The sequence below is a fragment of the Lampetra planeri genome, chromosome 13 (genome assembly GCF_965212315.1).
Source record: "Lampetra planeri chromosome 13, kcLamPlan1.2.h2, whole genome shotgun sequence".
Lineage (NCBI taxonomy): Eukaryota > Metazoa > Chordata > Hyperoartia > Petromyzontiformes > Petromyzontidae > Lampetra > Lampetra planeri.
The window spans coordinates 4,540,919-4,685,097 of NC_136119.1; the positions used below are offsets into that span (position 1 = coordinate 4,540,919).

Below are 144,179 nucleotides of genomic sequence, written 5' to 3' on the forward strand. Positions count from 1 at the left end.
TAATGTTTAGAATTAGTTTTCGTTTGTATCAAGTTAGTTTTGTTATTCGTTTCCCATCACATTTACGTAATTTAATAGCGCGCATCACTCTTTTTTTTATACAATATGACAAAGAATGTAAAAGAGAGAGATTAGGATGTACTTAATTTGTTTTATCACGCGAGTTTTTTTTACATTTCTACTTAGAATGTTCCGTATAAAAGATTACTGCATTCGACAGTCAACTTCACATGTTACAAAGGAAGCATACGAATGAATGAAATGAGTAATTTATAAGTGGGCTTTTTAAAGTAGTATTCATATTTAATGCTCATACTGTAATGAGATCCTTGGAGTAAAACGTAACTTATTTTCTTTTCTTTTTTCCAGTGCAAGGACAGCCCCGACTGGTCTTGTTTCTTGGTAGCAGAGGTTTGCCACCTACTGACTCATTTTGTAAATAGGAACACAAAACAGTCAGGCCAACCCTTTCATGGTTAACGTGTTTTCCCTCATCCTCTATTGCCTCCTATGGGCCAGTGAGCATGATTGCATCTTGTAACGTGACGGACCTTCACACCTTTTTTGTCATATTGTTTCAAAAGAGTGATGATGCGTGCTATTAAATTCCGTAAATGTGATGAGAAACGAATAACAAAACTAACTTAATACAAACTAAACTATAAACATTATTTACTTTTTTGTACCCTGGAATTCCGGCGGCCCACGCACACCGAAATTCTCGCTCCTGCGGAGGGCTTCTAAAACGCATCGTGCCTCGCCCGTCGCCCCACTGATACCACCCCCCTCCTCCTCCCACAATGTGTGCAGATACTACCTGTGACTATTGTATGTAGGGTGTGTATGCATATATGCCTACAAAATCAATTTCTGTTTTAGGGGGTTGGGGTCGGCAATTTTGCAAACATTTCAGATCAACGTTTAACCCCCACATCTGGACAGTGGGGCCCACTTTCTAATCCCTTTTTTTATTCAGGCCTTGAGAAAGGCTCCTATAATTTAGTTGATGGACAAACGGACAAACGGAACGCTGTTATAATAGATGTAAACACATTTAAGTGGTCACACTGTGTTGGTAGTGGTGCACAAGGACATTTTACAAAAAATATAACAATTTAGATTTTATAAAACGTCGTTAAACAATAGACCTCAAAGCGCCACGTATATACAGGAGGAAAATCAGTGAGAAGTAACAGGGAAGAGAGAACAACTAAAGAGATGCGATAGAGGCCTTTACAAATTATTCAGCGTATTTGTTTTTACTGCCTCAAAAATAAAATGAAAAGTATATCCGAAGAGATATTTCAGGAAATGTCTTTCTTTCACAGCACACTGAGAGGCCTCTATATACTTGATTTAATTTTCGATTTAAAGCTTTCGTGACTGCAGGGATTCATATTCTTGGTTCTTTTGGTAAAGTCACGTAGAAGGGAAATAATGAAATAATAAAAATAAAACAATCAAATTCTCACGACGTTTCGAAATAACCAAAAATATACTTGATTTACTTTTGTACCTTGATTTAAAGCTTTCGTGACTGCAGGGATTCATATTCTTGGTTATTTCGGTAAAGTCACGTAGAAGGGAAATAATGAAATAATATTTATATAAAACAATACAAATTCTCACGACGTTTCGACTGCAACACAAGCAATCATCATCAGGTGTGAAATCCACAGAAAGCAAGAGAACGACTTACGACTTACTTGTGTACCTTAAGGAAGAATTATTGAGCAATTGGATTATGAGGTTTTTTATGGAATACCAGTCTGTATATAACTGATGTGCTGTAAAATGCTGCCTTATCATTGATCTACTCAGTGGCAGAGTATTGTGCTCTGGCCTGGTCTGGGAGCTCGTACAAAAAACTGCTTTGTGCACAATTAAATAATACAATGCACATTGTAAACGGCCAACAGAAACGGACACCAATCCCCTAGCTACCTGTGCTGGTGAATATTCTGCCACCAACTATCCATGGAGGCATGCAAACTGCAAAGGAGTTATCACATTTTCTTGCCAACTACAACCACCTACCCAACAACCAATACCTCTTTAATGTACCTCGCCACCGACCCAATCCCCCTTCTGGGATTGTCCTGTCACTATCCTAGAATCTCATCCAGATCCAGAATAACGCTGTTGATAAACAGAGTGGAACAACGGGGACTTCCATAATAAAACACCTCAGTCGGTACCCAAACATCGCACACACCTCCTGGCTTTGGTGTTGTCGAGGAATGCCAGTGTAACCATCAACAGCATCAGAACATCAACATACATCTCCTTCATGAATGGAAATTTTTAAACAAGCCACAGTGTGACTGTGGCCATGCAACCTTATCTATGGACCATATAGACAACCACAGCAGTCTGTACTTCTGCAATGGAGGAAGAATTGAAAAACTACACGAATTATCTCCTGAAGCCCTCTCGTCACGAGCGGACCTCGACATTGGCAATTAGCTCCTGAATATATTGCCATATGCAAGAATAGTGGACATAACTGCTAAATATGAGACTTGCCAGCAGGAAGATAGGTGATGTCAACGTTGCCATGATTTTATTAGGACATATTAGAACACATTCCTGCGGAGGGAGCTGATAGTAACGTTGGGTTGCTCGGTCAATGGCCAGGGTCAATGGCGGCGTGGTGTATTCCGCAAATATGCCCGACTGTGAGGGCGGGCACATGCCGGCGTGAGTAGGTTAAACGTTGAGTTTTATAAGGGCACCACAGGGTGACCAGCCCCTCCCCACCCAGCCCCACACCTCTCACCCCCCACCCAGCCCCACCCTCCCCACCCAGCCCCTCCCCACTCTCCCCACCCAGCCCCTCCCCACCCTCCCCACCCAGCCCCTCCCCACCCTCCCCTCTCCACCCAGCCCCACCCCTCCCATTTTTGGACGCACGACGGACGGACAGAGGGACACAATAATCCCCTGTGGGCTGGTGGAACCAGGTGGTTCCTAGCAGTACAATACTTAAGGCTGTGTATGACTTACATGGGAAGGGTGGTGCTTTAGTTCGGGCAATGCACTTTGAACCTGGTCACCTGAGGTCAGTTCCCAATCAGGACAAACATGAGTAGTAAGTGGTATCTAACAGAGGTGTGGACTCGAGTCATGTGACTTGGACTCGAGTCAGACTCGAGTCATGAATTTGATGACTTGCGACTCGACTTGGACTTGCATAACAATGACTTTGTCCCACCTATGAGATGTGGACTCGAGTCATGTGACTTGGACTCGAGTCAGACTCGAGTCATGAATTTGATGACTTGCGACTCGACTTGGACTTGCATAACAATGACTTTGTCCCACCTCTGGTATCTAAACCAGTCCTGGCCACCTGCCTGACCTCTTTCACCAATCCACATTGACATCAGTGGTGAGGTATGGTCAAACAATCCCCCATAACCAACGTGGCGTGGGATGGCCTAAGTCATCCAGTTGTGGATCAACATATGGCTTTGAGTGAAATTCGACTATTACAAAGAAATACATCTTCTGCATTTTTACATGTTATGCTTGTTTTTCACGTTGATCGGAGAAGTATTTGTTCATCTTTAATTCTTTTGTGTAAAGTCAGTGGAATATAATTTCTGCTGTCGAAAGAAAAGTGCGACCTTATCAATGCTTAGACCTGCAGTACTTTGTCTACACAGAAGCCTTTTTTTCATGAAATTACAGCCCACGGACTTTGCACTACAATACGTCTTGTTGGCAGTGTGACACATTAACACGTGAAGAGATTGCACCACACTGTTCAGCGGTATAAAGTGCACACTTTATTGTAGATATGCTGAAAATTGCACACCAATCCAAGCACGCTACATGGTTTTACAAATACCTACAATTCTGTCCTTGTTTAAGTGAAGGAAATGCTCTAGAGCCTAGCATAACTTTGTGAAAAACAGCATCAAAACTTTCATTTAAAATTGCTCCACAACAAGGTGTATCTTCCTCAATGCACAGCCAGGGATGGTTAACGCACTGGGCTTACAATCCAGAGGTTGCTACTTCTATCGCCCCATCTCCCAACGCACCAGTTGAAACGACGACGACGCACGCTTGTTAAATCCCCCTGCATCTATCCACCCAGTGGTAATAATTGGGTACAACAATATTTCGTTGATTGCCGAGATTGGCCTGTGGTTGTGTGTACTCTCACCTCTTCTTCAAATATATTTGTGGCCAGTGTGGAAGGGGAGGCAAAATACTCTCTCAAGGAAGCTCACATTCTTGGTTCTTTCGGTAAAGTCACGTAGATAAAAAAAATAAAAAAAATAAAAAACATTTTATAATAAAATTAAATTATAACACCGTTTCGATCGCAACACAAGCGGTCTTCATCAGGCGGAGAGAAAAGAGGGCACAAGCCTCCAAATGCAACTGCTTTTCAGGGTTTCCAAAGTGAGTGGGCTCTCGAGAGCTCCCTCTCGTGGAGACCCTTCTGGCAGCAGGGGCGCGAGCGAGCAATTGCAGGGCTGCGCCATCACCTCTAACGCTTTTTTTACACGGCGAGATCTGCACATCGGGTTATGCAAGTCGGGCAGCATAGCAAGTTCAGAATGGCCACGTCATTAAGCTATCGATGTCCAGGATGCACTGTTGCGAGTTACGTCATAGGCAATTGCAAATGAAACGGCCTCAAGATTACAGCAGGCAAGGACATTGTGAGCAGTATAAGTTATTACGTCACTGGTATTCCTGAAGTGTTGTGAAAGCACTGGGTGATGGCGAACAGCTCCCAGGGGAAGTCTTACTCATCACAGAAACCCGAGACCACCAACGGGCCCTTTGTTGAGTGTGGAGAAAATGCATAGGTTAAGCAGTAGGATATACATTTACTTGTTTTTAATTAACAAGTCAATGATGACTTAAGTAACAATACATATGTGAAGATGGGATAGTTGGGAAACCTATCCATAGGTGGGTACCTTGAAAATCCTAAGATTTCCTACTCTGACAACACGAGAAAACATGATTTTCAAGTCAACTCGTTTCACCACAAATAGTCTGCACACCACTGTCATCGTTGATAGCATTGACCTTCTATCTCGCTGCGTAATCCCAAGCATGCATCTCTCCACGCGTCTTCGCACACGTTTGAGCCCTTGGTCCACATTCTTCGTCATTGTCAACGTTGCCGATCCATATGTTGTGGAAGGTGATTCGCAAGAATTCAACATACAATCTTGATTTGAAGCTTTCGTGACTGCAGGAATCCATACTCTTTGGTTCTTTCGGTAAAGTCACGTGGGTGTAAAATAAAATAAATCACGACGTTTCGGGCGCAATACCGTCATCGTGCTTTCCCACCTGATGACGGACGCTTGTGTTGCGCCCGAAACGTCGTGATTTATTTTATTTTACAATACAACATACAGTATACATTTGGACGCATTGGCATATTGCTCTGCACATGGATTAGAGAACATACACACACATTAAAGACACATTATTGACTTAAGAAAAGTAAACTTAAAAACTTAAATTTCGTGGTCTTGGGCAGAACACGTTGCTAGAAGGGGTGATGATCGCTGGGCAAAAACAACGATGCAGTAGCTGCCAAAAGAGGAAATGCGTCCAGGGGGAATCCGCCGTGAAGATGGAGTGATGAAATCAGCTAGTTTGCGAATGCCAGGTGGATTTTTAAATAGCAATAGATGGTTACGGCTTGGGGGGAGGGTTGATTCAGTGGTTGATTGACTACGGCTGATGATCATGTTGATGATGATTCATTTCACGAACTTTCTGTGAACAAACGTCACAAATTATCAAATGACAAAACCAGTACGTGCATTTTCACAGCACGAACCAAATTACATCTGAAAATAGCTCCGAACGGAAGAACACGGAAAACAATCTTACGAACTGACCACGAAAATTCCATGTGTAGGATTTTCAGGCAAAAAGTATTGAAGCGTGTGTGTGTAATGTCTGTGAAGCATATGAGCTTATGCTGCCCCCTGATGTTGCATCCAAATAACAGGAGCACGTGTGACATTCTAAGATTAAAACATAAATAAATCACCGTGACTAATAGAAATACTGTATATGGCAGGAACCAAATACCCTTAATGTTCTCTTTAACAAAACAACTGAACACATTCGTCAATAACACTGCCTTAAAATAAATATATAATCGGCGACATTTCAGGTCGTGCCTCTTCCTCATATCACATCAGTGTGCAATCCCAATGCCATGAATGTGACTTATTACAGATGTTTCCTTATAAAGCGGTGCTATTAAGGAATGTGGAGCTTTTGTTGTTGTTTGTGCTTGTGCCAAAGCAACATCACCAAATAATTTGTTATTTTAAATAATTTTAATTGTAAACGACGGTATATACGTATTGATGTTGAACTTCTTTATCACCGTACGTAGCCAAACCATACCAATCGGAGGGCAGGAGTGGTGATGCAATGGTGATGCAATGGTGATGCAGTGGTGAGCGAATCGGGCAGACTGAGGTCAATTCCTGGCCTGTCATTAGAAACGAGTGACATCCAATCGAATGATATCGGAATCTTTATTGAGACTGGAGAAATCCGACTGAACGGTGAAGCTTTTGAGTTATGCAGCTATTTATTTTCCACACATATCTGAACGACCCTGCTCCCTATCCCTGCTTCCTATCCCCCTCCTCCCTCACCCATCTCATCACCAATATCCACTAACCAACATGGTGAAGTATGGTTAAACAATCTCCCGGACTGACACGGCGTGAGGTCTTGCGTCGACAACAGTAGAGTGGCGAAGGACCGTAATATTTTGAAATGAAAATTTTAAAAACACGTTAAAAACAAACGTTACGTAGAATTTTCTACGTAATTATTCTTGTAATACTGTGTGTAGCGTATGCATATGCTATCGATGCATGGCAATTGTGGTTTTGAAATACCCGTAACAATCGACTGGTGTCAGGTACTGTATTGTATTTCTGTACTGGACGTAGTTTTTTTTTACTTTTTGTCGAAACATTTTGTAGACTGGAATTTCAGTTCATACGTAAAAGTAGGGTCACAAACAAATAGAGCATACTGTTGTTTTGTTAGTTTCTATATAGCTCGCTAAATATGTACCACAAAACGTACCCATTAAACTGTTTGTAGTGGCTTTTTCAGCTACACAGACATCCAGACCTCACCAAAACGATTCCGGTAGAACGCACACGAAGCCTCTTTTGTGATTTAGGACACTCCGTGAACAACGCATAACAAAAGGTACATTTGAAACAAGCAAAACAAAGGCCATGTCCCACAATGAATGCTGTGCAGCTGTACGGCATACCCTTGTTTTAAATGTTTGAAAAATACACGGAAATTAAAACTCAACGAGCAAAAACAATATGCCACGTCGAGTGTACTGATGATTGTTTTTGTTTAAGCCAAGAACAATGCAGGATATGAGGTTTATGATACAAATGCAAAAAAAAATCACACAATGCAAGACAACTGAAAGAATAGATGTTACAGGCAATCTATATCCGTTTTAAGTCAATCACATACCATATTTTACATCGGCATATATTTAAAGTCATTACTTCTAATAGCATACAAAATGTCATATTATCTTTGACAAGGCGTTTACAAATAGCATACACCCATCTAACGGATTTAATTTTGGTTATGATTATCGGAATGGCTCATTTTATGAAGCATTGTTCCATGTAAATTATTTTTTGTGAGCCTTGACAATATTCTTTGGGTCTTTCGGTAAAGTCACATAGATAGGTTCAAAGAAAATAACAAAAAACTACGAGGTTTCGAACGCAACACAAGCGGTCGTCATCAGGAAAAGAAGGGTTAGCTTCGAAAGACAACTGTTTATAAAGGTTTGAAATGGGCGTAGCCCAAATGTCAGCAGCCAATGCCAATGCAAGTGGTGGGCCGCGACCGCGGACATAGTGTGGATGCTTGGATGGCATCTGCCTCAAATTTTTCCATGAAAACGTTCGTCCTTGTGGAAGAGGTACATAGATGACACGTTTGTCATCTGGCCACATGGCCGACCAGCTCTGAACCAATTCCTCAACCACATCAATTCCATACACCCAGCCATCAAATTCACCATGGAGGTGGAAAAGGATGGCAAGTTACCATTCTTGGATGTTTTAATCGAAAAGAGACCAGATAGCTCAATGGGACACTCTGTCTACAGGAAAGCCACCCATACGGATGCCAACCTAAAACCTGACTCCCACCACCATCCATCTCAGAAGATTTCCCTCATCAAAACTCTACACCATAGAGCTCGATGTTTTTCTGACCATCATCACCTAGCCAGAGAACTGGAACACGTACACCAAGCTCTCAAGAAGAATGGATATTCAGACTACACAATCCGTAAAGCTATCACCCCAACCAGTAGGAAATAACCATCTGAGGACCCAATCAAAACCATCACCTTGCCATACAAAGCAGGGGTCACCAAAATTTTTTTTTAAATCATGAACAAACACAAGATCCAGGTTCGATTTAACACAGGATGTGATCCCTCACATGCAATACCCCGGCGTCTACAAACTACGTTGGGTCTGCAGCAGCAGTTACATTGAGGAAACTAAGCAACATGTCTCGGATCGTGTTCATGAACATAAGGCAGGTCTGAAACACGGTAGGACCAATACCTCGGCCGTGGCTGATCATTGTTTTAATGCGGTGAGCTCACACGAAATTTATTTCTCCAAGAAGAAGGTACTTTGCAAACCCACTGGCTATCAACAAAGATTCGTTCATGAAGCCATCCATATATATAGACACAGACATAATTTCAACCGAGAAGATGGGTACAAACTGAGCAATCATTGGAAGGACATTATTAACCAGTTCAAGTCATAACTGGCTGTGATGTTCCCATCCTACCACCTTCCGATGTTAGTTGTTATTTTCGGCTCTCTGATTTTTTTACATTAACACAGCTACCTCGCGCGCCATCCTCGTAGCTGCTGCTTCACGATCTGCCATTAACATGCTCACCTCTCACATTAACATGCTCATCTCTCACATTAACAAAGCCACCTTGGCACACACGCCGTGAAGGATGCTCGGCCATCTTGCATTGACATGCTAATTTTTCCCCGGCAGCCCTTTGATTGGTGGAAAGTCCACCACTGCCACGGTCGCGGCCCACCACTTGCATTGGCATTGGCTGCTGACATTTGGGCTACGCCCATTTCAAACCTTTATAAGCAATTGTCTTTAGAAGCTAACCCCCCTTTTCCTGTGTTGCAATCGAAACGTCGTAGTTTTTTGTTATTTTGTTATTTTCTTTGAACCTATCGACGTGACTTTACCGAAAGACCCAAAGATTATGAATTCCTGCAGTCACGGAAGCTTTAAGTCAAGATTTAGCCTTGACAATTTCAATCTTTCTGCGTTAATAAAGAATATATCTGGAGAAATGTATGCACATACTGTACCTGTTAATCCCTCACACGGACATTTATGTGCACATGTGAATAACACAATTAACAGTAGACTCACATTCGGACAAAATTAATAGATCAATGGATACACTTCATCAAGTTATATACCCACATGTAAAGTTAAAACCTGTTAATCATTGCAATGATGTCAGTTAAATAGCTATACACAAATCATGCTGTCATATAATGATATGGGGAGTCGGGGCTTAATTTCAGCCAAAGTCCAGAGCTGTCCAGGGCTGAGCTCTGGAAACATTTCCCCACAAGGAAGAGAGGGAGGGCAGGGGAGAGGGAAATTAATTCCTGTTGTAAGTAGATTGTTGATACGCTATCTTTTAATACATGGTTCAATGTATTACTGTACGAACATTAAAAACATCTAAAAGAATATACACTAAAACTCGTAAACATTGGCTGCACAAATTGGCAGTAGTGATTGATTGATTTTTTTTATTTGTAAAATTGCACATTCCAGAAGGACGATACATTGAAGTGAAAGAATAATGATAGTGGGAGGTGGTACTTGCTACAAATACCGAGAGCAGGTGTATACAATTAAAATTACAAACTTTGTAGAGGTTAAAGTAACACAACATGTTGATTTCCTCATTTTACAAATGTCCGAATTATAAACAATGGCTCATAGCTTAGTCCCTTTTTGCCAAGCGTCAGCTACGGAGGAACATGGAACCAAAAAAAGCTACATTTTGAAAAAAAATCCCCATTCATTTTATCATAACATGCGATCACATGCAAATGTTCTTCCTAGAAATGAGTCACGATTTCCATAACAACCACAAGGCTAGGTTCTCACGCAAAGGGCCTTCTAAAATACCATGAAGTACCTTCCTGTGAATACAGTACACATTTAAACATACGTCTAACAAGTGAAGCATTTGGAAATGATGTTTCAGAACTTGAAAATACCAAAGAAAATTATGGGTCTTGGCATCTCATTCCGCCAATCTGCAAGGTAAGGTGAGAACACACTCTCACAATTGTTAAATCCCTCCTATAGCTTTCATTCCTTTCTAACAACTCCAGTTATTCTTGGACAGCCGTAATTAAATTCAGCTAACGGTCAGGCTTACTAAACCACATTAAGCCCACACATTCCACGAGCCCGGATTACTGAGGCTATGGCGAACACGCAACAACTGCACTCGTGATTTCACTGTGATGTTGCCAGTGAGGCAATATATTCGGTATATTTGTAAGTTCCCTCAAAGCACTGCATAGAAACACATTTTCTAACAAACAGTGTCATCCTGGCGTAATAGTGGACTTATTTTAAACCCCCTATTTTGTGTACTAATACTAAAACGTAGTAGATTAACCAAGGTAACGGTTTAAAAATAATTCTAGATTTGAAACTTTCGTGACTGCAAGGATTCATATTCTTAGGTTTTTTTCGGTAAAGTCACGTAGGTAAAAAATTCAAATTAATCAAAGTAAAGTGATACAGCTATCGTGCTTTGACGGTTCCACCTGAAGACGGAAGCTTGTGTTGCCTCCGAAACGTCGTGATTTTTATTTTATTTTACTTTTATTAATGTAATTTTTTTACCTACGTGACTTTACCGAAAAAACCTAAGAATATGTTTAAAAATATGTGAGCGTGAGTGCCCACTTTATAATGTCCTATCCACAAAACATCGAACTGCTCCCAACAGCAGCACGTTTGTCAGAACATTAATCAGAGCAGGTTGGAGATACTAACATTTATAAGCGATTGCTACGTTCCATTGCCTGGTACATTTGGCGAACTAGTGTTTCAGCATTCCCCAACACATCGTCCACGCAAGCGGACATGCCCCATTTAGCATCTCCTCCGCCACGACCGCTCCGTTTGCCACGGAGGTCACACGACGTATTCTGCATAGACGGTGGTTATTGTGATGTTTTTTTTATATGCGCTGTACGGTTCGAGAAAATGCTGACACGTAAGTAGAAAAAAAAATGGTTTTCCTTTTGCAGTTGAAAGGCACACGGCCGCAAGTACTGTAACGATCTAGTTCAACTCGAAGCTATTCAATTATTTGTTCGCATATAGATTACAAACGCGCTATTTTTAACTTCTAGCTGAAAACACCGCAGTGTTTAACTCGTATATTTGCTGCCTGTATTCCCACAGTTACATCCGGTAATGGATATACACATTTATTTCCTGCAAATTTTCTGCAACTAGGCTGCAAAAAAATAACGTTTTATGTGTTGCAGACAGTACTCAGATCCAGAGAGCCACCTTTGCTCTTTCAGGTCATCACGCATAGATCTTGCACTACCTTGGAGAACACTGACAAAGCATTTGAATGGCACGCTTTCGACACAGCGAATTTTCCCATGCAGGAATTTAATCGTTCAATCCCACTCTTCATCAATTACTACGCACTTTTGAGTCAAATTTAAAAGCCGAGGTCGAAGTATGAACAGCTATTTATGGCTTAACTATGTTCTGCTACTCATGCTACTGAGCCCCATATAATATATATATTTTAAGTTGGATATTGTTGACAATTGCCTATGTACATTGGATTACCATTCCTATTATATTAATAAAATAAATAAGCAGTGTCTCCTTCACATATTTGTCTCCATATACAATATATATATATATTTCTTACACAATCCATCAGCCACATGGCGTGATGGGAGTGCATCATTTCAGCAGCATTGTTTCAGGACAAGCAAACTGTGGACCGGTTTTAACACGTGTCTCCATCAGCGGAGTCAGACTTGCTTGAATCGGTCCTGGTGAACAGCCGATCTCAGGGGCAATGACCTTGTCATAATGCACAATAGTTTGACTTCGTTTCTTGATCAACCCACACTGACTGGAATGGTGAAGTATGGTCAAACAATCCCAACGACCGACAAGGTGTGGGGAGGCCTTCATCGTTGCAGTGGGTTGTGCTGTATTTGTGTTGAACTTCTTTGGCGCCGTACGTAGCCAGCCGTGCTCATCGGATGTGCGGGTTTGACAGGGCTAAACAGAAGTATTCTTCTTCTTGGTTCTTTCGGTAAAGTCACGTAGAAGGGAAGTAATAAAATAATAATAATAAAACATTATATTACTTCCCTTCTACGTGACTTTACCGAAAGAACCAAGAAGATGAATCCCTGCAGTCACGAAAGCTTTAAATCGAGATGTATTATTGACTCAGTAGGATAAAATGATATTAGGCATCACCATCGTCGTTTACCATTTTCCATCCGCTGCTAGATGTATTCCTCCCCACACCATTCCAATCCTTCATGAACATTTATCTTACGCGATTGATTGATCCAAGAAAAAGAAAAACACTTCTGCAAACTGCTAATTTATACAACATTTTAGACGTGAGCTAACAACGTTTAATACCTTAACAGTGACATAAGCTGCTGCTATAAACGATTCATCATATAACACATTAAGATTACTTCTTTGCTGTACAACTCCTCTGCGCCGGCCCGTGAAGTGTGATTGCCTCTGCGTATGCCAGCGCGCTTGTGAGTGTTACCGTTAACATGTTGCGAATTTACAAGTCTCATGTGACTCACAGCCCGCTCTCCCCTCTCACTTATCTGGTTACACGCCCCATAAAGAAACTTTTGAATAGTTACGGTGCAACGTGGAGTCATTGGGCAAAGAGGCAACCTGTCATTTAAACAGCAAAGAAGAGGCCAACGGCAGGAAAGCAGGCTTGGTTGCTTCAACCAATTGTGACGATGAGATCACACCTGCTAAGAGTGACATATCGGGCCAACCCCCACCCACCCACTCTCTCGCCTCGAGTCCTGTTACATTTATTAGGCAACCGTGCCACCGCAATGCACACAACAGCGGGCGAATTTAAAAGTGCAGACCGCTGGCTGTCAACTGCAGCACTGCTATTCTGCTGTCACCCAGCCAGTACAGCGAGGCCCTTTATTTGCAATGGATAAGTCACAGCAAGGGTAAGTGGCTTTTTCATTTTGATAAGTGTCCCAGAGACGTATCATACACACCTTGCAAGAGACAGAATTTGTTTAAATTGGTTATCGAATATATCTGGTGAGCGACACCATCTCGTGTCACGTGCCATGTGTTTCCGTTTGTACCGTATGAGTTAATAATAGCTGCGTCATGTGACGTTATTGTGTGAAAAGCATTTCCTGCACATTACTTGCTTAAATAATGGGAATAAAAACCGATGACATTCTGTGATATCAACCACATGACATTACCTTGACATATATTTCTGTATATTATATGTATGATTATTTCAACCTGTGTAACATTTTATTGTCAATTGTACATGTAATTTTAAGTACAAGACAATTATTCTGATAATAATTGTTATGAATAAGACACTTTTATTTCACTCCTGTGAATGGTTTAATGTTGCCACATAAGTGCAATACTATAAATATTGTAAGTTATATAGTGGCATCAAGATAAAATGCACGTAATAAAAAATATATGACATGGTTCAAATTGAAACCGTGGCTTGTATATCTGCAATATTTTTGAGAGACGCAATTCATACAGTATGTTACAGTGAAAATATATTAATTAATAAAGTGTTCCATAGAAACATGTAATAAAAGCTTGTAAGACATTCAGTATGTTTGCCATTTACCCTGTATTTTATTGTATGAATGGAAACACAGTGTTTACTAAAATGGCAAGGCTTACTTACGCGTTCATAATTACCGGAAAAGAATGCAATTTTTTTATGCTTTCAGATTTTTTGGCCAACAACACTGTCACCCTTTTGCATTTTGGTTGGTATGTCGAATGTAGAGTTCAGTGCATCCCGAACACACGGTGTGGGGTAACCCTTGACATTAAAAAAGTTCAGAAAATATTTATGATTTTTGTGAATCCGCTCAAACAATTCACTTCTTATTGCGTTAGACTTACAGGCAGAAACTGCCTTGTCAGTTTTATGTCACTGGCTCGGAAACGGCTGCTTCGAGGGGGTCAGAAAACGTACTTAAACGTTGGCTTTGTGCCAAAGCACTGAAGCTTCTCTCTCGACATAAAAACCGGACATTGGTTCTCTGAGGAGGAAACTGGCATCGATCAGCCGGGTCGCGCAAACTACAGCTCACTTAAGGGCATCTATAATCATCGGAATGAGCACTCTCTTGAAAAGTTGCTGAGAAAGTGGTCTTCAAGAAGATATCCCGTCCATGACAGTTCAACCCCATGCCAGTTTCTCCCCCCCTGCCCAACATAAAACATTCCACACATAAGCCCCCACTACTGTGCACTAAACCACAACACAGTCGGGATAGTGCCAGGAATAACTGCCAGATTAAAACATTTCAGATTTGAGGTTTTTAAGGAATTTTTTTTAAAAATATTCTTCATTTTTTCGCGTCATTGGCATAACATATTCATTCAACGTGCCATCGTGCTAACCAAAGTGATGTCACGCAATGCCATGGTGAAGCCACTTTCTGTGGAATAAAAAGTGCTGAAGTGACATCATTTCACGTGATCCCACACGTATAAAACAGTCGGAAACAAAACATTTGCTTAGATCATCTAAAATGTTCTAATCTTGGCTTGATTATTTGATTTCATCGGATTAATACGAAAATCGGGAAGACATCCCTAAGTGCACCATTTTGTTTGGAGATGTCATCAGAAATTTATCTTGCTGTCTTGTAAATTGACCTGGTACATTTACATGCACATCTTGGTCCATTTCGATTTAAAGCTTTCGTGACTGCAGGGATTCATCTTCTTGGTTCTTTCGGTAAAGTCACGTAGAAGGGAAATACTAAAATAATACAAATTTAACATAATAAAATACAATTCTCACTTTGAGAATTGTATTTTATTATTTTTCATTTGTGTGAATTGTATTTTATTATGTTTTACTTTTATAATTTTATTATTTCCCTTCTACGTGACCTTGGTCCATGTCTAATGTTTGTCTTCAGACGCTTGTGCGCTCACGTACCGGCGTGGCAATGTGTCGACACAAACGTCACAGACACGCCAGTAAAGAGGAGACAGGCATTACCAGTACTGTAAGGGACAAGAAGTAATGCAGAAAATCATTCTTAAACAACAATGAGACCCTGGTTACATCGAAAGCATGCGACACTAACTGAACTAGATTTAATATCGCGTTAGCTTTTCCATTAATCTTTGTCCTGAGCAATTGTGCATGACCTCACGTACCGCCCCATGGGGATTCGTTTTCCTTATCTAGCTAATGAGGGATATGGGTCATTGTCATCAGCACACAATTATTTTAATTATTGTTGCATGGTATGCCCACTCAGTAACCAGAGCAGGGCTCAACATTCAAAGACCTGCATTACAAGCAGTGTAAGTCAAGTATGGTCATTTGGATCTGCTGTTTCATACACATAAAACATCTGAACCCCTGAAGCATGTGTTTTTTTTTATTCAGACCGGCCATCTGCTTAAATTTTTTACAATGTTCTAAAATGTAGACTAATACAGTCTAAAAAATAGAATACTGGCAAGGGAGGTACTATGATGGAGGTCCCATGATATAATGCAGTACTGTATTTAAAACTGCGTTTATGTGAAACTGGCTATTAAGGGCAGATTCTTCGGACTATATTTAATAATATAGGTATCCTTAAAAATCAGAATGAAGAAACTTTCACGCTACATCACTCTACTCTTTGAGCAATACGTCGTACTTTTGTAAGTAGGTTAAATCAACACTAAATTACTTGTAAAGCCCTATTGCAAACAAATGCCGTGTGAGGGGGTTACGTGACCTAACTTTGCCACACTACTCTGAAAGCTGTTGGTAACATTTGCCTATATTGAGAATCTTTTTTTTAATGAATATTACTAAACAGTTTTTTTTAAGTTAAACTAACAACAAACAGTAGAGCCAAGTTAGTTTACTGTAGTATGTTTAATGTTATATATGTCCCATGAGAAATATAATGATGACATGTTTAATTTTACTGCATTGTATTAGCTGGCATAATTGAAAAACTATTCGCTTTGAGGCAAATAATCAAAAGTGATTTTCTGCTCAATTGAATATTGAGACATTGGTGCTTATTTCATGTTTACAGCCCTAAGCCAGTGGTGGAAATTCCACATTCCTCTGGCGGGGTCGAGCCTCTTCATAGGACAATGACTGTTGACTTCCCCACAAAGTGGTACTCGTTTAATCGACCCCAGAAGGATGATGGGCTGAGGTGAGAAACCATTAGTTTAGGCACATACGACCTCATTCAGCAAAAAAATGTTGTACAGTGTATGTTGTAATTAAATGTGATTGTCCGTGAAAATGCAGGCACAGATCCCATAAGATGAATATTTAAGTGCATTGGCTTTCATTACCACCAGACCTACTTATGCAATAATTTAGGTTATATTATACTGGCATTGAGGTTGATTTTGGAAACATTATAACATATTTATTGGCAGCAGTTGTATGTCTTCCTCGTATTCAAGGCTTGTATTCAAATCGAGCTATAAACAAGGTCAAGGCTAAGTGACAAAGTGCAAAACTAAAACACCCATAACCACAAGCATCGTGCACTACGCTGAAGAGACATCTTGCTTTAACGATCCCATCAGCGCTTTGTGAGGTACTTCTTGTAGCATCAAGTATGCCCTTACTTAAATCCATAGGGAGCTTTAATGCATCATCAGCAACTACAACATATCCGTATCTTGTTTCTATAAATAACGTTAGTTACACGCGGATCAATAGTACAGTAAAATAGAGATATTTATTAAACCCACCATCCAAGGAAGTTTCCAAGAAAAAGCCCCCCAATTAGCCACGATTTACATTATGTGTTATGTTGGACAACCTGTGCAATTGCACAATATAAAAAAAACGGAAGATTGGCAAAACTTATCTAAACTATTTTTTTTTATTTTACCAGGTGAGGCCCACTGAGTTATTATATAGCTCTTTTTCAGAAGCGACCTGGGGAAAAATGATAGCTCAACGAAGTAGCTTATCACGTTGAATTGTATAACAGCCAAACACTCTCTACGCATGTTGATTCTAAATGTGGAGGGAAAACCCGGAGGATCTGGACAAAAATCCACGCGACCGCGGGGAGAACATGCAAACTCCAAATATACAACAGGAGTCAGAGTCGGGATCAAACCCACGACCTCCTGTATACCAGGCGAGGTAGTTAACATCTCGCCACCGTGGCACCCAACCATCCTATATATCAGCATTTGCATCGTATTATTCAATATAAAGTTACAGTTTTAGTGTGTCATTTTATTTTCCGTGCAAAAGGCCAAATATTTACGATCCGTGAGGGCTATTTCAGGGCACAAGGCAACAACATGCTGGGAAATATTGTTTTTTAATCTTAAACGATGGACCGAGCATCAGATCAATGACAGGTGGCTCTCCGCAAAAGCACTCCTGTAATGTGCCGTTTTGTTTTTCTTTTCAAGCGAAACAACAAGCCACGCGACGACGGGAGATGACAAACAATGCGTTTCTGCTGTTGATGCAGATGCGATCAATTATTCAAAGGGAGATTCTTCAGACAATTCCTCGTGGCTATAAAGCAAACCCCGTTGCGCCCACTTCAATGGCTAGACTCCTCTCATTACTTATTAACTAGACGAGAAAGTCATTTTCTCCTGTCATTTCCACCCGTGGTTATTTTGTTGTCTGTCGCCCAAACAAAGAATAATGCATTGTTTTTCATGCAAATTACCTTGGACGCCGGTGCATGCATTGTCGCTGGTTGCTGCTCCCTAGACATGCACATAAGTTAAATGAGAAACCCCTGGCTTATAATTTATAAGACTGTGCTAAAATCGTTGTTAAATAAGAATATGCACGTGGTAACACAAAATACAAAGATGCTTAGTTCAACGATGATACACTGAAAGCAACATTCATACGTAATCGGCTCTCATTAAAGTACAGCATGTTTTTCCTAATACCTTCGTACGGTAGTTAAAGTGCGTATCTTAGGCTGGAACATATCACGTAGAACAACAGTGGGGAACAAAGAAGAGTAGAGCCTATACATTCTATAACAAAGAGGACAAAGCAATTGCTTAAGTTACGCCTATTTCCACGGTGGCCTATTTGTGTACAATATACACAGTCTTATAATAATTTCTGGTGTTTTTATTTTTTCCTCTTTCACCTACACGTGATTGACCCTTGGGCTACACCCATCTCAAACCTTTATAACTCCCTGCCTTAGCAGCGCTCACGCCAGATATTTGTTCATGCTTCAGCAGCTCTCACCTGATGGCCATTGCTTGTGTTGCGATCGAAACGTCGTGTGATATTGTGATTGTTTTTACTATTTTTTCTATCTACGTGGCTTTACCGAAAGACTCAAAGAATATGACCTGAATAGTTTGACAGCCTCTTGCATTGTCACCTAAGATCACAATCCTGTCATGGAACTTATTTACTACTATAATGGGCCAAGAATGTCTGTGTGTCCCGCGTGTGACGTCACTCCACGTCGGCCAGCCCCCTCATTAATAATCATGAAGAGGTGACGTCTTCCAAATGGACACCCTCCCCCCTCATTAATAATAATTAGCGGGTGACGTCACTCCACATGGGGGCCGAGGCGCCTCCTCCCCCCTCCTCAGCGTCAACTTACAACCCTCACTACAAAGGCAGAACCCTCACGTTACGCGATCTCCGTAACGCTGTTGAGACATCGAAGTAAAAAGGACGTCATGATGAACAGGGGATTATACCCTTAAAATGAAATAAGTCTGTGTCACCGCGGCCTTACAAATTGCACACGAATTGATGCAATGAATATATCACGTCGTGGTCTGCTTTTCGCTTGCAAGTTTCAGATTTACTGAAATACACCCGTCGTCCTTGGACGGGCCAAAGGCGAGATTATGTTATAAAAGGTCAATGTTAAAAGCAATATCGTGGCAGTGCTTAAGTGTCTGTCAAATTATGATTGCAGTGCATCATTTGTTAATTTGTTATTTAAAGGTTAATCAATAAATGGCTTCAACAGCATAATTTATTAGGTAAATAGTGTACCAGCACATATAACAATTAAGTGCGTAATTTCTGACTGAATATTTTCCAGTTCTCTGGCAGACTGGAGTAGGTACGTAAATAATAGCCATGTATCTGGTGATAACTATACTCGATATGGTAGAAATATTTTCAGTTATAACCACACCAAAGATCGTGTACTTGAAATAACTCAATAAATCTAATTGTGCTGTTACTCTCCTGCAAACTGTGACTTCAGAAGCGATAATAAATGAAACAAAAATCATAAATCATGTAAATAGCAAAAACGACTCACCAGTCTGGAAACATTCTTTGAAGTTAAAAAAATATCTATCAGTGATGAGACAAACCTATTAAAAGTATATCCACATAAACGCTTCTCTAGATTATACACTTTAAATCTTAACCTGGGGTACACGTACCCCCTGGGGTGAGAGATGCCCTTTCTGGGGGTGCGAGACATTCCAAATTTTTTCCAGAAGGTTAATAACCGAAATCAAACTCATGTATTTGTTAACATTATACAAAAGGGTTCAAGGTTGCAGTAAAGGTTAAGAACCACTGATTTAATTGAATGGAACAATGTAGAGTGCAGTACTTCCTCTATGGCATCATGTCAAACGTGTAAGATAAGGGACACGGGCGTCTCTATCGCGCGTGGATTTTTCGACCATACTTCACCACACTGGTCAATGGTGGTCGGTAGTAGTTGGGCGCCTCAACACGAGAACACAGATCTTCTGGACATCTGTGAAAAGGAGCTTCATAGCTCATCGGATTCCTCCAATATGAATAAATATTCTGATTCTACAATACATCAATGTGAACCCACCACGTAGCCGCACAGCCTATAACAACCTGTTTGTGCATGGTGATTACCAATCGAAGCAAAATACAGGCTAAAGATCTGCCTACCTTCCCAGATTGGGCACATTCCAGGCGATTTGGTCCGAGGCTAATGTGGAAACGTACGTGAGTCGGTGTGCATCTGGTTGATATCAATTACGTGGAAAGTTGTCATTACGTAAACACGTGAATGATGAAAGTTTCCTTTTTGGCGTGTCGGAAATCCTGAGTTGACTCATTTTCACGTTAACCGTAGGCTAATAAAAAAAAAACCCACTCCACCCTTCACCCACATTCATTCGTTATCTGCTATGACAAACATTAGCAAGAACTGGCCAAATATTACGATACCGTACCTGCAATTGCTTTCAGGATCAAAGATAAACTTGGCAAACCCCTGGTCTGGTAATCGATAGCTACTATTAGGTAACTGTGCATATGCCTATTTGTATGCATGTGTGTATGTTGGACTTCTTTCGCACCGTACATGTCATCATAAATACATTTTTATTTTCATCAGGCCTAGTAGTGATACGTGCAGTATCCAACGCTTATTAAAGCTCATCTCTCTGGTCTCTGTTCATGTGTTAAGAAGAAGGACCTTTGCCAAAACTGTCACCGATGACATTTGAGTGCATGTATACGTGTTCTGTTGAGGCCGTGTTGTTGATTGATGTGTGTTGAGTAAAATTGTGCTTGCGCGCCGCTGCCAACACGGAATGATTTCCTAATATTTTGTTTCAAGAAAAAATTACGTGAGTGCGTCTCATTAACCGGACATCATGTGTGTGTGTGCGCAAGACCATATTTTGCGTAACTTTCCCGACACGAGGAACACTTTGTGGTGCGTCTTACTCTCCGGAGCCACTTACAATCTGGAGAATATGTTATTTAATGTAATGACTTAAATTAATGTCAATATTGGACTCTATGTAATTTTAAAAAGTGACATTTATATATCAAGTGTCTGGGCTGGCTTCGGGTCCAGGTGTGCTGTGCAATACAATTGCCCCACTTAAGTATCCCAAACGTGTAATTAAGGAACGTCCTGATGAATTATTCAGACCTCGGCAAACATTCCACCAAATATAAAATATGTATGGCACACACATCAGCGGTATTCTCCCAGCGCCCCCGGTGTGTCTGTTCCAAAGACAGGAAAGGAACTTGTAAATATTACTACAACATCCTGGCTTGGACATACTTACTGTACGTGGTCCTGAATGAAGCATCATTTGAAATATGCATATACACACGGAAATATTTTGGTTTACTGGAGCTATTTCTGGGATAAAAAAAATGTTTAAAAAAACATCAATAAGTTCAATTTCGATTTAAAGCTTTCGTGACTGCAGGGATTCATCTTCTTGGTTCTTTCGGTAAAGTCACGTAGAAGGGAAGTAATAAAATAATAAAAATAAAACATAATAAAATAATTCTCACGACGTTTCGGCTACAACGCAAGCAGCCGTCTTCAGGTGAAGAATGAAACACTGCCAAGCTTGTAGCCGAAACGTCGTGAGAATTATTTTATTATGTTTTATTTTTATTATTTTATTACTTCCCTTCTACGTGACTTTTCCGAAAGAACCAAGAAGATCAATAAGTTCGTCTCTGTATTACTCTATAGTGTAGGATTCTTAGGCACTGCCGCCGTGTACAAACGGGGATCATCCTTACTCTCCAGCCCTTTCATTTCTAGAATCCAAAAGTGGCATTACATTTTCAAATACGTCAATAGAACATATTGAACATTATGAAAACATTTGTTGGAAGAAATCAATACCGTAGACCATTCGTACGATTTGAAATGTGTTATTCTGTCATCTGTCAATAGGAGTCTCTCTAGCGAGCAATCAATCAACAGACCAAGCGTTCCCGCTCGCTCTCCAGATCAAAACTTTCCTTCTGCAAAGGTGTCAATTTTTGCTGATGTCTTTTCTCATTGCTCATCCTAACCTTTGGTTTTAGAGTTGTACAACCGTGCTAACCGCACCTTCGAATAGCACGGTTTTCTACAAAGGAAGTTTAACATACATACAATATTCTTGGTTCTTTGTTTTTATTTTTTACTCTTTCACCTACACGTGATTGACCCTTGGGTTACACCCATCTCAAACCTTTATAACTCCCTGCCTTAGCAGCGCTCCCGCCATATATTTTTCCTGCTTCGGCAGCTCTCACCTGATGACCATTGCTTGTGTTGCGATCGAAACGTCGTGTGATATTGTGATTATTTTTATTATTTTTCTATCTACGTGACTTTACCGAAAGAACCAAGAATATGAATCCCTGCAGTCACGAAAGCTTTAAATCAAAATACATACAATAACACACACACGTCAATGCATTAATAGTACATCGGGTTTTTTTTAGGTAAATGTCTGAACGTATAAATATAATACACAGCTCATCTTAACTGTGGTGATGTGGGACCAATATCCTATTATCCGCATTTGCGATATTAATTGCTTCGTTTATTCAAGGGGTTGGGCGGGGGGGGGGGAGTTGCGAATAATATGATTCGCTGGTAATAAGATCACAGAAAAGAGGATTTTTTCTATAAAAAGCTGGATACAAATTATGGTCTACTGTACTCTGCGATGAATGCAGTTCCAGAAATAAAATGCTACATTTGCGTTAGTAACTTATATGACAGCACACACATCACCCTTCACAGATATCAATGCCGTGGCTACTTTGTGAGTGACAGCAGCAGCACATTAGGGTCAGCGAATGTGGCAATCACACACGCACACACAGATATATATTAACCTTTGCGCTGATAACCGAGCTCTCAGGGAGAAATGCCGAGCCAAGCAACACAGCGAAATGAGCTCAACAACCAAAAAGAGACAGAGAGGAAAACTGAGACCTGTCTGCTACAATACACACACACATCTCTAAAACACCCTCCTCTTACTCTAACACACACACACACACATCTAACACACACCTCTAACACACACACACCTCTAACACACACCTCTAACACACACACACCTCTAACACACATACACCTCTAACACACACACACCTCTAACACACACACACCTCTAACACACACCTCTAACACACACACACACCTCTAACACACATACACCTCTAACACACACACACCTCTAACACACACACACCTCTAACACACACCTCTAACACACACACACCTCTAACACACACGCCTCTTACTCTAACACACACATACACACCTCTAACACACACACACCTCTAACACACACCGCTAACACACACACACCTCTAACACACACACACACACCTCTAACACACACACCTCTAACACACACCTCTAACACACACACACCTCTAACACACACACCTCTAACACACACCTCTAACACACATACACCTCTAACACACACACACCTCTAACACACACACACCTCTAACACACACACACCTCTAACACACACCTCTAACACACACACACCTCTAACACACACACACCTCTAACACACACACACCTCTAACACACACACACCTCTAACACACACCTCTAACACACACACACCTCTAACACACACCTCTAACACACACACCTCTTACTCTAACACACACACACACCTCTAACACACACACACCTTTAACACACACCTCTAACACACATACACCTCTAACACACATACACCTCTAACACACACACACACCTCTAACACACACCTCTAACACACACACCTCTAACACACACCTCTAATACACATACACCTCTAACACACACCTCTAACACACACACACCTCTAACACACACACACCTCTAACACACACCTCTAACACACACACACCTCTAACACACACCTCTAACACACACACCTCTAACACACACACACCTCAAACACACACCTCTAACACACACACACTTCTAACACACACACACCTCTAACACACAAACACACCTCTAACACACACACACACCTCTAACACACACACACCTCTAACACACACACACACCTCTAACACACACACCTCTAACACACACCTCTAACACACACACACCTCTAACACACACACACCTCTAACACACACACCTCTAACACACACCTCTAACACACACACACCTCTAACACACATACACCTCTAACACACACCTATAAAACACACACACCTCTAACACACATACACCTCTAACACACACACACCTCTAACACACACACACCTCTAACACACACACACCTCTAACACACACCTCTAACACACAAACACCTCTAACACACACACACCTCTAACACACACACCTCTAACACACACACACCTCTAACACACACCTCTAACACACATACACCTCTAACACACACACACCTCTAACACACCCCTCTAACACACACCTCTAACACACACACACCTCGAACACACACACACCTCTAACACACATACACCTCTAACACACACACACCTCTAACACACACCTCTAACACACACACACCTCTAACACACACACCTCTTACTCTAACACACACACACACCTCTAACACACACACACCTCTAACACACACCTCTAACACACACACACCTCTAACACACACACACCTCTAACACACACTTCTAACACACACACACACCTCTAACACACACACACCTCTAACACACACCTCTAACACACACACACCTCTAACACACACACACACACCTCTAACACACACACACACCTCTAACACACACACACACCTCTAACACACACACACCTCTAACACACACACCTCTAACACACACACACCTCTAACACACACACACACACCTCTTACTCTAACACACACATACACACCTCTAACAAACCTCCCACTCCAACACACACCTCTAACACACACCTCTAACACACACCTCCAACACACACCTCCAACACACACCTCCAACACACACCTCTAACACACACCTCTAACCCACACCTCCAACACACACCTCTAACACACATACACCTCTAACACACACACACCTCTAACACACACACACCTCTAACACACACACACCTCTAACACACACCTCTAACACACAAACACCTCTAACACACACACACCTCTAACACACACACCTCTAACACACACACACCTCTAACACACACCTCTAACACACATACACCTCTAACACACACACACCTCTAACACACCCCTCTAACACACACCTCTAACACACACACACCTCGAACACACACCTCTAACACACATACACCTCTAACACACACACACCTCTAACACACACCTCTAACACACACACACCTCTAACACACACACCTCTTACTCTAACACACACACACACCTCTAACACACACACACCTCTAACACACACCTCTAACACACACACACCTCTAACACACAAACACCTCTAACACACACACACCTCTAACACACACACCTCTAACACAAACACACCTCTAACACACACCTCTAACACACACACACCTCTAACAGACACCTATAACACACACACACCTCTAACACACAAACACCTCTAACACACACACACCTCTAACACACACACCTCTAACACACACACACCTCTAACACACACCTCTAACACACATACACCTCTAACACACACACACCTCTAACACACACACACCTCGAACACACACCTCTAACACACATACACCTCTAACACACACACACCTCTAACACACACCTCTAACACACACACACACCTCTAACACACACACCTCTTACTCTAACACACACACACCTCTAACACACACACACCTCTAACACACACCTCTAACACACACACACACACACCTCTAACACACACACACCTCTAACACACACTTCTAACACACACACACACCTCTAACACACACACACCTCTAACACACACCTCTAACACACACACACCTCTAACACACACACACACACCTCTAACACACACACACACCTCTAACACACACACACACCTCTAACACACACACACCTCTAACACACACACCTCTAACACACACACACCTCTAACACACACACACACACCTCTTACTCTAACACACACATACACACCTCTAACAAACCTCCCACTCCAACACACACCTCTAACACACACCTCTAACACACACCTCCAACACACACCTCCAACACACACCTCCAACACACACCTCTAACACACACCTCTAACACACACCTCCAACACACACCTCTAACACACACCTCCAACACACACCTCTAACACACACCTCTAACACACAGCTCCAACACACACCTCCAACACACACCTCTAACACACACACACCTCTCTTACTCTAACACACACACCTCTCACAAAACAAGGACAAAGATCCCCCATGTAGCCTTCACAGACTGTTGGGGCAAGTGCTGTTAGCGAGCAGGCCGGCACGGCACACGAGGGGGGTGAGTGGCCAGCACCACGCCCGGCCGCCTTTGTTTCCCCAGTGACGATGCTTACACACCACACAAGATACTCTTTGAGGCTAAGTCGACCTAGGGAAGGCCCAGCACCGGTTCAAATAATTGTCACCGGTGTTGGCCGTGAGCGGGAATCGCACCCGGATTGCCAGGTTCGTAGCGCAGCGCGCTAACCACTACACTACCGCTCCCCTCTCTTCCTGTAACACACACACACCTCTTACTCTAACACACACACCTCTGGGGCCGTCCATAAATGACGTCACGCGATTTTGGACGATTTTTGACCCCCCCCCTCGTCACACGGCGTCACAAAAAGTCAGACCCCCCCCCCCCTCAAATATGACGTCACAAAGCTCTGCCCCCCCCCCCCCAAAAGAAAAAACATGCTTCAAATCGCTTTAAACTATTGTCATTGGAGTGCGTATTTAATGTGGTGCTGCACTCTAATGTTGTAGGATAAAACATTTATTTAAAAGTTTATTTAATTCAGTAGAACGTGTTGTCTATATTTATTGAAAGTTGCGCATTTTGATGTGACGTCACATTTCTCAAACCACCCCACCCCCTCGTCACACATCGTCACAAATGTGTGACCCCTCCTCCCGCTAGGTGCGTGACGTCATTTATGGACGGCCCCTCACTTCCTCTAACACACACACACCTCTAACACGCACACCTTTCAGTCCAACACACACACCTCTAACACACACATCTCTAACACACACACACACCTCTAACACACACACACACCTCTAACACACACACACCTCTAACACACACACACACCTCTAACACACACACCTCTAACACACACACCTCTAACACACACACCTCTAACACACACACCTCTAACACACACACACCTCTAACACACACACACACCTCTAACACACACACACCTCTAACACACACACACCTCTAACACACACACCTCTCTCAAGAGTGGTTGCGTCTCCCTGTCCTGCAGCTGACAGATTGACCCGTGAAATATTCATGGTGGGGGTTTTCAGTGGCTGCTTGGATAGCCACAGGACAGGGCAGGGTGGGTGTGTGTGTGTAGCGTGTGGTGTGTGCGTGTGTGTGTAGCGTGTGGTGGGTGCGTGTGTGTGTAGCGTGTGGTGGGTGCGTGTGTGTGTGTAGCGTGTGGTGGGTGCGTGTGTGTAGCGTGTGGTGGGTGCGTGTGTGTAGCGTGTGCGTGGGTAGCGCACAAACCGGTCAGGGATTAAAGGACCGCAAGCAGCGAGCTCCTGCGAATGTCCCCATGCTGTGACCTGCCCCCCAGCCTGCGTGCTGCTACCCCACCTTGCCTGCCATTCGATTGGCTCCAATGAATAGCCACACGAGATCGGCAGCCCAGCCCCTCAAGGTTTCCTGCTCCTCCTCATCCTCCACACAGACTGGTGTGGTGTGTGTGTGCAGGGGGGTTTGGCTTGAACTCTCCTGAGCTGTTTCATCACTGCGTTGAGAGCCGAGAGGAGGTGGTGGTGGTGGGTGTTGTGGGCGGGTGAAGAAGGAGGAGGGGAGGGCATTTGGTGGCTTTCCAGAAAGTGGTGGCCCGCTTGGTCAGCCACCACAACTCTCAGAAGGGGGAGGAAGCACGGTGTGCTTCTTTTTCATGGAGAAGTACTCATGAAGATGACCATGATCAGGACGAAAGAGGAAGAGAATTGCACGAATGGGTGAGGCCTTAGTAGTGTATGACCGTTTAAATGTTTAATGGAAACCGCAGCTGGTCTCTCGCTCTCTCGATTTCTCTGGGGCACCACTGTTGTGTCTGTATGTGTGGGTTTTTTTTTTCTCTCTCTCATCTCACACTTTCCCAATGGCAAGAGTGAACGATTTGGTGAAGGTTGAGTGCCTTGAAGGAATGGGTGTTCTAAGTTGAAGAGACAACTCTTAGTTCGGCACGTGTTCTAAATGCGCCTGCCAATGTACGTACTGTACTGCAGTGTGGTGTTGTCTTTGTGTGTGTGTGTTGACTTGTACCGAACACAGTGACACCTCCATATGTATGCACGGTGACTTTCTTTCGCACCGTACGTAGCCAACCGTGTTCATCGGAGGTGCCGGGGTGGGCGGGAGGAGGACCGTAAACTAAAGCAGTTTCTAAAGAAGTTAGTTTTTACGAATGATGCGAATGATATTCTTGACCCCGTGGAAATATGTTCGGAAGCTAAATGGCACTGCCGAAGACTGCTGGCCACGATAAGGGGACTTTTGCTAATTACCTCCGAATGTAAAATCTGTTTCTGCTGGTTGTAGAGCATTGTGGCTGTACCGTATTCAAGTTAAAAAGAGGGCATAACAATTGTTTAAAATCGGTTGACAAATAATTCGTTTTCAAAACGTATAGCAACAAAAATTAAACTTCTGGTGGTTGAGCGAAAGTTATTTAGACTCGTGTAATAAATGGTTCGTTTATACAGGGTAAGCTAATCTTATCCGTGGTGGTGTGGAGTTACAGATGTTGACGATATTCACATTTAGGCCACTTACCTGCTTGGGAAAAATCGCGATTAATAATATCGCGGATTTTAGGAGTTTTCATAGAACTTGCCTGCAGCTGTGGATAATCGAAGACGCGGATATCGGGAAGTGTTGTACTGTCTATACTCTATGCCAAGGCCGTAATTATAATAGATATTGAGGGGGACACCCCCCCCCCCAATATTCAAATATGCTCAAAATGTCCCCCCCACCCCCAATATATTGCTATAAAATAGATTTCTGTTTATATAATTGTGGTTATGGTTGTACTTTATGAATCACTAATCTCTGCCATTATATACAATGAAACAAGAAAAGGTAAAAAAGAAAAAAGAGCAATGTATTACAATACACTATTAGACATTGTAAAAAAATAAAAAAAAATAAAAAAAGTCCATACTATGTGTTAGTGAATTTTTCAATATTTCAGGCAGGAAATGGCAGGAAATTCGTTTTCAAATTGAGATTTGTTTTCGGGGGGGTGGCCCCCAGACCTCCTGGAAGATTTGCCCCCCCCCCCCCCCCATGTTGACTCCATGGCTACGGCTTTGGTATATACATTCCTACGATGAAAGTGCTATTTAAACGAGTGTTACCTAATTAAAACTCTTAAGCGTAGTTTTTTTTCTCATACTAAATGAACTATAGGACACATAGGCCTATGGCTAAAAGTACTACACTGTACAATATGTTGGCGTGCACGCTTTTGACTCATTTGAAATGGACAAGCTAAAGTAGCGCATTCTATGGATGGGGCCGCCAAGGAAAGAATCGAAATCTTTAATCTTGGTTAGGTGGGACATGTGCAGTATTTTGCAATGGACCAAGTCATGTTGACCAACAAAGTTACCAGGTGTGTCTTTGTGAACACAGCTGCAGTATTGACCCCGTTTCAATGAAGCACACAAAGTCCCGTTGAATAGTTTGGTCCCCTGCTAGCACCCCCACCGTTAATGGGCACAAAAGCTATTTCCAACCGTGACCTGCAATTATCAACATACTTGCAATCGATCGGTAAATATTTGCTCAAATTATGCCCTCGCACGGTGCACAGCATTTCACCGTTTCGTGTTTAGCAATGCAATATTTGTGGTCTCCTAGGCGGAAGCTAAAGTTTGCTCATAGGCGCCACGTCAGTCAGCTGACTCAAGGTCTTGATAGTTGACACTTGATGTTGTGTGCAAGTCATCCATATAGGCAGACGCCACACAACTGCTCAGTTCTCCAAAGAACAAGATTGTGACGAAGCTAATGATGGTTTTCAGGGGCTAGCCTGAGGCTAAGCTCTTATATACATTTCACCTTATAAAAGCATTACTTTTCTAACCTTCATAAACATGACTTTCCTTGTGTAAATCTATTTCTGAGGGGCCTCCAATATGCAACATTTTAAACTGCTTTGGATGCTTCCGATATCCTGACTGCAGCCAATGCCTGTTAACAAACTTGCCAAAAATATTAAAAACTCAGAATTTGCACGCTAAAGTGTCTGCGTTTTCAAAATTTGGTTTTAGCTTTTAGCAGTTTTTTTACAGTCATTGGTTTCACAGCTGCTATTGTTTTGACCATCGACTACAAAAACACAACAGTGGCACCTATTGTTCCCTTTTATGTAGGTTTAAGGGCTTTACTCTGAAACGCAGTTTACCGTACATTCCAACCATTTTCAATCCGCCAACGGATGAAGGACTTCCCAAGCCATGTCATTCATGGGGAGAGGGTTGATGAAGTCCGGGGGTGGGAAGCTGCAAGACTGGTTCTGATCTCGATTGCCCACTGATGTAAGGTGTGGCCGGGAATCGAACTAGGCAGGCCAGGCTCGTAGTGTCGCGCACTCACCATTGTACCACCAATCCACTCTTTAACAGTGTAATTCAAAGGGAGCTATTTCATATTGCTGACATTAAAATGTATCCAAGTAACAGGGTTTGTCTCATTGTGCCTCTTCTATTTTCCAGTCGTTCTTCAGAAACCCCCATCCCAACGCAAGTAGATGGATTCAATCAACGGGCAGACACGTTCAGCAGTGAAGCCGATGCCTTGATCGATATTAAAAAGAAGAAAAAGCCCCCCATATTGAGGTAAACAGATCTCTCTTGAATACACGCGACCCACGTGCTTCATCATTCACCGCAAAGCAGTTCAAAACATTCTTGGTGGAGCAGTTTACCCGCAATACGCCTCTTCAGACCTTTGTTGAGTACGCACAGTTACAATTGGATGCTGTTGAAAATTACTTCTAGTGTGCATGTGCTCCGATCTAATAATGGAAGCATATAATTGCACAGACTGTTAAAATGAATACTTGACAACAAATACACATTATTACTGCGGATACAATTCTCCTTTACCTGTATAATGAAGTGAAGGCCCTCTCATGCACCATTCTATTTCTGAATCTGCTGTTCCTGTTACCTGCCCTCTCAAATCAATCTATGGATCCTCATATTCATCATCGTCATGGTCCATGATCTATCCATCTCTGAATGAAGGCCTCCCTTTCTCACGGTCTCGCAAAGCAACAATCCATCTGGCTTCTGCACATGAGCTGATTTCATCGCTCCATCTCCACAAAGGATGTCCTCTCGGGTTTGTTCCCTCCTTTGGCTGTCACTCTCGTTATTCTCCACAATTGCCCAACATCTTTTATTGTCACGTGACCTATTCTTGTCTCGTCACCAATTCTCAATCCTGTTTACTTTTAATGACATTCAACTTGCGGGCGTTGTCTCATCTATCTATTCCTCTTTCTGCCTCCCAGTGTAATTCCAAGAATTCACATCTTCAAGCTTCTTCTCTGTGCACTTTTCAAGTGTTGTTCTATTTTCGGTTAACCGTTCGGATATCCATGCTTACCCGCAATAAGAGTAACCAGGAAGTGCAGTTAAATTCATCCTATTACAGTGTTTGTGTTAAGTCTGGATAATCGGATCCACCACCAAAATCCCCACCTCCCCCTCCCCCATCAGCATGAATAAGAGGACATCTACTTTATGTTACTTTCGCCACAGATCCAACACGTATCATCCTTCCTTAGCAAGGACTGGAGAAGTTGAGAAAAAAAACAAGTCCCCATCAGTCTCTGTGAGTAACTCACTGCATATCACAAAGTATCGCCTTCTCAAAACATCGTGTATATTGCTTGAAATATAACATCAATCTGCAGCACCGCACAAACATGCATCGAACACGAGAGGCCAATCGTGTGTTCCTGCGTGAGTAAAGACGGTTTATCTAGCTTTGAGGCACAAGTGTTACGTCAGTGATTGAACACATCTGTCGGTTTATTGGACAATTCACAGGAATCTTGCACTCACAATGGAATGTTCACCTAGGCACTGTATTTAAAGTGTGAACTTAATGACAGCCGTGCGCGTGACTTAACTCGATTGACGAGACCCCCATAGAGCAATAAAAGAATGAGGCAACGGGAGATAAGGGCCTTGATTCGAGGTCAAGGCCTCTGTAATATGACAGGCTGTACGCCTCGGGGTTCAGCCGTTCGTTACTTTAATTGAGGGGTTACTTTCGAAAGATTGCAGTTTTTGGTACATTGCACAGTTAAACTGCTTGCGGGTTGACCACCAATCAGGATGCAGAAAAGTAACAATGGTTGCTGATCGTATTGAATCTGACTTAAAAAAAGAACGTACTGTATTTGCACAGCAAGGAGCAATGTAACTGCTCAGAACCATACCGTTCTAAACCACACGGTACATAGAGGTTATTTCTCGCTAATGACAGGGTCATTTTTTCCTTTTGGTGCAGCATGTTTCACATCCTGGTGAGTTTGTTTCTCAAGTGTGGCACAGTGGTTTTCTTCTTTTGGCCGTGTGTTTTTTTTTAGAGAAGCACAGAGCATCACGTCAACTAAAAACTATGCAAATAGAACGTTCAAACATCTGGTCGCAAACGTGCACAGTGACGATGAAACTTGAAAATAATGGCTGACCTGATTTTAATTGTTTCCAACGTGGATGGTCATTACTATTTTTACGAATATTATTGCTTCGAATTAATAGTGAAATTGAACACTCTATTACATGGAAACATGACTTTCCAACATCTAAGATATGAGCCATACACGGCACAATCATTGCATATATGACTTGCGGACTACTCAGGTTTAGGCGGATATGTGAAACGTCTTGTTATGTGAATTTATAGAAAAATTACATATTGCTGCACATGTAACCGCACTGGGCGTGGGCTGGTAAGTGGTCAAGGTGGATATGTGACGGTTGGAAATGCTGCATACTGTACACACTGTAGAAATTAAACAAATGCAGATTGTTGGTGCCCTTCCATAACGTGGCACTTTGTCGGACTTTTCTTTGCTCTATATTTGCTCTCTAGCCCCAGAACAAGTACACCAACCAGTTCCACAAGTTGTTCAAAGAAATTCCAGAGGAAGAAGATCCCATTGAGAGTAAGTATAATGACAGTTTTGGTTCACTATTTTGTATTTGTATAGTCCAATTTTTTTCATGCAAACGTTGTATATGTGTGCTTTCTCCCTCCACAGCCTTCAACTGTGCACTCCAAAGAGACCTCATATTTCAAGGCCGAATGTTTGTCTCCGAAAACTGGATCTGCTTTTTCGCCAACTTCTTTGGGAAAGACGTGAAGGCATGAAACACTTTCATTCTGCTCTTGGTTATGCAAGGGGTTCTACTGCCCACGTTTAAATAAATAAAAATACATTGAATATTACTGCAATACATTACGGTACAATTCTTGTTTTTCTTTTATAAAAAAAGGTCCAATGTCTTGGTATACTGCTTTAGTTACACTTGTTAATACAATATTTAAACAAAGTAAGACATATTCAGAAATTAAATATTTTAAAATGTGGTAGCGATGGCCGATGCAGCTCATTGTGTCGTGCGTGGCATGTGCACTGTTAGTTGCCCCAGATGGGCACACTCGGGTAAATTAAAACTCAACGAAAAAGGGACCCATTTCTTCTGGCTTATTACGTTGCATTCACAATCCATTGCATTGGGGTGTCCTGAGTGGTCGTGGCTGGGCCATGGCAGAGTCAGATTTTATCTCGCATTTAAAAGCATTGTCAGATCTAATATTCCCACAGGCTCATTGAGCTAGTGGGTAAATTTGCGTTGACTCAATACTGACCCAAGATGAAGGATTTTTTTTCCAGCAATGTAGCTGAAATGTGTGCAATAAATCAATAACTTTCTAAAATAATGTACCTGCCTACATTGCCCTGTTCTGTAATAATATGAATAACCACATTTAACTCGATTACAATCGGGTGATGTCTCACTTCTTGGTGATCAATTTGCATAATTATACAAGAATGGGCTTGAGTTCTCGAATCTCCTAAGAGACCAACTTATTGAATCCACCATATTATATTGCGATTTTAAGCTTCCTCCTAAGATCGTCGGCACCTTCATAGCATTCTCAATTTAGCATCAACACTCCCACAGCAGTCGGTTAAGATGAATGGTCATATTTGTAATGAAATGAACATGTACTTTCAATTTAAAAGGTGCTAATGATCCATCTGAATGGCTCAGTGGTTAGTGCACTGCATTTTTAATTTGGTCAACGGAGTTAGATTCCAGTCATAGCTAAAATAAGGGGTGAGTGATATTTTCGCCAGTCCTGAGCATCACCTTAGCCAATCCAGACTGGTCAAATAGCCCTCATAAAGAGCGTGGCATGGGTAGGCTCGAGTCCAGCAGTGGATTAACAAATGGCTGTAAATGAATATTATTATTTTACAATGATCGTGTTTTCGCATGTAATTTTAGGTTGCAATTCCGGTGTTGACTGTGAAAGCGATTAAAAAGCAGAGAAGTGCGCTTCTGCTACCAAATGCCATTGGCATAACATCTGCCTGTGAAAAAGTAAGTCTCATTTTGTTATCGTCACGAAGCTGTTCAATGTGTAATTTTTCACATGAAAACATTGCATACCAATTAAACATTTTTACAACACTGCCCCGTGAATAACACGAATATTAATTGTATGGACCAATAATGTCATTACACTTTATACGTATATAAAAATTGCACTTGATTCTTGTTTGAATTAACAGATGTGGTGTTCTGTTTTTAGCACATGTTCATCTCCTTCTTGGCCCGGGATGCCGCATACAAAGCCCTGCTGTCTGTCTGCAAGCAGGCCGAGGTAAAGCAATAGCCTCGTGCAAGCTGCTTCCTCTCATCTCATCTTTCTTTGTCTGAGCTGGCTGCTTAACCCCTAAGTGATACTTATACTGTATCTGATACTAAGTTCATACTTACACTGTACCCTGGTGGACTCGTTGAGAGCGGCTCTTTGCACACGCATACACTTCTGGATACTTAAAATTTCTAATTATAGGATCTGTCATTTTGGCAAATGTTCTGCTGTCTTCCACCCGATGGGCAATTCTCTCATGGTTGACTAAGCAAATACATTTTTCGTCCCACAAGACAGATGGGAATAATTTGTAGAGGGAAAAAAAGAGCAATAATGAGGAGGTGGCCATGAGATGGGAGAATCCATCTCTGTAAAGGTTTGCGTGTTATCCCTTTTTATATGTGTGGGTTTTCTCTGGGTACTCCTATTTCCTCCCACATACCCCACACTCAATAAAGGAATTGGCCAAACATACCATGGCAGACCCTTGTTGAAAAAGATTATCGAGACTATAGGGCATTACTGTGCTTTTAGCAGAGCTAAACGTCACTCCACAAAAGAAGTGACTCTCAAAGCATGCCATTTTAAAAGAACAACATAATAGTGAGTATTCTTAGCTGTCTTTAAAATGCATTTTAAAAGCATGTAATTAAACAAATGTTTTATCATACATTCAACAAATCTGTCACAAAACTATTGGTCATGTAAAGAGATCTGTGGTGTATAGTGTTCGTAGTTTTAGAAATATATCAGATGTGCTGCATGTTAGTGTCAAACTAATATTTTGAAATGTTTCACATAGGCAGTAAACGAAAACAGTTCCAACAACCTTGTACAACTTGGGCAGGAACAAGCCTCCAGCAACTGCGCCAGGCCTGATGCCTTCAATCCGGTAAAATGCTCATGTCTTTCAATATAAGAGTCTGGTGGAACAATTGCTAAATCCTCTTGACAGCATTGAGGAATACAAATTTTGTAGCATGCATTCCTATATACTGTACTGAAAAATAAAATAAATAGATAAATGGATGTTTTGTATTTTCTGTGACCACAGTGGATATTTGCTTATTTCACCTTTTTTACATTTAATATAACAATTTCAATATTAAAATTTCTTTAAATCGAGGTAGCTATAGAGATTGGAGCCCTGAGCTGGCATCACAGAGGCCCCTGGGCTCCAATCCAAGCAGCCACCTGTGTTTAAACTGGCCCTTCGACTGTACGGAGTGGATGGCCTCAACCAGTCAACCAATGACTGCATGAAAAAAATCATTAAATGTGTTTTTTCACTTAATTTAATGCCAAAGTTTACTCTTGAAAAAATATATAGGTTTCACTATCATGTGCCAATTGCAGCAAAATCATAGCATCATTTGAGGGGAAGTACAGCCTCTATTGTATAAATATAAAAAAGGCCACTTGAAGGGTTTTTCAGAAGAGGTTCTTTAAAAATATCTCTTGCAGTTGTTCCACATGAATTCTTTTTTCTGCAATTTTGCTAGCAGTAGACTGGAAATAAAATTCGGAAAAAGATTATAAATATTCATTAAAAAAGACGTGACACTTTACGTTAAATATTCATTTGAAATGCACATCATGAGAATGGGATTAAGGGTAAAATAAATTCAACACAAATCCTGACCTTAGCTTATATGTGTTTTTACGTGTTTTCGTTTAGACCACCACTGATGGATTGCGCCTTGAATTGGTCCCTTCCAATCAGACCACTCCAAGTACACAAAGCAGCAGCACCAGCTCTGTGTTTGAAGAGCATGAAGGTATGCAGCTGGAGTCCAGTCAAACATTTGCCGTTTTAAACATACAGTTCCTACTTAAGTCAAACATGTATTTAAACACTGTATCGCTGTACCAAAGACCTGTTGCATGATGGTGAACAAACTGGACTTGCAATCCAGAGGTCACCAGTTCAAATCCCCTGATGCAACAGTTGAAATAGTGGTGAACTCTTTTTAAATCTCTCCACACCTCTGTCCAACCGGCAATATAAATGAGTGCACCCACAGTGAATCGATCGGCAGGTCACGTGTGGTGCTCCTGCTTCAATGCAAGACGTCTGGCCAGCATTGAAGAGTAGGCCAAATACCCTCTGTAGAGCTCCCTCTAATGGAGGAACGTCCACCAGCGATACGAAAGCACAACTTTGCAGAGCTTGTACCTTCATCAAAGATAACCTTTCTGACCTTGACTTTATTATAGAAAGCAGCCCGACAGAGATCAAATGGAAAAACGGTCTGCATGAGACTGATGCCATCTCAAGGCCATCATCAACCCAGACAGCGGCTCCCCCAGCCCCCTCATTTACCAGTATGTATTTTGTTTTCCGCACGGCACAAAATAAGGAGAATAAGTGCGATCTATACAAGTTTCATGCGTGCGTCTCATACAATTGAAACCGCTCATGTGTATTGTATTCACACAGGTCTATTCATACTTTGAATTCCACTGATTCTGTGGGGAAAGTGGGGGTGGAGCCCGGCCAGGTTCTCAGCAGTAGAGCGAATCAGCTCGCGGTTGGAAGTTTCGCGAGTTTAAATCCTGGTTGGGGGTTGACTCTGCCAATCATTCCTCCAGGGTCATGGGATGATGTGGGGGGGAAGTAAACTGGTTTTCCCATGGATAGACTTGCCCCAGCCAAAAGATTGTTGAATCTCCATTGCTGCCTCAGGGATTGTAAACTGGAGATGTACGTTGCCTCAATGCTCAATTGAGCAGGAAATCGCTTTGACTTGGATTTCCATTGCTCTTGCGGGGAAGGGGAGGTGACCAGGGGAACGATAGGATAGGGCGAGGGGAGGGCATTCGTTGGGAAAGAGTCCACAACCGTTTCGAAATATAGAGCTTTGTCTAACGTGTCAGGTCAGGTAGAGGGCATAAAAAGGTGAAAGTGATTGGGGGACTATATTAGCTGGTAAACTGTCATCTTGTTCTGAATTGTATAAGCTGAAATGTTCCAATGCATAAAGCTGATGGAGCATGTGTACCCAATGCGCCAATCCAGTATGTATTTTAGAATTGTATAAAACGCATTTTCTGCTTACCGTTAGAAAAGCGACAGGTTTGTGTATGTTAATATTCGGTCAGGTGCTGTGGTTTTGTGCCAATTTGTATTTTCAGAATAAAGAGTGATGTGCACTGGCACATAACCATATAGAACAAAAAGGGAAAAAATGAAATAACACTGCTGTAAAAGAAAAAAAAGGAAAATTTACATTTCAGGGCAATGGTCTTTATGCATAGCTCTGCTATCAAGAAGTGCCATTGCCCAAAATGTCAACTGTTACATACACTTGTTTTCATTTTGTATAATCAGTTGAAGTTGCGTTCACGGAGCATTGATTCTTCACCCAGGTTGTTCTCTTGTCGGCATAGAGGTGTTTTGGGGCTTTCTGATACTTTTGCAAAACAGCTACCATTCACCTCCTCGAACTGTGCAGTGACATGCTACTCTTGTTTTCTCTCCTCAGGCAGACTCCAACAAAAAATGTCTTACCTCTTAAGTTCAACACCAAGGACAGAAGATCAACAATCAGTGCATTACATTCTGGTTGTGTGCACTTTACTGTAAGTGTAATCAATTGTCGTGCATTAACAATACACTCGACGACAATTTTCATTATCGACGGATGCACGAGGAAATTACGCTCATGAATTGTAATTAACTCTGCCTTTCCGCTTTCAGGATCGTGTTGCTTATGGTATCGTCTTGTTACATGGCGGTGAAAATAGCATCCTTGGAGGCTCACCTGACTTCAATCGGGATGGGACCTGAACAGCAATATGTTCCTGGGTAAGCCACTGTTTGCCATATATAACATTACCTGATCACTGCAACTCAGCAGAATATTTTTAATTTGGAAGAAAAAAAACCCATCATGGCTAAATTAAGAATTGTTTGGAAAGTTTCAGATTATGTTAAATATTACAAATCAAGCATACAAATCTGTTTAGTTAAGGATATGAGCCACATATCCACTGCTGAATGGAGGCCTCCCTTTGCCAACATCTTCCCTCATGGTCCTGTGATACCACAATCCATCTCGTTGCTAGACACAAGTCAATATATTTCGCAACTCTATTTTCTTGAGGGTAATCAGTAATACGTTAATAATACTACTACATATTATTGGTTCTTTCGGTAAAGTCATGTAGAAGGGAAAAATAAAATAATAACAAATATAAGACAATACAATTCTCACGACGTTTCGACTGCAACACAAGCAATCATCGCCAGGTGTGAAATCCACAACAAGAAATTTTGGAAAAAGGTTTTTTTTTTTCTAAAAAAAATTGAAAAAAGGTTTTTTTCTCAAAAAAATTCAATTTTTCTTGCTGTGGATTTCACACCTGATGATGATTGCTTGTGTTTCAGTCGAAACGTCGTGAGAATTTTATTGTCTTATATTTTTATTATTTTATTGTTTCCCTTCTACGTGACTTTACCGAAAGAACCAAGAATATGAATCCCTGCAGTCACGAAAGCTTTAAATCAAAATAATACTACAGTAGTAATGTGCATGAAATATTAAGCACTTTCACCATTTTTTTTTACAAAAATAAGGCAAACAAGTGTTATGAATGTTGTCATGTAATTTAAATACATTAATACTAAATATTAACACTACCCATTTTATGCATTTTAGCCTTCCCGACCGAAGCAATTTGAATCCCATGTCATCTGCTGACAAAGTAGACCTCACCAACAGTGAACTGATGACTTCTCTGGCTACGCTAGGCAGTGTAAGTTCCTCCAACTACAGTATACTGTAGTGTGAATAGGTAACGTAACATTTGGTATATTGAATGCTAATCCCTTAGTCAATTTAAAAGGTTTTCTTCACTAATACAAAGTAAATATGATGAACCATGGAATTGATGCTGTATATTGTGTGTTATATGGTATGGTTAAATGTCTTGTTCGGGGGGGTTACAGGTTAATGTGCTTGTCGGAGAGGTGCCATGCAAATGTGATCATTTTTAATCTAACTGTCACTAAGTAATGCTATGTGGCATTACCATCTGCTGTAGTGCTAAATTAAAAAGGGTATATATGCATGCCATTTTATGTTGGCCCAAATCCTACATTTAAAATCAAATGGTAATGATATTTTTTCTTGAATGCCTGCGGAGATCAAAAAGATTTGATAATTGACTATCAAAATTCAGCAGCCTGCACTCGTTAATTTACTTTGCAATGGAGTAACCATGACATCATTGTGCTCGATTATATTATATGATTGGTGAATAAAGAAGGAACAATATAGGCAACTGTGTGCTGAACTAAGATATGCTCTTCATCAAAGTCTCGTGAGCATATTCATCCATAAGCAAGCACTAACAATATATTTAATGCATATACACGTACCATATTATTCTGTGCACTGGACAATATCCAGTTCACAGTTTCTAAACAATTCCTTATTCACGCATATTTAGAAAATAAGTTAACGTGATATATATGCAGTAGTAATATTGAACCTATTCTCGTTTCAGGCTATAAAAAATCTGGATGAATTGCTTGTTGAGCTACAGTCTCTCATCACTACTGCTTCACTGTCATGATTTCAAGACCTTCTGCAGGCAGAAGATTGTTGGGACCATTGGGGCCAGAAAAAAAGGGGGCCTGTCTCCATAGCTGTATTTATGCACATGAAGGGATTTACAGAACTCCACGATGATTAGCAACATTTTCAACCCAGGATTAAAAATCTGCAAGTGGAGCCAACACAAATCCAATTGCAATAAAACATTTAAATAATTACAACTGCCTTGGTGTAGTTGCGTTAGATTCGTTACCACTGTATACAACTCGGTGGGTAATTTTGCTTATGGATGTGGAGTTTTTTTTTATCTCTTTCACAGTCTGCAGGATTTGAGTGGTATTTTCTAAGTTTACATGTGAACAATGACATTCCATGGCTCAGGGTACAGTGCCATTGCCGGACTGGATGTTGCTGTGCATTCATTCATGCTTTAAAGTGAGGATGCGCTAATTGGTGCTGATCGATACTGACCTTTTTGTGTTGAAATATCCTGTAAAAGAAATCCCCAGCATGTGTGAATTTGCAATGAAGTCATGATATTAGCACCTCACTTTCAAAATACAGCTTATCCTGCGTTCGTCCAGCACTTTAGATTATCTGCCATTGTGTACATTACAGTTTTTACTGGGGACTTCTTTCCCATTACATTGTATAATGTACAAGCAATATCCTGAAAGCTAATCATGCCAAAAATCTTTCATTAAGAATTTTTCTAATTTCGATATCGAAGAATATTAGGATTTAATAATCCAGACGCCGTAGGAAAACAATGTTTTATGTGTGCAAATCAAGCTTTTTCACATTTTATTGAAATAAGCCGTGAAAAGTGACTCACCAGTAATTTCAGATTCGCTATTTTTATCGCACATTTTAAATTGACAATAAAGTGTCGGGAACAGTGCTTGTCACCTGTAATGAGAATTTGGTAATCCATTGTGCTTTTACATTTTCGTATCAATTCCCATTTAAACCAAAGGTGCAAAGATGAGGTCTGCAAAAAGACTTGTGTGCTTGATAGCACGATTGGTTGACAGCTCTTTAAAGTGCCTATACTGTATTTAAAAAAGGCCCATCAACAGCAAAAGATTGTAAATTAAGTAAATTATAAGTAACCTGCAGGTGTGCAGTGCATATGTGCAGAAGTATATCTGTTTGTTGATGTGTTGAATGCATTTACATCAGAACCAGTGTAATTTCTTTAGCGTGTGTTATTTATGGATTTCTCGTTATAATGAGTGATGTATGATGTTTATTTATTTCATTTGGTGAAACATACATTTCTGTAATTAGCTATATGTTATTAAAGTGTAATTTATGAATTAATAAAAAATAAAAGTACTTTTTGTGTCAAATGCTTTGCATTATAATAATAATGTGCCAGTACTCTGTTTTGAGGGGGGGGGGGGTATATTAACAGAGCTTTCTCCTACAACGCCTTGAAAGACTAGGCAAAGGAATAAGTCAGTCATTTCCTGCTCATGAGCATTGAGCCAGTGGGTATCTCCCTGTTTACAGCCCTGCGGCTCATGGTGAAAATTCCACATTCCATTACGATGGTGAGTTTAGTAATAGGACAACCACTGTAGACTTCCCTAGCAAGTGTTATTTCTTTTACAGAGCCTGGAAGGATGGTGGGCCGAGTCAACTCCCAACCAGTATTTGAACTCGCAACTTTCAGGATCACGAGCCGCTTGCTCTACCACTGAGCCATATGATCGGGGAATGTTTTTAATTGTATTTAGTATGGTTCTGCTGTACTTTAATCCAACCAACAGTTCATAATGTAGAACGTATACAATTGCACACGTGTGTACTTCATACAATATACTGTGCAAACATACCCGTATTAGTGGTGAAGTGGTTAGCACACTGCGATCTGAATCCAGTTACCTGGGATAGATTCCCAGCCGTGGCACGCGATGTTAGTGGCACGTGATGTCTGAACTGATCCTTGGCACCCCCCCCCCAACCCGCCCTTCACCAACCCACACTGACCAGCGTGAAGTATGGAAACAACCCCAACCACAAATGTCTGGGGATGTAAAATAGAAAATGCGTACCATGACTGTGTGGAAAGGCCTTCATCCAGCAGTGGATTGGCGTCTACTATATATTATACAGTTTAGATCGCAATTCCACTGAGTGAAAACATGAAGTAAATGTGACCTACCATCAACATTTACATGGTGTGATATTGTAACTTTTGCAATTTTTAAACAACGCTGCCTTATGTGGATAAAATAAGTCGCGTTTTCATCCTTTGAAATAATCGTGAAAAAATAAACATTGAAACTCCCTCTGATTCACAACCCAATTACAAGCACATCCTGTTTTATGTGGTACTTATTCATCCGAAAAATGTCTTCCCATTTTTTCATGAATAAGAGTGGCACAGCAAACACTATCTAAGACGCTTTATCTGGTGAGAGAAGAGTCACGGTAAAAATCATCCTATTCGCAAACAGCCGCGATCCATTCAAATGATGGATGAAGACCTCCCCAAACCGTCTCCAACACTATATCTCTCCTGAAACGTAAACTGATTCCATTACCACCATCTCTGCAATGGATGTCCTCTCTGGGTATGTTACTTCTGTTGGCCGCCATTCCGTTGTTTAGTCGTGACCGGCAACCATCATATCTTCAAGTGACCTTCCAAGGCCTACGAATATTCACCGTGTTGTTGATAAGCGGAATCGTTTTTACGAATAGGCATGCATAATAGGGTCCACCAACAGCTTCCATCAATGCAGATGAGGGAGGTTTCACTGCACTGCAATGCGTAGTGCACACACACACATCCCTTTACTTTTAAGTAATTACAACCGTACGCATTTAATCACTTAGAAATATAAAGGGGATAAAATAAAATGCTACTTAATCGAGAAAAGCCCCCAAAACTCCAACGCGTTGTGATATTTTACACTGAAATACATTCGAAAAATGGAGCCAATGATCTTTGCCCTGGATCCTCAAGCAAGTTTGACGTCTAATAAAGATTTATTTCTTTATGACTCTGGAGTTCAACCTCGGTGACAAGTGACTGACTAACGTGGAGCAATCTTTTTTAGCGAGAGGTTCAAGAATCAAAAAGTTGCATTTGTCTGGAACCAATGGCAATACCGATGTCATAAAAATAGATAAAAGGTTGACCTTGCACCGGCCATTGGCATGGCTATCAACAACTTGAACTTAGATCCCTGACACAGCCGACCGCCTGACCCTGCCACAAAATAACCTCACGTACGCACCCTGAGGGTCTTACGCACATGTGCAGTGGCACAGTATTGCCATCTCCCACGCGATAACGTAAGTGTTCGATTTTCTGGCTGCCAATCACAAGACATTTCTTCCGCTCCCGCACGGGGACAGTATAAGAGTCATTAGAAGGCCTCGTCGCCTTTTTAAGTTCTTGTTTAATTTGCTTTGTCAGTCCATGTGTGACCCTTTAATGTGTATCTCTTGTCCTTATGTCTCCCTACTCTTTGGTTCTTTCGGTAAAGTCACGTAGTTATAAAATAAAATAAATATGTCTCCCATCTCTTATATTTATCCATATTTCATCTCAGTAATTTTTATTTTCTACGGTCCTTTCATATCTATTTCTTGATTGTAACTCTTTCACCTCACTTACCTATATTTATATCTACACAAGCCATTTCTTTCTCTGGGTCACAGCTGCAAGGGCCACATCTGGCCCACGCCCAAGCAGTTGAAAAACCCTGCACTCTGGCAAGGCGGAGGTCAAGGTTGGGATAATGGAGCCATATATGGCTGCAAGATATGCATCCAAATGACATTTAAATGTGCAGTCCTGCAATGGCTTGCTCGGGCCACTGGTGGCAGAAAGGCCCCCTGGACGGTATTTGGCCTACTCTTCCACAATGACCACATGCCTGTCAGAGGTGGGAGTACCGACACTATCCCACCACACGCGACCTGCCGAGTGACTAACTGTGGTGCATCCACTTATATTGCTGGGTAGGACATGCGCGGTTATTTTAAGAAGAACCTTTTGCTCGATGTTCCAACGGCCTCGCGACGAGATTGGATCGACCCGGAGAACCCCTGGATTTAAAGTCCAGTATGCTAACCATTACACCACGCCAAAAATTCGTGCAGCCATGTATATACGGCACATTAAAATATCAAGAGCACGTTCGTGCTGCGATTAAACGTGTGAATGGAATAAGGCGATGTTTGCGTGTGATAGTGCAACCAGCCCTGCCACATCAGGGGACACCTACTCGTTCTGAATCCGCATTCACAACGACACGTGTATATATATTCTGCTCCGCTCGTCCCTTGTCTTTAACCGATTGCCAAGTGGCGACAAAGATCGTCCGTCCGTGATCGTCTCCGCAAACACGATTTGCGAAGCGTGTTGAAAGCATCGGGAAAAATTCGAAAAGATCCAACAATATATTACTCCCGCCTTCAGACGGCCAGAATTGGCACCTGAAATCTTGTTAAACGGTATCAACGTGATGACTAATGGACACGGCCCCCTTTCGTCTACATCACGGTGGAATCAAATGCACTCTCGCTTCCAGCTTCCAGCGAGCACATTACTCTTGCGGTCGCCATGGCAATCTGGTGAGCTTGCTGTCTCTCTGGGGAATGGGGGCTTAGCCGCTTTGGTTCTTCCATCAATGACAATTTTGCAGCTTGCGAATACAGTGCCATATGGTCCTCTGGTCATCGCAGAACGTGGCGGTAGCGCTTTCTGAGCGGAATACGTTCACTCGGCGCTTGTGTGCCTCTACGTTAATAACGTAAAGAAATGTTTTAATCCGACAAAAAAAACCACAGAGTTGATGCTTTGATGTGCACCGTTTATGGATAGATGGAGGGCACTCCGCAACATTACCGTGAGCTCCGTACGTAGAAATAATGTTATTTGGGTCTTTCGGTAAAACTACGACGTTTCGATCGCAACACAAGCGGTGTTGCGATCGAAACGTCGTAGTTTTTTTGTTCTTTTCTTTGAACCCAAAGAATATGAATTAATGTAGTCACGAAAGCTTTAAGTCAGGAGAATTAATGTTGCAAGTGGTTTTCCGCCATTTACGCTCCACCGAAGACCAGCTGCTCCGTATCACCCAGTCAATTAGCGACGGCATGGCCCCAACGTCCACCTCAGTGAACGGCACGTGACCTCATTGACCCCAAGCGAGCTTTTTTCAAGGTCTGGTCCAAAGGCCTGTAACGCCAAAATTAATAATTTCCATGCAGACGCCGCGCTGCATCAACCGATGGGTGCAGGCCGTTCTCACCTACCGCTGTGTCTGCGTCGACGTGAAAGGTCAGCACAGTCGATACCGCTATTTCAACAACAAGTGTCCCCGAAAGTTGCGTGCTTTCGCCAATTTTATTTATCATGCATATTAATGGGATTCTGCAGAATCTACCAGCTTCGAGATGGGAGCCCAATTTAAGATGAAGTGGCACTGTTGGACATCCAACAATTAATCGGAATGCGCCGAAAGGCTCATGCAGCCGCCAATCGAGCAGCTCGATCTGTGAATGCAGAAATCTTCGTCGAGAACACTTTGGAGACACTGCTGCACTCGAGACGCCCTGGTCACATCCCTAAAATGTTGTGGATTTGAGAAGCTGGCCGACTAGGCCACCATCAAAATATGTTTTTTTGTTTTATCTGGGACGTGAAGAAGGCAAAACATTAATAAATGTGAATTGTGATTACTGAATTGGTGGACACATTTAAAAATGATTCTTCTTAATAAACGGATGTGTGCAAGCGTGTATTTTTTTTCCAGGAAATTACCCAATAAACATGCAAAATTGGCCAACGTTCGCATGCGGTTAGAACCGTTGGATCAATTATGGCCCAACGTTCCATGTTTCAATGCTATGCGGTCCATGCTGCCTACAATTTAGTGGTGGCAATGAAATACTGCACCTGGACATTGATGGCTCCATTACCATTTGCCAATCAGTAACAGACAACTTTAATAGCCATTCTTAAAATTAAATAAAAACTTCAAACGTCAACGACGCGCTGTTAAGTGCGTTTCACGGTGTCAGTAAACATAAACCGCATTTTTGGCTTTTTCATATATTTCTCAACACATTCGGCCGCAGTAAATCTTCAAACGTGCTAGTAAAAATTTAAGACCACGGAGTACATTTGCGAGCTTTGATATGTTTTGGAAGATGCGTGCAATCGGACGGCTGTAAAACTTATAAACACACCTGCCTTTGTCGTCATATATTGGATGACCACCGTATAAGGAAGACATAATAATAATAAAAGGTTCTGCTGGCTGGCGTGCGGGCACGTGCGTGGTGGCGGTGGTGACGTCACCCAACCCGTCTGCGTGATTACGTCACCTGCATCCCAGAATTGAGCCGGGACCGTGCGTGCTGACGTCATGCCTCCGTCCACATTGCTTAAGATATTTTTTAAAAATGTGCAGTGAAATTCGTGTTATTAACAGCCCTAATATCCAATACTCATTATCCAGGGCACCAATCGATTTGTATAAAGTTCTGTTATCTGCATGCAGATTCATCATTTCTATCACCTGTGCTCATGGAGGCCGCTAGACCAATGGACTTCCTAACAGCAGGTGGCCACAGATTGCGATCGTCACATCTCAGCTGTTGCTGCTCTCCATCGCAGGGTTTCGCCCACTCCATCAGTCCGTCTTGTTGTGGTCGTCCGTTCCCTTTGTTGCCTTCCGCGTGCGTTGATAACACTGGTCAACAACAACAAAAACATGTTTTTCTGGCCTGGACTTTTGCAGCTGTTTTAGACTAATTTCAGGGTGCTGATTCCAAATCTGATCTCAGATTTGCTCTATCACATCTCATTTTTATGCTATCGGCATACCCAATTTTCATTGATTTTACCAGAAATTAACTCTGTCACTTATGATTGCAAGTTGTTGCGAGTCAGTGACTGCTTTAGTGTTAAAATATGGTGTTGTATTTTTAGGATAGTGTGTTTATAATATAATTTCATGTAGATATCCACATTTATTTAATATTTTTCTTCTGCAGTTTTTATTGAAAATTCAATATTTTATATCTCAAAACCCTGATGTGATAGACACAAATTGATGCTAGATTTGGAATCAGCACCCCAAAATTACCTTACAACCGTTGGAATACCTATTGCCAGAAAAAGTGTGTTGACCAGTGTACTAAACGATAACCTTTTTTTTCATCTCAACACATTTTAAATGGCACCCCTAGTGGCAAGCTGTCTTTTGGTAAAAGGTTGACCCAGCATCTGACATGGAAACTGGCTTTTGTCTGCCAGTAAGGGGAAATATTTGCTGTGTATTATCCCAATAATGTGATTTTGCAGGAAGAGTTATTTCGAGTTTGGGAAATTTTGAACCCTGACACGGGCACACAAATTCTTGCGAATGGCATCAGGAGATCTTTAACGTCCACTGTGTGTACTATTGTAAGGGTCACACGAGGACACTTTAAGTAAATAATGAACGGCGGCTGTTTCATGGCCAGGCACGGGAAAGCAGGGGATTGGTCGAGGACTTGGAGAGAGTTTTATTTATACTGTACACGTTTTTGTAAAAAAACATATCAACTTAATCCATAATAGAGGTTTTTGGGGTAGATCGCGTAAATATATGAACTAGTAAGGGTTTTCACGTAAACAGAACGTGGCCAATTCGTCGCTTATAATACAGCACCACCGGTGTGTTGGAGAGCCAAGCCACAACATTTACAATTACGACTGTTGTGTTAGCCGACTCCCTGTGTTGTATTGCCATTATATTTCTAAGTTTACTAGGTTTGTTTTCTACCTGATAACGATTGCTTGTGTTGCAATCGTAACGTCGTATTCTATTATTTAATTAATTTTCTTTCTTCGTGACTTTACCGACAGAACCAAAGAGTACTGTAATTCCTGCAGTCACGAAAGCTTCAAATCAAGTTTAATTTAAACTAGCTTAATCGAAACATCGTCCTCAGATTGTAAATGGTGTGGCTTGGCTCTCCAACACACCGGTGGTGCTGTACTAGTGACGAATTGGCACGTTCTGTTTACGTGAAAACCCTTACTAGTTGGCTGTGTCGGGTGGTGGCGGGTTTTAACGACACATTTATATATTTAGGGGCCGTCCATAAATGACGTCACGCGATTTTTGACGATTTTTGACCCCCCCCCCCTTCGTCACACGACGTCACAAAAAGTCAGACCCCCCCCCTCAAATATGACGTCACAAAGCTCTGCCCCCCCCCCCCCCCAAAAAATATATAAAACATGCTTCAAATCGCTTTCAACTATTGCCATTGTAGTGCGTATTTAATGTAGCGCTGCACTCTGATGTTGCAGGAGGAAACATTTATTAAAAAGTATATTTAATTAAGTAAAACGTGTTGTCTATATTTATTTAAAGTTGTGCATTTTGATGTGACGTCATATTTCTCAAACACCCCCCCCCAGGTGCGTGACGTCATTTATGGACGGCCCCTTACGCGATCTAACCTAAAAACCTCTATTATGGATGATATTGGTCGCGAAAGCCTACTACGTGTTAAACTGACATGTCAACTTGTAATACCGCCCTTGCTTTCTCGCGCCACTGTTGGCAAAAAGGCCTCCACGAGATGGATTTCTCGAGTGCCCCCATCATTTTCCATGCTGACCATATGTCCTGGGAGAGGTCGGAGTACCCACGTTTTACCCCACCTGTGGGTGGAGAGAGGTGGTGCGTTTTGAGTATTTGGCTGCTTGAAATGTCCACATGATAAGCCAATTCGTTGAGCTATAATTTGTGATCGCCGGATCGGTTCTGAAAAAAGCTATATAGATCAGTGGGCCTTACCTGGTTCAAAAACAAGTATAACCCGTAAAAACAAAGTTTTTCACTATAAATCCTTTATATGCGTGGCGGCTAGAGTCCTCTCGTCCTCTGGCTTGAGATGGCTGCCACCTATGGGTCAGATGATTGCATGGCAGCATTAAGCAATTGGTAATTAAATATAATATTTTTGTCCTAAAAAGTGTTAAATTTTCGAAAAAAGAATTCACGAACATTAATTGTCACGCACAACGAGTCTGTGTGGAAAATGTCAGCTCGATTGGATCACGGGAAGTGGGTTAAAAAACGACCGAAAGATTTGCAAGGTCCTAAGCAAGCAAGCAAGTGAACTTAATATAAAGGATTTAAAAATAGTTTAGTTTAAGTAAAGTGTCTGTTCTTTCAACTACCGCGTTGACAGATCGAATCAATCCGTCGACTTCTCAGCTGCAAGTCCAATATGCTAATCATTACACGAACCGTGCTAATCGCACCTCCCATTAGCGCGGTTGGCTACGTACTGTGCAAAGGAAGTTCAACGTACATACATGACAGCATCAAAATATACATAGCGAGCTGTAATTGTATCACGTGGGAGAGCCCAAGTGAGTTACATACAGGTTAATTGCAATAAGCCAATGTTTGTTTTCAGTGAACAGTTCTTAAATATCACAGGTGTTTAATTTGGCCACAGAGTGGTAAACAGTGCCCTTGAAAAGAAAATAATTTACTTAAGGTCTTCAAATGAATGGGACGACAGACTGCTACACCAACCCGCATGCACCTGAGCAGCAAGAGGACTTGATATCCCAACACATTACGAAACACGGGGGCCGAAAAAACAAGCACACCATATGCACGTCCCAGGGAATTAGATTTTTTTCGTGAATGTTTTTCAGCCTTTCCCCTGTCTTCATTGTATTTCCAATAATTTTTGCATTCTAGTTTTAATTTTGTGATAATGTATGCGTTTGTATACCTATGCTCCAATGTTTATATTTGCTTTTTCCAATAATTTCCTTAAATTTTCCAGTGAACACTCACTTTATCTGCTCACTTCAACTGTTCTATTTCCTCTCCGTTGCAAACGAGCTTTCAACAAATGTTAATCGCAAAGCAGAATGTGCAAGGAGACGATCAGCTTTTTATTCTGCATCATGCATTCTACTCTGGCTCTTACCCCTCGTGTATAGGATGAAAGACCATTGCTTAATCATGCTCATTTTTGTACCCACATTTTTTTTTTACATGACCGCAGGAATTACTCTTTGGTTCTTTCGGTAAAGTCACGAAGAAAGAAATAAAATTAAATAACAATAGAATACGCCGTTCCGATTGCAACACAAGCAACCATCATCAGGAAAAATGAATGAAAAAACAAACATAGTTAACTTGGAAATATAATGCAATACAACACAGAGAGTCGGCTAACACAACAGACACAGCGACACAGTGTCTCCGTGTCTATGTTTTGTCTCTCTCTCAAATTTAGCAGAAGGACGTAATAAACCAGGTGGGGTGTTGACTGTTGTGTTGGCCGACTCTCTGTGTTGTATTGCATTATATTTCCAAGTTTACTTTGTTTGTTATCTCATTCATTTGTACCTGATGATGGTTGCTTGTGTTGCAATCGAAACGTCGTTTTCTATTATTTTATTTATTTCTATTTCTTTCTACGTGACTTTACCGAAAGAACCAAAGAGTTATTCACGAAAGCTTCGAATCTCTTAGAGTCATGTAAAAAAAAATGTGGGTACAAAAATGAGCAATATTAAGCAATGGTCTTTCATCCTTTACACGAAGGGTAAGAGCCAGAGTAGAATGCATGATGGCAGAATGAAAAGCTGATCGTCTCCTTGCACATTCTGCTTTGCGATTAACATTTGTTGAAAGCTCGTTTGCAACGGAGAGGAAATTAAACAGTTGAAGTGAGCAGACAAAGTGAGTGTTCACTGGAAAATTTAAGGAAATTATTGGAAAAAGCAAATATAAACATTGGAGCATAGGTATAAAAACGCATACACTATCACAAAATTTAAACTAGAATGCAACAATTATTGCAAATACAATAAAGACAGGGGAAAGGCTGAAAAACATTCACTCTAAGAATTTAGCAGGAGTGCTGGCCCTTCCACAGGAGGGTTCAACCCCCTGCAAACCCAACTTTAGTCTCCAATATTTTCTTCTCTTTTTTTGTTCTCTCACCACCCACCCCCATCGTACTGCCCTTTTTGAATTGTGCATTTTTTTTATTCCCTTTACTTTTTCACATTCATAAACGTTTTGTATGTTTTCGCAATGTATTCAATTTGTACTATTGGTGCCATGTCGTGAGCTGAAGATTCCATACTCCAATCTCACAGAGCAGTATTCCTCATGTGTCAGAAAATGGCTGCAGAAGAGATATTTCACAGGAACTTTCCAATACAAATCCTACACGTGAAATATTAAAATATACACAATTTGTGGCACAGCAAAATTGTCGCATGAAAACACTTTTTTTTTATCTCAGAACTCGTATGCAGCCAAATAAAGTGATTCTTATTATTATTGCAGTCATTGGTGACTGAGTTGTGACCATTAGCCCAGTCTCAAGACAAATATACTTTCACTCGCTTACAGTTCCCTGAATTAGCTTTTAAATGTATTCTTCGGCTTTCATTCACTTGCGATGTACAGCACCTTGAGTACTTAGCAGAAATGCCCTTTATTATTATTATCAACTCGCTACACTTGAAAACCAGTGTATTATTCCCCCATTTGACGTGTGGCATTTCCCCCATATTAATATGGCAGTAACAGCTTGCATTTTCTGATTACATTGTTTTAAAATTCCTCAACCCTCATGCCCACCAGGTAATTTTCACAGCAAGTAAATGTCCTCACATGGTTAACTTACACAGACTCAGCATGCTATTCATGCACTCTTTGAAATATTCACATCACAATGTTTTGTAACAATATAACTGTTATCTTGTAACAGGTATTTTTTTTATAAATGGTTAAAATGCGGTATTTCAGCCGATCGGTAGGCAGGTTTAGGGTAGAGATGAAAGGTGTGGATACTCCCAATTCTGCTAAGATGTCTGGCCAGCTTGGGAAAGGAGGCCCTCTAGAGTAGTTCTGCCAGCAGTGGCGTGAGCTAGCAATTGCAGTGCTGCACCTTGGCTTTCTACTCTCTTGTACTACACTGATATTTGATATTCAGGGGCAAACAGCATGTCCAGTGTTAGCATTGTAATAATTCACCCTCAACCCCGTAGCCAGTTTCTGGTGTCACAATTTAGGGTGACAATTTGATTCGAGATTCAATGTGATTTCATTTTGTGCGAAATTTAGCGGCCACTAGTGGTTGCAGGGTTTATATAGGCTACAATGTTTCACACCCTAACTTTGATGCATGTATCGTGAATTGAACAACTGTTACACCGATACATAGTTATGCCTGAATTCAATATATAGTATATTAATAAATGTTTAGTACTGTAAACTAATAAATAAATGTATTGTATCCAAACAATGTCACGTCGTGTTATTCTAGCAAGCGGCACATTTTAATAAATAGGAAGCCCATCTCTGTGAGTAAAACAACACGTTTCCAAAACAAATTCTTAAATATTTATTTCTTCAACAGTGTCAGGGCAACACCAATTGTGTTATTCTGTTTATACAAACATTGCATTAACAACATTAACAGTGCATTTCGAACGTGTACATAAACACATCACATGCCTAGGTATTTGCATTAGAAGCACGCTATATTTTACAGTGGCGCGGTTTAACGTGCCTTGTCTTCTGCTCGTGATGGATGTTTTTTTTGTAGTCTCTTGGGCAAATACAAGTGTAACAAAAAAAAAACCCACGTTTTCTCCCAGAAGCCAATCTCTGCATTTGTCTAGCTGTGTCAGGGGACAACTTAAGGCCTTATGGACCGGAAACAGCCCATATTTCCGCGTCAACCAATCAGCAAACGTGAACATTGCTTTATGTTCAATTTGCACGTGGGCACAATACTCTTTGACGAGGGAAGATTGACTGCGTTAGACCCGTGACAACACCAGGTCTTATCATAGACGGCCACTGGCCTGCCCACACCACATAACAATACACACTTGCTTTAAAACGGCCAACACGTGAGCCACCATTACAACTGCATTATTGTTGGCCGCTGGCAAAGCCTTTTGGAGCGGAATGTCAGAAACTGTCCTAACAGTGTTTTACATTTATGTATACAAAGTTGAAGGTGCAGCCCTGAAATTAGTTGTTGAGACTACTGCTGCCAGAAGGCCGTCCACTAGAGAGAGAGAGAGATTCCCCATAGAGGGCATTTGGCCTACTCTTCCACACTGCATAGATGTCTTGGAAGAAGTCGGAGAACCCACACTTTGCCGTTCCACACTTAACCTGCTGATCGACTGTGACGGACCCATTTATACTGCCGAGTGGAAAAATGCAGTGGAAGATTGATGCAGTCATCCAAGATCTCACAAACCAAGGCCTCAATAAAAAAAACCACACATGTAGACAGTCTAACTGTATGCATTTTATTTGTTTACAAAGGAATGTTTTATATATATTTTACATTTATGTATACAAAGTTGAAGGTGCAGCCCTGAAATTAGTTGTTGAGACTACTGCTGCCAGAAGGCCGTCCACTAGAGAGAGAGAGAGAGATTCCCCATATAGGGCATTTGGCCTACTCTTCCACACTGCATAGATGTCTTGGAAGAAGTCGGAGAACCCACACTTTGCCGTTCCACACTTAACCTGCTGATCGACTGTGACGGACCCATTTATACTGCCGAGTGGAAAAATGCAGTGGAAGATTGATGCAGTCATCCAAGATCTCACAAACCAAGGCCTCAATAAAAAAAAACCACACATGTAGACAGTCTAACTGTATGCATTTTATTTGTTTACAAAGGAATGTTTTATATATTGCAGTACGTGTACAGCCATGTTGTCAATCCACTGCTGGATGAGGGCCTCGTTACCCCCTGCAGGTCGTGCATTTTTAAATCCTTTATATTAAGTTCACTTGCTTGCTTGCTTGCGCGCTTACGACCGTGCAAATCTTTCGGCCGTTTTTTAACCCACTTCCCGTGATCCAATCGAGCTGACATTTTGCACACAGACTCGTTGTGCGTGACAATTTATTTTCGTGAAAAAAAATCCAAAATTTTCCACTTTTTAGGAATTTTTTTTTCATATTTAATTTAAAATACCAATGTGATAAAAATGAAACTCTTACTCAAGAAAAACAGAAATGAATAATAAAATAAAACCGATGCCACGCATATAAAGGATTTATAGTGAAAAACTTTGTTTTTACGGGTTAATTTTTATTCGCCCAAATCTCACCACTGGTCAGTAAGGTGGGAGCATGTCCATCTAGCACTGGGATTTTCTGCACTGCACACGCGGTGCAGACACCTATCGGCAACCTGGCATGCATGATGGTCACCCAACCAAACGCAATCAAGGCTCAAACCAAGCTTGGCTTCCACGATGTTATGAGATCGTGCGAATTCCAGCTCATTTTGGCTTTCGGAAAAATCAACCTTTTTGGGAACCCGAACGTGTGCAAAGTTGACTTTGTAAAGCTTTGTGCTTTCAATTATTTGGGAAATAAATCATCCACTGGCGAAAAGTGGCACTTCAGTGCCAGTCGTGATTTGCCATTGTGTCTTGATGGATGAGCCGAATAAGCCACGGTATCAATAACCTCTGAGCCATAACATTGAATTGTGCGTTACAATCGCTGTGTTGACACAGCGATAGATGCCAACCAAAGAAATACAAATGCTCGTGACATATTCACCGTCATTAACCTTCAAAGTGAATGTTTACATAATCGTGAAAGCCAATGTACCGTGTCAACTTGTTCTATTAAACTGGAGGTCAGCCTATCTTCCATGTAACTTATTTGCGCCACCTCCTGGGAACTCCTTAACATTGCAACCCAACAGCCACCAAGAGTCTCACGCCATTTACAATATTTCCCCCCATCAAAATATGATTCTGGAAAGTTTACCCTCTTGAGTTACCGACTGAATTGTGCACAGCACTTAAATAATAATAATAGTAATAATAAAAACGTATATAAAATTGTACATATGCCGCAAAATGTTGATGTTTTCTTTGTTACTTCGCATATTCCTGTTCCTATCATCATCATCAGCAACGAACTATCCTCTCCTACTGGAAGGAGGCCTCCTAAAGCCATCGCCATCTGGCATGGTCTGGCAATGTAATCCATCGAGCTCCTGCACACGAGCTGATTCTGTCGTTCCGTCTCCACAGTGAGCATCCCTCTTAGGCTTGTTCCCTATTTTGGATGCCACTCCCTTGTAAGTGTTGACCTCTGCGATATGTTCTACTGTTCTTCTCGGTGAATAGATGGGTCTCTAACTTGCGTATCTTCTCGAATCAATGTGTTCCACTTTCTGTCCTGGTGTGTTTCTAAGTGTGCACCTGTTCACGTTTTTGAACAGGTGCACACTTACCATAGCTGGCAACGTTTACTGCTTCCATAATGTCTCATTTGTAAGAAATTGTAAGCTGAATATATATCTGTCACGGGCAAATAATAATGATAATGGTGTAATTATAATTCATAAAGTGTCTCAATACATGAGCATCTCAGGGGTTTTAGAAAGCAACCACAAAAACCGTAAACACAGACAACGTAAAACAAATAATTCTGAAATACTGGAATGATTAATTCTCGAAGGCCGGGTGGTTCAGAGGTGAGAGTACTGAACCGGCACAGCTGAGAACCTGAGTTCAAATCCAGGCAGCCGCCTGCAATTAAACCGGGGTCTCAAGTGTAGGGAGTTCATGATCTCAGCCCGGTCACCAATGACTGCACAAGAATCGTAACAATAAAATTGCTTCTCCATTTCAGTTCTGAGAATTAAACATTGTCCAGTACATCAATGTGTGTCTGCAATACCATGGACATTACTCATGCAGAGTGGGTAGGAAAGTGCTACCCTCGACTGAGTAGACCAGAAGTCACTTGAAGAGGTAGCTCTGTTATATCCACTTCCGTGGGCCGTTCTCTGACACGAAGGCCTGCACTGCTCCGTGAGAGATCTGAATGGATTCTTCTGATAACACATAAAACATAGCAGTACAGTCTGTTCTCCTGAAGAACACCGCGTTATGGAAAAATCGTGTTATAATAATATAGTGTAAAGCACAGTCCGCGATAACACGTGGGATGCTTAGGCAAGCTGAATAAATAGTGAGGAGCGTGAGTAGCATCTCGAAGCATCCAGCAGCATCCCGTCTTGTGTGATGCTATGCCGAGGCAGCCTTACCACCACTTATTCCTACTCTCGCGACGGTCTGTTCACTCAATCGCGTTAAATCCAATTCGCGTTATGAAAACACGTGTTATATGGTAACAGACTGTACTATAATGTGAGTTTTCTTGGCTTAAATACACTGCATTTCATGGAATATTTCGCATGAATTCCTTGATTCAAGTTCTGAATATGTTATGCCTAATGTCAGCGTGCATTTAAATGCCCTATTATCCGAGAACGATGTTAAGAGCCAGTCTGCTTAGCTGGTAATAACTATGCAGTGCGTAATAACTATGCAGTGTTGCAAGTGCAATTATGGCACATGGTTGTGAAATCTGCTGCTCTTGCGGGTTTCGTCTGTTCAACCTGGCCCAGTGAGAATGAAAGCTTCATCCACACATTTCCTCGACTCTGCCACATATATAATGCACAGTACTCCACTCGTGCGTTTTGTCCTACCTACATACTTATCGATATACACTTATCTGAAAGAAAACTGGATAATTACAAATGATTCGAAGATTATATGACCGCTTTAAAGCTTTCGTGACTGCAGGGATTCATCTTCTTGGTTCTTTCGGTAAAGTCACGTAGAAGGGAAATAATAAAATAATAAAAACAAAACAAAATAAAATAATTCTCACGACGTTTCGGCCACAACGCAAGCAGCCGTCCTCAGGTGAAGACCAGGTCTGTCGGGGAGACAGCGTCTGAATGTTGTCTCCCCGACAGACCTGGTCTTCACCTGAGGACGGCTGCTTGCGTTGTGGCCGAAACTTCGTGAGAATAATTTTATTATGTTTTATTTTTATTATTTTATTATTTCCCTTCTACGTGACTTTACCGAAAGAATCAAGAAGATATATGACCGCTGATAATAGTTTTATGTGGAACGGGGAATAATAGGGTCACGGATAAACGTTATGTACATGTTCTGCCCCATGGCAGCTATGGGGGTGTTGATTACACACGAATTTCCTGATATGGTGTTGAGTTTGGTCACGTGACCAGGAAGTTACGATTTAAGATTCTCTAAGCCATGAGGCAGGGTGTCAGCCATTACACAGAGTGGGAATGCTGTTATAATGTTTGGATTGCCGTTATAATGCTGTAAATGCCTTTATAATGCTGTTAAATTGTTGTGTTAATATGATGCCTAGTTAACAACGTGGCATGCCACTTGCATTATTGGGAATGTTACTTGTAATTGGATAAGTCGAGCCAGACTTGTACCCATGTAATTTTAATGCGATCTTGAGAGCAAGGATGAAGAAGTATCTCATCCACAGTTCAATGTGATGTGCAGCGCTGTACATTTAGGCTGCAGTATGGTGATTACACAATGTGACCTTACTTAACACAGTAGCTTATTCTCTTGTGTAGCTATTCAGTGTTAATTTAGGTACATGGTCCAACCAGGACCTATTGTTGAGTTTCATGTTATCTAAAACAATGTTATGATGCTCCTTGTGTTCATTCATTGTATCGATATTGCAAGTATTAACAGATGCTGTATTTTGTGCTGTTTTTCCATCAGTTTTACCTCGTTCTATTAATTAAATACGTTTGGATTCAGATGTTCACCCTGGCTCTGAAGGTTTATTGAACTTCGAGGTTAACTACTCGGATAGTGGTGCAACGCAGCACACAGCGAGGCCAAGACAGTACACATTTCCTTGTTCTGCATGTTTAAAAATAAACCGTGGAAATAAAGGGAAATTAATTCATAAGTACAAATTCCCAGTTCAAACTAACACCTTCAAATACACGATGAACCATAAACATGTCTGGATTAGGCAGACAGCACATTTACATTGCAAAACTGGTTTATAATCAACAGAAAAAAAGCTCAATTTCAACAAGGGCTCAATGGCTCTCTCTGCTGGCTGAAGGTTTGCCCGATTAACGCAAATCGCCAATAAGGTACAGCAATGGCACAGCTAGTGCATTGTCTTTGTATTGTTCGCCTTTTGGCCTTCTCTGGCCCGACATCGATGAGACTAAAGAAGGCTGCTTCTGGTGCAGGCCAATCAGTTTCAAAGACAATGCCTATTTAATTATCGGAGCACGTTTGTTTGCATGTTCACCACAAGTACGTGTGGTTAATGCAGACTTGATTCCTTGTAACAAAAATTATATTTAGTGGTTAGACATCTTAACACCCGTTTAATTGTCAGAAAGGGTAAAACCTATTCTTATTATTTTCAAGGTACAGAAAGCATTAGAGCCAGGATTAAAGTCAATCTTGCCCCAAGGCCAGTAAACATAATTTGGTCCCATATGCGTAAATGGCAGTCTATTACCTCAACGTTTTCAGAATTAGGACGATTACATCAAGAACAGCATAAGTGTAATGCATTACACTTAAAGCCCCCCCTCCCCGCACAATAACGCAGCAATGCGTAATTGCGTTTGATATTGTAGAACAAACACCATGAATTTCGATTTAAAGCTTTCGTGACTGCAGGGATTCATCTTCTTGGTTCTTTCGGTAAAGTCACGTAGAAGGGAAGTAATAAAATAATAAAAATAAAACATAATAAAATAATTCTCACGACGTTTCGGCTACAACGCAAGCAGCCGCCTTCTACGTGACTTTACCGAAAGAACCAAGAAGATGAATCCCTGCAGTCACGAAAGCTTTAAATCGAAAAATTATTTTATGTTTTATTTTTAATATTTTATCATTTCCCTTCTACGTGACTTTACCGAAAGAACCAAGAAGATAAACACCATGAAGTTACTTTCTTCGCCATTCATTGAATTTACAGACCCGAGTCAGGCCCGCTGCTTTATTAAGGCCCCCCACCCCGCGTGGGCATTGAGGGTTTAGTTTGGCCATACTTCCACCATGCGCATCGCAAAACAAATTCAACGTAATCAAGGCTTATGCCGTGTCCATGATGGCCCAGATGTCTTGTGACCCCCCTATTCAATCCTCTGAAGCTTAATGTTTGTATACCAATGGGTGTGTAATGTAAGCAATATAAAAAGGACATAGCTTAATTTAATAGCATCGTATCAGTCATCTGAAACAAATACGGTTTATTTAAAACAGGAATATGCAAAGGGAAAAAAATATGCAAAGAGCAAAAATATCGGTCAATTGGGGGAGTTGAGACATCTGGACGACCCTGGAGATGGCCTCCGTCTACAGTTTGCATTATCCAATTAAGTTGGTCAATCGATTGAAAATTGTCAAAACTTTTACGTGGCGGATGACTCAGAATCCCCGCAGCATCGTGCACCTCCGAGGTCAGCAGACCCCCCCACCGCTCCAACATCACGCCAAGTTCGTCACCAAGCCCTGCCCAACAGCTCCCCTCCAGTAGCACACGTGGGCAAAGATGCAACTCTGTTGCAAATTTCATTGCCCGATTACTCGAGTAATTGAATCGATAATCGGTCACCAATCAGATATCCCAACTCTAACCTCGGTGACGCAAAGCCAGATTCGGAAATGAGATGAACCTTCAGTTTAACTTGTATGCGAATATTCACCGAAACTAATTGGGTAAATTACTGTACTGCAAAAATGTGTCTTGCCACTGCACCGAAACAATTTCCTCACCCGTATTACTGTGCAAACATTGTGTTCCAATGGCAGGTAAAAGCCTGCAAGCAAATGTATGGTCGTACAACTTTAATGAAACAGGTCGGAGTAATACCACAATGAGCAACAAGACAATGGGGAGGGGGTCATTGGTTTGCTTTAATAATTAAAGGCCAAGACAAAAGACTTTCAAAAAGCATATTTTATTCATCGCTCTTTTTTCATCTTATCACTACGTGTACACAGAACAGTACATTATATCAAAGCACTATGCCAGATAAACCGTGTCATTTCCTTTCCTGGTAAATTATAGCTTGCAAAGCAACGTTCCATTTTAAAATGAAATGAAATTAACCGTTTGTGTGAGAAATAATGAACACATTTGCTGGGTTTTGTGATTAGGACCCAGCGTTTGGTACAAACAAGACCGGCTTCTAGTTGCAAAAAAGGGCACTTGAGATACGTTTATGAAAATGGAAGCATTATTCTAAATATAAATGAGTTGTCTCGTAAATAGCAAAAATGCCTTAATCAGCACAAATCCACTTTTCTTGGGTCCTTTTGAAATACGAACATCGCGATCGCCAATGCTTGCAGCCACTCATTACTCAAACTTGATGCCTTGTGCCAATGGTAGGTTCTTGCTGTAGTTGATAGTGCTGTGAAACATTAAAAACAGTGTATAGATATAATTAGCGGTATTTAAATATTGAAAAGGAACAAAAGTAATAATCGCCAACTATTCTTGTTAAAATTCATTGATAAAATGTGAACTGTTTTTCATCTTATTGTACACCTGCAATTGAATCACAAAATTAAATATTTTAATGATGAATATTGTAAGGTTCAAATGTAACTTTACGTTATTGACAAATGTGTTGAGGTTTTTTTTAATATACACACACATAATGAGTGTATTACTATTTACTTAAATTATTTGTAGTTAGCTCAATAGCAACTATTAGTTAACTCTTCATATGCAGTTTTTTTTTTAACTGGTCATGTTTTAAAATGTAAAAATCTAATCAGGCCCCATGGTGTAGAATGCAGTCTCAAACCCGTATTACCCTCTCTCTCTCTAGCCTCTCTAAGAAAGGACATTGCCCTAAACATCGCTTGTGATATGTTCATTGAGAGGCCACTCAAGGTGCTTTTGACGAGCCTGTTAAGTTGCTTATAGTAACCTCAGATGCATTAATTGTGTTTTAGACTCGGTATACGAAAACTATGCCCAGTTATCAGAACGGTTCATGTACAAACACGTTTGAAAGGGAGATGAACCAAGTTGACTCGCTCCAAGTGCGGTGTTCCGGATTTGGGCTGCGTGTCGAGCATTTCCTCTCTCAAGCTTCCACCACACACAGCTGCATACATCTTCAGGAGCAGAGTTGTGCGCGGCGAAAGCCCGAGAGAAGAAACACTCTACATACAACCCAACCCGGAAAAACGGCACTTGGATTTCAAGCGGCTGCGAAAACTCAAGTGTTATCAAGTTTAACTTGTTGACAAGCAGAGTAACTACGGGCACCATTTGCTTTTGAACATATACATTCATCGTAAATATAAATCATTCATTTACGACTTGAATTGCCTTACAATGCACATTTGTAACTGTTGCAGGCTACATTTAAAGGCCTCGTTCTCACCAAGTGGACCGCCGCATGTAGTGCTTCCAAGAATCGCTGCCAGACTCACGGCCCCCACCAGTGTGCTTCTCTCCACCTGCATGCAAAGAGATACAGGGACAGTGGGGGCATGTGTGACCACAGTACACGTATTGTACACAAAACCTACGTCGGTGAGAGGATAAAGGTGCGGCCCTGCAATTGCATGCTCACACCACTGCTGGTGGAATCATCTCTACATGACTGAGAGCTCCAGAGAGCCCCTCTACATGATATTTGGCCTCCACTTCCACACTGGTCAGACGTATTGGACGAGGGTTTGAAATATTCACACTTCACCTCACCGAGTGAGACAGTCTAGTCGACGTACTGTGGTGTACCCGTGTATACTGCAGGCTGAACAGAGGCGGGTGAGATTGAATAAACCTTCACTGGAACCGGTGACCTCTGTAAATCTCGTGGTGCTAACCACAACGCTACGGCAACGCCATGGCAGCATCAAGCCGGGTGCATAGTCTCACGATTCACAGCCCATTTGTCAATCTACTGCTGGATGAAGACCACCCCATGCAGTGTCAGTCCTTGTGGGATTGTTTGACCATACTTCACCGTGTTGGTCAGTGAGGGGTGGAGCGTTGAGACAACATTGAGCGCACCGCGCTATGAATCCGATGAATTTGCAGTCATGGAGAGCTATCACAAGTGGCGAGTGTGACCTTAGCTGATCCTGTTCCTCCCCCACCCCCTCCCACCAAACAGCCCCCGCTCCCCCACTTCACCAATCCAAAATGTATTTAGAAGAGATGTAGAATGATCTGAAGAATCAATCAACTGTTGCCACATTTATATTTAAGATCTGCAATGTCTCTAAGTCCATAGTCTTGTCTTGACTGTTCTCAAAGTCCTCGCTGCACACGTTACGTAAAGATGCTCTCCGCCAGCTGGTGTTGTACACGGCAGAGATGCAAGAGGAATTTTAACAACCTTAGAACACTGCAGCGGAACGTTATTTCCAACCAAATCAATATCACTAAATCCATTGTTCCGATAGCACATGCATTAAATCAGCAGACAAAGCAGCACTTACCAAAGGCACCACCAATCTCGGCACCACTCGTTGGGATGTTCACATTCACGATTCCACAGTCAGAACCTTTTGGCCTGAAATTATAGCAGCATTTTTTGTGGGTTTCAGACGTCTGAGATGTATTTTTGTTTTCAGCTATTTACAAATGCACCCTTAAAGGGCCATTTTTCAAGCCAGCCTTTTCATTTTAAGAGCGCACGACAACAGCAAGAACACATCTTCCAATCAAGTGCGTCACTGGTCAGTTATTGTTTTATCCTTTTAACCAAGTCTCAATTACAGAAAATGTTATTCAACTAGACGCCAATTCGCTCAATTCACAGTATCAGTATAAAAAAAAAGAGTACACTTAGAAACAAGCACATTTGCTGAGCAATTTAGCAACTTATCTGGTCAAGATGTGTTTTTAATCGCCACCACATGTATTCATACGGTTGTCATCTTCCCGAGTTAAATTCCTGGCCATGGCTAACATGCATGGTAATTATCTGAACCGGTCCTGGGCCTCCCTTAGGTCGACTCAATCTTACACGAGTACCCAGAGCAGTGTGTCAAAATCAGTGCTGAGGAGACAAAGGCGGTCGAGTGTGGTGCTGCATGTCATGCCAAACTTCGTAGAGTCCCGCTATAACCACAGGGGACCTCGGTTCCTTGCCAATCTGCACGTTAAACTGCATGGCGTGAACTTGTTGGCAAAGCTGTATACGTGAACTACAAATGCAATTGCACTGTTGTTTACCACAATTACTACCCTTACCCAAGCCATGTGAAGATTCTCCCCAGGTCCTGGGTAAAGATGCTGCTAGACAGACCTTGCTTCACCTCATTGTTCCACGCAATGGCCTCTTCAAAAGCCTGTACACCACATACCAAAGTTCAAAGTTCATTTATTAGGTATAACCCTGTGAGCCATTCGGCTCTTGAATCAGGTGCAACCGCAACAAACAAAAAACAAAAACAAAAAAACATCTTAAAGTGACTATGTGCAAACAGAAAATCCAAGAAAAGACAGCAAAATATTGCAGAAAAAATCACCGTACACCAACCCTGTGCAAATATCCCAGTGGGATGCAAGTCAAACAACAACAACCACAAGACAACTTAGATTAAAACATCTTCATTACACCCACACACAGCTCGAGTTCAATACACTTTAGAGCCTGATGGCACATTGAACCAACACAAAAATAAAATATATGCAGAAATAAATCTTGCGAGAAGAAACGTCCAAACAGTACGTTTCAGAAAAAGTCTAATGAAAGCGGCAATAACTACTAATTATAAAAACAGTGACCTCGTTGTAGCCGTATGTCCCATCAGAGATGAAGAGTAGTAAGTAAATATACAGTACATCACTTATCTGACGAGCTGGGGACTGAGGTATACGTTAAAAGGTCGGATATGTGAATATCTATAGAAATGACAGTTACACCACCGTGCACAAACACTGCGCTGGGTGTGGCCGGTTATAATTGGCCAGGGCGGGATATGTGACAATCAAATATGCGACATTGTTCCGTACATTAAAAGTGTAATCTGATCGTGTAGAACGCTTACCTTAAATTTCAGGACGTACAGCACTGGAGCGAACGTCTCCTGGTGAACGATGGCAGCGTCATGCTTCAGGCCTGTGATGATGGTTGGCTCCACAAAGTTTCCAGGTCGGTCAATAACCTAGAAAAATAAAAATGCACATTGTATCTTCTTGGTTCTTTTGGTAAAGTCACGTAGAAAGGGAAGTAATAAAATAATAAAAATAAAACATAATATTATATTATTTTATTTTATTATGTTTTATTTTTATTATTTTATTACTTCCCTTCCACGTGACTTTACCGAAAGAACCAAGAAGATGAATCCCTGCAGTCACGAAAGCTTTAAATCGAAATATGCACATTGTATCTTTGTAATTTTTACAATTCAGCTCCTGCACCCTTCAAATCAACCGCAAGTCAAAGAACCGCATTAAACTGGACACTCCCAGACCTCATGATCATGCGGTTCACAACCCGCAATGTGGACCACAACTATTTCGTCTGTAACTAAAACACTACCCTCCTGGGCATGTTGAACTACATTCTTCGACAAGCACACACTGGCCAAAAATTTGCATGAACCTGTGGTTTTCACTGTGGCATGCTATTGCACAGTTCCCATAGAGTTAAGTTCTACATTTACATCCCTTTGTCGTATGTATGTATGTTGAACTTCTTTCGCACTCTACGTAGCTAACCGTGCTAATAAGAAACACAAAAAACTGTTCTAAAGAAATTAGTTGTCAATCCACTGCTGCATAAAGGCCTAGTGTTGGGTCCTAAGTGTAATCTGCTCATACTTGACAACAGTTTGGATATTACTTGCCATCCATGGATGGCAATCAAACTTAAATCACCCAATTTCCTGATACGTTTTCTTATGACTGAAATACATTAAGACAATGTACATTAATTTGTTTTTGTTTTGCTAAAGACAAGCCACTGGCTGTCTGTTTATGTGCCATTTACAATGACATTAAGGATACTCAGAAAATCACTAGCTAGAATAGACAGACTTGCAGTTTGCGACAGCCTTGTTTATAAAAAAAAATCTCAGGGTAAAGTGGATTTGTACAATTCTTCTGCCAACAACATTTCAAATGTGAAGATGTTAAACAAATAAGAAATTTCTGGGCTGATACTTAAAAATGTAACTCCATAGGTATTGCAAACAAACGGACCTTGCCACCACACGCCACAGTTCCTCCTTGCTTCACAGCCTGTTCCACCGCTGCCTTGAACATCTCCACCGATTGCTTGGTATGCAGCGGCCCGTACAAGGTATTAGCTGGACAGAAATGCCAAGATTGCTTAAGTTACTTTCCGTATAACTTTAAGTGCCACAACAGCTTTTTAAGCCATTCCAATAAATGCCAAGGACTTAATGTAATGAAGCTGTCAGCGATTTATAGATGTTAATCTTTTCCCAAAATTGGCATTCCTTGGGAAGCAGGTGTTGAATTATTTAAATGTCAAATGAATTTAGCGTGAAAATGCTGAACAGAATTTTTTGCCAATGTCTGCAAGAGTTCATGGATGGGTCACGTCCCACTAGGAATTCACTCAACTTTCTTGCCGACAGAGATGTAATAGCTTTTGAAAGAAGTTTAACACGTAGGCTTTTGCGACGAATATTATTATTTTGAAAGGAGTCTATTGAAAGAGGAATTTACTAAAATCCAGGAGCTGAGTTTTGGATTCCAGAGCCCTTACCATCCAGAGGATCTCCAATGCGAACCTGTTTGTAGGCTTTCACCAATGATTCCACCACCTTATCATGAATGCTCTCGTGCAAAATCTGGGCAGGAAAGTGGCACAGCACGTTCAATCAATCAATCAATGAGGTTTATTTAGGACTGTTTGAGATCCACCGAGACAATGCCTGTTTTTCAAGGGAGTTGAAAAGGCCTTCCATTTAGATTTAATCTTCTCAATTAGTATTGATCAACAATCAATTATCTAACACATATTAAACCACATACAAAAATAGAAAAAATTTGCAGCTGCATGATAAAGATGAAGAAAAAAACACAATGCATATGCTCTACACTGCAATCGGAGTGCTACATTATGTCAAAAATAACAACACGTATATTATTATATTATTTGTTTATGCAAGAAAGACTCTATAAACTCAAAAAAAATTCTGGAGTAAGAGGTAGCCAGGTGGCACAGTTGTAAGAGTGCCGAGTTGGCAGAGATGACATTCTGGGTTCAAATTCAGGATGCTACCTGTGATTTATAACTGGGTTCCTCAGGTATAGCGAGGTGATGTTCTCAGTCCGGTTACCAAAGATTATTATATAAAATTAAATTTTAGAACTCGATTTAGCTAAATTCCAGCTCTGAGCATTAAACAATTATAATGGTTTGAATGTCACGTGACAATCTCACGGAAGAACTTGTGCCCCCTCGTGTGGAAAAGATAGAAAAGCTATTTCAAGGATTTTCTTTAAAATGTATGTCCTGTGAAAATTGCATCTGATGATTGTCTGACACATGGGGCGCACTGCTCTGTAAGATTTGCCGATTAATTTGCCTGAAAGTACAAATAAAACAAATTGGTAAAATTTATTTGGATGTTTTGTCGGTTCCATTTATGAGTGTTTGGTAAATCTAAGAGTGGGTGTTAATTGGTCAGATCTATCCACCTATCTGTTTACTATGATCAGCATACATAGCCTGCTTGTACAATGCCCAACCTTTCAACTGCACTGCCTTACCAGCCTGCGGGTAGTGGTGCAACGCTGTCCAGCTGTCCCCACTGCAGCAAAGAGCACTGCGGGGATCACCAGATTCAGGTCTGCATCGTCCATTACTGCCAAGACAAAAACAAGCACATTTGTAACCGCAAAGATGCACTCAGAACATAAAAACACAGTGTGCAAGAGATCCTTTTCCAATTTGGTTTACCCTCGTACAAACGGAACCTGCGTGGCAACGTTCATTTTGTTAACAAAATGTTAACGGCAGTTTTTTCTTCGTCAATCATGACTATGAGTGCACAAAAATCATCAAGCGTGACGATTATTACAGCTACCCACCAAAGCATGGCAGACTCTGATGAGATGAGATGAAATTAACTTGTCTGAATGAAGACGCAGACTAAGATAATTTAATAACGTCATTAGAGACTTTCAGTGCATTGAGGAAGAACAAAAATGGTAATTGACTATATATGTATAAAAAATATATTTTCTAAGTATCCTGATTGGCTGACATGATGACATTGGTGGTGGGGGGGGGGGAATTGTGCAACCAACGTACAAACATTTGATCAGAATCTTAAGTTATACTGGAGGAATCCGATGAGCTATAAAGCTTTTTTTCACAGTTGTCCAGTCGGGGCGGGTCAGACGTTTCAACAACAAACAATGCACAGACACGATAGGAAGGCAAAGTATACAAATACAAAATATATTTTATTTTACAACAAAGCCAAATAAGCTATTAGCTTCTTTTTCAGAAGCGACCTGGCCACAAATGATAGCTCAACAAAGTGGATAATCATGTGGAAATGCATAGCAGCTAAATAATCCATTTTTATTATTATTTTATTATTTCCATTCTACGTGACTTTACCGAAAGAACCAAGAAGATGAATCCCTGCAGTCACAAAAGCTTTAAATCGAAATCCAGTGCATTACATTTTTGACTGCTGTCGTCAAACAGACACATAGAATGACAAAATGGAATCCACAGACTATGGCCTGACTAAAATGCCACAGGCTGCCGTCAACTAGATTAATACTAAGATACATTTAAATTATGACTATATTAACAATGTTTGCATACCAATGATGGCATTGTTTCCCCCAAGCTCCAGCAGCTTGTTACCTGATGGAAAAGACGTCATATGAAACAATTAAGGAATTTAATCACAATGTAGTAATATCATTATTAAATTGCATGTGTTTTTCAGATCAATCCATTGCTCTTTGATTTGCTTACCAAAGCGTTCTTGTACCATGAGAGCCACCTGCTTGCCTACTGGGGTACTGCCAGTAAAGGACACCAGCGGTATACGCTCATCTCGTGCAATAGCCGTGCTGCAATAGAAATAAAAACATTGTTCCAAAGACATAGGGCAATTTTTTTTTTAAAGCAGCAAAGAATGTAGTATGTTGAACTTCTTTTGCACCGTAAATCGCCAACCGTGCTTATCGGAGATGTGGTTGTATACTGATGTGTCACATCATGGTGTACAACCAACGAGAAGATGGAGAAATTCAATCAACATGTGTGCAGGTGCCAGATGGATTGTAGCATCTTAGGAGTGTGTGATTTGGCGGCAGTTTGGGGAGGCCTTCATCTCACAGTGGATTGACCATGGCTGACGATGATAGCGACATTTGTTTTGACCATGGCTGATGATGATAGCGACATACGTATAACGTATAATTCACTATGATTGTTACAATTGTGTAAATGCAGTGTTTTATATAGACACATAAAGCATTTAAGTGGGTGTTGTTGAGACAAATCTCCAATGCTCCATTTCACACATACCCAATGTCAGCGCCACCAGTAGTCAATGAGCAAATAGCTCCAGGAAGATTATTGCTCTCCAAAACCTCTGCAACAATTCTGATTTTGGAATATAAAAGAGACATTAGAAGACGCATCTTGCAATTATAAATAAGCAACTCAATCATCGATCAGACAATAAACACCTCATTCAAGACCTAATCATCACACCTCCTGACTTTTACATTCTTCGAAGACACTGGTGTACCCACCAACTGCAACCAAAACATCAACAGGCCACTGCGCACATCTCCTTCATAAATAGAAAATAAAAGACAAGCCACAGTGCGAAAGTGGCCATGCAACCCAAACTACTGACCATGTAGCTAAACCACTGTAGTATGCTCTCCCGCAATGGAGAAATAGCTATACTACACAAGCTCTCTCTTGGCGCCCTCTCACCGTGGCTAGTAGACCTCGACATTGACATTTCGTTCCTGAAAATATCGCCATAGGCAAGAATAGAAGAGAATGTATTACAGATCATATGCAGGTTAAAACATCATTCTAATTGGAAAAGTAAGTGGGCTTTGGCAGGGTACGATTGCCATTGGACAATAATGACAGTGGCAGCCAAGGGAATGAATGAGTCTGAGAAGACGTCCACCGAGGGGATGGAGGGATGAAACAAGCCGTGTGTAGGCGCTAGATGGATTGTTGCATCAAATCATTGTGAGAAATGGTGACAGTTTGGGGAGGCCTTCATCCAGCAGTGGATTGACTAGGGCTGATCAACTCTATAAAATATGATGATGAAATGTCATATTTAAATATACAGGCCTTAGTCCTGAAACTAAATTAATGGAAATGTAGCAGCTCACCTGGTAACAGCCACACTTGTTAGTGGAGTGGTTGGTGCACCTTTCCTAAAAGAACAAAATCGCAAGGCAAATCAAAACTCTGTGACTTGGCAGATGTCCCTCTGCTACATAACATGCATGCAGCACCGGCATGAAAATGGAAGTGCCCTACCTCTAGGGGGGGTGATGTTGCTATGCCATTTTTTCCCCTCAATTAATTTGCGAGCAATTATCAAATTTAGACCATGGCTACAGCACACTCGTCCTACCCTCATTCGAATGTCACGAAATCTTTAACGTCCACTGTGAAGCAATGGCTCTTATTTATGGTCCACGTGCCCAGTGTAGCATCTGCTCAAACAGCGAATCTCTCCCGACAAGCGGCAAACGTGCCGTTGCTCGGTCACGTGACTGCCCTAACACTGTGTATCCAAGAGGCTGCATTGCTCACCACAAACAGCAGTTCCCACAGACAAGCGCAAGTGCATTATTCCAACCATACACAGCCACGGGGAAGTTAAAGGCTGTGATGACTCCCACTAGACCCACTGGATTCCACTGCTCAATCAAGGCATGTCCAGGGCCTAGCACAAGAGAAAATCAGAAATTATTAAACAGTCAAATAACAACGTTTGTAATGAATTACAAATGTGAATAAGTAACAGCAAGTTGTGAGTGCAAATTGAACTTTGCCAAAAAGCTTAACATTTGGATCACTGCAGAGATGAGTTGACATTTAGTTCATGATATAGCCATATAAAAAACTATTGAAACTATTTCTATTTTACGAGGTAAGACCCACAGAGCTAGATAGCTCTTTTTCAGAAGCGACCTGGTCACAATTGATAGCTCAACAAAGTGGCTTATCATTTGGCTATTTACAACTTCCAAATACTGTAAATGCATGTTACTAAATGTGGAGGGAAAAACCGGAGAACCCGGAGAAAAATCCACATAACTACGGGGAGAACATGCAAACTCCAAATATACAGGCATCAGTCTAGATCGAAGCCACGATCTCCTGTATATCAGGCGAGGTAATTAACAGCTCGCCACCGTGGCGCCCCTACAAACCGTTAATTTTGCGCGTGATATGCGGCCAATCATCGCGGAGCGGTAGTGCGTAACGTACGTTCAGAGGGCAGGACTGGGCCGCCAATCATGCGCGACAGCCCCACGGCGTAGTCACAGACGTCTACGTACTCCTGCACCTCTCCGAACCCTTCCACTCCGATCTTGCCCATCTCTAGCGACACCTTCATGCCAACGCATTAACAAACCATGTTAATACATTCAATCGGGGGCTCCTCATAATCTTACGTGCTTTGAACTCGCATATATATATACATGCCAAACTCTATCTGGTGACATGTACTACAGCAACTAGAGCTGTAGGATGTGCATACAAAAACATGTTTTGATTTTTTGTTAATAAATGCATTAAAGTGTTGGGTGTAAAGTGATTAACAATTGCAAAAATAAATCGTGATGGTACTTAATAATAGGCCTTTAACAGCAATAAATCAGCAGTTTAGTTACCAGATTCCCCAAAACTTTTATCTTCTTTCTCAAAGCATCACCAATTTGTCGAACAATTTCACCCCGCTTCGGTGCAGGAATCTGAAGGAAAAAGATAATTACAACATGCATCACTTCATAGACAAATAACATGCAAGCAAAGCTTCTATAGTAATAAAAAAGTAGAAGCAAACTTACATCTGCCCAAACTTTCCACGCCTCATTTGCCTTCTTCACAGTGTCTTCATAATCTGCAAGTGTGGCCTACACGCGGTGAGATACAATGCCGTCTGTTATGAAAAACCAAGCTAACCCATCACACACAAAACATTTCAAAACATTAATATTGTACTTAACGATATTTCAATCAGACAACTGCCATTATTTGTCTTACGATATCCACAACTGCCCTATGACCAGTGCACCTTGCATGCACCCAATATCATCAAAACAAAGCCAGGCAGCGCAAAGCCTGGTTGTCTGTATTTATGTATGTTGAACTTCTTTCGCACTGTACGTAGCCAACCGTGCTACATCAGAGGTGCAGGGTAAGGTAACAAACTAAACACAAAAGGCAGTTCTAAAGAAATATGTTTTCATTCTAGATTTAAAAGTGCATTAGCTCCAGTGGCTTCCTAATATCCGAAGAGCATTCCAAACGGCTGCAGAAGCGCATCTGAAAGCACGTGATGTAGTGACCGTGATTGTTTGATCGCTAGCCAAAAGCCGCTGTGAGGGTGACCCCGCACTGCGTGGGAATACCAGGTGTTTCTAGGCTTCGGATGAGATAGCCAGGAGATGGCAGTAACGCAATGTATCATTGAATCTATCTCGGTGAAGCTTCAAGTGTCATCCCCTCATATGCACGTGGGGGTTTTCAGGTGCTTGGGTTTGCTCCCCGCCACAAAACTCCTTCAAATGGAACTGGCCAAATATCCCAATCATAACTTTATTGACAAAGTCTTCAGCCTCGGCGAGGCCTTCCTGGATAAACCAAGAGCATTGCTTTGTTGCTGTCATTTTTTGTGTGAAGTCAATCAAAACGACAGCTTGACATGTGAAGTGGTTGAGTCATACCTGGCGCACATGTGCAATGGGTTCATTCGTAGCAGGGCTGTATGACGTCACGAGCTAAACATCCCATCACAAGAGAACCGTCATTATAATAAATAAAAACGTGAACTCATTAGCTTGCGCAATCGAGTGGTTTTGCAATACAAGTCGATTGCAGGCATATGTTTAGCAATGTTTTGGTACGTTACAGACACCATGCAATCCAATCACGACAACGTATTCGTATAAAAAGACATGAAGATGTACTTTCTCCGGCAGTACATAGAATAAAAAAAGCCATGCAGAAGACGTAGGGTCATTACACCTCTTCATGAATATTCGCAATGTACTTGAAATTTCAGCTAACATTGCAGATGTAATGCACACCTTGCAATTGGACAGTTGTGATTTCTGATCCTGGTTGTGCGTTGACACATCCCATCATCATCTCTCTGGGGTCGACAATAATGTTACCACTTTGTGGAGAGGTTAAGAAGTGGTTGTCCTATGGATAGACTCGCCCTAGGAATGATGAATTTCCACCACTGGCTCTGCAGGACTGTAAACAGATGAGCACCGCCTATTGGAGGTGGTGCTTAAGAAAAAAATAGCCAATGCTCCTACTAAAAATAAATCACTGACACGTTATACTGGTAGGAACCTCCTGGTTACACCAGCCCACAGGGGATTATTGTGTCCGTCCGTCATGCAGGGAGGGGCTGAGTGGGAAGGGAGGGGCTGGGTGGGGAGGGGAGAGTGGGGAGGGGCTGGGTGGGAGGATGGGGCTGGGTGGCGCCTGGGAGGGGTGGGGCTTGGTGGGGAGGGGCTGATCACCCCGTGGTGCCCTTATAAAACTCAACGTTTGACCTACTCACGCCGGCTTGTGCCCGCCCTCACAGTCGGGCATATTTGCGGAATACACCACGCCGCCGTTGACCCTAGCCATTGACCGAGCAACCCAACGTTCCTACCAGCTCCCTCCGCAGGACAATGTGTTTTGACTGGTATGCAGTGACACATTGCTGTGCAATGCTAGCACAGATGTGTGCTGACACACGTACATGAGTTTCCAAAATGGAAAAAAGTGACTGCCTTACAGTTCACATATCTGACGTGAACCACTTAGTATCGCATTGCTGGCAAGGAACATTGTCACTGCCTATGTACGTATGTATAACTTTCGTACCATACGTAGCATTTCACAAGTTTCAAGTTCATTTTCAAGTTAATTTGTTAGGTAGAGCCCTGTGAGCCATTCGGCTCTTGAATCGGGTGCAACCGCAACAAACAAAAACAAGAACAAGAAAACATCTTAAACTGACTTTGCGACTATGTGCAAACAGAAAATCCAAGAAAAGACAGAAAAATATTGCAGAAAAAGCACCGTACACCAACGCTGTGTGCAAAAATCCTAGTGGGATGCAAGTCAAACAACCACAAGACAACTTAGATTAAGGCCATCAGTCTAACTCTGTACTACAACAAATAAACATGGCCAAACCAAAAAAAGTTTTCAAAATCACCAAAATAAAGCCATAAAAGCAATGAAACACCCACCGACGACAGTTTCAGTCAACGGTGCCTTCATGTGCCAGAGGCAATATGCGAATACCTTCAGCGAATGGAAAACAATCGGCTGACAGGAATAAGGCTGAACATACAATATCTAATTGAAAGCCACGCGAGATCATTCAGGAGAAAACCCAATACACGTAAGTCGATGGGCGTGCCGATATGGTGCAGCGTCACTTGTCGGTATGGCACGACTCTGTGTGCAAATACTGTACACGTCAAACAAAGGCACAGCGTGTGACACGTGATAGAATGCATCCAAAGCAGCAAAAACGTGAACTCTGCATTAAAAGAATGGTCATACTTTTATAACGGGGTAAACTAATGCGCTAAATCCCTTTAACTCAGCAGAGATGAAGGACAACTGACCGAAACGTTATTGACGATTGTGTTGAGTTTCTGATGTCTGTGCTTGTGCGCCGCTGCCAAAGTGGTATCCCAAAAGTTATGCATCAACATCACTGCATTGCATAACACAACGCTCGGCCCGTACACGAGTGCGACTATTTTTAGGCAATTCTAGCAAAGCTGCGAGCTCACCTCCCCGCGCCCTCCCCAGACACCGTTGTACACGCCGTCGTTCTCAGCCCGAAGGCCGAGCTCCTTGAGCCACGCGTACTTGGGCTGCTCTATCAGGAGGCTCGCCATGGCCGAGAGGCAGCGGAGAGACAACGGCGGAGGTGAGTGCAGCGATCGGCCAAGGATGCGGAGGTTCCGTGCGCACAGCATGGCCACCACGTGGCGCTCGTCCCTGCGATCAGCTGAGTGGCCACGTGTGGCGGGGGGGGGAGGGTTTAAAAGGGACAACGCCCCCTCGCGCGGACCAATCAGAATCAAGGGGCCAACGATTGCATTCAACAGCTGTCGGATGTTAAAGTTGTGAATTTGTCCTTTCTTGCTAAATTGATGGCAAGCACCTCCAGTAACGTACGTGTTATTTTTTGTGACCAGCTGTGTGGATGACTCAAAGTCCTGATCTGTGGGGAAAAAGAGCTTTATAGCTCATCGGATTTGCCCAGGATAAATACATATTCTGATTCTGAGTTCGCACTGTCACCATCCTAGAATGTCACCCAGGTCTGGGGGGACGCTGGCGGACAAAGTGGAACAACGTGGACGTCCAGAATAAACACCTCATTCCAGACCCAAGCATCGCACGCCTCCTGGTTTGACATTCGCCGTAGACATCAAAAGGCGAATTCGCACTTCCCCTTCGTAAATTAAAAATTAAAGACAAGCCACAGTGCGGCTGTGGCCATGCAACACATTGGAGGAAGAATATAAAACGACACGAACTCTCTAATTTAAGTCCTATCGTGGCTTATCAAACCTGGACATTTCCATTTAGCTCCTGAACATATTGCCATACGCTTGAATAGAATAGCTGAAAGTTTATTTTAACCTCATGTGCAAGGAAAACCTGTGTTTAAATGTAAAAACTCCACCTTTGTTTTTTTCCCATTTATTTAACCAGATTAAATTAAGTAATCGAGACGTGATATGTTGCTTCTTTTGCAAGGGCGACCTGAGTTTTTATTTTGATTGTGTTTGCTTTGATTTATATTCGCTTAATTTGTGTACCTCGTGGTTACGTTGTTGCTTGTCGTTTTGGTGACCCTTAGTCACTCTTGCTATGCTTATTATCTTGAGTCCTCACCTGGTTAAACAAAACAAACTTGAAAAATAAACTCTCATATGCAACCCTATCACCCGCGACTCACATTTGCGAATACATCCCACAAATATCCGCGTATGAGTTCAACTTCACATCAAAAAGGCAAACATCCAAACTGACCAGCAAAACATGATCTGCAAAACATGATCAGAGCAAAAAAAACACTTTCAAGTATAAAGAACACTGCAATCTAAGATTTAATCATTAACGACTATATAATAGCAGCCGTGATCTTACTTCAGGATGAATGCCTCCACCTGTACATCGCCACCCCTTCATTCCGTGATGCTACAATCCATCTCCATCCAGCACAAGAGGCAATTTGGTAATTCATTACTGGTGATCGTCCTGTCGACCTGTTCTTTCATTTGACTGTCATTCCATCCCCAGTCTCTTTCATCGGCCATCATCCCTTTTCGCAATGTGTCTTGGCCAAATCCACTTGCTATTGTAAATACACAAACCTGTCAACCCCTTATCAGTTGCCCTACCTTATTACAGACCAATTCAGACTTTATTGGTCACCCCGTGCTCTTATGAATCTCAATGTTCATCCTACAAAGTTCCATCACAAGGGAGAAACACAAATAGACAAAAATGTGCCCCTATTGAAACTGCTGTAAGCCGTATGGGTTGACAGCTATGAATACAATACACTACAAGTATGCCTCTGATTAATTTTTTGTTTCCTGATCCATGTCCCTTTTCTGTCTCCGTGTCACTCCAAGCATATTGTTTCCTTTGTCCATGTTTCTGATATATTTCGTGGCTGGCGGCATGCACTGATCACTGTTTCATTGCTTTCATGGCTTTATTTTGGTAATTTCGAAAAACAATTTGGTTTGGCCATGTTTGTTTGTTGTAGTACGGAGTAAGACGGATGGCCTTAATCTAAGTTGTCTTGTGGTTGTTGTTGTTGTTTGACTTGCATCCCACTGGGATTTTTGCACACAGCGTTGGTGTACGGTGCTTTTTCTGCAATATTTTTCTGTCTTTTCTTGGATTTTCTGTTTGCACTTAGTCACATGTTCACTTTAAGATGTTTTCTTGTTCATGTTTTTGTTTGTTGCGGTTGCACCCGATTCAAGAGCCGAATGGCTCACAGGGCTATACCTAATAAATGAACTTGAAATAAATGAACTTGAATTGATTTGAGCTTTCGTCTCACGGACACATCGGTGTGATCATTTTGATTGTCACTTCATGTTTAATTGGTGCACGTGTTAATTATAAACGTCAGTACTGTTCGTCAACCTTGTCACTGAGATTTATATCCACTACGTGTACGTGCTTCACACTCCAGGTCTCCATTGCAAAACAGAATTGAGCATCACATGTGCTCTCACTTGGTTTAAGTCAAATTAATCATCGTAAGCAGGTGAATGTAGTAAAATTAATGTATAAAGATCCCCCTGTATCCTTAATATGCTGTTGGGGTAAGTGCTGTTAGCTAGCACTTATTAAGGCCGGCACGGCACACGAGGGGGTGGGTGACCAGCACCACACCCGGCCGCCTTTGTCTCCCCCGTGGTGATGTTTAAATACCGCACCCGATATTCATTTGAGGCTGAGTCGACCTGGGGGAGGCCCAGGACCGGCTCATATAATCGCCTGCCGTGAAAGGGAATCGAACTCGGGTGCCCCCGCTGCACCACCGATTACATAAGACGGCATTTGGTAACTCAACGTAACGCCAGTGATGAAGTCTGCGTCTCGCCCCCCCCCCATACCCTCTACACACCCCCACACCCCCTAAACCCCCCCCACACACACCCCCTATACCCCCCCACACCCCCTATACCCCCCATACCCTCTACACACCCCCCCCACTCCCCCTGCACCCCATTCACATCTCCCACTCCCCTTCCACGCCCCCTACACCATCCACTCCCTCCACACCCCCTATATCCCCCCCCCCACACTCCCTATACCCCATCCACACCCCCTACAGCCCCGACACACCCCCAATACCCTATACCCCCCTCTCAGAGGTCGCAAACGGGGTTTGATTCCTTACCCGTACTCGGCCGCACCAGGGTCGCAAATGTATCGGGTAGGGTACGGGTATCGGGTAGGGTACGGGTATCGGGTAGGGTACGGGTATCGGGTACCCGGTTGCGACCTCTGCCCCCTCTCCACCCCTCCTACACCCCCCAAACCCCCACACCCCTCCACCCCCTACGTAAGATGGCGGCACGTCGCCTCCACCATTGAACCGGAAGTGACGCGCCGCACCCAATGGCGTCTCCCGTCCATATCCGGTAGTCGCCCCCCCCCCCAGCCCCCCCCCGCCACCCTCACGGGGCCCCGCGAAGACTCCGGCCATGGAGGTGGAGTTCGAGGAGGGGGAGCTCGCTGACTCGGACTCCGGCTCCGAGAACCACGGCAAGGCGCCAACAACTAACAATGTACGTGCCTGGCCCTTCTCGTGTGCTCCTTGAGGGGTGGGTGTGTTAAATATGTGTTGTGGTTATCAATGTTAGACGCCTCGCGGAAGCGTTGCTGCTGCTGCTGCACGTTTTTCGCGTCGCGTTTAAACTGAAGGGCGCGATTATCAGGCCACGGGCCCTCAGAAACGGGAGACTAATTCTATCGAATGTATACAAATGATTTGTACGTGATCGCTTCAATGTAAATATGAATTACTACCCGTTGTCTCGTCGTTTATTTGCATTGTGCTGTGCCTTGTTGACACTCTGTGTCGTTTGGGGAAGGCTGGAACAACATCGTAGGCCATGTGGCCATGCGTGCTGCCTCGCGTTGTTTTGTATCAATGCATCAATGTTGTTTACAAAACAGCTATTGTCTTGTGCATGCCTAATCATCACATTCGAAACTTCGTGAATGATATTGTTTTTAAAGTGACTTGACGGCCAACGTTGCACCAGTGGCTTTGGAGTGATTGCAGTGAATGTTATCATCACATGCGGTGGTGGCAGCAGTCACTTTAATGTACCGTATATATTGTTCTTATTAACCAAGCTTCACACACGGAGCCCAGCTCGGTATGTGTCTAAAAGACGCGAGCACCGATTCGCCTAATATAGGACAAGGTCTACCCAACATTCTAAATTTTCTTTAAGTTTGGCGCCAATCACTGGTACATGACTCCACGAGTGAAACATGCAATGCTTCACTCGTAGAGTCTTAACTACTGTACAAACATTGCTACACGTTGTAAGGAGCGTAATTACCATGATTTATACTACACGGGACTTGAATGCAGTGGTGGGGGGTAGCAGTGACGCACTGCACTGTGAACTTGGCCATGGGGAACGTCAAGTGGCGGAGTTATGTTCAGAACCTTCCCTGGGCCTCCCCATCCACCAACTATTACTGACCAGACGTGGTGAAGTAGGGTCAAACCCCCACGACTGACACGTCACGGGAAGGACTATGTCCAACAGTGGATTTCTAAAGGGCTTGATAGCAGTGTATCTTTAACACACGGTGTTATACTTGCTCCTTGTACGATGGAACACATCTGAACGCATTTCCTCCTCCCGGTCAGTTTTTAATTGGCAGTTGTGCTCGTTGTAAAAATATCAACGTGCATGGTTTTGAAAAGGTGCATCGTACCTAAAGTTGTATTTACTATGTCGGATAATATTTTGGTTGACATTGTATACCGATGAAAATGATTTTTGTCACACGTGGTCTGTATGGTTCTCGTTTACCCAGGTCTCTTGGGAGACGTTCAATCTCAATGGGCTTGCACCTGCAATTTTTTTTTTAAAGATGTAACATTTAAACTTTTCTTTCATGGGTATTCCTCACAGGGCAGCAGCGCTCAAGGCAGCAACACCACCAATGCGACGTTTGACGCCGGTGCTGCAGGGGGCCGCTCGTGCCCCCCTCTCATCGACACAGCAGTCCGGTACCGCGCCACTAACAAGGGCTTTTCCAGTAATGATAGCGACAGTGACTCAGATGACGACGAGGAGCGCCTGTGGAGGAGAAAAAGGCTGAAGAACAATAATCAGCGGCCCCCCGTTCCGTTGGTAGCTCAGCCCATTCCCCCAGCCAGGGGACCGGCTCGCCCGGCTTCCCGCCCTTCAGATAATTCCAGGAAGGTGAACAACGTCTGGGGCGCAGTGCTGCAGGTAAAACGCATTTTATTTATTGTGTACGAACTCATATATTGTTGTAAAACGTTATTGGTAAAAGCATAACCAGGAGAAACTAATAATTTGTGTTCCAATCCACTAATCCCTGTAATTTGCGAGTTATTGGCAGTTTGCTATTGGTTTTGAGTTATTGGCGATTTGTGACTGCACCCATAATCCACGACAGCAGGGGTGGGGAACCTTTTTTCTGCCAAGGGCCATATGGATATTTATAACATCATTCGCGGGCCATACAAATTTATCAACTTCAAAAGTAGCCTGTTATATTTGGTCAAACATTTAATTAACTCACCCCTAATGTGATGGCTGGAACTGCTTCTCTTTGGTGAGGCGTGTGATGTTAGCTGGTATTGATGTTGCTACTCGCAAATACTTTTCCAGGTTTGCTCCTAGATTTATTGAATTTCGAGTCCCGCCTGCGGTTGCCTTGGCAGGGCCAGACAAAATGATTTTGCGGGCCTTATACGGCCCGCGGGCCGGACGTTCCCCACCCCTGCACTACAGGAACCAAATAGCACGATCGCAGAGTGGAACTTCATGGGAAAACATGGAGGAAAGATTTTACTTTTTAATTTCGCAATTTTTATTTATTGGTTGATGTCGCACAGCTTATAAAGGGGGGAAGTGAAGGGACTGAATCAAGCTGTAGATGAGTGGCAAGGGTATTCCAGAAACATACAGCAGCAATACAGACATACATACAGTATATATACAGTATGTATGTATTGCATAATGCGCATGCATAATTTACATTGGTTACCATATAAATAACCCGATCGGCAATTGATACCCTGATATGCATTCATTACCCCCCCCCCCCCACTTCGCTCAAGAAGGGTTCAAATGATACCATCACATCTATCCCTCTATTTAAGGAATGAAACAGGAGGATTTCTCCACAAATCTGGTTATCGCCTGATGAAGCTAGTTGTAATTACTGGCGAAACGTCGTACTCAGATTGTAAATATTGTGGCTTTGCTTTCCAGCACACTGGTGTGCTGTACTAGTATCAAATTGGCATGTTTTGTTAACGTAACAAACCGTACTAATTGACTGTGGTGGGTGGTGGTGAGTTTCACGACACATTTACGTGATCTAACCCAAAAAAACCCTCTGGATTTATGTTATTAGACAATGTTAATGGAGTTCGTGAGGTTTTTTTATTTGTGTTTGTATACCACTGCCAATGCAGTCACTTAAGTTTGATTTTTGCGCTTGATATATTGTTGTGCCTCTTAATTTCAGGAACAATGTCAGGATGCTGTGGCCCAGGAGATTGGTATTCTGGGTGTGGAGGCAGACCTGAGCATCAGGACCCGTGATTCTGAAAGTTACAACTACATGTTGGCAAAAAAGATTCGGCAAAAAGAAGAGACTCAAGAGTTGCTCAAACTAGAAGCTGAGTTGGATGGCTATATGCACACTGCGAGCAAGGATATGCAGTTGGCTGAGGAGCAGTGGTGAGGACTTGTATAAACTTCAAGTGCAATTTACCAAACATTTATTAGTATAATATATTACTTGAGTTGCAATACAGCAATCAACTGGATATAGGAGAAACACACTGACTCTTGAATGTGTTAGGACTCAAAATATTATTGTGTAAATTATGTTTGCATGTTTATAAATGGAATATTTGGTATTTTTAAATTGTGGAATTATTGTTAGTGATTAAAAGACTGTTGTAAAATGTTATTCTAGATTTTTGTTTACTGCTTGGAATTGACAATTTGAAATATTTAATTGAGCTTGTCATATATGTATTGCTCTGTAGGTGGCATTGTTTCTAATATGTATGTGTGTATTCATCTGATTTGTCCTCAGTGAGGACCTCAAGGATGAAGCAAATGCGCAGTCCAGGGTTCAAAAGCGGAAGCGTAGGCCGGTGAAAGAACGGCTCGGTGAGAGGGCTGAAATGGACTTTGTCGGTCGCTATGAACTTAAAGAGGATGATCCAGCTGATAGGATAGCTGAAGAAATTGCTTACAGGTGAGACACTTTATACTTGGTTCTTGCCATAGTAAACTTTGCTGCACAATGTGTTGTCCCTCAAATTACATTGCTCACAATGAATAAACCTCTCTCAGCTCATGCTTTTTTTAATGTATTTTTTTAATGTATTTTTTATCGGTGTAAGGTTACGCGAAGCAAAAGAAGATTTAATTGTAAGAGTGGTGAGCATCATCGGTGTTAAGAAATCACTCGAGCTCCTTTATGAAACTGCTGAAATTGAGCGGAATGGAGGCTTGATGATTGTGGTAAGTAAAACAGTTTTCTTTATTACAGTATAATCATCAGCCAGGATCAATCATCTGCTGGATGAGGGCCTCCCCAAGCCGCTGCCAACTCTCAGTCCTACGGTGTAATAAGCACAGTATCACTTACCTCGTATTACTAACTTTGTATTCAATTGAGTGACTTGTTTTCATTTGTAAGAATGGCACCAGAAGAAGAACCCCTGGAGGAGTGTATCTGAATCTTATGAAAAGCACCCCCAGCGTCACCCAGGAACAAATCAAAGTAAGAAATGTAATATTATCTCCAAACATTAAGATACCATCCGAAATGATGTAATAATTCGTTTTGATTGGACTGGCAAACTATAAATATTATTTATTTTTTCAGGAAATATTCCACGAGGAAAATCAGCGAGACTACGCAAGTAAAAAGGCAGCCTTGAAGCGACGGAAGCATTTAGTGGCACGCTCAATGAAGCGAGCGATTCAGGGTCTGGATCTGCAGGACCCTGAAGATGACACTTCACGCGAGACCTTTGCCAGCGACACCGCCGAAGCTCAGCTGGCTGCTCTGGAAGATGTGTGCGGCCGTGATGTGCGCGCTCCAACTCCACAACCGCCTCCAAGCCCTGCCACAGGCGACTCACTTGAGCTTGATCACCCAAACGACCTAGAACTCTTCTAACCTAACTAAATTTCCTGAAGCTTGCTTCAAAATGTGTATATATTTTACCACCTGTAATTGTGTTTTCCTTCCTTCACCCTCCTTCAATGTTTCCCCCGAGGCTTGTAACCTCAAGACTCATGTCGTGTTTCCTTTGCAAACTATTTTTTCATTTCAGCAACAATTATACACATTTGCCCGTAACAGTGTGCAGGAGCAGCAGAGGGTAGTATCACTGGTAAATGAAATACCGAGAATGTCAGCATCTAGATGACAAGCGTACAATTGATTTAACCATGTTTTTTTATGTGGTGATAAAGGCATTGTTTGATCAAAGCTAAAAAATATGTTCCATTGTTGTTACATTTATTATTAGAAGTGTCTTGATGCATACTACAGTGTGTATTAGTATTCAAGTTATGAGTTCACATTTTCATAATAAAACAACATTACACATCCATCAATTTGTATAAACATGTTTCTTTTAGGGTTGCCATGATTTGGCATTTTATATATCGTATGATATATGACTCAATAATTGCATCATCCTTTTTTCAAAGTATCGTTCAATCATGCTCATTTTATATTTCTTAAATACTGCATTTCCTCTTAAATGAGACAAAACTCAATGAAAGTTGTTGATAAATAACTATTATCCAGTTACAGATTTTACAAAAGAATTTTGCCTGTAATTCATGACATGGCGATTAAGACATTTTGTAGTTAATTTAAAGATTGTGTGGCTGACAGCATGTGCCTTGTAAGCATTATAGGTTGTAATCACATAAGTTTTAAGTTTTGCTTGTATTGAGGGAACTGCAGTTGAAGGACCCTAAGAGTAATCTTTTGTCATACTAGAAGTACAGCAAAGCACAAACAACAGTGTGAAATACAACTGCATAGTTATGGGAAACTTACTAGAAGTACAGAAAAACACAACAACAGTGTGAAATACAATTGCATAGTTATGGGAAACTGATATTGCGGTAATCACCCTTGTAAAATTTGATGTAATTGTATTGTGAAAGATTATCATGGCAACCCTAGGTGGTGTGTATTTAACGATTTGGTTCATTTACATGTATATGTCATAAAACATCTGAAAGAAAAGTGTTTTAGAAATTGTAATAAATAATGCGATGTACTAAATTTGAAGCATTTGATTTTTGGAATCTTATGTATTTATCTTCTGCATCCATTTCTCATCCACTCCATAGTTTGTAACGGCAGCACACTAAAAAATTCAAATATATATGTTAATATCTGATGCCGAACAGTATAACAAGTTACTATACAGATGGGTGTGACGAAATGAGTGATGCAATTCTTATGAGATAGGCCGAGACATCGATTTTTATCTGGATGTTTTTCAGGATGCTGAATCCAACAAATTCGATTTTAAGATATGAAAGTGAAAATAGAATCTCGGCACCCAAAATTTTGGGATAAAACTTTTAATAATAAAAAATGTTTTGAACCTAGGCTACAAAGGTTTATGGATTTTTTGGAAGTGCTGAATAAAAAATATACAATTTTTGATAGTTAAAATGTTTTAGGTCTCTCCTATAAAGAATACATTGTCAATGCTGATTGAAAGTGACGAAAGAGCAGAGTTATAATTAATTACTCTTGTGTTTTCAATGGTAACACTAACTTCATTTTTCGTTAAAAAAAAAAAACTTACCAAAGTCTTTTCCAGCAGGAGGTCTGGAAGCTGGGCCCATCCAATTCCAAGAGGATGTGTTGTAGGGGTTCATTTCTAACCTTTTCATTTCATTATGCTGCCTTTCCAAGTCTGGAAATAAAGGATATGCATCACATTTCATGATCAGAGGTAGCAATGTTCATAGACCACTTTAAACCCAACTACGAAGCAATACTTATCTACTGAATTAGTGGCTTGATAATTTTTGAGTGTCCACAATTCTCTGAAATCTTACTAGGTGAAGGGAAAAATGATGGTTGTGCTGTCCAAAGTCCATGGATTGGGCTTTCGTGAGGCCAGGACTGCAGTGGAGGTTGGCTGTGCACGGGGTCGAATCCACGTTTGAGAGCATGAAATGGACCGTCATATGAAATCCTTTCTTCTGCTGGGGAAATAAAGTTTAAAAAAAAGAACCGTTATTGCGTTTCCCAACACACCTTAACAGGGGGCACACGTTTCATAAGAGACTGCACTTAATGTCAGTTTCCGACAGAAGGAAGATGTATTGTCTACCTTGACTGGGTGTAGACCTACAAGTAGGTACTGTAATGACAGGGCATGGCATATATACATCAATATATTAATCTATTTTCGTTTAACTTTTTGCCCTGTGCAGTGCTCGTAAGACGTGTGTTAGTCTCATGATGTCTCATCTTGGAGATGATTTGCGCACCTGGTTTTTGTGACGAAGAGCTTGGCCTGCAAGGAGGATTCTGAGCCCAAAGGGCTAAGGATGGAATGGGCTTGAGATCGATTATGAACGAACGGTTCTAAACAAAAAGGATAGAACACGTTGAGAATAATTATTAGTGTAACAGGTAAAGGTGCAGCCCTACAATGACTTGCTCATGCTACTGCTGACAAGGAAATCTACAAGAGAAATCTCTAATCAGTATGTGGCCTACTCTTCTACATTTGCCGAACGTCTCGGGAGAGATGGTAGTGCCCACAATTCACCCCACCACATTCGACCTTGACTAACTGGTGTACCTATTTATACTGCTAGGTAGACAGAGGAAAGTAATGTCAGAAACGTGGCCATTGTTTAACCATGAAACCGGGAGATCAAACTGGCGACTTCAAAATTGTAACTCCAGGACCGTTTTCTCATCACTTGGCAGAAATACATTGTGGCTAAGTTGTGTAAATATAATAATGTTCTCGGAAGGGCAGGAATTTTGTTTGCACAAATGTAAGTCTAGTCTATGCTTGTAACTATAGGATAAAAAAATTACATGTTAATGTGAAACCCAAACATGCCTGCTAAGGATTGACTGGTTTTACGTCATAGGACGGCAAAAAGTGCGGTTTTCATTTAATTTGTCTGTTGCTAGACACCTAAAATATATGTACCACGCCCAACAAGTTAACTGAATCATTTGCCTTTCGTGGAGTGTAGTCTCTATAGAAAGAGATAAACCCTTGGTACCGGTTTTAAGTTATGCTTAGGAATGCAGTGGAGGGTTAGTGGTGCAATGTTTTTTGGACCGCACATGAACCTGACCCCCTAAGTTCAATTCCCGGCAACAGCTAACATCAGTGGCAAGTCATCAGAACCTTTCCTGCTGCTCCATTGCCTTCAATCTGTCTAACAGCCCTCATGATTGAATGACGGCGTTGGGAGGCATTCATCCAAAGGGCTCGCATTAATTATGCAATAATGCGGTAGATTGAAATACATACGGTACAACTACATTTGCAAAATACAATTAACAATAATGTGGTATTTGTGTGAGTGTTTATTTTTTATGACTCAAACCTTGCTGCACATTACCGGGATCTTGTCGTTTTGTGCAAAGTATGTGTTTGCATTTGACCTCTTCCACAATTGTGTGTAGAGACCTTACGTGGCCACACGGGGTATTTGTAATTTGACTGTGCAATGTAAAAAGCAAACATAGTCTCTATAGTAATACACGCTCCTTAGGCGCGTTACACGATCTGTAGAGGTATTTGAACAGAGGTATGTGCGCGTATTATTGCCTCACTCACAATGCTGGGCATATACACGATGGGCCGGTTGCTGTTGACGTTAGGTGGTACAATTCGTGCTGTTACTGGCCTCGAGATCCTGTCGGCACTAGGAAACACACACAACGCAGTCTAAATGAACCGTGTTTGTTCAGATCAGTTCGCAACACACCTTGTCAAGCCCCACTGCTGAATGAGAGCTTATCCACGCCGCATCCAGCCATGGGGGTTGTTTGACCATACTTATCCACACTTGTCGGGGTGGGTTGTTAGCGTGAAATTTGCAGAGGTGTGGACTCGAGTCATGTGACTTGGACTCGAGTCAGACTCGAGTCATGAATTTGATGACTTGCGACTCGACTTGGACTTGCATAACAATGACTTTGTCCCACCTATGAGATGTGGACTCGAGTCATGTGACTTGGACTCGAGTCAGACTCGAGTCATGAATTTGATGACTTGCGACTCGACTTGGACTTGCATAACAATGACTTTGTCCCACCTCTGGAAATTTGTACCCGTGCTGCCCCCCGCCCCACTCCATTACCAACCCGCAGTGACCATCATGGTGAAGTATGGTCAAACAGGCCCCATGACCAACACGCCTTCATTCAGCAGTGGATTGACAAATCTGTAGGTAAAGTTACGAAAAGTAACAGACAGCCTTGACAGCGATGAACTTGAAGCCCCACAGCCGTTTTCATTAGCGTTGCCTTGTACGTTTTAATATATAGGTTAAATAAACATACAGTTGTCTAACATTTCGGGCAGTGGTCCTTCGGTAGTATACATTAACCCAGCGTCCTGAGTTCTAATCCCAGCCACGGCTATCATCCGGTCTTGGGCTACCCCTTCACCAACCCATACTAACAGCCGTGGTGATGTATGGCTAAACAACCTCCACGACCAACACGCCACGGTGGGAGGCCCTCCTTCAGCAGTGGACTGACGAAGGGCTGTAAATTATGAATAGCATCTCCTGGATTGTAACGCCACCACTGCAATATTAATTAACCTTCCTAACGTGAAAAAGGTTTAACACAACTGTGAATTCTAAAATAGCGGGTGATCCATTGATAGACGCAGCGCTGTAATAATTGGCAGAAATCACAGATTAAGAAAAAACAACACTTACTTCAAAGCATCTTACATGTCCTCCCGCCAATCCCAAAACATATTGTTAAATATTTAATCGATAAGATACGGAGCCGTCGCTGTCGCAATATTCAATCACCTCTTGAGAAGTAACATCATTATAAATCAGTGGGGTATCTATACTCGCAATACAATTGCATTATACAACTATATACTAGCAATACAATTGCATTATACATTACCCCTGATTATACATGTTCACGCTGTACTCCACAGCAAGCAGGCGGGTGAATTTAAATTGAAACGTGCCCACCACTCGTCTCGTGCCGTGACAGACGCAAGTGGCACACGGAAACGTTTGGCAGCCCCTACTTATAACGCTTTTGAGTGGCAGCAGGGGGATAAGTGCATGCGTCCTAAAGGGGGGAGGTGGTGGAGGTGGTGGTGGTGGGGGCAGCCCACGCGCGTTTTTTTTTGTCCACGCAACGCTCCACCGATCCACACGCATCTCAAGCCAAGCCACGTCCCAGGTCTCCACGAGCACCACGCCGCTCACTCCGTGGCCCTCCTTGGCACCGTTGCGCGTGTTGCTACCAACTCAAGCTCAAGGCATGGCCGACGTGGCAACAGCGCGCAGCAAATCGAGATGGTAAGACGAGCTGATTTTTTTTTTAAATTCGCACACACAACGCTGGGTTTCTTAAGCGGTCGTTTTTCTCTCTGTCCGTGCGCGATTGTTGCCTGCTATTGCCTGGTATTATCGTGCTGTCGAATCCCGCTACCCCTGGTAAAATCCAGGATGTGGACATATATTTAGTCTGTCTATAACTGCGCATGTATTTATAATTATCATCATCATGATTAAAAACCATGGTCAACCGTTGGATGAAGGCTTGCTCAAGCAGTGTCCGTCATGGGTCGTTTGACCATACTTCATGCTGATCGGTGTGAGTTGGTGAGGACGGACAGGACCAGTCCAAAGATCGAACTCGCCACTGGTGTTAGCCGTGGCCAGGAATCCAAATTCAGGTGGCTGGGTGTAAAGTGTTGCTGTGATAAACACTGCTCGACCTCAAAGCCAAGTAGAAAATTATATCTCCCAGCACTTATAAACGCGTGTATATAATAATCACTTATCTAGAGACGCTATATTCATGCGTGAATACAAACAATAATTAACTGCGAATTGTTTATAGTGATGGTGAAGGTTTGATTTTGCACTATCCCATATATCAATAACTTGCAATCCAGATGCCTCCAGTTCGATCTCCGGGCGCTGAAGTTGAAATAATGGGCAAGTTTTTTAAAATCTCATCGCTTCTGTCCACCCAGCGGCATAAATTATTGCACCACAATCGATCAACGGGTCGCGTGTGGTGTGGTAAATTGTAGCTACTCCTACCTCTTCCAAGATTCTTGACGAGTTTGGAATAATCGGACAAATACATTACCTAGAGATCCTCTAGAGCTCCTTCAAGTGGAGGCTCTTCGGCCACCAGTGGCACAAGCAAGCTATAGCCGGGCTGCACCTCTACCCTAAAGATTAAGCTCACTGTAAAGTATATATTCAAGCATGAATCTCAAGATTAACTACGCGTGGCTTCTAGTGATGAACGATTAACAAATGTTTGATGTGGATTTGCCCCATGTACCCGTTACACGGAACACTGCAGATCACCACTTAATTATTGGTTGACATTTGACGAGCACATTGCTTCACGCGATAGACGGATGATAAATGATGAAAATCACTTCACTATGCCGACCGTGCCCTCCCGCAGACACACGGATACGGAGCAGTCGACACGGGCGATAAATATTTCACCTGAAGGGCTCCAGTGTCTTGTAGAGCGATGACAGATTTGTGGATAGCTGCCGGCCCTATTACAATTCACTGCCAATGTGAGTTTGGCTCTTGCAAAGTCATCACCATCAGCACCAGCAGTAGCCATCAATCCACTGCTTGGATGAAGGCATCCTCAAGACCTTGCCATCTCTCACTATCCTGTGATTTAACGATTCACCTAGCACTGGCACACGAGCCGAAGGTCATACACATTATTCATAATGTACAGCCCTTTACTGAACCACTGCTGGATGAAGGCCTCCCCTGTGCCGTTTCAGTCGATTGGATTTTTGTTTTTTGAAATACTTCACGCTGGTCAGTGCGGGTTGAAGGAAGATAGATCCGGGACCGGTTCAGAAATCACTCACCACTGATGCCAGTCGTGGCTTTGGGAATCCAAAGGAAATACGATTTGCCAGGGTTTTGCGTCACCGCTCCACCGCAAACGTAAGTGTTTCAGGTGCAGCATTGTATGGCTTCGTCGTTAATCCTTTGTGTGCGTGTGTTGTGAATTTCCTTCCGAAGCTCTGTGGAAATGCACACGCCCAAGTTCACAAGTCGCCACCCTCTCATGCCCCAGCGATACGTCATGCCGTGGAAACAGGACATGAAGAACAGGGCACTCATCCTCGAGGTGCAGAGAATGTGTCCTGATAAGTTGCGTCTGTCGCCACAAAGGTTGGCACGTGGGGCGTTGTTACATTACAATGCAAGGCAAATTCTGATTATATATTTACCGATTTTTTTATATTTTGTTTCGTGTTAATTTTCTACAGTTTATATATATTTTACAGGACTGTACATATGCAATGAGCAAGTTACATAATATAAACTGAATACGTGTACCAAATGATGCAAAATTGTAGAACAGAGCCAGAAAAAACATTTACACTGCCTGTATAATGACCATTTATATATTTAAGTGTGCCTTAAAACCTCACTGCATCTCAATACCTTATTAGGATAATCCTGCATTTGGAATGTTTGGCCCATACATAAAGTTTGACAAAAGTTGATTAAAGTATCTTTAAGATCGTTTGTTTCAGTGTTCATACCCAAGGTTTATAGAGCCAGACCAAGACATATTTGGCATGAGAAAAGTTCCGCATGAATGCCAGAGGCTCAAATAAAGTTTCGAAAGCAGAATAATTATGGGTAAGGATGCAATTTCGTCATGGTAACATTTGGTGAAATTCACGGTTATGGTAAAGGAAGAAAACAAACAATAATTCACAGAAAGGTCATGGATTAAGATCGGAAAGTATGTATTAACGCCTTTATTCATCACAATGTGAGAGCCAATTAAGGCAAAAAAGTCTGAAGCATATGAACGTGTGTGTGTGCACCTCTGGTGGGGAGCGGTAACACCGGTGACGATTATTCGAACCGGTCCTGGGCATCCTCTAGGTCGACTCAGCCTCAAATGAGTACCTGGCGCAGTGTGTAAACATCACCACAGGGGAAACAAAGGTGCTCGCTAACAGCACTTGACCCAACAATCTTAAGGGTCATAATAAAAGTTTTTGGGTTAGATCGCGTAAGTATAAATGTGTCGTAACCCTCCACTACCCGACACAGCCAGTAAGGTTTGCCACGTACACAAAACGCGCCAATTAGTTACTACTTCAGCCCACCGGTGTGTGCGGAGAGTAAATCCACAACATTTAGAATGTGAGTACGACGTTTCGCCGGTAATTACATCCAGCATCGTCGGGCGATTTGTGCAACCTCTGTTGTACGCAGAATGCGAAGAGAGCAGGTCTGTACTGGGGGCCTCACGAAGAAAGCCTCTTCTTTGATCGCGCCCAGAGAATCTGCCACGGGCAAGGGGGCTTCTACGTGGAGGCACCTTTCTGCCTCACGATGGAGCGCTCTGCCCTTCTCCAACCCAGCCTCCACTCTCCGCTCTCTCGCCACCAGACTCTGCTCAAGGCGTGGAGATGAAGTGTGTGGCAACGTCTCCACGTGCCCCCCCCCCCCAACTGCACTGGCTTCAGAACGCGTGGCTTTTTGTTTTGCTTGCCGAGTTGATGTTGTTGCTCCCACGTGTAATGCTGCCCACGTGTGCATAGCAAGAATAAATATAAGACTTCCAAGGAATTTAGATCAGGTGTGTTGCGTTCCAGCTATGATTTCAGAATGTTTTTTTTTCAGTCTATTGCAGTATTGGATACTGCATAGGCTTTTAACTCATTGGAAATTGTTTGTTTCGCCATTTCATTTGATCCTTGAACGAATATTTCACTTGAATATGAATGTTGAATACAGTAATTTGTCCATAATAGAGGTTTTTGGGTTAGATCCGCGATCTAACCCCAAAACCTCTGTTATGGATGATATTGGTCGCGAAAGCCTACGTGTTAAACTGAGTCATTTGTGTTTGAAACTGGCATTGAAAGGACAGTATATACTGTAAAGCTTATACAATTGAAGCACAACAAATGTGAAATAAAATGAGTTGAAAACAAACTGTCTGCAAAATATGCTCACGTAGTGTAGCTTCCTGTTGTTTGCAATGGAATATTAAAATGTGTTACATGATGAGACCCTGAATTATTTAAGAAGCCTTGAAAAGCATCCTTTATAATTGTTCCAGACGGAACAAAGGACAATATGTTGTGCTCACCTCAAGTGGTGGTTAAATATGTATTCGTAGTTCCTGCAATACAGGACAATGACGGTAGTACGTATGTGTGTTGGACTTCTTTCGCACCGTACGTATAACACATTGCACGGTTAAATGTTGCTGCAGGTAATTCACCGACCACACCCAGGTCAGGGTAGGGAAAATGCCGTCCCAAAGGTTGCAGCGTAGACAGAAGACAGAGCCCGAGGCAAACCAGGCGAAGACAACGGTTGCCCCTACAAACTTGGCCCTATACATATATTTATAAACAAAATAGATCCTCTAAGCAAAATACAAAGACATTCAGTACTTCTTTAGGCGTTTTGTTAAGTTCTTTCGCAACCGTACGTAGCCAACCGCGCTAATCGGAGGTGCCATGGAATGAAGCCACTGAATGAAGGTTACTAACCCTTTAATATTGCTTGTTTTTTTAAATGTTAACACCGTTCGAATCCCCGCTCTCGCCTTAAATTATAAACCGCATAGTAATGCACAATACTGCATTTTAATCAATTATTTTTCAGCATGTTCATCGCAGTTTGCACTTTATTTTTGTACCAGTGCCCTTATCTGTTGGTGGTGTGTGTCATTTTATACATATCCAGCATTTCCCGTGTTGTAGGGAGATTGGTCACAAAACCCAAGGTGATCCCCTCATCCAGCAGTGGATTGACATCAAGGGACGTAAATTTACACAGCGATTGAAAAACTTAAGAAAAGTGGACTTGAGAAAGTACACGTCGCTGGAAGGTACGATGATCGACGTCCAATCATATAAACGATATTTAATTTACCAGCTCAGGCCCACCGAACTATACAGCTATTTTGTTGATTATAAATGTGGAAGGGAAAACCCGGAAGGACCCGGAGAAAAATCCACAGGGAGAGAGACACGCAAACTATAAACTATACAGGTGTCAGGGTCGGGGTTGAACCCACGACCTCCTGCATACCAGGCGAGGTGGTTAACATCTCAGCCACCGCGGCGCCCACGAGTGGAATGAGGACTTGTACAGGTGACCTGTACACATACATAGCTCCTGTCAACCCCTTATCAGTTGCCCTATCCTATTACAGACCAATTCACACCTTATTGGTCACCCCGTGCCCCCTTATACATCTGAGCGTTAATCGTACAAAGTCTCATCACATGGGAGAAACACAAACAAATAGACATTTTTTTTCCAATATTGAAATGGTTGTACACCGTATGGACATGAAAGCTTAATTTCCCGGTATAAGAATACGGGTAAAACCGCATGTGTTGACACGGTATGCAGGCCATCGTTATCATCAACCATGTTCAATCCACTGCTAGTTTAACGTGCACATTGCAGGTATTACAAATCCAAGGCATTTTCCAACACTGCGCCCTTATACAGCAGAAAATAGGCGATTATTAGCAGTAATGGCAGGAAACGCCTATTTTGTATATGGAGATGCACAACACTCAACAGTAAATTGAGTTAAGCATCCGCGCCTTATACATTGAATTTATGTATACAGTAACTACATACGGCGTCTTAATATTATCACCGCATCTACGCTAAGCACGGCTGCCTAGGTACGGCGCGAAAGAAGCTCAACGTACTGTACATAAAAAAAGACACAAATAAAATTAACGTAGGTATATACGCGTGTAAAAAAAGGGCGGGAGACGTTGTGATTGGTTGATGGCGAAACGCGTGACCATCCCGCCACGCCCCGTCCCCGCCACGCCCCGTCCCCGCGACGCCCCGCCCCCACTACGCCCCGCCCACTCCTCTCGAGGCCCCGCCCACCACCACGCTCCGCCCACTCCTCTCGAGGGCCCCGCGAGTTTCCCGCGCTCGGAACGCGCCATGGCGACGATGGCCACCCCGGCGAAGAAGCAGCAGAAGCAGCAGCAGCAGCAACAACAACAAGATCACGAGGACAATCAACAGCAGCAGAAAACCGAGATGAAATCTCTACTGAGTCCAACTCGGGTGACGCGGCTGCAGGAGAAGGAGAGCTTGGTGGAGCTGAACGACAGGCTGGCCGCCTACATCGAGCGCGTCCGCAGTCTGGAGGTGGACAAGGCGCGGCTGCTCGCCCGCGTCTCCATGTGGGAGGAGGAGGAGGAAGAGCAGCGCCAGCAGAGCGAGCGGCAGCAGGAGGCGACGGGGGGACTCCGTGCCGCCTACGACGCCGAGTTGGCGGAGGCGAGGCGCGCCCTGGACGACGCCTTGCGAGCCAAGGCGGCCCTCGAGATTCAGCTGCGCCAGGCGCAGGTCGAGAGGGACGAGAGCCACAGCAGGTGAGGGGTGGACAACGGAGCGACTGGGTGGACATGTGGTGGAAACGCGGTGGAAATGTGGTTTGGTGGATAAAGTGCATGGGACCAGGTTGGGTGGGTGTGGTGCAAAACATGTGGTTGGGTTTCATGAGAGGGGACGGAGGGGAGTGGTAGGTGGTGACACAGGTGGTTCATTCCATTCTAGATTTGAAGCTTTCGTGACTGCAAGGATTCATACTCTTAGGGTTTTTTCGGTAAAGTCACGTAGGTTAAAATAAAAAGTTAAAATAATGAAATTAATAAAAAATATAAATAATAGATATAATAATAATAGAAATAAAATAATATATAACAGGTGGTTCAGGTAGTTGGGTTTGCGCAGCTAAATGCAGCGAGCAGTAGGGGGGGCACGGGTGGTGCAATCTGCCAGTCACCTCGGTCAAGCCATCGTAGCCTCGGATCTGTCCCGTGAACTGTCAGCGAGCCTCCCCGACAACTTAACGTGGCCTCGGAGTGCACGTGGCCTGGCACATGCGTTGTGGTGACCTCGCGGTTAATTTGTGTGCTTGGCTGCTGTAAATTTCTACAAGAAAAGCCACTTCGTTGAGCTATAATTTGTGGCCAGGTCGCTTCTTATAAAGAGATATGTAGCTCAGTGGGCCTTTCCTGGTAATAAATAAATGCCATAGGTTATAGTAGCTAATGTAAAGTTTATGAGACGGTAGAAAAGTTTTAATCTGGTAAAGTTCGTCTGGATTTTGTGTAAAGGCGTTTCTGGATTGATGAACTGAGTTTTAAACTAAATGGCCATTGGCTGGTTTTGATAGGAAAAGCCGCTGAATTTTGTGGATAATGAGTTGGGTTTTAGTGAAATGGTAGCTTGGTTTTTGGGTTTTGTGGCTAATGGGTTGGGTTTGAGTGGAACGGTAGCTTGGGTTCTGAGTTTTGTGGATAATGAGTGGGATTTGAGTGGAAAGTTAGCTGGGTATCTTGGTTTTGTGGATAATTGCACGGGTTTGAGTAGGTGGCTGGGTTTGCTTGACAAAGTTATGTGGACAAAGTGATCCAAACGCCCTTGGCCATTTATTTTTCGAATGCATTACGAATGTATGCAAGTTTGCCGTGGTGTTTTTTTTGACTAGTCTGCAGCGTTTCTTCATTTACTCACGAATTTGTTTTTCATATAAAAATAATACTGTAGATCGTATAGGCATAAACAAATACGTACTGCAGTACAGTAAAATTTGATCAAGTTTTATTAGCGCACACGTTTAGCCCATAATCACGGTATATAAAAATCTAATTGTACAGTTGAATGTGATAGATGCTGAGGTTTATTTTAATTAAGGGTACTGTACGTACATTGTAATTATTTACTTGAGGTTATATGACCATAGTTATGAACATGGATTGAGGTTGCTTATATGAATTATAGTTTAGATGTGGCTAATATCTAATTTAAGCTTGTATTATGTTAAGCAGGATTTGTTACAGAAGGTTGAAAGGTTGACTATAAATGAAAACACTTCAACAAACACCTCCGCTGTTGTAAATGCGTATGCCTAGTTTTGTGAACGTTATTTATTGCATGTCTGCCATAATTTTTCCTGGCAATGCTCTTTCAAACTGGAATTAATACCGTCTGAATTGTATAACTGCGCTCGTCCATAAACAAATGTTCATGAAGGCGGAAGGTACATCGACAATCTCCCAATCCCATTTTAATTCCTATTATTGTGTACAGAAACTCAGCACAAGGAGAAACTGCTGGCAGTGGAAATACTGCAAAATATACAACTATGCGATTTTTTGTTGAATGGTAATTAAATGAGAGATGTAGTTTTGTGGATACAACTTTCAGCGAGTGCTTTTTTTGAGCGTTAAGTCTTAAGATTGTGCATGTCACCCAAGTCGCCCTTGCACAAAGATACCATGTTTCAATCTGTGTGTCTTAATGCTTATGTTTCATCTCCTATTCAAATAAAAAAAATATAAACTAAATTAATCTATTAGCTGTTATATAAGCGAAGAAAAGTGATTAAATGTATTCTGCTGTGCTATACTAGGCTCAGCAAGTGAAGCAAAACCGACAGCTTGCAATGATAAAATGTAACAAAAACACCCACACATACACATTTTTGTGGGGAAAGGTGTTTTTTTTTCTCTTGCAGTCGTACAAACTGCTATAGCCACGCCTACCTCTTCATGTGATGGAGAATACAAACCGCTCTTTCCACTTTGGCAATCGTATCTATTTGCCAGGATTTTTTTTAATGCGGTTGTTATGACAACCCGAGATAATGTTTGGGAATGTTGGCATTTGCTAAGGAGCCCCGAGTTTTCATCAGCAACAAGAATGTAAAGAGTTTTAACAGTGACCCTATCTCACAGCCATGAGATAAAACGTATGCTTTGATGGTTAACCTCCACTACACGTGAATATTAATAACCAGCATTTAAAGATTTTGAAAGCTTTTGCCACTCAGATTATTAAGTGTTAAAAAAATATAAACATTTCAGAACTTTACCATATCACAACGATTATAAAACAAGATAGATAAGCAGACTATCTCCTTCATTTACCGGACTCTCCACATGAAGTTATTTCTTACACAACCCATTATCTGCACACTCTTCTATTTATTCAAGACGAGCAAACTGGACCGGTTTCAACATGGTGTCTCATCATCAGTCCAGGCTTGCTTGATTGAATGCTCGTCAGCTGCCAGCAAATATTATATAATACAGTTAGAAACTTTGAAGTTGTATATACACTGGTGTGTGTTTTTTGCAAGTTTAAATGCATATATCAACTGGGAAAAAAGTTAAATGACGACTATGTTTGGTTATGAAACGTGAATTATTTCTAAAGATTACATCTGGTTTAATGTGGGTGAGAAGGAATACAAGCCAAATATACGTGTAGTACTTAATGTCATACCTTTGTGCTGTTTTTCAGGTGCAGCAAGTATGAACAAGAATGGAATGTTGCCCTAGGCCATATTCGGGACATGGAAGTACAACTCTGTGCAAAGGAAGCTTCTTTGAGTACAGCATCAGGGGATAAGGAATATTTACAAACAGAGGTTGATGATCTTAGAAATCAGTTAAACAAGGTACAGATATTTTAATCTTTGTCTTTATATTTCAATTTTTTTTTCACCACTTCGAATGCTGTTTAAGTTGAGAGTTGCGCTATCAAGTTACTTAAGTAGGTTTAAGTTACTTAAGTAGGTTTAAGTTACTTGAGTAACTGATCATTCTACCGATTTTTGGTTCGGTTACTTGTCTAATTAGAATACACGAAAATTGTCTCTGAAAAATTATCACCTGATCCCATATATGACCCTGGATGGGAGGTAATGGGGAAGGGCTGATGACGTCATTGGCATCATCAGCTGCACGATGCAAGGTGTGGCTTGTAGCTGTAGCCATAAACTACCACACAAATTGTGAATTCAATTTTTTCTTAATCAATTTGCTTTATGTACTCATCATTTGTCCTCTAACACACATTCATCTCTGTATTATTACCAAAAAGCATAAATGTCAGTAGAATTTGATTGAGAAGACCACATTCCTAGCTTGAGCGTCAAACTTTTTGCTCCGTGAAAATTATTTTGATTTATTGGTAATGTGTAATTTCAGATTCTGTAGAGGAAGATGCATCGTTTAACCTATAAGTAAATAGCCATCCCCTGTGATGTCAAACCTACCTTGTGTAACCACAATGCAGTACTTGTGCTGCTGCTTCAGCTTAAAAATGTAATTTCACTGCACGATATCAATTATTTATGTTGAATGTGCCATGTTCTCTAGACGATAGCCAAAGGATGTAATGGGTATTTATGTTTCCTGCAAATAATTTAATTAAAGTTCATCATTGCAATTGTTTCAATATATGGCCCACTGTTATCAACAATGGTTGTTTAAATGTGTGAAAGGGATCACGTTGTGAGTGTATCTTGATGTTTAATAATGGTTGATGTTTATTGTGTCTGGTCAACCAGCTGGAGGGTGTGCTAGTGTCATCCAAGCAACAGTTGGAGGAGGAGACCTTGGCTCGTGTGGATTTGGAGAACCGCATGCTGACTCTTCAAGAGGAGCTGGAATTTACAAAACGCATTCATGAACAGGTTTATAAAATGCTTTCAATGCTGTAGCCTTATTTTCATACAAATAATGACTCTAGCTGCCAGTATGCAGTCATGTGAACGTATAGTGGTTGATAATTACTACTTGAGAAACACTCATGGAATTCTGGTAAAGGGTCATATTTTTATTTTCTGATGTAATTTTTTCAATAATAACGTATTGCTGTTAAATTTAGAAAATGCAATTGGTGATGACTATGATCTCCTTACTTGATTCCAAATGTTCCACTTGTTAAATAGAATATAAAAAAAATATTTCAGTATTTACATTCGCAGTCACCCTACATATACACTAGTTATATAATATTGCTTATTTTGTGTCTCAACTTTAGATTTTAGAAAAATGAAGTCCTATCGCCTGTTTTTTTATCAACAGGAGATTCATGAGTCACGCAGCAAGAGAGAGACCCATGTGTTGGAGATTGATGGCGGTCAACAGCAGGAGTTTGAGTATAAACTGTCAGAGGCGCTCACTGAGCTTAGGCAGCAACATGAAGAGCAGGTACAACTGTACCGTCAGGAACTGGACCAAACCATGCGTGCCAAGGTACCAACAGCTGCTCTCATTTGTTGACGTTGTGCTGGTAAAAATGGTCAGCAGTTCTCATTTCTTCTCAAGTGTGTACCTAATAAAGGAATGGTAAAAATGGTTTTAAATAAAATGCTGTACTTTTAAAGCCTGTGAACAGTATGCATTTTATAGAAGCATATATTTTTATATCACATTCGTAATGCATTCTTAACTAAAGCAAGACATGTTCGTGCATTCTCTTTATAAAATGTGAATTTGTTTATCACGAATTCTGATGTGGAAAATTTATTTATGTATATAGTATGTGAAACAAGGGCCTGCCAAGCCAAAAAATGTTGTAGCCAGTGAACTAAATAGAATCTCTGTTTTTGGCTAAATGTCATAAGTGCTGCATGTTCGTTCCACTTATGTTGCATTTTATTCATAACTGGCCAAGTAGTTGATAATGCTTGGCATCCTGGCCAACTGTAGAACCATATTATTGAGACCTGAGTTGTATTTCAAGTTTTTAAAAGTTATGTACGTTACATAGAATTAGTTTAACTTGGCATTATTGTAAAAAAAAAACAAGTAGCCATGCAAAATGTGCATTTGGAATTGTGTTAAATATCTTATTAACTATTATGTAGGATTTTTTTACTAAACTTTCGTGACTGCAGGAATTCATATTCTATGGTTCTTTCGGGAAAGTCACATAGATATAAAAAATAATAACAATCAAATAATGAAAATAAAGTGAATAAAAAAATAATAAAAATATCACGTTTCGATTTCAACCGAGAAGACGGTTGTAAACCCAGCAATCATTGGAAAGATGTCATCAACCACTTTGGGTCATGACTTGATTTGTGTTTTCTTGTCCACCACTGTCAGCAGTGTGGGTGTGTGGAGCGAGGTGCAATGCTTTGATTGGTGTAGACCTACTCCAGGTGTCGGAGACCTCCTACATTAACATTAGCTGCCCTGCCCATCTCGAAACCTTTATAAACAGCTTGCCCTCAGAGGCTAACCTCCCTGTTCTTGATGACGACCACTTGTGTTGCGATCGAAATGTCGTGATATTTTTTATTCACTTTATTTTTATTATTTTATTATAATTGTTTTCGTCTGTCTACGTGACTTTACCGAAAGAATCATATAATAGTATGTAGGAGACAATTGTAATAGTAAACTGTGTTTCTCAATGACAGCTGAAAGTAAACGAGGAATTTGAGTTTCTTCATCCCTGCCAGGAGAGAAAGGCTGATATCGATGTTAGCTGCAGGAAGTGTAAGATCAGAGTTGTGAACAGCAAGGAGGTACAGACAGAACAGGTATTAAATATTTAAAGGTATTTTACATTTAACATAAGTGATATTACATTGAAATTACTTTAGTACTTGTACGAACGCTAAAAATGCAAGTGGAGTTTTAAGAAAGGCAGTCATGTATTTGTTCCGTTAAGTCTGTAATGCAGTTGTATTGTGTAAGTGGTAACATTTAAAGGCACAAATGTTGGATGCAGTTGGAGAAATCCATTTTGACTCCTGAAAAACAAAGCCTGGATGTCAGTATTCGCGAAGATCTTCGAGAGGCGACCAGCCGCGTTGGCACACTGTCTTCACAACTCTCTGCAGCCCAGCACGATGTGAGCTCTCCCACATACCACAAAGCTGCAGGTTTTTATGGTAATCTGTTTGAACTTTCAACCACTAAGTATCATCAAGAGCCATAATCTAGCCACTTGGAGATGCTTCAAATCCCTCACTATGTCTCATGATTTTTCTGTACAACAATCCATTTAAGCTCCTCTACACAAGCTGATCTCATCATTCCATTTTCACATCTTAACGACAGACCATTTTTCCCTGTCATGAGACATATGGTTGTAAAATCTGAACTTAGTGTTTAATTTATCATGCAACAATTCATCGATTGAAATAGTTTATTTTGCTCGATACCTTTAATCGAACGTGGGGAATCAATTATCGCAACTGGAGCTGTATCATTTAATATTTAAACAGGCATGTCTCGCTTAACAAGCGTTCTTCCGACGATAGTTTGCTCTAACGATAAATTTGAATTTCGGACAAATTGTTTGAAAAACAAGCAACATGTTTGCTTAGCGAGCGGAGATGGTCGAATGCAGTGATCAAATGCGTCTCGTGGCGGCAGGGGGTGCACGCAGGCCACAGCTGTTTACCAGTTGTGCTGTTCTGCGTGCCCACGTGTTTGGCAGTGGTGGCTCTAATGGGTGTGGTGGGGAGGGAAGGATGGAGGGGTGATGGGGGGCGCTAATTAATTGTAGATGCTGAGGTTGGGCATCTGCAAACACTGGTTCTTCATGTGTGGTAAGTTTTACATTTTTTTTATTACTTTGTCTTAAAATTATAATTTGTATATATCATGTTCAAAAAGTTGTTCAAGAGTGGACAATGTTGGGGCTGAAACTAAACTTAGCTTTTAATTGGGAGTCAATGAAAAAATGATCGTTTAACGAGTTTTCGCTTACCGAGCAATTTTCACGGCACCTATCTCGCTCATTAAGCGAGATACGCCTCTGCCGTGATTGTCATGAAGTACATCTCGAGGCACCAGAGCAAAAGGGCCCTTTGGGATAATTACTAGGCAAGGAAATGATTACATACCAAATACAATGTGGCTTTGTGCTTGCTGCGTTGCAGTTGGCATTGCTGCAAGGCCGTGTGCGGGAGCTTGAGGAGACGCTGAGCCACGAGCGCGACCAGAGCAAACGTCGTCTGGATGAGAGTGACCGTGAGTTGGCAGAGCTCCGGGAGTCCATGGATGAGCAGCTCATCGAGTATGAGCAGCTGCTTGACATCAAGCTGGCCCTGGACATGGAGATTGCTGCCTATCGCAAGCTTCTGGAGGGAGAGGAGTCCAGGTGATGTGCTTTGAGTGAAGCTGAGCCATTGAGAAAACAATTGTAATAATGCTGACCATCGCTTTGGAACATATTGTGCTTTTTTTGCAATAGTAAATTGAGGATACTATATTAATTAGCATACAGGTGGTTAACTTGTGTTGATACGAATCTCCTGTAGATAAGCCCATCTCATGTCATTATGTTTGGCCGTTTAATTGGAGTAAAGGTTGAATGAAATACATTTTTGTAAGAACAATGATAACACTGCTTGCAGTTAGTCTTGTATCTTATCAGTTTTTTAAGCTTATTTTGGCAGATCATTACAATGACAAACATTTTAATCCTGACACCATATTTGATCTTTGTTACATTCATTACTCTATGTATATTTCATACATGCCTTATCTGAATAATCTTTAAAAGATAAATGTTTATGTTTACAGGTTGAATCTATCTCCTGGAAAGGGGGTCCAGAGCTCGGTGGTGCAGACGTCGACATCTTCCAGCCATAGCATACGAACCATGCCAGGGAAGAGAAAGCGAGTGCAGCTGGAGAGCTTCGTGGATTCGATGGCGCAAAGCCAACGAAGCGTGTCACAGCATGCTTCGGCAAGCGGCAGCATCGGCATCAAAGAGGTCGACATGGAGGGGAAGTCTGTGACGATGGTTAACAACTCTGAAAAGGTGGGACTCAGCATATCGATGTGGTGTCTTTCTCATGACAAATTTACATTCATGTTGTGGAGGTGATCGTTGCCAGATGTAAGATGTGATGGGAGTTAATTGCAGTAAAGTTGTTTAATTGTTTCTTTCATGTTATTTTTGTGTTGAAATATTATTATTCCTCGAAAACGGTGTTCAGGATCAACCACTCGGAGGCTGGGTGCTGAAGAGGCAAATTGAAGATCAAGCTGAGATTGCGTATAAGTTTTCTTCTCGTTATGTTCTTAAAGCGGGACAAACTGTGACGGTCAGTGTTACATTTAACTACAGTCACATTATAATTCGCTTATCCTATTTGTAAATGCTTCTGAAAACAGCTGTGGAAAATCCTATTATATCCACACGTTCGTGAATGATTCACCTGGAATTGATCTTGAAGTACTCAATCATATTTGCACATATCTGTAAAGAACAGGAGTCACCTACCTGCAAGTGGTAGAAAATAAATAGAATGTTCACATTTATATTCTGGATGAATGTAGATTCTAGGATATGCCAATAGTTCGAAGTGTATTTCTCATTACCTCCATGCACTATACAGGATTACGTGATTATATGTAAATGTTTCACTTGTGCTTGAATGAATTGCATGTCAGATTTGGGCAGCCAATGCTGGGGTATCGCACAACCCACCATCAGACCTACTTTGGAAAACGCAAAGCTCTTGGGGTACCGGAGACGACATTCGAACCTCACTTCTTAACTCTGACGGAGAGGTAAGGAATTGTCTTGGGTACAAAAAACTGCAGGCACTGTTGTATGTTAAACTTCTTTCACACCGGACATAGCCAACAATGCTAATCGGAGGTTGTTTACTATTAGACATGCAACAATGCATCGAGTAATCAATTAACATGAATTATTTTACTTACAATACATCCATCAAATTGTTCACATGAGAAATTATCTTTCAAATATTGAGGTGAAAAACATTCATTTGATATGTTAATATTATCTGAAGCCGATTCAATGAAGAAAATTACAAGCGTGCTGAACAGATGAGAATACAAACGAGACAAATTAATTGAATAATGAATTGATTATTCACTAATCTCGTCAAGGAGCATAAACCATTATGCGAACTCCAGTCATCCTTGCAGTGGCTTTTGGCTGGCCATTGAACAAAGACAGTCACTGCATCGTGCACAATTAGATGTGCTTCTGCAGCCGTCTGGAACGCTCTTCCGATATTAGGAAGCTATGCACTTTTAAATATAGATTGAAAACTCATTTCTTGAGAACTGCTTTTTGTGTTTAGTTTGTTGCGCTTCCCCCGCACCTGCGATTAGTACGGTTGGCTATGTTTGCTTCAAAAGAATTTAAACATACATGATGGAGGAAGGTGAATGGAATGCGGGGGAAACTAATTGATGCGTGCCTAGCTGAAGTTATCATGCAGACATACAATTTGATGTTTTTTTTATTGGAAATAACACACCTGTACTACATTGTTTGGAAAATTGTCAAAATTGTCAATAAAGGCTGTGGCACTGTTTATTACTTTGTAGCTCTTTTGTGGGTTTACCTCTGTTTTTTGTGAAAATATCTAATCCTTCCCTGAACTGGTGCTTTACCCTTCTTAGGAAGTTGCAGTGCGGAATGTGGTGCGATCTAGTAAAGTGGCAGATAAACCCGATGAGGAAGTGATGCAGTACACAAGAGAAGAGCCTCTTCAATATCAGGTTTGCATCTCCAGAACCTAACGCTTCTGTAAATTATTTACATATGGAATACTTATTTTTTTGTTTCTGCTTGTAAAATATGTGGCTGATTGAATGACATCTAAACCTTCACTACTGATGTCTGACAAATGCACTTCAAAAGATCTGTCAGCCTGTACATTTTTCTTCTGCATTATTATTCTTTCTTCATTTCGACTTCTACCTTAGCAGCTCTAATTACTTATTCTATCTCTGTTTTTGGTCTTATTTCATGCACTTTTTATTATACACAGGCAAAGAGGAGAAAATGCTGCGTCATTTGCTGATTAATTTTCCTTGCCAGGTTCCTTTCAAAAGAAGGTAGTGTTGACAATCTTGTGCATGCGTTGTGATGTGAGAAATGTTCCCTGCATGATCCATTCCTGTTTGAAATGTGTACAATTTCATGAGGTGTGTAAACTGCATGGATAAAATGTAAAGTGTGCATCCTATCCACTTGTAAATGTTAGGTTCACCAAATTAAAAAAAAGGAACATTAAAAAAATTATAAAAATGAGGCGCATTGTAGAGTTAACATCCAAAACATATTAGTTGCCTTGGTCCAGCATGTGAAATACTCATCACTTATGTGGGACAATTAAAAAAATCTGACCCAAGTCTTTTCGCAGCAGAGCTGTAAATAGTGTGCAGACATCTAGTCTATCTTGATTAAAAAACAAATCACTCCTCTGGTCATTTAGACATATTCGTTCAAATACATGACTAGTCTAATGTTAATGACTAAAATGCATTTCATGCATTTTTGCATCATTGGTAATTTTGTAGATTGAGTAGTACAAGGTTGCGTACGATACAAATAACATCGAATGTAGAAGAACATTCCAGTACCCCAAAAACAATGCTTTATGGTCTTGGTATACTTGCAATTTTATATACTGTATATTAATAGGGATGCACTCACTGGATTGCACCCAAGGTAAAGAATTATGCTACAGGATGGACTACAATCAATTGGAATACTGTTGTAAAGGATGGTCTGAGTCAGGAAAATTAGAAAGACACCTGCACATTTCCACACCTACCACACGCATATATAAAACATGCACACAAGTTAATTGATCACACACCCAACAATACACAAATAATATGCAAAAAGCACACATAAATCATATGTAGAAAGACAAAGTACCCTGGTATAGCTTTTTAACAAACTGCTGGAGCAAGTGCTGTTCGCGAGCATCTATGAAGGCCAACACGGTACTCGAGTGGAAGTGTAGGCCAACACCCCACCTGGCCGCCTTTATCTCCCCAGTGCCGATGTTTACTGCATCAGGTACTCACTTAAGGCTGAGTCGACCTAGGGGAGGCCCAGGATCGGTTCAAATATCCAACATTGTTGGTTGTGAACAGGAATCTGTTTGCAGTGTAGTGTGCTAACCACTGCGCCACCACTCCCCACTATACATCCACCTGTTGTCACTCGTGGCAGTGATGTCACCACAGCACTTGCGCCAGGCAAGGTGCATTTTGAGGCCATGTGAAGTGTTAGGCTCACAGTAGGTCACGGACCATCCCCAGGTGCCTTGGGTTGACTGAGACGATTGGTAAATGCACCAACTGTGCTCCCCACTCTGCCAACTTGCTTTGTTTTAGCCGCCCTGCACTCCACTCGTAGTAAGCGTTACTCTTATGCCCTCCGTTATTGCTGGAGGGCGACTGCCTTCAACTGCCCAGTAGCATCGTTCATGACGCTCCTCCACTTTACATACAAAGAGCGGTAGTGTAGCAGTTAGCGCGCTGTGCTACGAACCTGGCCACCCGGGTTCGATTCCTGCTCAGGGCGAACACTAGTGACGATTATCTGAACTGGTCCTGGGCCTCACCTAGGTCGACTCGGCCTCAAATTAGTACCTAGTGCGGTATGTAAACATCACCACGAGGGAGACAAAGGCGATCGGGTGTGGTGTTTGCCACCCACCCCCCCTCGGTGTGCCGTGCCGGCCTTGCCCCAAGTCTGTTACAGGCTATATGGGGGATTTTTGTCTTTACACACACCTACACACACACATGCACAAACTCAGACACTGGTCATGTGACTAATGCGCTTACTGATTGGATAACTGCTGGCTTGCATTTGAGCCCGATTGCAAAAGTTTGATCCAGGCTCATTTGGGTGCATCAACATGCAACAACCTTGCTGATTGTGGCGATAGTGGTTGGATAGGATAATCTCCAATTGATTGGACTTCAATTTAGATTACATGTATATAGGAATATTACTTACATACATTTGAATTCAGGCTGCAAGTTAGGAAGTGCTACGTATATTTTAGCATTTAAAAAATGTTTAAGTGTTGATATCCAATTATAGAATAGCTCTGAATGTATCGATATTAGTGTACCTCAATTTAACTAAACTATTAACAAATCAAGTTCTCAATATGAATCATGTAAGTTTAGGGTAATATTTGGACACCACGCAATGCATGTGCACAAACCTGCCAATGCTCCATGGTTATTCTGTATTAAAATACCATACAAAGGGAAACTAATGAAAATGTTTTGTTTTACAGGTTGAAAGCACATCCTCGAAAAGGTGTCTAATCATGTGATATGGTCTTCAGAGGCGTTAGTTAAAAAGCTGACCTCCAATATACACTGCCTTTGAATTGTCTTTAAGGTCAATTTGTTTTACTTATCGCATATGTTGCTTTGCTTTTACGTTTTCTAAAGCCATTATTTGTAAACACTACCAAAGGTGAGAAAAGTACACTCAACATTACACTTAATGTGGGTGCACATTTTATTACAGCACAGCAATGTTTTGAATGATACAAATTTTTGTTATAGATTTTTTTGCACAAATAATAACATGAATTGGAGTTTACATGACACTGGAAACACCACTTGGAGTGTTTGATTTTACTCATGCAACAGAAGTAAATCTGTTGGGTTTTTTACGTGTTAATGGTCCCCTCTTTAAACAAGTGTTTAAAGCAGGCTGAGCCCAATTTTTACTGGACATTTTGCATGTGATTTGTACAAGCAATTTCTTCAAATACCTTAGTTTTTTTTGTTTAAAAAGAATATGCCATTGCCACTGATGAATTAATGGGCAATGTTTTTGACACTGATAGCTCTTAGTGTTCAAACACATTTTCACAAATGTGCCACCTTTTAATGAAAATGTATTTCAAAGGTTTGGAGCTTGATTACAAAGTGATTACCATACAGATGTCCTTCCTCCCTCGATGATACACATTAAGGGAGGAATGGCTTTTAAGACTTGCTGTTACTATTGAGTGAAGGGAATGGGAAGGTTCAAAACGTGCATTTTTTTTACCAGTCTTCGCTAATTATAAAACACATTGCATATCTCTACATTGAGGAAATGGCAATGTCGGAGGGGCATCTTGGCTGTACACAACTACTGAGCCATCACCAACCGCAGCTGAACAAGCCTACTGGAGTTGCCTTGAGCACAAGTTTAGATCTGGTGCTTTGTAAAAAAAAGGTTGCTATATTCCTTTTTAGGTATTGAGAATGTGTTTCAAGCATACCAATGTGTATGGTTTTGTACTTTTGGAAAAGGTTCTAAAACTAAGGGTGTTTAAAGCTTGGTGTTTTCTGGAATATTTTTCTTGCAGTATTTTAATGGCTTAATATTTTTTAAGGTAAAAAATAAGCATGTATCAATGGTCTGTGGTTAGTTGATTCATAAAGAATGCATGCCAAAGGGAGCAAGAAAGTATTGGATGGACTGAGGGTTTTGTCAACTTTTCTAAAGCATGTTTCTAATAAACATTTTTTGTAATGGAATCTTGATTTTGTTTTTGATTTATACCGGTGGCTAAACGTTTACTTCACCAACAAAGCCATGATCAATTTTGGTAAATTCACACAGCAGAATTTATTATCATTTTAGTTTGCAGTGGCAAAACACAATACAAGCAAAGTTTACTCCAACTCATGTGCCAATATTTAAAATTGCAAACAAAAGTCACGGATTTTTATTTAAACTTTCCACAACTGTTATGAGTATAATACATTGTCTGTTTCTCATTGCATTTTAATAAGATATTACGCAAAATGTACTAGCATCTGCATTAATGTACAACATGCATAGATTTTAAACATGGATATTTTGTTATTTCATAACTTTTGATTGCTAAAAATGAGCAATAATCAATGGAGGCAACATTCCTTAAATCACGTGGTCCAGTGGAGAACACTTGTCCCAGACGTTGAGCAGTCAATTCGCTTAATATGCCTAATTTTGTCTTCAATCTCCCCATAACTAAACAAAGTAACTTGGTGCTTTATATTTGTTTTCTTTTTCTGGACTTAAACCAGTTCTGTTAATCAGAAATATTAAGACCGCTTGTAGAACAACGTAATTCAATGTTAAGAGATTGGTCCGAAAGGAGATACAGTACTACAGAATTTATTTTAAGTGACCTTTAGGGGGCAGCACTTTTCCACATAACCTGCTACAAAGATACTCTATGTCAGGGGTCGGCAACCTACGGCTCCGGAGCCGCATGCGGCTCTTTACGGGCTGCTTCTTGACGATATGTACGTATGTACATAGATGCATTGCGGCTCTTGAAATACTGAATTTTGTACCGAATTGGAAAGAAATGGCTCTTCTTGTTATTTTGGTTGCCGACCCCTGCTCTATGTTGACCACATGACAAACCAATATTTTAAATTTTCAGGTTGGAATTTAGCAAAATTAAGTGCAAAACCAAGCTTTCATTTAAATACTTTTTTATGCAGTGATTGGACTAAGACCATGAACTCTGCACTTGAACGCGGTTTAATCACAGGTAGCTGCCTATAAACAAACCCAGCAGTGCCCAACCTAGTGCTCTTGACCCGAGAGATCAAGCCACCTCAAATTTAGTGGCTTTATCCAAATAATCCCTCTTATTAACTTATATTTAACCCTGTCACAAATACTTAGGGCTGCTGACATTTCCAGCTACTGTAAACATATAAGTGCCATTTTGTTCCATGGAATTTTAATTTGTCAAAATGTAATGAAGTTGGACAAATCTATTTGAATAGAATATTAACTCATTTCACTATTGCAATGCAGAACTGACCGTTTTTGTCAATGGGCTGATGTGCAAGCAGGTTTATCCCATTGGTCCAACAGAATTAAGAAATTCCAAACATTGCAAATATTAAAAGATTACAAAACGTTACGAGTGCCAATGTTTTACCTTAAAATGTACAAATGCTAATGCTCATTGATACAATGTTGAAAGATTTTTTGTATCAAACATTAATGATTTGATTTCTGTATTTTTGCATTCTTTTAAATGCTTAATTTATAGTTAACTGCTGTTCATGGTTTATGTTGGTTATATTTAAAATGTTCATTAAAAAATGCTTGGCCAAGTATTAAAGATCACAAGTTGATAAATGATAAATGCAGTCTAAATGCAATACAAAATATACATTTGCAGTTACACATTTACTGTACTTCCCAAAATATGTTAATATAACTTTTATGTACTTCTATGTAGAGCCACAATGATATAGGGAAAAGATTTTTGAAGGCTTTTAAAAAAAAGCTAATGTTTATATATATTTTATAAAATTTTAATTTTCGGTCTGATATGCTTATGAATGACAACATTGAGCATTTTATTCCACAATTTAGTTTGACTTGTTATATTTCAAATAATAAACTTAAATATTACTGTCAGCAATTATGGAAAACTTAAATTGCTACTTCTGGTAACATTTAAAAGTAAACCATATAAATCTTGACTTAAAGCTTTCGTGACTGCAGGAATTCATACTCTTTGGGTCTTTCGGTAAAGTCACGTATGAAAGAATAAGAAAAATCACGTTTCGATCGCATCACAAGCAATCATCTTCAGGTGTATTTTTTCACCTGAAGACGATTGCTTGTGTTGCGATCGAAACGTGATTTTTATTATTATTTTTCTTTCTACGTGACTTTACCGAAAGACCCAAAAAGTAGTAAACCATATACCCTTATTAGTTGCTATACATGCGCAAGCTTGTTAACTATTTTATCTGATAAACACAAGTACATGTTTTATTTCAACCACTTTGACCCAAATGTACCTGTCACAGCATGACATTACAGTCCAATCTGTGTTTAGGCTGCAGGAGATGGTTATCACATGTTGTTAACTTGAATTCCTAGCAGTTCCAGAGGACTTCCCCAGAATGGTCAGTCAATGTTGGGACATAAGTTCGCCGTGTGTTGATAGTTGAAAAAAGATTTCTGAAAGTTTCCTGACATACCTATCAGACTACAGTCTCTGAAGAAAGCCGCTTGCTTGGCTGGCGAGGGCCCAGTAAGGGGTTCTGGCAGGCAGGCAGGCCAGTGGGTCGCGGTGTGAGCAATTTCACTCGGTGGTGCGTCTTCCTCCACTCTTGGTACAGTCGTATGTGATAGCGTACAGAAACCTAAAAAAAACATCAAGAGCTAAGGTTTATACGATTCCCAAAAACAACTGCTAATGTAGTGCAACAAGTGGCACATAAAAATATACAAGTTTGTCAAAAATCTTTGGAAAGAGTAAGTGTAATAGACCCCCCCCCTAGGGGATCACATTCTGAAGTGGAAAGGGCAGGCCACATCAGGAAAACTTATGGAGAGATGGACACCATTACGGAGTGGACATTGAGAAAAGGCCAAACAGGCAGAGGAACGCGGCAGCAGCAGCAGCAGACAAATTGAATAAGTTAAGAAGCCACAACAGGAAACACTTGGGAATAGGAAGAAGAAAATGGAGCCATTTGCCTAACTGTAGCAACTTGCAATCTGCCAACGAGATACATTATAAAAACGTATGAATTATGTTTAGTAATGGTTTTACTAAATTGGTACTTTTCTGAAAAACAAGGCAAGGATAAAGATAGTGACAATTGAACCACAACTTGCATAATTTAAAATATTTTACGTAGGTGGTCCACCGAGATAATCACAAATAAGAGTTGTTTTCCATAGGAAAACAATCAAAATGAGGTGCTGGATGAAAAAAAACTCACTGCTGTCCAGAAGAGGTAAATCGTAAGCAGAGCTACGGTAAGTCCGATGAGCCCAGCGGCCTCGAGTTGACTGCGGTTGCCAGATTCTAGGTGGTCAGCTGCCCCACGGAGGCACAACCACCCTGAGATGCCGGCCAGTGGTGTGATGAACAGGAAGCATAATGTATCACTCAGCAGAGTCCTTCGCTCCTGTTTGGGACTGGGGTTCCTCAGCCACTGCAGAAAATTCACAAACAAAATTATATAAGCAGCACTGTTTTTATGTCTCCACATAAATAAAAATATGTTTTAGTTCATCAGTCTATTGGCTTTCCAGACCAACATCCAGGAGAAAGAAAACTGAAATGGTTTTGATCTGTTTCTTCAGTAGTCAGTCTTGTTAAATAAATGTTTGGTTACGAAATTTTATTGGCAAGGGCAATCCATCTAAACAATGGGGCCCTCTGCAATAAAAAAGCACTACAGAAATAAGATTAACAGTGCCACATTTTTCTTGTGTTATCCACAATATTATCCACATTGTGCTGTTGGGTGATGAGATAAAGTTTCCATTTGGAACTCGCACAGCAGTGCTACCTGGTGTGTTAGAGCCGCACACAGATGGCGATTCCAACTGCTACTTTTGAGACCCTTTCAAGTGACATTTCTTACTCTAGGGGAGGGGGGTGCACTTTCCCACACCATGTTTTGCAGATAAGATTATATTTAGTGATGTTATTATGTCTAAGAGTACAGTACTACAGTATTAGACAATATAATTTTTTTACCAAAATCACCTTGTGATGAAATACAAATGTACTAATTATTATTTGATGGTACTAAAGCTCATAAGTAACAATTTTCCTCTACTGTAAGATAGGCACCGAAAATCTATTCTCTTTCCAAGTTAGTTATCAGGAATGTGATGGTGTTTGAAGCCCCCCATACCCCGTTAACTCTCAGGAATGATGGCCTCTGTTGGCTGGCAGACAGGAATATTCAAGTGCAACCAGTTAAAAGGGAATCTAAATGGTTCGACAAAGTTGTCGTTGCCCTCAAATATACATTTCAACAAATAGAGCAAACTCCAATTGTATACGATTATCGATCTGAAGTAATGAATGAAGCTGGGGCCATCGACTCGGATTAAACATCAAAACGACGTTTAACACATCTGTCTTGCATCATAACATTTCGTTAACTGCACTACAATATAGTACAACTGTCAAATGAAATTATAAAACCAGATACTGTATATACATTTCCCAAAAGAAAACACTTAATAAACAAGACCTTATCTGCACACACAAATACGGTGCATCTCCCAATTCTATGAAGATGCACTGCATTTGCTGAAAAGCCATGGCCTTATATACAACAATAAAAGCCAAAGTTTTAAACCTTCCAAAGGGTTCTATTAAGGACGATTGGCACTTTATGTAATCAATATTTTGTTATGCCGTTAAAACTTCACAATAATGAATGTTGTACATTCAGTTCATAATAGAAGAATAAAACAACATGCTGGAATAATAATTTCAATTTGTAACACACACGGTTATTCACTGCCGGAGACAGACAAGGACTCAGAGGAGTGAGGAACCACAGACAAGCATGAAGTATGTATTATGTTGAACTTCTTTTGCACCGTATGTAGCCAACCATGCTAATCGAAGGTGCGGGCTGACAATGCCTAAGCTCCGCGGTCCTCTATATATTAAAGTGTTATTCACCATTTAATGAGTATTTACATGTGGGGAAAACCGAAGTACCCAAAGAAGCTCCATACGTGCGAGGGGGAAACTCAATTCCATAGAAACGCAAGTTCGAGTCCACATTTTGCTGTATGCTACTGCCCTCTTCTGACAAGCCAAGGTATGGCACTTGAACGCCCAAGGGGTTGGGAGTTTTGCAACATTCGTGCGCTCCACCAACCCTCACCACCACAGTGGTGCATTACAGGCGTGGGCCACCATCGCCCAGAAGCACAAGTAGGTACAGTACTTCCTCGCAGAACAAATGGTCTTGCATACAAAAACGTACCTGCGTTAACGGTTGTGGCTTGCGCTCAACCAGAAACTGAAAGTGGCAGAGTTCGCAGTAGCTGGTGTTGGAGGCTGCCAGCCAGTGCTCCAGACAGCTCCGGTGCACCCAGCCCAGGGTGCCAGTGCACTCACATGGCGACAACAGCTCCTCTTGGGCGCTGCCCTCGTGACAGATCCGACAGAAGGGGCTTTCGCTTCCCGCACTCCACACAGGACCCATGGAGCAAAAGACAGGAATACAAAATAAAAATCCAAGCGTACAATTCAGGTTTGTAAATAAACTAGAAAATGCCTGTGAAATTTCACCATGATTTTGTTTACGACTGTTTTATTGTAGCTATGGCCATGCACGACGGATCTCAAAGTAAAATAGCCGGGAAAAACTGGCTAAACGGGATCATCTGTGTAACAAATAAAAAATGCTTAAACACTGGTTGGTCATGAGCACTAAATGATTAACATATATTTCCTGTGTATTTTAGGATGCAAAACTGAATATAACTCGACCGAAAAATTGCAATTCAGAATCGGGTATATATTTATACATTTAATGGTTCTGAAGGTTCGTCAATATTTTACAGATGGTTTGTGGAACGGTTAGCTAGCATTTTTTATGCGTTATTAAAACTTTAACGATGTGAGACTTGAATTTCGTTATGTTTCTCATTTAGAATTGAGTAAAATAGTTTAAAAAGCCACCATTGCAGGAGAGTAATGATTTCCAATTTTAGAAAACAAGTGCCATTTAAAATCTAAAAACGATCCCACTTATCAAAACTTCAGTCTTCAGAACCAAAACGAATCACAGGACAACTTTATTCATGTTAATGGAGCAATTAAACACCATTAAAATGATCTGTCATGTCATGCAGAGAAAGATATTTTTTACTCCCATAAAATACGCAAGGAAGGTTTAAGTAAATCGGTTATTTTATCCATATATCAAAGCTTCTTCAAATCTTGGATGAGTTTCAGATATGGCAAGCTACAATACCAGATCTAGCCCAAACCTGCATATAGTTAAAAAAAAACTTTTGAAGAATAACGAGACCAACATGGCAACTGCTAAAGGTATAATGGTTTTAAATATATATTCTTTAACACAAGAATATTTAAGACCATTGGATCTATATGCGATTCATCCAACCCAACAACAAAAATGCCATGTTATTTTTTATACAGAGGTAAACTTTGTTCATTACTTATACTACCACCATATCCTTGATAACACACATCATGAGTGTTTTGTATACACAAGCAGTTGGCTTGAATAAACCACCAATGTCCCTCCTGTGAAGAAGTGGCATAGCAGTCTGCACACTGCACTATGAACCTGGCCACCTGAGTTTGATACTTAGCCATAGCTAACATCAGTGGGAAGTAATATATGAAACAATCCTTTGTCTCACCCTCTTCACCAACCCACAATGACCAGTGTGGTGAAGTATGGTAAAACAACCCTCATAACCGACATGATGTGGGGAGGCCGACATCCAGTAGTAAATTGACAAAGGGCTGTAAATTGTTGACAATTACTGCATTCTTATATGCCCCTATTTGAAGAATAACTGCTTTTCCTATACATTGGGTAAAGGTAAAGATGCAGCCTTAAAACTGCTTGCCTACACCACTACTGCCAAAAGGGCATCCACTCAAAGGCGCTCCAGAGACCTCTCTAAAATATTATTTTGCCTAATTGTCCGCACTGGCCAGCCGTCCTGGAAAAGGTGGGAGCACCCACACTTTACTCGATCACTCACATGCAGGCTGCCTTTCGACCAAATGTTCATGCAGGGTAGAGCTACGAAGAAAAACACAGGGTTACGTTCAAATGCGTGGACCAACCTGTACTGGTCTCCCCCATGCTCAGAGGAAGGGGCTGGCTTCTCCTCCGTTGTGGACATCTGACGTGCTGTTCATTTACGCCACCGGGAGGGCATGTCTGTGGATGCCTGAGGAACCCTCCGCCATAACGCCCCTACCTACAACAGTGGGCGCAAAAAAAAGTGTTGTACGAAACATTGCGAACGCATCAGCGATATTACCTCAGCTGTATAGCGCCGTATTAATCAGCCCGGCACATCCTCAGCATACCATCATCATCCATCCGTAAAAACACCACACCCGACAATGCAGAACACCAGACGTGGGAGGAATAAAAACTGAGGCTGGAATTTACGAAGTGCTTAATTAGGGTTTGTATTTTGTATCCTAGCTAAAGGACCGAATAACAAAAAAACACCCTCCACTGATAAGGATAAATTATATTATGCTTTTACATGTGTTTATTTTGAACCTTGCATATAAACAAACACAAATTGCACATAATAAGCTGGCTTCAACCTCATAAGCAATGAACCATAAAATTACCATTTGTGGGCTCGGAGCGGATGAAAAACACCCTCCAATTGGAGAATGCAGCAACAATTAGAGATGGACCAAAACAAATTCCGGTAATGAGAAACTTATTGCAATTTTGTAATTTAGGCATTACATGTACAGCATATATGTTGTGTGACTGGCCAAAGGTGAGTCAAGTGTAGTTTAGTAACGAAGATTAAAGTTTGACAGGGCAGCCACAATAACTAGTTGTGCATTAACTTACTGTCTACCCACATTTGAATGTGGACTGTATGCAGCACAACTGCATTCCTAGAACTTCTACAATGTTTTATGGTGAACAAATAACAAACAGGCACTCTGCCACTGTACGATTGTGAAAGACCTGTACTTGTGTCCAGCAAAACGAACACATGTATCGCGCAACTGCACTGTCGGATTTCAATTTTCCAGAGCACTTCTCTCTGGATATTAACCACTTTTGATAACAAGGCAGTTGTGTAAGCCAGAAGCCAAATCTTTCCAAATGGCCACAACGAGAAATTGCCAATCCATACTTGGGAGACAAGCGGTTACTCGGTTTCGTCTGAAGTACAGTCTAAACAATACAGCACTCTAGTTGTATTGTGTATTTGTGAGTCGTGGCCTTAAAAAGTGAACAGAAATACTCACCACGGGGAATATTGCTATTTTACCAGGGCTGATTAATGACTAGTACGGCTCAGCTTCTTCCCACGTTATATGGGTCTGTACAAGTACCCTTAGGAGCGAATACGGAATCACTAACTTATGCTTACTTCACCTTCATGCAAAGCTTGGGTGCAAGAAGATATGTCTGCGTGTCAGCCGCATAATTCTAGCACAAAATGATATATTTAAATTGGCCTCGAACCAACTTGGGTAAATACGCGTTGTTCCTCATTCGCACACACAAACTATTGAGATAAGGAAGTCCCAGGTGTTGTAACAACTATGCAGAATACTGTACACAAATATAACTTTTCATAAATCTACCGCTGAATGAGGGTCTTCCCCATGTCGTGAGGGGTTAAAAGACCATACTTCCCCATGCTGGTCAGTGTGGATGGGTATAGAATACATTAACCAGCCAATCCAATTTTAATTCCAGGCCACGGTTAACGTCAGTGGCGAGTGGCATCTAAAAATGGTTCAAGGCCACCCACTTCACAAAGCCGCGAAGAACAGAGTCGTAAGGAATGGTCAAACTTGGCCCTCATACAGTGGTGGATTAACAAATAGCTGTAAATACAGAACATTATCCACGATTAGAGCAAACGGTAAAGTGTATGCAACTTGAGAAATGCACCGCATACAGTACTACTGTGAAAGTGATGCTAATGCCAAGTGAAAGCATGTGGTCTTTGACGAACAAAAACATGCGTAACATCCATCCAAATAAACATTCGGTGTTTGAATACTCTGCCGGGGAAACATCCCACACTGCTGCTAGTTTTGCATTCGCCTCCCAGCACTGACACTAATAACACTGTGTAAGTTTTTTTTGTTCCTGGGAAGGAAGTGTTATTTCGAAATTGCTAATGCCTCAAAAGAACAGAAAATGGCTATTATTCCCCATAAATTTTGCTTTTGTGACCAGGACAGTGATATTTATAAATATACTTATTTTCAATGAGAAAACGGGCGAATGTGTGTCTTTTCGTTCACATAAAGTCAGAAAAAACACATATGAATCAAAATTAACATCTATTTATACTAAAGTAATACAAAAATTACGACCAAAGATTTAGACACCAAGGCGCACTACCACAGGCGGGACTGGCCACAGCAAACCGAGTTCTCTGTGGGGAGGAACAACGCCAAATGGGAGCCACTGGTGGACCCCCGGAAGGTGCTGATGCCACCACAGCACATCAAATTGGGCCTTATGAAACAATGTCAGAGCTGTAGAAAAGTAGTCGGCAGCCTTCAAGTACCTTCAAGACTTCTTCCCTAAGCTGTCTGAGGCAAAGGTCAAAGCCGGTGTCTTTGTCGGACCACAGATGAAGAAGATCCTGGAGTGCAATGAATTCCCCAAGATGCTCACTAGCAAGGTTCGTGGCTTCCTGGGCAATCACAAGGGCGAAAACTATGTGGAGCTGGTTGAGACTGGTGAAGAACTACGGCACAATGGGATGTAGGATGTCCCTCAAAGTCCATATCCTTGATAAATTCAAGGAGAACATGGGAGCGTACTCGGAGGAGCAAGGCGAGCGCTTCCACCAGGATATACTGGACTTTGAACGCCGCTACCAAGGACAGTATGACGAGAACGTGATGGGAGACTACATTTGGGGGCTGATTCGTGAAAGTGGTTTACAGTATAACCGTAAATCTCGAAAAACTACTCACATCTAATTCTTTTGTAGTCATTTATGTATTACTTTAGTATAAATACATGTAATTTTTTATTCATGGTTTTTTCTGACTTTATGTGAACGAAAATACACACATTTGCCCGTTTTCTCATTGAAAAAAGGTAAATTTCAAAATATAACCGTCCTGGTCACAAAAGCAAAGCTTGTGGAGAATAATAGCCATTTTCTATACTCTTCAGGCATAAGCAATTACGAAATACCACTTACTACCCAGGAATAAAAATTGTGTTACATAGTGTAATAAATTCACAACACTTTATCCCCAAAGCGTCGTGAACGGTGTATCCAAAACTGTCAACAAAAGCCCAGACCTTTAATACAGTGGGGCTCATGAACTTTGACTTACATTTCCACCACCACCAAAGATAAAGTGAAGTGGGGGGGATTTGTGAACGATTCTATGCGTGCATATGGCAATATGTCCAGGATCTAAATGACAATGTCGTGCGGTCTGCTAGGCCACGGTGAGAGGCACTTCAGGATGGAATTCGTGTGTAGTTTTGCTGTTTACTGTATGTTCCGTAAATTGGTCATTTTGGCTGCAAGGTCACAAACCCACTGTGGATTATTTTCAGGAACTTATTTTAGAGATATCTTTAAAAAAAACACACACACACATTGCAAGATTAATGATTAAAAACAACTACTTTTGTAAGAAGAGGTCCTTCCAACACAGCACACCACACGGGTCAAAATAATGAGAAACCCAGCTTTGTGACCACACACACATTAAGGACGTGAAACGTGATCTGCGGTGATAGCATTGTAAATTATAAGGCAAGCTTTAAGGGCACAACGTATGAACCTTGACGTATCAAAATTGCACAGCGACAAAAGGCAGCGTACCCACCACACAAACTGGCACAACAAACCCGAAACTCGACTTTTTAAACCCAGGCTATAGCTTGGCAACATTCACACCACGATCGTGACCGCCAAGGCCCTCCTCCCTCCTCCTTGACACTGGGGTGTAAACAACACGCAACGTAGAAAAATCGCACGTAAATAACTGCACGATGCGTCAACACAGATGTACAAGGCGTTTTCTGTGGCAATATACGCAGCCACACGGCATGTAGATCAGGTTAGGTTTCATGTTGTACACTATTTCCTACGTCTCAGTCGTGAGGATTTCCTTCAGGCCTGGACATTTGTTTTGCTTGTTGGAGAGACATGGTGCAGATAAGATGTTGTTTTTTATGAAGCGTAACATAAAATCATAAAATCACCTTTCCGAATAATCAAGACATTTCTGTTGTTCAGATCATCGGTACACCGGTCCAACTTAATCATCTTACAAACCTCGCTTTTTTATTTGAGCCAAGGCGTAGTACGTGATGTGGTTGAACACACTGCGACAGCCCAATCATCTGCGGCTGACGCAGACAAATGATGAGTCGTGGGCACACCAAGATAACCTTCATCGAGACATTTAAACCTCGTCCACCAGTCGAGGTGGTCCTTATCTGGAAACAACACGGCAGGCAATTTGGCGAGATGTTGCCCGCTACTCAAGATTGTAAATGTGTGTGGCCTGGCCTCTCCATCACACACCTCTATTATGGATATTGCTCGCGAAAGGCCCACTACTACGTGTTAAGCTACTCGTGACGAATTGCCACGTTCCGTTTACGTGACAACCCACACTAATGGAGCCGTGTCGGGTGGTGGCGGGTTTAACGACACATTTATTTTCACGCGATCTAACCCCCCAAGCCCCACCAAAAAAAACCCTGTATGTTGCCCGTCTTTGCTTCTAACAGCAGCAGCAACTATCCATCACACAACAACAACGTACCTTGTTTTGGTCTCCCCCCCCCCCTTGATCCGTCTCGTCTCTCTCCCGTCCCACCGCAGAGAGACCAAGACACCACCACCACCGTCGTCGTCGTAGTCAGGGGACTCTACACGACTCTTCGTCCTCCTCCTCCTCGTCGCCTTCTTCGTGTCAAGCGGACGACAAAGGGGGGCGGCTCGGAGACACGACGCTCAGCTTGGCGTTCAATGGCAAAGCCGCCTTCTCGTCGTCGTTCGCCACAACGCGGACATTGCCGAGCACAGCTGGCGGCGCCAGGCCACGGCCCACGCCGGATTCAGCAACAACAACAACCACCACCACGACTAACTACCACCACGCACAACACAGCACGTCACTGGTGTAGTCAGCACAGGCACACGGCGATTACGTTACGAGTCTATTGCTGCTGCTGCTGTCAACCAAAGTAATTGTGCTCGCGCCTTCCTCGTTGCCGCTGTTGTTCTGGTTGCCTACAGTACTACAGTGCTGAGGCTGTGCAATAATAATAACAACAGCAGCAGCAGCCAGCAGCACTGCTGACGTCTGGTACGGTCGTGCGTAGCAAGACGTGGGGGCCGGTGTGATGTGTCACCACCCCCCTCCCCTCCAACCCCGTGCCCCTCCCCTCCCACCCCATGCCCCTCCCCTGTTACCCCATGCCCCGCCCCTCCCACCCATGCCCCTCCCCTCCCACCCATGCCCCTCCCCTCCCACCCATGCCCCTCCCCTTCCACCCCATGCCCCTCCCCTTCCATCCCATGCCCCACCCCATGCCCCTCCCCTTCCACTCCATGCCCCTCCCTTCCTACCCCATGCCCCTCCCCTCCTACCCCATGCCCCTCCCCTCCTACCCCATGCCCCTCCTACCCCATACCCCTCCCACTCCATTCCCGTCCCTCCTACCCCCTCCCCTCTCACCCCCTCTCTCCCCTCCCTTCCCCCCCATCCCTTTCCTCCCCCCCTGCCCTCGCCCCTCCCCCCTGCCCCTCCTCCCCCGCCTCCTCCCCCGTCTCCCCATGAACAGACAGCCCCAGCCCTGGGCCCCAGTGTGGGCGGAGATGTCGGCACCACGTGCTTGGTGAGCTGCTAATGAGATTCAGATTTTCATGCTGCACGGACGAGAGAATGAATGCGTGCGTGCGTGCGGCGTGGCAGGGGAGGGGGGTCATCTGTCTGGCTTGGCGTGAGTGATAATAACGGTGGCGCGCAGTAGTAACACTTGTGCCTCGCAGTCAAAAGTTCCTGGATTCGATTCCCGACTCCGTGAGAAGTTTTAGCTTAATGTTCTCCACCTGTTCTGCATGGACGTTATTTGGGTTCTCCGGTTTCCCTCCCATAACTAAAACAAAAACAGTGCCCTTGCAATTGGCCAAACCCATCCCAATGGTGAAAAATTAATACATTCCTGCGGAGGGAGCTGGTAGGAACGTTGGGTTGCTCGGTCAATGGTCAGGGTCAACGGCAGCGTGGTGTATTCCGCAAATATGGCCGACTGTGAGGGCGGGCACAAGCCGGCGTGAGTAGGTTAAACGTTGAGTTTTATAAGGGCACCACAGGGTGACCAGCCCCTCCCCACCCAGCCCCTCCCCACCCTCCCCACCCAGCCCCTCCCCACCCAGCTCCTCCACACCCTCCCCTCTCCACCCAGCCTCACCCCTCCCATTTTTGGATGCACGACGGACGGACGGACACAATAATCCCCTGTGGGCTGGTCTAACAGGAGGTTCCTACCAGTACCAGAAACTTACTCAGTTGAGATCACGTATAGCAACATTGCCTCTACCGTCAACACTTGGCAGGACCTTAATGAAAAAGAGTTTAGACCGAGGCTTTCCTGGGTAAACAAATGTAAGAATAATAATCATGTATTGTATAATGCACATCAGCATAACACTTTTTAATAATTATTAGCGATGAGAATGTACATCATCATACATACACAATTATTAGCAATAATCTGCAGCATCAGTTACCATGGTGCAATGGTCAGCACACGACTGGACTGGTTGCTGATTCGATTCCACCGCCCAGCATGGCATTTGAAACAATGGGGAGGGTTTTTGTTTCAACAAACAGCCCACGCCGCTGTTCACCTCGCAGTATTCATGAGTACAACACAGTCGATCGGCAGGTGGAATGAAGTGTGAGTACACCAACCTCTGCTGCTCAACGCTGAAGAGTAGACCAAATACCCTAATATAGTTGGTTCTAGAGGAGCCCTTAAGCCAACTGTGGCATGGGCAGCCTTGCACCTTTGCCTTTGATCATCATTAAGTACTCAATAATCATATCACAATTAGTTATCAAATATAAATATCTATGAACCTTGCTGGCTCAATGTTTGGACCCCTTGGATCATCTAGTCACATCCACATCATCACTGATCATACTCATAAATCACAAAGAAGGGTCATTACCCAAAACGTTGCCCATTCTGCATATATATCTATATATGTAGCGTCAGCGGAGCGGGAGACAAGGTTTTTTTAGAGCACCTTCTTTATTAACGCCTTCACAGGTTCACAGGTTCGCCCTCGCACTCTCCCGAGTCGTTTAGCCTCACATTAACACAACCCTGTAACACCGATGGCACCGACCGAGACAGCCAACAATGATCCGGCTTCGCACTATCTAGCGAAGACGGCAGCGACAAAGGCGGCGAAGACGACGGCAGACCAGACGAGTCCACTCCCAGAACCGGCAGCCACGAGCTCCCGCTCTCAGCTGGTTTTATGCTACCCAGCGCGGCCTGGCTCTGCCCTGGCTGCGCCTCCCTTCTCGAACCAACTAGCGGGTTCCAGGGGCTTCCAGATGGGGTCTTCCATGACCCTTGCCCCAGTTCCTCCACCCTGCCGACACACCGTGTATATGCTCACCAGCGTGTGTACCGTTTTTATTTGTGCTTCTATCACCGCTATCAACACAGTATCACAACATGTTTTGTTTATATTGCTATAATCATTACTGTCTCCCTCGCTTGGTATGCACTCCCTCGCCTCGTATGCAGGAGGTTATGGGTTCGATCCCAACCTTGACGCCTGTATATTTGGAGTTTGCATGTTCTCCTCGTGGTCATGTGGATTTTTCTCCAGGTCCTCCGGTTTTGTCTCCACATTTAGACAAATGCGTGTAGAGTATTTGGCTGCTATAAAATTCCACATGATAATCCAATTTGTTGGGTTATCATTTGTGGCCAGGTCGCTTCTGTAAAAGAGTTATATAAAAAAACAGTGGGCCTTACCTGATAGAATAAAAATAGTTTAAATAGTTTACATTTTTTAAGAAATCATTTCTGGGGGTAACATGCGGTTATAACCAATGTTGAAATGTGTTGTAAACATATTCCCTTCAGGTCACTTAATAATAAAGTGTATGCACCTGAACCATTGGGATTGTGCACGTCGGTTATTTGTGTCTTGTTCCTGATCTGGTTTTAGTACAGATTTGAAGTTTTCGTGATTGCAGGGATCCATACTCTTTGGTTCTTTCGGTATAGTCACTTAGGTATAAAATAAATTAAATGTATTTCGTCTTTTGTTGCCTATATAGCCTCTTGTTGCAGCAGCCCCTTTTGCCCACTTCAGCAATTGTTTCTTGCTGTGGTTGTCCCACCTGATGACGGACGCTTGTTTTACGCCCAAAACGTCGTGATTTAATTTATTTTATTTTATACCTACGTGAGTTTAACACGTTCTGGCGAATTGCCCGATGATGCTGGATGCAATTACCAGCGAAACGTCGTACTCAAATTGTAAATGTTGTGGTTTCACGCTTCAACACACCGGTGGGCTAAAGCAGTGAACTATTTGTCTTTTGTCAACGTGACACTTTTTTACTGATTGGCCGTGTCGGGTGGTGGAGGGTTACGACACATTTATAAATAACGCGATCTAAACCCAAAAATCGTTGATTATGAATACCTACGTGATTTTACGGAAAGAACCAAAGAGTATGGTTTTAGTACATTTAGTCTTTCTTCACATTCGGTAAGCATGGCCAACCTAGTGAGGTCGCTGTCTGAACAACTTTTATTATATGAAAAAAGGAGTGTCTACTAACCTCACCTGACATGTGACACACTTAAAAAATTATAGGCTCTGTGTATTCTAAGTATGGTGACAGTTCTTACCCATGGGATTGTTTGTATGTGCCAGTCATCATTGCAGTACCATATATTTAGAATTTCGATGTACACAGTATATAAACATACAATGTGTGAGGTTACAATTACAAAATGTATTTTTGGTGGGCTCAAAATAAAAACAAGTTGATACACACAGATGGCCTTCACTGGGTTCCATGAAATCCTCCCACATGATCCATCTGGTTTTTGGGCTTGTTCCTGTTTTTCAAGTTAAGCCCTTGAACGTTTGGAATGGCCTAAAATTATCAGCCAAAATTGCTGGTGTTTTCACCGCAGTGGTACGATAACAAGCTTACTATAATGATGTACACCACCCAACAACACAGGGGCTACTCTGTATTATGTATTTTGTGACAACAGTGTAGCAAAATTATTGAATATTTTAAATGGATCATGAAGGCATCATCGCCCATGGTTAATCAACTGCTGGGTTAAAGCCTCCCAAAGCCGTCGCCATAATAACCCGTCCTAGCACTGCGCACATACTGAATTCATCATTCCATTTCCTTGGTGAAAGCACTCTGAACGCGTTCCATTGCTTTAATGGCACTCAATAATTATTCTCAACCATCATACAGTATCCAAAAAAAGACAGTAATTTGAGTATGATTAAGACGTATGATTGTATACGTTGTGCGCTGCTTTGGAAGGCCTAATTATGGTATATTTTATACTTAAATACAGGCTAAACTTTATGTACTTAAACGTCGTGTAGTGCTTAGCACACTGTGCCATGAAACCGGTGATCTGAGCTATTTTTTTTTTACTATGGCCAACATATGTGGTAAGCGATATCTAAATGGTATCGGGTTCCCCTTTCACCAATCCGCATTGGCCAACATGGTGAAGTATGGTCAAACAAATCCCATGACCCCCATGCCGTGGGGAGATCTTCATCCAACATGCAGATTGACAAAATACTATGACATGGTACATGTTATATTACCATACCAAAAGTGTCTATACAGTGTTCGTTGAAACACTGGGAAAACTTTGCCCTTCATAGTGACTGGTAAGAAAAAAATGGAAAGTCACTTAACAGATTGTCTTGCGGAGTTCTATTTTATGTGCTGTAAGTGGATTCTGATACCGCGTAACATTTCATTCCCTTGTTATAAGGGTCCTTTCATTTCACCGTATATTTCACCCAGTGTCAGAGTAGGAAATTAAGTCATATGCACAAAGCTGCCTGGTATATATAGGGTTATTAAATATGATTTTTTTTTGGGCAAAAAACTTAAATCACATACTTATACAGGAGCACCTGTTTTTGGGCATTCCGTAGAGGAGAATGAATGAGACTCAATGTGAGGCTTGCACCTGTTAAACAACACTGCAACATATCTTCATGATCGCCCAAAGAGCACATGTTTTGCTCCCGGAAGGCCACCAGACTGCAAAATGGGTTAGCGCAAACAACAGCACGACTGTGGTCATATAATCTGTTTAATCCCTTAGGGGTCATATAACACACTGTGCATGAGATTCAGTGTGGCCTCGAGAGCATAAATGGCCAAGATCAGAAATGAATGTGCTCATTGGAATAAAGAGATTGTTGGCCCACGCTAATAAACAGAGCTATATTTATGATACAAATAAAAATCCAAGTTTAATCAGACATTTAATAACTTTTCATAGCAGTATTATTACCGTTGTCTTTAAATAAACTTTTATAATGGAAATAAATCATTGTCGTAAATATGAAGTAATAAAAAGTTATACTTTAGAAAGTAATGGTGAACTGACATGTGAATGAGGCATACAGTATAATAGTATGGATATTTACTGTGTCATGCTTTCAGTACTAATGCTCTGATAGTTTGGGCTGGTGTACTTGATATGTCACGGTCACTGTGGCTATTAGGTACAGTTTTGGGGGCTCTCAAAACATCAAATCCAACAATTTTGTGCTCACTACATTATTAGGCAAGAATCTTCCCATCCTATTTTCATATGTTTCTTTTCCCTGATGTCCAAGGTCACCTAATATGCATGCCATATACAATACACAAGTAGGTATTTAAGGACTATAACATATACACGTTTATTGACTTACTTAATTTACCGTAATTATAGTAGTTGCCCAGTTACAGTACTACAGTATATCCTGGCATATATTGCCCATACACATCACTGCTAAATCTATCAGTCTATGCCTGTCTGCAGGGCTGCAAGTGTTTGTTTTATCTACATATATTAGCTGAGACGAAATGTAATTTCTTTTGAAAGTTTGGAACCCTTTCCATTGGTAGTATATTTTTTAGGTAAATGATTGACGTCAAATATTGTATGGGTAGTTTCTTTGGTCTTCTGGAATTGTTCTCTTGTTTAGAAATTATTTTTTTGCGTACCGTGTATTGTGCAACTGCATTCAGAATTTCAAAGGTCATGTTATATTTCTGCAGCTGTCAACACAATGCACATATTTGTTGATTTAAATAGATTGGCCTCACTTCAATGATGATGCTACGTTGGGTGTTGGCAAGCCTGACCACAAGATTAGGACGCATATAAAATGCATGATGCGCGTGAATGTGCTATTTTCATAAACACGCAACGCTGACAATTTGACAATATTTTTTTAACAGGCCGCATATGTTTTAAATGTAAAATGTCATGCATGGAAGTTTTCAGGTGTTGGAGAGTGAATAAAATGATAGACTCATAAGAAACATACCAAATATACATTTTGTTTACTCAGTTTACAAATCTTCACCATATGCACTGTGTCATTCGTCTTCAATAGCATAAAACAATTCATGAAAATGTAAGACTTTTACATTATCATAATTATTCGTGCCTTAAGCGTCGTTTGCAAGTGTACATTTGATAGCTGCTTAACCAATAACACATTTGTACAATAGGTGGCAGCACATCCCAGATGGTGAGATGGTAGACAAAACATATCTTTTCTGGAAAATCATTACGGTACATTACAGTATGTATATGGAAAATGTATGTAAAATTAATTATCACAGAAATCATATATAATATGTCTATGATTTGACTCCGTTGTAAATTACGTCATGGGCGAGGATGTATTTTTACGTGTCTAGACATGACGTGACAAATAGGGTGTTTATTGAAAGTACTGCACGTGATGTCCGCTGGTGGTGTGAAGCACTTCCAAAAGGAGGCCCCTTGATGGAAACACAGGCACACATTTAGGTGGGCGCGATGAAGCAATGGCTAGACCAGTTGGCAGCACTAGCCACGTGTTTTCACTTGCAATTTAAGACACCCTGTCATCAACAAAACACAATCTACATTTGGCACTGTCATGCTATAATGGCTTCATATTCACGATGAAGTATTATAGTGGTACCATTGGAACCTCATTTGCCATATTTTTTACTGGCAAATGAGGTACCAATGGTGTAAATGCTTACCCCGAGCTCTCATACTCTGATGGTGCATTGTCTTTGAGTTGTGCGCCTTTTGGCGTCATCTGGTCCAACCCATGTGAGACTAGGCTCTAAGGAAAGCTGTCTCGGTGTGGATCAATCAACTTCAAGGACAGTGCATACATTATCAGAGTTATGTTTTTTGTTTGCATTATGACTGCAGGTATTGTGGTCTATGCAAACATGACTCCTTGTAAAATAGGTGTCAGTTTTGTTGCCAGATAGAAGGGTAAAAAAACAATGATCATATTATAGTGGTAGTTTTTTGTGTGTGTAACCTACGTATTTTACTATCCGAATTTAGATTGATTATAGGGCATCTGCACGCTGTTTATACCAAATATGGATGGCATTTCGACGTCAGGGACGGCTTTCCACCCTCATTCCGTTGAGGAGTCAGAACTACCCCGAATTTGTATGGATTTGTTAATGTAAAAGCTGACAATTTGTTACGTAATTCGTAAAATATGTAAATTTTATAGGCCAGTCGGTGTAGTGCCGATGCATGTGTACAGGAGTGGCTTTTTAACCATGACCAGATCATTCATATATGGAATCTCGGGATAGCAATAATAATCATCTTTGCATTTATACGGCTCTTGCTTAAATTCTTCCGCAACACAACGTGGTTTGTATCACATCTCATCTCAAACAATTCGAGGCACCCCTCAGTGGCAGCTGTTCCTGTGTCGCACAAAATGAGACTCTGTATCGGCCTGCACTTCGGTCTGCCAGTAGAGGGCGATGTGCAATCCCAAATTGAAAACCAATTTGGGTGGTCATTTTTGAATTCGGCAAAATTTAAACCATGACGCCGGCACACAGTGGCCGACTTGTTTCGATTAACGGCAGGGGGGCATTAACATCTACTATGAAATAGACAGTACATATGCACGGTTAATGTACCCGCAGAATTAACGCGGGTTGTCCTGCCGGATTGGAACCGCGAGAACGCCCTACCGCTGGGCCATGTCACCGTACTGGAGTGGATTTCAAACTATGCCTACCAGCTCCAGGATGTCATTAATATAATAAATACAAGCATATATATGCAGTTCAGTTACATTGTTTTAAACAAGTGTAAACGTGCAGGAATTTCACTTGGATGTGTAAATCTGCTTCAGTTCTAATGAACTTTTTTTAAAATTAAGGGTACATGTGCAGCCTTGAAAATTGCGAGCCCTCACCACTGCTGGCAGAAGGACCTCTACTAGAGGGAGCTCTAGAGAGCACATTGCGAGGGTATTTTTGGCCTACTCTTCGACTCTGTTTATAGATGGGACAGTTTATTTAATTAAAAAAACAGTGCTCATACAGCCCTTTGTCAACTGCTGGATGAAGGTCTATTCCGCTCTGTGTGATTCATAGATTTGTACATACTTCACCAGGCTGGCCAGCGCAGGTTAGGGAGGGTTGGGGCCAGAACGGTTTCAGATATTATTCGTTACTGACGTTAGTCGTGGCTGGGAATCAAAATCAGGTCTCCGTATCCATAGCAAGAACAGTACACGAACCACTCCACTCATATATCTATTTACAGTTTATATTAAAAAAAATATGTATCATTTAAACGTTTACTTGACCCTTTATTTTGTTAATACTCTTGACTATGCAGTACATTGCATTTCCATAAACTGAAACTACATTTCCTCAGCCATCTGTGCTGTCAACTCACCTGCCCTCTGTTTAAGTCCACGCTCAATGTCTTTTTAAAAATCCATGGCTGCCTCTATTAAACATGCCAATTGTTTTTGTACCGTATCGTCCTGAAATGCCGTATACGCTATATGTATCCAAAGGATATTAATGCATATCTTAGGTCTCCTTTGTAAAAAAAAAGAGGTCTGAAACGCCTCGCATCTGATAATAAATACCATGTATATGAACGGTACAAAAACAAGGCATACCGTGTGACGCAGTCCAGTAATGTGTCATCTATAGTCTGTATATTTATTGAAATATTCACTATTTGTATTTATTTCATTATAATGGTAATGATAATTGTTTTTTTACCCTTCTATCTGGCAACAAAACTGACACCTTTTTACAAGGAGTCATGTTTGCATAGACCACAATACCTACAGTCATAATACAAACAAAAGAACATAACTGATAATGTGCACTGTCCTTGAAGTTGATTGGTCCACACCCGAGACAGCTTTCCTTAGAGCTTAGTCTCACATGGGTTGGACCAGATGACGCCAAAAGGCGCACAACTCTAAGACACTGCACCATCAGAATATGAGAGCTCGGGGCAAGCATCTACACTATGGGAACCTCATTCGCCAGTAAAAATATGATAATTGTTTTTTTTCAACTTCAAGGACAGTGCACATTATCAGAGTTATGTTCTTTTGTTTGTATTATGACTGCAGGTATTGCGGTCTATGCAAACATGACTCCTTGTAAAAAGGTGTCAGTTTTGTTGCCAGATAGAAGGGTAAAAAACCAATTATCATATTTTTACTGGCAAATGAGGTTCCCATAGTATAATGGTAATGTTTTATTCGTTGAATGTTAGGATCAGCGTGGAAGAGTAGGCCTAATGCACTGACTGTAGAGGTTGTCCCTCTGCAGCTACCTCTGGTGGAGACCATTCCACCAGCAGTCGCATGAGCAATTGCAGGGTTGCGCCTTTATCGTTACCAATGCAATCTCATGATATTTTGTAGTTTGCGAGTGATATGTACAGTACTGATAATTTGGGTTTTTACCCTTTTATCTGGCAACAAAACTGACACCTTTTTTTACAAGGAGTCATGTTTGCATTGACCACAATACCTGCGGTCGGAATGCAAACAAAAAACACAACTCTGATAATGTATGCACTGTGCTTGAAATTGATTGGTCCACACCCGAGACAGCTTTTCTTAGAGCCTAGTCTCACGTGGTGTTGGACCAGATGACGCCAAAAGGCGCACAACTCAAAAAAAGGTGTCAGTTTTGTTGGCAGATAAAAGGGTAAAAAAACAATTATCATATTTTGCTACTGGCAAATGAGGTTCCAATGATGTACAGTACTGTATAGGTGTGAGCGAATAGGTGCTCGCCAACATAAATTTAGCGAACAGTCTGTGACAATGAATATGAGCGGTCTCTATATTTTGGGGAGTACGATGCAAAACAACGCATGATGAAATTTATATTTGTAAATGATTTATTCGTGCGTTGAATAATACTCTGATAATATATATAATTACGCTGCAAATAATTGTGGCGATCCAGCAAGAATTGTTTGAACAGGGTGATGACAAGCTAACGGACGAAACAGGTAATACGTTTGTTTAAACACACGATGCTGTATAACAGTCGAGGCTGTAGGGGTGGCGCGCTACGCTATAAACCCCATGGACCTGAGTTCGATTCTCGGTCCAGGCTAACATCAGTGGGCGAGTGATCTCTGAAACGTGATCCTGGGTCTCCCCCATCATCAACTCCGACTGGCCAGCGTGGTGAAGTATGGTCAAACGACCCCATTTACCAGAAAAGAGCGTGAGGCAGTTTAGCTCTATCCTGTCGTGGATTGGCAAGGACTGTAAATGAATTGTTTGGTCTCAAAAACAACGGAGGCTGATGACTACTCTTGTTGTCGTAATACTAGCGATGGCGGTGTGCAAACACAATAAACATAATATACACATTCGTCAACAACACTGACGTAGAGAGGAAACAATTTCCCTTCTTCATAGCAGAGAGAAGGGCCATTGCCCGAAACGTCGCCTTTTTAATATTGTCTCTCTCAAGCCAGTGCTATTGACGAATCTGTTGAGTCTGTTTAAAAAAAGAAACAACACTTCACAGCTATGTGGAGAGACGAACCGATGTTTTTTTTAGTGGAGTCGGTCAACTTTCACAAAATTCACAGTAAAACCTTTCGCAGCCGGCGTAGCCAGACTCAGCAGACGCCCGATTGTCACAGCATGCCAACGAGCTGCGTGCATTCGATGACGCAGCAGAGCGCGCGTGGGTTCGGGATGGGAACTCCAATTTGTTCACCCCCTCTCCATCCCATCCCTCCTCCCTCCCCCTCTCTGCATCTACAACCGTTCGCCCACCTCCCTCCACCCTTTTGTCCCCAGCGTGCCTCACCCCCCCCCCAACTCCTTCTCTCCTTTCCCTCCCCTGCCATTCTCCCTCCCTCCCATCTCGACCTCCCTCCGTCCCAAAGCCTCACTCACTCTCACAACCACTGAAACTTTGTGCGCTACGACGTGACTGCCTCGCCTCCTACAGCACCACCTCCGGGCAACGCTGTCTTCAAACTCACCTCTGGGAAGGAGCTCCGCTACTGTTGGAGCTATTGGTTTTTGTGGGAGTTGGGGCTGGTGCTGGTGCTGGTGGAAAACATCATTTGCACAAGAGCTCTTCTTGGCCCCATCTGCTCTCCAGCACCCACGAACACATCCTGCCCTACATCTTCCTACATTCGTCTGCGCCTGGGATGCGCAGTCATCCCTGTGCTGTGGCTGGTGGCTATTTCCATAGGTGAGTTCCGAACGTTGGTGAATTGAATTAATATTCAATGATTGTGTGTTCAATTTTTCGTGATGAAAGCCATCAGCCGGGCTTCTCCGAGGATGATGGTGATTGATAATGAGTCCACCTTTCCCCTCTACAAATTCGAAGCTAAACATCTGTGGAAAGGTGGGTGAGAGATAAATTGCTTAATAAACACATCTGCCTCTGCTCCAACCGGATTTCGTGTTAACTTGCTGCGATGTATTTGCGTGCCCTCTATCACTGTCGTGATTCTGCTCCCAGTCATCAGCGAATTTGTGTTACAGCTGACAGCGAGATGAAGTCTTGATTAGAGTGATCGTGAAGCTAAAACGCTTTTGTATTAAGATAATTGTGGACTTGTCTTTGATTGGTAACCGCAAGTTTAAAGAAAAATCAAGCTACGTGATGGCTATTGTACAAAGTACGAATCAATTCGCATTCGCTTCTGTCTCGAGCATATTTGCGACTGTAATGCCCTGAATTGTTCGCGAGGTTTTTTTTGTTTTGGGCAAGTTTGAGATTACTTGTGTGCACAATATCGTACAACACAACACCGTTCAGAATGATGCGTGTGTGTGTGTCTGGAAAACTTGCGCACCGTTGTTGTCTTCGCTACAACCAAACTAAGGTGACCCTTGGCTTAAGGCTGGACTTTGATCAGAAATTATATAGCGTATTAAATTGATTTTCATCAGTATCGCCGCCGAAATAATTTAAATTTCGTCGCGTGATTATGACCGATGAAGGTTTGGATGCGGGTGAAATGTGCAATTAATATCAATGGCACCTTGTTTTTTTTCTTAAATCGCTGGCGCAGTATTCAAAACCACAGCTCAATTGTTCTCTGTAACGTGTTGTAATTGCTAATCAATCGGGCACGTGCCCACTTGAAATAAAGATTGCATAGAAACCGCTTGGCGCAAACGACATCGATCACACATTTTTTCATCTTCTATACGGGCATACAATCTTCCTGATATTAACTCCCTCAACATCACAGCGGGGGGAGGGGGGGGGGACTGGGAGGAGAAGGGGGAGGTACAATTCGAATGTGGTGATGCCACCGTGGTCAGAATGTTAACTGCCTCGCCTGGTATACAGGAGGTCGTGGGCTCAGTCCAGACCCTGACGTATGTCTATTTGAAGTTTGCATGTTCCATCTCCCCGTGGAAACACGTGGATTTTTCTCCGAGTCCTCCGATTTTCTCCTCCACATTTAGCAACATGCGTTGTAGAACATTTGGCTGCTATCAAATTCCACACGACGAGCCACTTCGTTGAGCTATCATTTGTGGCCAGGTCGCTTTTGAAAAAAAGAGAAGAGCTATATAGCTCAGTGCTAAAAGAAAAAAAGTAAGTTTAGATCATGATGTCTTTTAACACACCGCGGACCACAATGCCGTTTGCGTGCGTCAATAGATAAGGGTGTAGCCGTGGGAGGCGCTCTACGGCAGTGCTGAATGAAATGTACAATTACCAATCGCTGTGCCATGCATACCAGGAGCGCTATACGTGCACGTGTGATATTGTTTGGCCGCCTGTTGTACGGTGAACAACAATAACGGTAGCGATGTGAATTTTGATGGATGCAATAGCAGCGTTTTCATTTGTTCGCAAACAAAAACAATGGCAAGGGTGAATCTCTGCAATATATATTGCTCACTCCTCTGCTGGTGGGCGGGTTTCCAATAGAGGGAGTTCTAAAAAGCACCTCTGGAGGGTATTGATGTATTAGTAGCATTGTCATAAAATAATAGTTTTTTTTAAAGGAAACTAAAGATATGGCCAAAGCCTGGCCCATACATACATCTCAACACTGGTACTAATGTATGGGCATAAGTAGCGTAACCAGCGTGGGGGCAGGGGGTGGCCAAAGTTCTGAGTTGGGGCCTCCTGGATAACTGCCATGAGATGTGTTTTCAACAACAGTGTAAAAAAACAAAAACTTATTTAAACGCGGTTTAAATGTATTTTTGCTGAAAATGTTTTAATCTACGCTCCACGTTTTATTTAATCAAATTTTAGCGGTAACATTTGGCTTCAGCAAATTGCGCATCGCATGTTTGTTTCTATTTTGTTGCCATCATAGTGTATGTTAGTGTAAATTTTACGTAGCTATTTTTTTTTTGATAAAAAAAATTACTGTAAAGAAACGTAATGTAACGTAATATAACGTAATTTCCTTCAATGATAGTAACTTGAGTAAAATAATATTGGACATAGAACTCTGTTTCTGGGGTATTTATTTCATTAGATACACGTCAATTTTATTGCAAAGAGGTGATACGGAGCTGTAGTGGTTGCATTTTGCGAAAACGGAGCGCCCCATGCAGCGTTAAATGTTTGAGACCGCGAGCGTAATGTTGTGATGAGGCAAGATGAGCCGGGATTTGTGTATCCTTGGTGCGACTGTGCGAGGCAAATCAAATATTGGGGCCCCACCTAACCGAGCGCTGTACCGCCTGAGCTGATAAAATGTAGGTACTACGCCACTAATGGGCATTGTCTAAGCCAGTGCTTCAACATTTTTCATGCTGCGGTATACTTTTGAGCTTGCTCCATCTTCGTGGCACACCGAACCAAAACATCACTGTGGACCCGCGTAGTCAGGAGGGTGGAGGGGGGGGGATGCTTTGTCGCAGCTGTTTGGCCAACTGCTCGTGCGTGACCGAGTGAACGGAGAGGGCCGGTGGTGGGGGTTGGATTGGCCACTGAACGGCACGGAGAGTGTGTCCCAGCCTGCAAATGGTCAGGTTCTTTGCTATAATTACCATGGTACACCTCGGACATTGCCACAGCGCACTGGCCTAAAACCTATACATAGAAACACTACAACATACGTATGTGCTAGCCGCAGTCTAACCCGTACTCAAATTTAAGGCAGAACAATGCATTGCAATTTCCTGAAAATGTCATGCCGACCCTGTCTGAAAACTCAGGCAGGCGCCATTCAGATGTCCTGCAAGGTCTAGCGCAGGTTGTCAAATTGTATATCTCAACTGCCTGGAAATGTGGGTGGACTCCAGGGAATAATCAGGAGAACTTAACAAGATGGCCACTTAGCGGGGCCAAAGCTGAGTATGAGTGAAACCAAAGTCAAGTACCACATGTTGGCTGAACAAAAGGAAATCATCGTTTGAGGGACAAGTATCGATAATATAAATTGCAGAAGATAGACGATGATCAGAATTATGATGTAAAGAAGTGAATTGAGAGCAGGATAGATTGCTTGCCGGAAATTGTATTTTATAATCAAAAGCAACACACGAATGTGCTTTTAAAGAATAAAGTAGTTGCTCAGCAAACATTATAACTGTCATGACAAAGGTCAGAAATGTGACAGAACGTGGAGCAAAGCCCACCTGTACGAAAAGAATCATTAAGAAATCCACGCTGGAAATTCCACTGAGAGACAGAAATATGAACACATGGGTCAGTCACACAAACAAAATATAAAAAAACGCCATGTTGACGATAAAAAAAGTAAGCGGGGACTGGGCAAAAGACACCACCACGAGAAGGGATGATGGCAGATGTATGAGACCGGTGACAAAATGTCAGCAAAAGGAAGGTATATGCCCGAGCGGATGACCACTGCAGTGATGACATCAGCTCATGTCCCAGAGCGTGATGCATTGTGGCATCACAGGACCATGAGGCATGGTGTTGACATGGTGGGCCTTGGGGAGTGGGGGGGGTCATCCAGTAGTGGATAAAATAACAACAATAAGATATAGAGACAGATAATCCAGAAACATAGACAACATAGAACCATAGATACCTCAAAGATATAGACGCAACAGGGTCACATACAACATAGACAACACCAAGATAGAGGCAAGACAGAGATACGAGATACTGATATCACAGAGACACTGAGAACACAGGGATGTCGCCTGCCCTAATGGAGCTTAGTGCGGTGTTCGACCCTGTCGTCGGTGCCTACAGCTTGGTGTTGTTCTGTAGCTTCAGAACATTGGTTTACTTTCCTATAAATCTTGACTTAAAGCTTTCGTGACTGCAGGAATTCATACTCTTTGGGTCTTTCGGTAAAGTCACGGAGATAGAAAAAAAAATAATACAAAAATCACGACGTTCCGATCGCAACACAAGCAATCGTCTTTAGGTGAACGAAATACAGCAGGCGAACTGCTGAGGCAGGAGAAATATAGCGGCAAAGCTGCTACAGCAAGCGGTTATAAAGGTTTGAGATGGGTACAACCCAAGGGTAAGTGGGCGGGGCTAGAGATGGAATTTGCAAGTAAATGTAAGATGGCAGAGCTAGGTATACCTCGGCCATTGTATTGCTAGAGATTAGCATGTCAATCTGTGCATGTAACCCCACGACGACGGTGCTGAAGAAGCCATTGTATGGCTGGAGATTCGAGATTAGCATGTCAACCTATAATTCCTTCACTGTGCCTTCTTGGACCAACATATCCACTCCACAAGGACTTCCATTGGCATAGCATTATTTATCTTATATAAATAGTAAGGTAGTCAACATCACCATGATTGCTTTCTCCCATCTCGTTCCCTGAAAACCTCAAATCACCAACATTCTCCTGGGTTCCTGAACTTCAACTTATACGCCGTTCACTTGGAATCCTTTGGCGTCGGCCATATATGCATCAGCAAGATTTGTCATTCTGTCTCTACTGGTCCTGATGAACCCCTAGCCATTGTATGGTCCTGTGGGTGATGCCCGAAACTCCGATCGCATGGTGCCAAACCTCTCTCACCTGTGACCCTTGATACCAATCACAAATCGGACCCCATCTGCCGGTGTCACAGCCTGACCTCCCCAGGTTGCACTCATCGGTGTGCGCGCCTTGAACAATAAGGCCACATTTCGATTTAAAACTTTCGTGACTGCAGGGATTCATCTTCTTGGTTCTTTTGGTAAAGTCACGTAGAATTGAAATAATAAAATAATAAAAATATAACATAATTAAATAATTCTCACGACGTTTCGGCCACAACGCAAGCAGCCGTCCTCAGGTGAAGACCAGGTCTGTCGGGGAGACAGCGTCTGAATGACTGTCTCCCCGACAGACCTGGTCTTCACCTGAGGACGGCTGCTTGCGTTGTGGCCGAAACGTCGTGAGAATAATTTTATAATGTTTTATTTTTATTATTTTATTATTTCCATTCTACGTGACTTTACCGAAAGAACCAAGAAGATGAATAAGGGCACACTCGTCAACAACCTTATTGTCGATCAGTCCCTTGATTTGCTGTGTGCTTAACTGATACTTGGCTTCCAACCTTCTGATCATTTGCTACTGAACCAATTGACACCCTCTGGATATGCCTCCCTTCTCAAATCATGTTCTTCTGGTAAGGGAGGAGGCCTTTGCATTGTTGCACCCCTCTGCTGCCACTATATGGCCAGTAGCTGTTCCGACCTTCCAGTTGTTTGAGCCCACGGAGATGGAATGGAGAGCCAGCCAGTTTATTCTGATGGCATTGCTCCACCACCCTTCCGAGGCCTCTCCTCAGATTCCTAAATAATATCTCTCCGTACTGTGTACAAGCACCAGTAAGCGACTCCTTGGTGACTTTAATATTCACGCAGGTGATGCCAGTCATTCGTTTTATAAAGATTTTGTGGAGATTCTCGATTGCTTTGGTATTTCAGAAATCGTCAAGGTTTCCCACCCGTTCTCACAGTGACACTTTTGACCTGCTTTGTGCTAGTGGCATCTTGGTTTCCAATTTATCAGAAGTGTTTCTGGCCTTTAAAATTATTTTACTGTGTTTCATTAAATCTTGTTATACCCTCGTCCATCTGTGCTATACATTGCACTTCCAATTTTGGTAGCATAAACTACATTACTCCAAGATATTTATCTGATAAATTCCTCCATTCCCCACTTTGCTCGGCCAGCGTATCTTACACTTTCATTGGATGATCTCGCTCAGTTGTATAATTCATCCCTTGGTGATGTTATGGATTTGTTATGCCCCCTTCAAACGAGGAGTATTTCGACCAGCAGGCCATCTCCTTGGGTATAACTGTGAAGTGTGCTCCATCAACACGACAGTGTGCAAAGCAAAATGCTACTGAGATGCTCTGGCTCAAGCCAATTCAGCATTTTTCTAAATTCATTGCTGATAGCTCCCAACAACCATCACCACTCGGATATTTTTTTAAATACCTCAACAGTCATATTTCCTTATGTCCACCAAAAAATGTAATACATTCCTTGAGTTATTCCTCTGCAAAATTAATGCTATCCGCCATAATCTGCAGTATTTTCCTTGAACAAAGCCACCAACTTTTTTCAGGGCACTACCCTGTTTTCCTTCTCTGAGATCAATACATCTGACGTTTCAGCGCTGGTCTCAAAAGCTCGACCCATCTTCTGCTATTTCTGTCCATTTGCCACCCACCACTTGAACATGTCACTCTGGTCTGGCTCAGTCCCCTCGCTTTTAAAATACGTTCATGTCACCCCTTTGCTCAAGAAGCCACATCGTGATTCTGTATGACCTAACGACTATTGTCCTATCTCCAAACTGCCCTTTCTTTCTAAGGTTCTCAATGTACGTATGTTGAACTTCTTTCGCACCAACCATGCTAATCGAGCGTGTGGTTGCCTCTCAGCTCCAACACCATTTTCTTTCTAATGACTTCCTTGACAATTTCCAATCTGGTTTTCAGCCCAAGCACAGCACTGAGATGGCTTTGTTGAGGTTGGTAAATTATTTATTGACTGCCGCCATACTGGCTCACCCAGCATTCTATTTCTATTCCATCTCAGTGCGGCTTTTGATGCCATCGACCATGATGTTTTGTTTGAACGATTGGACATTGCTATGAGCAATTCATTAAATCTTCCTTGGATTATAAGAAACCACACTTAACCAAGCTCGTGCTTACAACATTTTAAACTGTATATATCGTTATTCTTAAAAATCAGTCACGCACAAGAGTGAACTTAATGTTTGGTTGGCTAATGCGACTAATTGTGAATACTTTATTACCCTCGTCGCTAGATGTATTTCTTGTAGTTTGTGTTTACTCATTAAGTAACCACTCAACTTCAATCTCGGAGCTATTCTCTCGCAGTGAGGGAGAGTGACAGAGGCTGAACAATCGAATGGTATTGTTTGTGTTTGAATGAAAATATCTGCAAAAAATATCATGAAAAAGAGGGTGGCGTCGGCGTTCTATTGTCAAAATTAAACGCACGCTCAATTTTCCTTTGTCGTTCTATCTCGTGTTGTGAGCTGCCATGTTTCCTGCTGTTATTGGTGCCCACTGCATACCCTCCAATTGAGAGCAATTGTCTGTCTGGCGGTGGGTTTAGCTGTCATTGTATCCGCCATACACTTGTGGAATCATCCCGTGACGACAGGTAGACATTTTTCGTGCACACTACTGAACTCAACAATGTTTTATTTTGCCAAGTATGGCCTACTGAGCAATACAGCTCTTTTTCTAAAGCGACCTAGTCGCAAATGATCGCTCAACAAAGTGGCTTATCATATGGAAATTTCTAGCAGCCAAATACTGTAAATGTATATTTCTAAATGTGGAGGAAAAAAACCGGAGGACCTGGAGAAAAATCCACGCGACCATGGGGAGAACATGCAAATTCCAAATATACAGGTGTCAGGGTCGAGATCAAACCGATGACCTCTTGTATACCAGGCGAGGCAGTTAACATCTCGCCACCGATTCGTGGCTGCCGCCTGATGATGCTAGTTGTAATTACTGGCAAAACGTCGTACTCAGATTGTAAATGTTGTGGATGTTCTCCCCAATACACCGGTGTGCTGTACTAGTGACGAATTGGCATTGTTCTGTTTACGTGACAAACCTTACTAATTGGCTGTGTCGGGTGGTGGCAGGTTTAACGACACATTTATATTCAAGCGATCTAACTCAAAAAAACTATATTATGGATGATATTGGTCGTGAAAGCCTACGTGTTAAACCAAATATATTTTTCCGTTTGCACGTTCTCTCGTTTGGTGTTGTGTCGGGACTTGGGTGAACACTTTTTCTGTGGGAAATTTTAGATAAAACATGACACATTTATATTTTTTTCAGAATTCACAAACCCTCCTGCGATATTTAACTTAAGTGCACAGGGTGAGTGTTCTCTAAAATAAAGTTAGCCACCAACTGTTATGTTGTTTTGGAGAAAGATAAGTTTTAGAACTGTTCCAAATGTTACATTAGTAGTGACAGAAGAGGCAAGCCCCAAATCTAGATGTCATTCTTGTTTTTCCACCTGGGTATCGATGTAAATGTGTAATTGATTTAAAATTGCATGCCATGACGAAAGGGTTACATAGCAATTTAATAAGCAGACTTTTATTAAACAAAGCGAAATTGTTAATTGAAGAATAAATCATAGAAAATTTTTTTTTAATTGTTTTTCAAATTGTGACAAATGTGTAAAAAAGATACTTTTCACCATTTCTTGCATTCACTGCAGGAAGTGTATAGACCGAGAGGCGTGGCTCTGTTTCTGTTGGGCATAGAAATTATTTTATGTTTTTCATTGGGCAGGAATCTCTTAAAATCTACCATTAAAAAACAATTACAGTAAACAGGCTGCTTGAAAATCTATTTTAAAAAACTTAAATTCTAAGTGATGACAAAATTGATTATAATAATTTCAAATGCAAAGAGGATTATTAGGCATATGTATTTATTGCGATCGCAATTCACATTGAATAATGTTAATACAATAATGTTCTAATCCGCAAATAACAAAGTTTATAGTATTTCCCTTAAACGTGTGTATTTTTTTAAAATTCTGCAATTATATCCATTCATGTAGGTTGGAACATTGCATTTATATCTACATACAGTACTCCCGTTGCATTTATTTTCATCATCAACATCCATGATGTAGCCACTGATGGATGATAAATTCACCAAGCTGTCCTCATCCTTCATTGCCTCCCACGATGCAACAATCAATCTGGCTCGAGCACACGAGCTGATTTCATTGCTCCATCTCAGTTGGTGGATGTAATCGTGAGCCCATTCTATCCTCCTTTGGCTGTCACTCCAATGTTAGTCTTGACCGCAATCCATCATCCCGTATAGTGACGTGTACTGCTCAAGCCAAGTTATCTTACAAGTCAATACATTTGTTCTCTGTTTCATGAGTTTCTCACTCTGCCTCTATGTGTAATTCAAAGCATGCAAATGTTTATTCCTGTTTATTTCCTACGTGCTTTTTAATCGGTTTTAAGCTTTTGTTCCATTTCCCTTGTCAATGTCGATGTTTATGATCCATATGTCAAAACAGATAATAAACACTGATTAAAGCTTTATTTTTTATGCATAGTGGTATATAGTATGTATTGCTTTTCATTATTAAATTCCGTTTTCCAAAAGTATTCCATCTTAATTCTCAGTCACATTTTGATTTAACAATTTCGATGCCAGTCCAGTATCAATCCCTGTCCTAAGTTCCCATTCCAATCGTGTCCCGCTGAGAATTATCTCCAATTGTTTAATGACCATATTGTACATCATATTTGTTTTGCTGAAATATATCTTGAACCCAGCATTGCAGAATTATGTTTTACGTTATTTCCAGTGCCATCATCAAATCTGAGATAGTTGATATTATCTCCATTCTTTTTCAAAAGATGTTTTACGTCTCTGCGAGCAACTTTGGCAAAAGTCTGTCCCCTTGTCTTGATTCCCCTACTAATATGCATTTTGTTCATTCGTACTCGGTTTAGATGTTCTATTTTTTGTAAATGTATTTTTATTATTTCTAAGCGTTGTTTATTTAGGACTCGGTTTGTGAGAGCTTGGATGACTGCTTCAATTTCAACTGAGCCAAATCCCATTTTATCGTCTACATAGGCTTACCATGATGGTAGGCCTTCACATTAGCAGACACGAATGTTGCATGCATGTCGATGTAATGCGTACACATTTACATTCTAATAATAACAACGTCTTCAATTCAAATGTTGTTGTCAGAACCAAACTGGCCGTTCCACTTTAGCTTGACTGTGATCTAAACGTGCACCTGACCAGAGTAAAACAAACACGATGGAGGTGATGACGAGCGATTGACCACGAGTGCATCTCAACATAACTGTCATGTTACTTTGACTTGCATGGCAAAGACAAACATATGACAACGACAACAACAATTCCTCCAAACTCTTTGGTTCTTTCGGTAAAGTCACGCAGATATAAAATAAATTAAATCACGACGTTTCGGGCGCAACACAAGCGTCCGTCATCAGGTGGGACAACCATAGCAAGAAACAATTGCTGAAGTGGGCCAAAGGGCTGCTGTAACAAGAGGCTATTTAGGTAAGAGAGAGGGGAGGAGCAAGGGAGGAGAGATAGAGAGAGGGGGGTGGGGTAGGGAGAGTGGAGCGCTGCCTGCATTGCATCCCTCTGGATTGCACATCCAGCACCTGCTGTAATGGACCACATCGCTATGATGGGCACAACGAGCATCTGCGGAAAAGCACCTTTGCAAATGTAACTTTGTTATTGCTTAGATTGCCCTCCTTGCAAACGGCTGCTTACGTGGGAGTGTGCAATGCCACGCGACAATAGCGCAGAGGTCGCAACCGGGTACCCGATACCCGTACCCTACCCGTACCCGGCTACCCGTACCCGGCCGGGTACGGGTACGGGTACCCGTTTGCGACCCTGGTGCCCGTTTGCGACCCTGGTGCGGCCGGGTACGGGTAGGCCGTGAGTCACTGGTGAGTAACCGTTTGTCACTCATTTCCCAACGTCTTGTCTCTTCTCACAAATCAAGTTCCTAGAATCAACCCACCCGCGCCTGCAACATGGCTTCATCCCAGAGGTCGCAATCTGGTACCCGATACCCGTACCCTACCCGTACCCGGCAGGGTACGGTTAGGGTACGGGTACGGCCGGGTACGGGTACGGGTACCCGTTTGCGACCCTGGTGCGGCCGGGTACGGGTATGGGTAAGGAATCAAAACCCGTTTGCGACCTCTGCAATAGCGGTTGTCCTTGGTGAAACCCACTGAGCTGCCCCTTGCCACACTGTGAAGTCCTTGAGTTTACATTAATTAGGGCTGTTAGCATCGTGCCATAGTCATCAGTGTCCACTGGGTGAAGGATGCGTGTGAGCACTGCCAGCGCATATTGTAAACCTACAATATGTGCACACTATCTACACAGGTACACATACATGTATTTTGTGATAGCACTTGACTGGCCATCATAGCGGTCAAGGTTATGTCGGTACAAGAATGCTGATTAACAAATGCTGTGGACTAATCGATGCATTTGTTATACATTATCCGCACCTTCCCAATTTGTCTGCTGAGCTGGGATGTACTGTTTCTTTGTTGAATGCGTTTTGTAATTTTCACCAAATGTATCCTGATTGTGCTCCTCAAGATCATGCTATCAGGCAAAGAATACATTCGTAACTTTATAAGAGCGGTGCAAATCTTCATGTTAGAGAAACAGCCCATGGAAGTGGATATCACAGAGCTACGTTTGAGATCATTTTCAGTGACATCTGGTTCACACAGTAAGGGCAGCACTTTGCCACCCATTCGGTGTATATGGACAGTGTTCGTCCTATGACAGTCAAACTGATATTTTTATTTCAGACCTAGAATTGAGCAAAGCTAATGATGGTTGTTTTGCGAAGTCATTGGGGACCGACCGGGCTCTCAAGCTTAGTGACGTACAATTCTCTGCGCTTGAGAAAACCGATTTTAATTGCAAGCAACTGCCTCGGTTCTAACCCCGTATATAAGTGGTGCCAGCTTGGCACTCTGACCTTTGAGCCACGTGGCCACCTGGAATTTATTGTTAAAACCCTTTCCAATTCCAACGATGTATGTGTAAATCATCAGTTTTTCTTCCGGCCGTACACGGAATAAACAACATAATAAAACAACCCTGGCGGTGCCGAGGCTCCCACAAGGCCATGCGGGGAGGGCGTGTGGCACAGTCTGGCGCCAGCTAGCATAGAATGCAGTCGTGTCGCTACAGTTTCCTGCGGTGAGTGCAATGTCTTTAACAATAACGGTGCTCGCTGAACCGCTTGCGCGTTCCGAGATTCAGCGGTGAACGGGACCCAGCCTACAACTTGCAGACGTCTCGGAAATGGTTAAACAAGTGTGGACATCATGGCCTAACCTATTCAAAAGTAAAGAACAGCCCCCTGCAAGAGGCATTGTGTAGTGATGACCAATAGAAGTAT

The 144,179-nt window shown here is 41.9% G+C and overlaps 7 protein-coding genes across 13 annotated transcripts; 4 read left to right on the forward strand and 3 right to left on the reverse strand.

Annotated features, from left to right (window-relative positions):
* The first annotated feature begins 13,209 nt into the window (after positions 1 to 13,209).
* Positions 13,210 to 42,150, forward strand: GRAMD2B (GRAM domain containing 2B). Of its 3 annotated transcripts, XM_078599912.1 has the most exons (15): positions 13,210 to 13,373; positions 16,482 to 16,607; positions 31,056 to 31,178; positions 32,109 to 32,181; positions 33,454 to 33,526; positions 33,623 to 33,726; positions 34,878 to 34,973; positions 35,185 to 35,256; positions 36,053 to 36,142; positions 36,929 to 37,028; positions 37,468 to 37,575; positions 38,736 to 38,832; positions 38,951 to 39,058; positions 39,912 to 40,008; positions 40,762 to 42,150. In XM_078599912.1, the coding sequence occupies exons 1-15, from the start codon at positions 13,354 to 13,356 to the stop codon at positions 40,828 to 40,830; spliced, it is 1,356 nt and encodes a 451-aa protein (XP_078456038.1). In that variant the 5' UTR covers positions 13,210 to 13,353; the 3' UTR covers positions 40,831 to 42,150. The 3 variants fall into 3 exon arrangements, with proteins under 3 accessions (XP_078456038.1, XP_078456040.1, XP_078456039.1); XM_078599914.1 differs by lacking the exon at positions 39,912 to 40,008; XM_078599913.1 differs by lacking the exons at positions 13,210 to 13,373; positions 16,482 to 16,607 and adding an exon at positions 27,940 to 28,289.
* Positions 42,151 to 60,662: 18,512 nt separating this feature from the next.
* On the reverse strand, positions 60,663 to 77,926 carry ALDH7A1 (aldehyde dehydrogenase 7 family member A1). 3 transcript variants are annotated; one of them, XM_078599915.1, is made up of 20 exons: positions 77,888 to 77,925; positions 75,777 to 75,852; positions 74,736 to 74,956; positions 72,648 to 72,701; positions 71,769 to 71,834; positions 71,592 to 71,672; positions 71,185 to 71,308; positions 70,504 to 70,636; positions 70,074 to 70,118; positions 69,235 to 69,312; positions 68,677 to 68,774; positions 68,521 to 68,562; positions 67,449 to 67,543; positions 66,439 to 66,523; positions 65,907 to 66,013; positions 64,748 to 64,864; positions 63,948 to 64,045; positions 63,191 to 63,264; positions 62,125 to 62,200; positions 60,663 to 61,137 (listed from the first exon to the last, which is right to left on the reverse strand). In XM_078599915.1, the coding sequence occupies exons 3-20, from the start codon at positions 74,922 to 74,924 to the stop codon at positions 61,083 to 61,085; spliced, it is 1,617 nt and encodes a 538-aa protein (XP_078456041.1). In that variant the 5' UTR covers positions 74,925 to 74,956; positions 75,777 to 75,852; positions 77,888 to 77,925; the 3' UTR covers positions 60,663 to 61,082. The 3 variants fall into 3 exon arrangements, with proteins under 3 accessions (XP_078456041.1, XP_078456043.1, XP_078456044.1); XM_078599917.1 differs by lacking the exon at positions 75,777 to 75,852 and having other exon boundaries at positions 77,888 to 77,926; XM_078599918.1 differs by lacking the exons at positions 60,663 to 61,137; positions 62,125 to 62,200 and adding an exon at positions 62,915 to 63,044.
* Positions 77,927 to 78,154: 228 nt separating this feature from the next.
* Positions 78,155 to 83,359, forward strand: PHAX (phosphorylated adaptor for RNA export). The gene is made up of 7 exons (XM_078599919.1): positions 78,155 to 78,278; positions 79,650 to 79,973; positions 81,244 to 81,458; positions 81,823 to 81,987; positions 82,136 to 82,256; positions 82,435 to 82,518; positions 82,624 to 83,359. Exons 1-7 carry the CDS (start codon positions 78,195 to 78,197, stop codon positions 82,918 to 82,920), a joined length of 1,290 nt encoding a protein of 429 aa, XP_078456045.1. The 5' UTR covers positions 78,155 to 78,194; the 3' UTR covers positions 82,921 to 83,359.
* Positions 80,563 to 88,008, reverse strand: LOC144721948 (uncharacterized). Of its 2 annotated transcripts, none has more exons than XM_078599921.1 (6): positions 87,913 to 88,008; positions 86,597 to 86,684; positions 85,278 to 85,374; positions 84,840 to 84,986; positions 84,584 to 84,694; positions 80,563 to 84,133 (listed from the first exon to the last, which is right to left on the reverse strand). In XM_078599921.1, exons 1-6 carry the CDS (start codon positions 87,924 to 87,926, stop codon positions 84,102 to 84,104), a joined length of 489 nt encoding a protein of 162 aa, XP_078456047.1. In that variant the 5' UTR covers positions 87,927 to 88,008; the 3' UTR covers positions 80,563 to 84,101. The 2 variants fall into 2 exon arrangements, with proteins under 2 accessions (XP_078456047.1, XP_078456046.1); XM_078599920.1 differs by having other exon boundaries at positions 84,840 to 84,989.
* A 135-nt stretch (positions 88,009 to 88,143) lies between these two features.
* SPMIP10 (sperm microtubule inner protein 10) lies at positions 88,144 to 91,985 on the forward strand. The gene is made up of 3 exons (XM_078599922.1): positions 88,144 to 88,319; positions 90,042 to 90,150; positions 91,260 to 91,985. The coding sequence occupies exons 1-3, from the start codon at positions 88,282 to 88,284 to the stop codon at positions 91,458 to 91,460; spliced, it is 348 nt and encodes a 115-aa protein (XP_078456048.1). The 5' UTR covers positions 88,144 to 88,281; the 3' UTR covers positions 91,461 to 91,985.
* A 1,935-nt stretch (positions 91,986 to 93,920) lies between these two features.
* On the forward strand, positions 93,921 to 108,154 carry LMNB1 (lamin B1). The gene is made up of 11 exons (XM_078599923.1): positions 93,921 to 94,420; positions 97,359 to 97,515; positions 98,410 to 98,535; positions 98,930 to 99,100; positions 100,590 to 100,712; positions 101,749 to 101,969; positions 102,395 to 102,635; positions 102,814 to 102,921; positions 103,271 to 103,390; positions 104,258 to 104,356; positions 106,909 to 108,154. Exons 1-11 carry the CDS (start codon positions 93,984 to 93,986, stop codon positions 106,945 to 106,947), a joined length of 1,842 nt encoding a protein of 613 aa, XP_078456049.1. The 5' UTR covers positions 93,921 to 93,983; the 3' UTR covers positions 106,948 to 108,154.
* Positions 108,155 to 108,226: 72 nt separating this feature from the next.
* On the reverse strand, positions 108,227 to 120,501 carry MARCHF3 (membrane associated ring-CH-type finger 3). Of its 2 annotated transcripts, none has more exons than XM_078599924.1 (5): positions 119,932 to 120,501; positions 115,243 to 115,379; positions 113,396 to 113,600; positions 111,374 to 111,589; positions 108,227 to 110,788 (listed from the first exon to the last, which is right to left on the reverse strand). In XM_078599924.1, exons 2-5 carry the CDS (start codon positions 115,299 to 115,301, stop codon positions 110,627 to 110,629), a joined length of 642 nt encoding a protein of 213 aa, XP_078456050.1. In that variant the 5' UTR covers positions 115,302 to 115,379; positions 119,932 to 120,501; the 3' UTR covers positions 108,227 to 110,626. The 2 variants fall into 2 exon arrangements, with proteins under 2 accessions (XP_078456050.1, XP_078456051.1); XM_078599925.1 differs by having other exon boundaries at positions 113,396 to 113,611; positions 115,241 to 115,379.
* Positions 120,502 to 144,179: the final 23,678 nt, after the last annotated feature.

Excerpts from the sequence above, each read along its gene's own strand:
- GRAMD2B (XM_078599912.1), top strand. The coding sequence starts at position 13,354 with ATGGATAAGTCACAGCAAGG. Across the intron at positions 37,576-38,735 it reads CCCAGCCCCCTCATTTACCA|GCAGACTCCAACAAAAAATG; the intron begins GTATGTATTTTG and ends TTCTCTCCTCAG. Across the intron at positions 38,833-38,950 it reads CTGGTTGTGTGCACTTTACT|GATCGTGTTGCTTATGGTAT; the intron begins GTAAGTGTAATC and ends TTCCGCTTTCAG.
- ALDH7A1 (XM_078599917.1), bottom strand. The coding sequence starts at position 74,924 with ATGCTGTGCGCACGGAACCTCCGCATCCTTGGCCGATCGCTGCACTCA. Across the intron at positions 72,702-74,735 it reads TCTGGGGAGGGCGCGGGGAG|CTCGTGACGTCATACAGCCC; the intron begins GTGAGCTCGCAG and ends TGGGATGTTTAG. Across the intron at positions 62,201-63,190 it reads CGAGATTGGTGGTGCCTTTG|GTGGAGAGAAGCACACTGGT; the intron begins GTAAGTGCTGCT and ends CTTTGCATGCAG.
- PHAX (XM_078599919.1), top strand. The coding sequence starts at position 78,195 with ATGGAGGTGGAGTTCGAGGAGGGGGAGCTCGCTGACTCGGACTCCGGC. Across the intron at positions 82,257-82,434 it reads ATGGAGGCTTGATGATTGTG|AATGGCACCAGAAGAAGAAC; the intron begins GTAAGTAAAACA and ends TTCATTTGTAAG. Across the intron at positions 82,519-82,623 it reads TCACCCAGGAACAAATCAAA|GAAATATTCCACGAGGAAAA; the intron begins GTAAGAAATGTA and ends TTATTTTTTCAG.
- LOC144721948 (XM_078599920.1), bottom strand. Across the intron at positions 85,375-86,596 it reads TCGTGTATATGCCCAGCATT|AACCGTTCGTTCATAATCGA; the intron begins GTGAGTGAGGCA and ends CTTTTTGTTTAG. Across the intron at positions 84,134-84,583 it reads TCCTGCTGGAAAAGACTTTG|TGTGCTGCCGTTACAAACTA; the intron begins GTAAGTTTTTTT and ends TGAATTTTTTAG.
- SPMIP10 (XM_078599922.1), top strand. The coding sequence starts at position 88,282 with ATGGCCGACGTGGCAACAGCGCGCAGCAAATCGAGATG. Across the intron at positions 88,320-90,041 it reads GCGCGCAGCAAATCGAGATG|CTCTGTGGAAATGCACACGC; the intron begins GTAAGACGAGCT and ends TTCCTTCCGAAG. Across the intron at positions 90,151-91,259 it reads ACAGGGCACTCATCCTCGAG|AATGCGAAGAGAGCAGGTCT; the intron begins GTGCAGAGAATG and ends TGTTGTACGCAG.
- LMNB1 (XM_078599923.1), top strand. The coding sequence starts at position 93,984 with ATGGCGACGATGGCCACCCCGGCGAAGAAGCAGCAGAAGCAGCAGCAG. Across the intron at positions 94,421-97,358 it reads AGGGACGAGAGCCACAGCAG|GTGCAGCAAGTATGAACAAG; the intron begins GTGAGGGGTGGA and ends GCTGTTTTTCAG. Across the intron at positions 101,970-102,394 it reads CTGGAGGGAGAGGAGTCCAG|GTTGAATCTATCTCCTGGAA; the intron begins GTGATGTGCTTT and ends TTATGTTTACAG.
- MARCHF3 (XM_078599924.1), bottom strand. The coding sequence starts at position 115,301 with ATGTCCACAACGGAGGAGAAGCCAGCCCCTTCCTCTGAGCATGGGGGA. Across the intron at positions 113,601-115,242 it reads CATGGGGGAGACCAGTACAG|TGCGGGAAGCGAAAGCCCCT; the intron begins GTTGGTCCACGC and ends TCCTGTGTGGAG. Across the intron at positions 111,590-113,395 it reads AGCCACAACCGTTAACGCAG|TGGCTGAGGAACCCCAGTCC; the intron begins GTACGTTTTTGT and ends AATTTTCTGCAG.